Below are 144,179 nucleotides of genomic sequence, written 5' to 3'. Positions count from 1 at the left end.
AACGAGTGAAAATATTGCCATACTATATTCGGCAAATTTACTGCATATGTTAAGCAGCAACTTTTGACATTTACAATTTTTTGATTAATTTACTCATAAGTGATATCAATTTTTTAATTTATCTGTTTGTCGTTAAAAGCATTTGGTGTCTTCGACAAAGTTGTTGGTATTGTTAAATGGAGAAAAGTTGTCGAAGACACTTTAACTCTATCTACTGAAATAAAGGATTTATAGCGATTTTCATATAAAACCACTTCAAAAGTACAAATACTCACTTAACTTTTTTCGTAGCGATTTTCATGGCTTACAATGTTCTAGGACTATGTATATTTTTTCAAAATACAAAACTTTGCTGAACATACCAAGACAATATCTTCATTTTTTCTATGAGTTATAAGCATTTAATTATGAAAAATTCATCTTTTTTACACTAAATTATCTCAAAAAGTTGCAAAAAGTTGCAAACAAAATTACATGCATTGAATATTTTTACTTATAAGTAAAAATAATATTTATACTTATAAGCCGATGAGGCTTTGGGGAAAGAATTACGAGACAATTTACTTTGTAGACACGATTCGCAAATCTGTCTGATTCTGCAATCCTGTAGGGGAAATCAGGGTAAAACCGACACTGTGGGTAAGCTCGACACCCTTTGATTTTTCATGTTTTGAGCAGATTTTCATGCAGTTTCCACCACGCTCTATCTTAACTTGTAAAATGTTGTGTTTTGAATGACATTACAACTGACGCTACCAATAAACTGCCAAAATAAACAACAAAATCATATTGGATAACATAGAATCAACAGCAGTTGCAATATTTCGTTGTTATTCTTTAACTATTTTACATGTGAAATTTTTAAAATGTCATTATTTGTTCTGCGTCTACATCATCATTTACTATTATTACGTTGATACAACATGAAGGAGAAATTAATTTTTGATTTTTAGACAGCTGAAAACGCTATTGAAAAATAAATGTCCACTCGGGGTAAGATCGACACTTTCATTTGGGGTAAAACCGACACCTTTCTTTGCTTCACAATCTAACTTCAGGGAATCTTTCTAATCAGAAGACTATCTCTGTAGTTTACGTGAGTCTTTATTTTCGAATTCCAGTCACGGATGGCGAACTTGTTAACATGTAAAATATGACACTATATGACTTGTCACAGGCTAAATTAAGTTAAAAAAATATATTTCTATGTTATCACGTTTTAACTTATTTGATGAAGAAAATTTTCTCATTTATAATTGAAGAATTAATAGATTTTTATGCATGCAAAAAAAAATATTTTCATATAAATCAATCTTATTGTTTATTTGCAAACCATGAGGTTCGACAGTTTTTATTATCTTAAAATAATTACACTTCATTGTTTTGTTAAAATAAAACAGTATTTATTTGCACAACCAAACATTCGCTACAACTTCATCTTCGTAAGCATTCCATGAACACGAATTAATAATGTCCATGTGTATTCACCCCAACTTTATAATCTTAGCATGGGACATTTGAAATTTTCACATATATTTAGTGGATCTTTGGCCTCTCCTCAATAATTTACGTAATATGTGAATAATCCTTTGGAGGAAGGGGTCAGAAATGTCGAAAGTCATGTTAAAAGCATTCTTTTGAATATGCATTGTGATGGCGATGTTCACAACGTATGAATTCTACTCAAAGTGGATGTGTCGGTTTTACCCCAACAGGGTGTCGATCTTACCCGCACTCTCAATTGTCTCAGCTAAAAATGATGAAATATCAATTTGATTTAAATCAATATATTATCTTTATATATCATCCAGCGATCGCAAGGAGTGATAGATTTATAACCAATACGTGATTCTACAACAATTTTAGGTTCGTTTAACAAGCGAAAGTACACAAATTTTATCAATAAGCTTAGGGTGTCGGTTTTACCCCGAATTCCCCTATGTCGACTCTTTCCGAGAGCTCCTTAGCACGATGCAACACAGCCGGATCCCGATGGCCCATCCGCCTGTGCCAGGTATGCTGCCAGTTCTTCAGGTGCTGCATCACTTTTGCCAGCTTTGCATGCTCTGCCGTTTTTAACAGGTACAGGTTGCCCCTTGTTACACCGGTTGCCGCTGCCGCTCTTGATTTGGCACTCCGTCACACTAAACTTCACTTCGAGCCCTTTCTACGCCAATTTACGCTCCGGGATAAGACCACTGCTCAACACAGAAATGTACAGCACTTCACTTATGGTGATCAGGCCACAACATCATCAGAGCTCGGTGACACACTCTAGAGCAGCGTGCTGCTTTTGCCTCTTTGCGAGGAAGCGAAAAAAATGCTAAACTGAGAGGCAACAAAAAATGAGCAAGGAAGGTGCAGCCCAAAACACAACAGAGTAAAATTCCATCAAAACAGAGTGCCATCACAACTCCCCGAGGACTGTCTTATTCGGGCGGGACCCTCAAGAGTTCTTTTGAAGCGTAGCGTGAGTAAAGGTGAGCATCCCAACAAGAGCAAGAGAAAGAGAGTGCCAGAGAAAATCCTCTCATTTTTTTTTGCATTCTCACTCAAATCACTTGAGGATCTGTATGTAGAAATTTTTGAGTTCAGTTTTTACTCCGCAGAAAAACGGCAAAATCGTCTCCGTTTTGAATCGCAGAGGAGTTTCAATCAAGCCTGTTCTTCACATAGCACAGGATACGCTACAGGTAGTCAAAATGCTCGTTGTTTGGGTAACTTTAATATTGGCTTAAAGTAAACCGCTGTTCACAAATCCGGTCGGAAACATACGCTAAGCAGCAAATCAACTCCCTGTACGGATGAGTCGTCCTCTCCGTCTCCACACCCTTCTTCAATTTCAGTCGGCATTACACAGACATCTCGAACTCAGTTGCAAGACGCTTCTTAACCTTAACGATGTCTATCAGGTTCCAGCCAACAATGAGAATATCGTCGATATATAGCAAAAAAAATAGCTTCGACTCACCTTCTGCTCTCACGTATAGACAACGATCGTTCTCGCTACGCCAAAATCCTAGTTTAGTCATCAACATTCCATGTGTTTCTTTAAGTCCTGAATGTCTGCTTCAGGCCATACAATGCGTGATTCATGCAGCAAACATCGTCCGGTGGTCCTTCATACAGCGTTAGCGCAGGCGTAGCGGCGATACGAGTAACGGCCCAAGTAACCATAAGCACTAATAATAAGCCCTTAATCAGCATCATAAATGCGTACATGCATTATAATAGCACCACAAATGCTTACACACCTTATAACAGCACTTCCGCTGCATAGAAACCCTATTACAGCATTATTAATGCTTCTAAGCCTGATGCATACGGGCATTAAATAAGCACTATATTGGCTCTATATTCGCATACAGGGCCTGTTTAAATGCCATCCAGTGTTTTGACAGATATACCACGTGCTTTGTGTTTACATATAGTGGTGAGAGGGAGTCAAACATAAGTCTTCTCACTACTACAATTGCAGGTTTTATGACGGGGAAAAGTGGTGGTTTAAATTGGTCACTTTTCTTTCCAATATTATTCATCTTATGTGGGCGAAGGAGCAAAGGAGCAGAACTTCAACAACTCAACAATACAGGTGTCGCAGGTTCGAGACGCAAAATGAGGAATTTCATCATCATAAAACAAGGATCAATATGTGGCAATTTCAAGTCCTCAAAAGGATGAAAACCACCAAAATGAATAAGTCTGATACGGAGAAGTACTATCTCAATAATTTTATTACATTTTGCATACTATTCGAGGTTTCCGTTTTCATTCATTTATTTATTTACCTTGTGTACCAGCTGCTTGGCCGCATAGCGAAAGCTCTCTGGCTGCGTACGCGAAAGCACAAAATATTCGCCCGAAAAACCTGGCGAAAACAACTGACGTTTCTCACGTGGTCTTATATCAGCACTAGTGATGCCGAGAAGCACGGTTATATCTTCGCATTATAATGGCACGCTATTTCGCCTTTTCTGGCATTATAATAGCATTATATGCGTATATAAAACTGACAAGCATCAAATGATTACCTTATATGCGCATATAATGCTGTTACCGTGCCGCATTATCGTGCTTACTGGTTACTTGGGGGGTAGGCTTCCTATCCAGGAAGTGGTTGTCAGCTCAAACGCGGGGTTCGTGATCGTCAAAATCAACGGAACCCACTTTTGCAGGTGCTACGCGCCTCCAAGATGGATGCTCGAAGAATTTAGTCGGATGCTGGAGGAGTTGACCGATGTTGGAGTGGGGTAGCAGGGTAGCCAATGCCAGAGGTTACAACCTACTGGGGGCTCTAGCAAAGCTAGACGTACGATTGTGCACGAGAGTCGATCATCGACCTAACTATTTGTAGCCCATCACTGGCGGGCTACATGAAATGGAGGGTAAGCGAAGAGTACACCCACAGAGATCACCAGGCGATACGCTACAGGATTGGCCAGCGGAACACTGCGGCAGTCATGGAGAGGGCCGAGAAGGCATCGAAGCAAAAACGAGAAAATCGTTACTGCGCCGTAGTTACTATTGATGTTAAGAACGCGTTCAATAGCGCCAATTAGGAGGCTATAGTCACAGCGCTGCATGTAATGCGGGTTCCTTACTATATTTTCCGGATTCTACAGAGCTACTTCGAGAATCGGGTGTTGGTGTATGCAACCGACGTCGGCCGAAAGGAGTTAAGGGTGATGGCGGGAGTTCCGCAAGGGCCCATACAGGGTCCGACGCTGTGGAATGGGATGTACGACGGGATCCTATCATTGGAGTTACCCATGAACGTCGAGACCGTCGGCTCTGCTGATGACGTCATCCTAACAGTAATTGGCGAAACGCTGAAGGAAGTGGAAGTGCTAGCGACGGAGACAATGGGCACAGTCGAGAACTGGATGAATGGAGTCAAACTAAAAATATCCCACCACAAAACGGAGGTGCTACTAGTCGGAAATAGCAAAACGGTTCAACACGCTGGCAGGGGACATGTCATATCATAACAGCGGTCGCTCAGACATCTAGGCGTGATGATAGACGATCGGCTAAACTTCAATAGCCACGTCGACTATGCATGTGAGAAGGCGGCAAAGGTGACCAACGTACATACAAGGATCATGCCGAACGCTCATGGCCTTAGAAGCAGTAGGAGGCATCTTATGGCTAGCGTATCATCGTCGGTACTGAGATACGGAGTTCCGGCCTGGAGTAGAGCACTGCAAACCAAGCGCAATCGGGACAAGCTCAATAGCACGTTCTGGTTCATGGCCATCAGAGTAGCAAGCGCATACAGAACACTGTTGCCGGAGGCAGCATGTGTGATCACTATGATCGACATCGAGTGTTATCAGCGGAGAGGCACTAGACAAGTGAAAAAATTGACGATGATCGGCTCGCTGGTCAAGCGGCAGCAAGATTGGGATGCCTCTAAGAAAGGTAGGTGGACCCATAGACTTATCCCGAATATGTCGACCTGGGTAAACAGGGAGCATGGTGAAGTGAACTACCACCTGGTACAGTCGACCACCCAAGGTTCAAAATGGAACGAAGCATGGCGGCAGCTGCTTTTGGACAGGACAGGAATGGTAAGCTTGATCTTTGGAATTTAGTGAACAATATGGTGGTGGAGATAACGTCTATTTCTCAGAGAAGCTGGCGGGAAGAACAGCGAAACGAGAGGTAGAGAGCAGTGCCTGGCATCGGGTCGTCGGAGTGCTAATGAATCGGAAGTCAACCCCAACCGGAATCGTTTGACCAACCTCGGCACTCGAGCCAACCTAACGAAGAAAGAAGACGAAGATCTCCCCTGTGAACCAGGTTTTTGAAACTTTTTGATACCTCATACAGCGTCAAGTATAGATTTCTTCACGAAGTCTCCCATTCAAAAAATCTATTTTAACGTCTATCTGATGGTGTTCGAGACGTTTCTGATCCGCAACAGCAAGTACTGTTCGAACTGTATCCAATCTGGTTACCGGAGCATACGTGTCTGTATAGTGGTATCCGAATCTTTGGGTGAAACCACGTGCCACTAAGTAATCTGGCCTTGTAGCGGTCATAACTGCTATTTTCGCCTCGCTTGATGCAAAAACCCACAAGCATGGTACGGGTCTTTCTTTTCCGGCAGCTTGCATAACGTTCAGGTGCCATTTTTCTGACTTCATCTCCTCGTCATATGCATCCTTCCACTGCGGTCAATCCTCACGCTGCTCCATTTCGTCCAAAGTTGAGAGTTCAAAGTATCTGGCTCTCAACTCTTAGGAGCGCCTTGAGAAACTAATGTGAATCTCTTGAAATAAGACGTCTTAAAACCTCTTGAGCTGCCCTATGATTTCTTCAAAAACCTCTTAGTACTCTGAAAACTCCTGGAGAACATCTAGGAGTTAAAGAACTTCTTGGGAATCCCTTTTAACGTTTTGGAGTCTCTTGAGAAATTATAACCTTGTATAAATTGTATTTCCTTATCAATGGCCTAACTATGTTTCCCTATCGTCTATTTCAGTTCAAATGGACAGTACAAGGACTGGACGAAGCCCTAGCAGCATTGAACACCAGCTCGGATGTCCTAGAAATACCCGCCGGAAATCTATCGCCGGGCAAGAATTACATCATAAATGTAACGGTTGTTGAATCTACCACCGGAAAGAACATTGTTGCGGCTAACATGAAGCTCAACGTCCTAAATCGCGGCTTGAGAGGGAAGATCTTCCCAATTGACGCAACAACTGGATTTGCCCAAACGACCGAAATACGCACCGTGTTCAACGACAGGAAAATATCCAATGTGAACTGGAGCTGCAAAGATTCCTCGGGAGATGGGAGCTGTTCGGAAGATTTACTCGTCTCTAAGAACAGTGCGACAATTTCGTTTATCAAAGAATCGAAATATACGATATCCGTTGCAGTTGAAGGCCTCCAACTTGATTCTCACATAAAAGTTAATTCCAAGTCAACTGTTTCGGTGGTCCTGCAGTCGCTACCACCAATGTACCTGTTTCTCGGTCAACGTTACGAGATACCGGTTGATGTGAGTGGGCTTTTCCCAAAGTGCACCAGTAATTGGACCGTCGTAAAACAAGAAGGTTTCGCGTACTTTGACTCCACTTCAATGGGTGGCATTGGAGGTGTTCGTATCAATGACATTGAGGAAAATTTCCTCTCCGAGCTGGTAGACTACGGGAACGATACAGTAACTCGTGAAGTCACGCTCATCATTCCGGATGCTGCTCAAAAGTGGGACGGACTTGTACCTGATGCGTCATACAAGTTTAGATTAATCACGCAGTGTCCGGAACCGATCGACGACAGCGTAGATTCTAAAGTTCCACGTGGCACAGTTACCAGCCATTGGGACATGATCTTGGAAACGAACGCTCCACCGAAAGGACTTCCTCTCGAAGTCATCCCAAACGAAAACGGGACAGCTCTCAACACATTTTACACCTTCTCTACGGGAATGGCACTGGAACGGGAAACAGATTTCCCGCTGCGATACTCGTATTGGTACTCCGTCGAAGGAAACTCGATCAACTTTGCTAGCTATTACGAAGTGATGTCTGCGGAGACTCAACTACCGTACTCGAAAGGTGGCGTTACTACATTCTACGAAGTGTGTGACTCGCGATCTGCCTGTTCCCGCATCGATGGACCGAAGGTTTCCTTGCTACCCAATACGAACTTGAACCAAGAAGATCTAGAGCACCGTATTGACAGCGTCAAGAACAGTTTTCTTCGGGGTAACATTATCGAGGCAACCAAATTAGCGTTCGATGCTGTTGTCACCCTGAAGAACCAAGACTCCAAAGATTATAGCGACTTCTACACCAAGATCATGTCGGTCATAGAAGTCCAAACGGCCATAGTTGAGGAGAACTTTGCCGATCGGTCGCGATTCATGTCGGCGTCCGATATTCTTCAATTTGCGAAACAGGTGAAGGTCCTTGTCGACTTCGGGCATACCGGTTCTTACCTGCTGAGTCTGCTGCTGGAGTTGATTGATGCCGTCGAGTATGGCCCAACTCGTGAAACCCGTCAAGTTAATCCAGCTCCTGCTACAAACACGGCAGGCGTGAAACTTGATCTCTACGAGAGCCAGATAATGTCCAAAAACGATTCGGAATCAAAGCAACAGCTGCTCGGGTACATCCCGATTGCGACAGAGCAGTTCTGCACCAATAAACAGGGTGGATACTCCGGAAAATTGGTGACGCTGGACGTGATGAGGTGGAGCGCATCGTCCAAAAATCCTCTTCAAGACGGTGTCCGGATTCCGGATAATGTGACTAGTCCGATGGCCGCGACTGTGAAGACATCCGAAGTTCCAACGGTACCCGTCTCAGCGACTGGTGTAGCGTATTACTGTCTAGCCAAGATATGGTTCCGATCGGATGTGCTCACTTCGGAACCCATGGTCGGAATGTACCGTGCTCTGCTGTTGGTGGTTGATAAGACTGGAGCGTGGAAACAAGTCGAATGGAAAGATGGAAGGTATCTGTGGAACGTTTCTTTGGCTGCCGGGAACAGTTCCGGAAGTTATAAGGTTATTACTACTGTATTTTTATGTGTTTATTTGATGTTTCATGATTAATTCTATTGCAGTGTGAAGTGATGACGACAGATTTGAAGTGGGATGCTGTCCTGTGCGAGAGTTCGTCCATAGATAGTTTTCTGAAATGCAACTGTAGTGAGATGAACTACATCAGGTAATATTTGAGAACTACAGTAATAATTAGAAATAACTGAAATTTGGTCAGTGTTCAGACAAACTGGACCAAGTTATATTCACAAAACAAAAATTTCATCTTGTCCAGTTTGTCTGATTTGATTTGGCCATTTGATCCCAACAGTGTATGGATCTGTTTATCAAAATAAAATTAAAATCAGTTCAATATATATTCTGTTGGTTTAGCCTTGAAGAGTGCAGAAGTTTCTTTAAAGCTTATGAAAATCATTTTGTCAACATTGCTATGTTAATCTTGAAGATATTTTTTTGTCGAAAGTTTGAGTAAAACTCACAACCTTTTATCATGTACTCAGTTCGAACGAAACATGTAAATTTATGAGTCATATAATGCACATAATTGGAGCGTGGCATATCATGGATATTTACATGATATGTCATGTAAACTTCAATTATACAGTCAGTGACATAAGTTAGTAATCAAATGCTGTTTTTCCATACAAAATGCCTAAGTTTGGGGTGCTGGATCTCAGCTTCTGGTGGTCCAAATTGGCTGAAATTTGGATGACGATCTACAAATAACTTGAAGTTTTGCCTGTAAGGGAATTATTACATTGCAGTCATTTTACATAGAGTTTCAGAGGGTTGTTCAAAGACAAAAGTAAGTAACCGAGAGACTTTTCAATTTAATTCGAAAACGGTAAGTCGTGGAAAGTTGGTCTGTTCCACAAAGTTGTTCAATTTCAGAAATCACACAAATTTGCAGAACACACCAACTTTCCACGACTTACCGTTTTCGAATTAAATTAAAAAGTCTCTCGGTTACTTACTTTTGTCTTTGAACAACCCTCTGAAACTCTATGTAAAATGACTGAAATATAATAATTCCCTTACAGGCAAAATTTCAAGTTATTTGTAGTTCGACATCCAAATTTCAGCCAATCCGGACTACCAGAAGCTGAGATACAGCACCCCAAACTTGGGAATTTTGTATGGAAAAACAGCATTTGGTTACTAACTTATGTCACTGACTGTATATCATACACTCTTAAAAATAATGAAAATTACTCTGGACGTAATTCTGGTTATGACTGAATGACACATGATGTAAGTGATGGAACGACACAAAAACGTGTCCTTGAAGATGTATTGAACAAAAAATGTAATTTTACATGTTAAAGGACACGAAAATGATGGAACTGTGATCGACGTTTCCCGAATCAGACACTAATGTATTTGAAATTGGACACAAACTCACGTCATTCGGCTCGCTTCTTTTATGTGCATCCCAAAAGACGTAAATCACATTATTTTTTGGTACTGTGTATAATTCAGCACGATCCTAAGTGATTACATGACATATAACACATTTTTACATAATTTCAAACTTAAATTTACATGACGTCAGGTTTACATCGCATAAATGAAGTTTACATGACGTGTAATCTTCATTATTTTCAACAGTGTAGGATTAATCGACCACATTCCAAAGTATTTTTTTTTTCATTCATTGTACCCTTAACCCATAAAAGCCTGAGACAAGCCTTGAAATGGCCACAATTTGGAGACCAGTAGACCAAATAAATTGGAAATAAATTTTGAAATAAAGGGGGTTAGTTGGTTTTGCAATGCTTGAATGAGACATCCTCCTGACCTCTTCTCCCTTTCTAGGCAGGTAACGGAAAAAGCGTGTGACCACGAGGGTCCAAAATTGGCCTCAAACGGATATCTCAACATCCAAATGAGCAATTAGGTTGGTGCCTTCGACAAAGTTATTTAGCAGATCAAGGGATATCTGGTGAGAAAAATCTGATTAAGAATTCATTCGCACTAGGTGGCGTTAGTGACAAATTTTCTGCAATCGTCAGTATCTCAAGATCCTTATCACATAGAAGATTGTTGTCTTCTGCAAAGATATTCAGCAGATTGAGGGCTATCTGGAGGTGAAACATATTGGCGCCAATGTATGGCCTACCAGAAATTGTAACCAATACCTTACTCAAACAGTCATGAAGTGTGCCACACTTGAGCAATGCTGTAAAAATTCGATATTTTTCGCGATGTTTTTTTCGGTTCCATGTTCCACATTCAAATGATTCATCTACACTCATTCGCTACCGTCACCTCTCATACATAGCACGAGCGGTAGAATCTGGGAGGGAGGCGAGGGAGGCACAGATACTACACACGCAATAAAGAACAACACACTTAGATTAAATTACTGGGGTCGGTAAAATTTTACTGGGTTTTGGAACTACCGAAAAAATCAGTAAAATGAAAACTGTCGCCACGCGTAATTGAAAAGCAAATTTCACCATGTTTTATTTTGTATCGATATATGATATAGAAAGGAAGCTCTCTGCAAAATTTCAGTGAAAAATCTCTGTTTTTAGATTTTTGACATTTTTTTAGTTTACTGACTTTTTCGGTAGTTCCAAAACCCAGTTATTTTTACCGAACAGATTGAGTGTGAACGTTTGTTTGAACTGGAAGATAACTCCAGCTTGTCAACAACAATCAAGGCAGGCTTGGGGAAAATCGCTAGATTTCCTTTGTTGTGCACTTTCGAGCTTTCCTGACAAAAATGGAAAAAGGGCCACAGTTTTCTATGCACTAAATATTCATTTTCATTGGAAAAAGTAAAACGATGCGTTTTTCAATGCTTTATATTCAATCAGGTTGAAAGGTGCTCACGTGACATTACTTGCATTGTGTGCATGAATTGATTTTCATTCAATTTTTGTCACTTTTGATGAAATGCAAGAATGTGTTTTAATCAGTTACGCGCTTTTTCATGTTAGTCCAATGTTTGAGATCTGGGCTCACAGTTACACTTCGTGACAGCGAAATCCCGGCTCACTATGACGGACAGAAATTGTGTATTGGTTTCTCCCTCCCAGGGTAGAATGAACATCGAGAAACACAAAAACTGTGGAATGAATGTCGTCTGACATTATAACATTTTGATAAATCATGAATTTTGCATAGATTTCAGGTACCGTAATCTGGGGTATCATTGATCAGCGGGGTAACATTGATCGGAATGACTCATCTCATAAAAAGATCGTATCATCATATATTGATGAAACATTTCCAAATCATGAATGGTGCTTCTCTTTCTCATATTCATAAGCTAATGAAAGTGAAGATTTTTGCGAAAATTGCGTTTACCTTATGCGTAAATTTGTCAAGTTTGTGAAACAATGATTTCAATGGGTAAGGATGACACTACCGAAGATTCATATCTTACATAAGTTCTGCAAACGATATGAGCAAGGAAAATGCGGTTCTTACTAAAAATGGCATTGCTGAAAACGATTCCGTAGTGTATTGGTTAACTTTTATAAGTATGCTCAATTAGGTAACATTAACGGATTACTGTAAGGAACATAGAATTCCCTTAGGAAATTGCCTACTTTTAGGCGTATTCTTTGGTTCAAGGTGTTTTTAATTTTGAAATAACTCAAAAAGTAAATGACTTGTAAGCGTTTGGCCTTCATATTCGGCTTCAGGGGTCATGATTTAAGTAAGTAACGAAATGTTTAACATTACCGAACGTTGTTTACATGGGTGATCAATGTTACCCCATATCAGCATAATAAAAAAATCACTTAAAACATTTTTTTTTAAATTATTCAAAAAAGAAAATGCAGTATATAGTCACGAGCTATGGGTGACAGTACTTGTTTTAAAAATATAAAATTTGCAACATTAGCATTTTCAAACGAAATATTTAAGAAATATAAAAAAAAATGATCAATGTTACCCCGGATTACGGTATGCCCCATCATAAACGACAAAAATAGTTTAATCTTGCTTGTCATTTCGATTGTGACAAACATAAAATGAGAGCTGGTAACGAAAAATGATAGATAAAACAAAACTACCGTTTTCTTGTGACTCTATCGGGGTCAGCTAAAATCAATTGACATTTTTATTTTGTACATTCGCTTGAACATTCGTGTTGTGAATGCTGAAGGCAAACGCTGTTGAATGTCAACGAAAACGTTTTGACTACCATGATTGTCAACAACACTGATTTTGAGATTCAAAAGATTGAAGAAAATTTGTTACTAGCACAGTGGACAGTGATGGAAAGTGTCGAATATGTTTGCTAAATCGGAACAAAAAAATAATAAGCTCGCGAGCATCATAGTGCTGATTTACTCCTATCTGTCGCGCTCGCGAGTAAACGAAGCTCAAGTGATTCGCTAACCTGGTCGTAGCTGTTCAGAGTCAACAACGCTTCTAAAAAAAGGTTTTATCCCTCCGATATTTCTGGCTTTCATGAGTATTTTACTACAAACTAGTAGTTTACTATTGATTTGACGAATATACAATTAATTTGTCTGACAAAACTATAATAAATCACACCTAGATGGGTAGCTCGCAAGTAAAGGTTCGCGAATTGTTTGCTATTTGTGTGTGCGAGTATGGTAGGAGTTTTGGTATGTTCACCAAGCATGCTTGCAAGTCTGTCGTGTATGTTTTGCTTTAGTTTACTCTCGTGATGTGTTTCATGATGTGAACATCTTCACCACTTCTAGTGGATGTGTTTCTAATCAGATTTTCCACCACAAGATAGCCCTTATTCTGTTGAACGGCTTGGCCGAAGACGCCAACCTCCTAGCTGATAAAGATCTTGAGATAAAGAAGATTGAAGATTTCTTTTTACTAGCGCCACCTAGATGATGAATTCACAATCAGACTCTCCATCCCCATAAAGCTGAATATCTTAGCGTTAGCGTAGTTACGGTATACTTCGTATAGATTGGATACCAGCAACCTTTATGTACCCCCATAAAGCTGAATATCTTAGCCGAAACAATAGCAACATAGCAACATATTGAGCAACAATAATGTTGCATATTGTTTCTGATTTGATATGGTCATGTGTCCAATCAAGTTTTGAACAGCAATTCCAAATTCTATCAGTATATTTAGGTAGTCAGCTTTAGGCTGTGATGCAGCCCAGCAGCTGCTTTGGCAGTCAGTCTCGGAAACCAAGACTGACGTGGTGTTATTATCGGACCCATACCGCATACCAGCCAACAACGGGAACTGGGTGGCGGATAGGTCTCAACAGCTAGCAGCTATAGGGACGACAGGACGATACCCAATCCAAGAAGTAGTCTCTAGCTCAAATGACGGTTTTGCGATAGCAAAAATCAACGGCGTGTTCTATTGCAGTTGTTACGCGCCCCCAAGGTGGTCGATTGAGGAATTTTCTCACATGGTTAACAGGATGATGGCCGAACTAGCTAATCGGCAGCCAGTAGTGATAGCTGGCGACTTTAATACATGGGCAGTGGAGTGGGGTAGCCGCTGCACCAATCAAAGAGGCTAGCTATTGTTGGAATCCCTGGCCGCATTAAATGTAGAGCTGGCAAATGTGGGTACAGTGAGTACCTTCCGCAGAAATGGTGCAGAATCGATCATCGAGGTGACGTTTTGTAGTCCTAACCTTTTAGGTACCATGAACTGGCGCGTTGATGACGGTTATACTCATAGCGATCATCAATCGATTCGCTATAGTATAATACCAGGCGGGCAGAAGGCAGCGCGATGTAACTCGACCCAAGCCCGAGGATGGAAAACAGCGCGCTTCGACGGCGAAGTATTCACTGAAGCCCTGAGGCGCGAACGAAACACTCTGGACCTAAACGGTGAAGAGCTAGTTGCTATGATATCACGAGCGAGTGATGCTTCCATGCCGAGAAAAGCCCCTCCTAGAGAGAACAGGCCGCCAGTGTATTGGTGGTGCGAATCAATTGCAAATCTTCGAGCAATCTGCCTTCGGGCTAGACGAAGAATGCAACGCGCACGCACAGAAGCACAAAGAGAGGAACGCGGTGCAGCATTCAGAGAGGCAAAGTTGGCTCTTAAAAAGGAAATCAAGAGTCGAAAACGGGCATGCTTTGAAAGTCTATGCGAGAGTGCCAATTCTAGTCCATGGGGTAATGGCTAAGACCAAAGGAGCCATAGCGCCCCAAGAGAAATCGCCCGAGTTGCTGCGATCGATAATCGATGTACTCTTCCCGCACCATCCCATAAGCCCATGGCCCCCAGCGCCGTATGCGGCAGATGAAGGAGAAGAAGTGGCGAGAGTGACGAACGAAGAGCTGGCAGAAGTCGTGGAATCATTCGCGTCAAACAAGGCACCGGGACCCGATGGTATCCCGAATGTTGCCTTAAAAGCGGCAGTGAACACGGATCCGGACATGTTCAGAACCACGATGCAACGCTGCATTGATCAAGGAATCTTTCCGGATGTATGGAAGCGACAGAAATTGGTGCTACTACCAAAGGCGGGGAAACCACCAGGTGACCCGTCGGCGTATAGACCTATCTGTCTACTAGATACGACGGGCAAGTTATTGGAGAGGTTGATTCTCAACAGACTAGTACCGTATACGGAGAGTGCGGACGGCCTGTCCAACAACCAGTTTGGATTCAGAAAAGGTAAATCTACTCTGGACGCCATCCAGTCGGTCGTTCAAACAGCTGAGGTGGCAATCGAGCATAAAAGGAGCGGCATCCGTTACTGCGCGGTTGTCACTCTGGATGTGAAGAATGCGTTCAACAGCGCAAGCTGGGAAGCAATAGCACACGCGCTTCACCGCCTCAAGGTACCGGTGCAGTTGTGTAAGCTTCTAGAAAGCTATTTTGATGGTAGGATTCTACTGTATGACACAGAGGAGGGGCAGAAAAGCGTTCGAATTACCGCGGGAGTACCTCAAGGTTCAATCCTGGGCCCGCTGTTATGGAATGCGATGTACGATGACGTACTGAGGCTGCCCCTTCCGACGGGTGTTAAGATTGTTGGCTTCGCCGACGATATCACCCTAGTGGTCTATGGTGAATCGATGGAGGAAGTAGAGTTGACAGCAGCGCACTCTATTTCCCTGGTTGAGGAATGGATGAAGTCTAGGAAACTAGGACTGGCCCGTCACAAGACTGAGGTGGTGGTGGTCAACAACCGCAAGTCCGAGCAACGGGCGCTTATCTCGGTAGGTGATTGCACCATAGAGTCCAAGTGATCCCTTAGGCATCTTGGGGTAATGATCGATGACAAGCTGAGCTTCGCTAGCCACGTTGAATATGCCTGTAAAAGGGCATCTACGGCTATAGCGGCGCTTTCGAGGATGATGTCTAACAGCTCTGCTGTAATTGCCAGCAAACGCAAGCTGCTGGCAAGCGTGGCGCTATCCATACTAAGGTATGGAGGACCAATCTGGTCAAAAGCGCTTAGAACGAACAGAAACCTAAAGCGGTTGGAAAGCACGTACAGGATAATGTGCTTAAGAGTAGCAAGTGCATACCGGACGGTATCTAAAGAGGCCGTGTGCATCATAGCCGGGATGACGCCCATCGGGCTCATCATCAAGGAAGATGTTCAATGCTTCAACCAAAGGGGTACCAGAGGAGTCCGCGACACGTGTAAAGAGGAAACGCTCAGAAGCTGGCAGCAGGAATGGGATAACTCCACTAAGGGTAGATGGACCCATCGACTAATACCAAATGTGTCAGATTGGTATGGTAGAAGCCATGGGGAAGTAAACTTCCACCAGTACCTGCATAGGTTCGGGCACTCAGAATCTCCTGCGTGCCCCAATTGTGCTGGTGTAGAGGAAACAGCGGAGCATGTCGTGTTCGATTGCCCCCGTTTCATTGTTGTGAGAGGTCGCATGCTCACTACATGCGGAGGGGACACGTCCCCCGACAATATTATAGAGAGAATGTGTGCGGATGCCGAGTGCTGGAATGCAGTAACTACGGCTGTCACTCACATTATGTTAGAATTGCAGCGTCTATGGCGCGCCGACCAAGAGTTGGCTGCAGAGGATTAGCCCTGCCGAGGCTGGTCCCTTGTAACATTGTTTAAGTCGGCTAGGAGAAGCAGTTTGCCTAGGCTACTTCTGCTACACGTGTTGTGCTATATGCACTGGTCCCTTCCCGAAGAAATACCGTAAGGTGGTTCCGGGGAGATGAGGGTCTGAGTCCAAGGGTCATGTCGATGCACTGTTCACCACTTGAGCAATTCTAAATGAATTGCTCATGCACAGTGCATAGGCTGGTTTTAGCGGGTCGTCGTTGGTGCGTCATCCCCGCATTCCCTGAGTTATCTTCTCAGGGGATCTGTTTGCAGATTTCCCCCTTGTAAAAAACAAAAAAAAAACAAAAAAAAAGCTTTAGGCTATGGCACACTGTTTGAATAACGCATTAGTTATAATTTCTTATCGGCCACACATTGGCGCCAATATTTTTCACCTCCAGATGGCACTCAATTATCTGAATATCTTTACCGAAGACACCTTGAGGTAGAGAAGATAGAAATTCGATTTTACTAACGCCACCTAGCGGATGAATTCCCAATCAGATTCCTCACCGCCGGATAGCTTCTGATCTGCTGAACAGCTTTACCGAAGACACCAATATTCTTGCTGATAAGGATCTTAACACTTCAGTTGTCGCGCTGTTGTATTTTGTACAACACTGTTGAAAAAACCTCGCTTTTCGTTCACAACAGCAGCGTGGTGATTCTAACGGTAGCAAACCGCGCGACGACTGGAAGGTTAAAATACAGACAATTGAAGAAAATTTGTAATTAGCGCCACCTAGCAGATACATTCTCTATTAGATTTTCCACATCCGGATAGCCCTCAATCTGCTGAATATCTTTGCCGAAGACACCAACCTTCTAGCTGATAAGGATCTTGAGGTAGTGAAGATCGAAGATTTCTTTTTACTAGCACCACCTTGTGGATAAATTTACAATCAGACTCCTACACAGAAAAAAATCCGTTCTCGTATCCGTGAACAGCAGACGTGAACTTGTCAACAACAAAAATACACCGTGAACTAGATCATGTTTATGTGACCATTTGTGGTAGTTCATGGTGTATTTTTGACAGTTCACGTTTTCTAGAATTCTTTTTTGAGCGTGTAACTACCAGATAGTCCTTGATCTGCTGAACAGCTTTGCCGAAGACACCAACTTTCTAGCTCATTTGGATTTCGCTTTTTCCATTACCCAGAAACATCCACGCGGGATGTCTCACATAAGGAATGTAATATCAACTAATCACATTCACTTCAATTTTTTTTTTTTTAATAATTGATCTTCTATTCTTTGAATTGTGGCCGTTTGAAAATGCAAGGTTTGTCCCGTGATTTTGAAGGTATACCTTTAACCTTTAGCATTTGACCTCTAGCCTAGAACCTTTAACATTAAACTTTTATCATTTAGCTTTCTAGATTCTAGATTCTAGAAGCTTTTAGCCTTTAGTCCTTAACATTGAACCCTTAGCCTTTAGCATTCAACCAAAGACAAATTAAAGACCCCCATGTTCCTTGCAGTTGCCCAAAATTTTATAGCTCATAAGGTAATCTAGAATGCCGTGAAAAGTGTACTGCGATCTGTCAAACTTGGGTACCTTTTGTACTACCGAGGGACCAAATGCAGTACTAGAAGTGGTACTCAATCTGAGCCCGAGTGTGACGGACCTGATTCAACCTTCAGCCTTTAGCTTTTAGTTTTTAGCCTTTAGCTTTAAGTCTTTAGCCTTTACTCTTTAGCCTTCAGCCGTTAATAGTAACCCCCAAAACTTCAGTCTTTACTATTTACGTTTTTACTCTTGCTTTTAGCTTTCAGATTTATTTATTTTTTGACAAATTGATGGTTATTGGGAGATTGATTCTGCTTTTTACTGGTAAACAAGCAGAAATTTTTTTTTTTCGCGGAGCCACTATTTTCATACTATAAATATCATATTGTTTCTCTCTTGATTTCTGGCATTCAAGAGATTAAATTGAAATCGAGTAACCAATCAACGCTCTGGGTCTATCGTTAGCTTCTCAGGTGAATCCTGACCTGAACTTCTCCCAACCTTTAACTCCGTAGCACTTAGGAGGGTGTCAGTGAGTCGGTGGACTCTCATTAAGTAAGTGCTACATCAACATTTCCTTTCCCTATCCCAAGTTGCAGTAAAGATGAGCGTGGCCGGGAATAGCAGTATTAACGGTTTTGGTACTTTTTTTTGAGATTGGATAAAGGTTAACTCCCAAACCTTGTTCCTGAAAGCAATCTGGATGAGATTATCAAAGAAAAAACATGAATATAGCTAGTATCCAATCTACGAAGTATACCGTAACTACGCTAACGCTAGATTTTAGCTTTCAGCTTTTATTCTTAAACTTATAGACTTTATCATTCGGCCTTCTGCCTTTAGCGTTTAGCATCAGTTTTAAATATTTAGACTTTAATCATTAGCCTTTACCCTTTAGCGACTTGCGTTTCAATTCTTTGCCTTCTGAAAAATGATGTTTATACTATTTTCGTTTTTGTAGCTTAGCAAGTTTCCACCAACTGTTTTACGAACTTGAAACTCCATTGCCTACAATTAAGAAACAGTGACCCAACCAACTCTTTAACCAACTTCAAATAGTGCTTCGCGAGCTTCTCGTGTAACTTTTCTCAAGAACCTAAGTACCAATGAGAGGTGCCCTCCTCTCTCGTTTTATTTCGATTATAACAGTGCAATACTAAAGCTTTTGGAAATTTTTCACTGTAGATCGAAATACAATGTCCTTGGCATTGGCGTAGGAACAGGGGGGGCCAGGGGGGCCTGGCCCCCTCCAGAATCATCCAGGCCCCTCCCAGAAAATTTTGATGATAATAAAAATGAAAATTTTAACAAAAACTATTTAACATGAAGCGAAATCTTCTGATTCAATGTACATGACTCTTTTTATTGACAAAAATCTCCTCTATAGTAATGTTATTTTATGTTGAACATCTTTAGTGATGAAACCTCGCTTGTCATATACAACATCAGCGTGGCGGTTCTTAACCGTCCGGCTGTCGATTGAATGGTTATTTGTTAGAAATAGCTTCTTGTTGTTTGCGATAAGCGCAATTTTTCGACATTTCCGTTGCAAAAAATATCGTGGTACAAAAAAGGCAATTGGGGGGAAATTGGATTCCCAAAATTCGTTTTTTTTTCTGAATAATCCAAATAAATGCTGTTTCAGCATAAAGCAGCATATAATTTCTCATGTTTTATAATTTCTCATGTTTTTGGCAGAGTTTCACAAGATCAGCCATATCAGCTGATGGCTGATGGACTAAACCTATCAATATCAGTTGCGAACTATCAATATCACTTTGATCTGACAACCAACAGCGGTGATGCGACATCGCACTCTAGATCACAATCACTGCAAAATGAGTGATCACGTGGTAATTACCCACGCTATTAATGTTTTTCAGTGACCAACACATAGTTTCAATCCGTCTGCAGTACTATCAAGAACATCGTACTGATGAACTGCAATTTTATTTGCTTAATTCAAGGCTAAACTTGATCATGGAGTAAACAGCATAATGTTGATGTGATATGGAATGATCCGAATTGTATCGCAGTCGGCCTGTACAAATCAGCAAATTTCAAGCGTTGATAGTGACAGCAAGCAACTCTGGTTTTTGGGGGATACCCAGTTCAAGGTGATGTCCGAAAAAAAATTGAAAAAAATATACAAAATTACTAAAGGAATTTCTCAGACAGTATATAGCGGGAATTTTCGTCGATAAATTAGGCTTGACTTTCAAAAAATTTCGGCATGGCCAAGTTTTCTAAAATTTTCCAAAAAACTTTTCGACATTCTTTATGAAATTTTAGTATGATGAAATTCTTGAAGCCATATTGAAAGGTGGCTTCGGAAATTTTGGTTATCTCTTGAAAATTAGTCGAGTAATATTGTGGGACTTGTTCATACTTTCAAAGTAATTTCCTCCTGATGGACATTCGTTCTATGTGTACTATTATTAGAAAACTGATTCCGGAATATAATCCCGAATTTACCAAAAAAAATGTTACCTAATCTTTTAAAAGTTCAGCATTCCTCTAAAAATAATTGATTCTATCAAATTTTATACTGAGATATTTCGCTGAAAGTTGTATAAGAAATTCTTCTGTTGCTTCAAACAGTTTTCCCAAAAAATTGATTACTAATTCTTTCACGAAGTTTATCAAAAGCCCTTGAGAAATATTTCTAAAATACATAAAAAAATGCGTCAAAAATTCTCTTATGTTCTCCTTTTCTAGAAATTTTGCTTTAAGTCCCCGAATTGTTCAAGAATTGAAAAGAAAATTGTTTTTGGAATGTCTCTTGCCTGCGAATCTAGTTGAAAAACTCCAGGAAATTTTTGCTTCCAAAATAAGCATAACGGTAAAGAAATCTGTAGAGAACCATGTAGCGAAATAACAGGGAAGGGAGTGAGGATTTATCACGATATTCATAAAGACATTTGTATTGATCTTCCTTTAAAAAACTTCTTCAGAAATAATTTTACTATTTTTTGGCAGAATCCATATTTTTGGTTTGCATTTTTCAGCAATACGAGGGCGGAATTCTAGGAGGCTTTTTGGCAGAATTCCAGAAAACCAGAAGTCATAGATAGATTCCAAAGACAATTTCCAAAGAAGATTCTGATGGAACTTCTTGAGAAATTTGTTTTATTTGTAAATTTATTAGAGTGGTTGCAACTATCCTGTAATTTTCCAGGTTATAAATAATAAGGACTGTTCATTTTATAAAGAGGACACTTTGTTTATGCTATATCTTTTTAATTTATTGATAAAATCGAAATCGGTTTTCTGTGCATCGTTCAACTATTATTCTATAATGCTATGAAAATATAAAGTCTTAGAAAATGCTTTTGGTTAATGAGCTAAATAGTTTTTCCAAAAACTCATAAGAAAAGTTGTTCGTCAAAGTTTAACATTATTATTCGCAAAACAAAAATCCTAATTTTTATGAACAAATTGTATGTTTGTATTCTTTACTATCCCATTGAAGGTATAGCTTTAAAAAAATCAATTATATTCCACCATTCTCTGACATTATGTTACTTTAGTGATTTACCCATTTATGGCCAAATTTGCTGATACACCATCCTTTCACTCCCAGCAAAAGAGAAAAGTAGAAAGCGTGTTCAAAACTAGTTTGGCTTACTAAAGAAACTTTATTTGTACAAACGAGAGCTAAATCGTGCGTTAAACCATAGTCTTAAGTACAAATTTTACTGTTTATGGTAGTTTTACTAAAAAGTCTCATACTTTTAAAATTGTTTACGCATATTTATCGATCTACAGCAAATTGTAAATGGTTTTCTACAAATATTTCAATTGATAATCTCAGAATAACATACTATGAAAAATATGTGGAAAATTAAATCGATTTTTTTACAGCAGTGTTGCCAATTTTGATGATTGTGATAGTAATTTGAAAGGTCATCTAAGAATAAAGCAATTGTGTTTCTAATGTTCTTTAAATGTGACGTGGGGACTCGATAAGTAACTTTATGAAAGCGTAAGTTGTTTTGCATATTAATACTATATTAGGACTTCCGTCAGGACATACCTTTAACCAAAAATTTCTACTCATATCAGTTCCCTTCAAATTCTAAATTATTTTCTCTGAAAAATATAGGGGAAAAATGATTTTATTCTATCTGTAAAATTGTTGTTCCAAAAATTGCTTGATTTTTCCATCAGGCTTCTGATTCATAATGCTTTCGAGGAACAAGCCTTTTTTTAGATAAAAAATATAAATTGTCGAATTTTCCAAACAATTGATAACCTCCAAAAATCGACCGTTCTAATCGTTGTGCCATATTCGTGTGAAATTTAATTATTTTGGAGAATTTTTATTATCACAACATTGTACAATACTAGTCGAACGATGTGCAGAAAACCGCTTGAAATTTCATTGATAAATTAAAAAGATACAGCATGCACAAGATGTCCACTTCATAATATGAACATACCTTAACTTAATTTTCATTGTACCATTGCCCATCTATTGTTCTACCTCCCGAGCAGAAGAAAATAACTTCTGAATACCAAACTAAGGTATTTCATACTAGATAATTTCCAATACTTACAACCTTAATGAGGTATGAATGAGCTCTGCATAAGAGGTAAAATACCTCAAATAATATCTCAAGCATATTCTACGAACACCAAACTGATAATTAGATCAGGTGTTGTAATACCTCAATAATACTTGATGGATTTTCATATAAAAGTGAAATTTTTCAATAGTAGTTCAATACCTCCAGCAGACCTCAAGAGCTGTTCCATACCTCAATGATGTATTTTTAATTGTTTTAAAGATTTTTTTCAATACCATTATCATACCAAATTGAGGTATTGACAACTGAATAATACCTAATTTTGGTATGATACCAAAATATGGTATGCATAAGTTATTGGGGAGTTATTTGTTTCTCCTCGGGCTGCTTCGACAATTTGTTGATTCTCCTTCCTTTCCATGATGCTTTAAGGAACTTCGTACAAAAATCTTTCCATACTACAAAAACCAACATTTCAATGAATCTATAAAAAGGTAAATTATGATAGTTTAAAAAATGCAGAATTCTTATACGTATGGTTTTGAATTTCTCAAAGCCCATCAGGAATTCCTCAACAAATTTTCAAAGTAACCCAGACAACCAAAATGTACGCATAACGAAATCACCTGGAGGCATTGTATGTGCAAAATTTAACTTATAAGATGTCGCGAAAAGGCCTTCTACGTACAAAAGTGGAGGCGATATATGTGCATATTTTATGTGATGATCAATAACATACAATGCGAGTGTATAAATATTCTACCGAAATAACCTGTGATCTTATGCGACTTAACATATGATAACAAATGTTGATTTGACAGCTGCTACGGATTGATTCGACTTATTTTGTACGAGTGTACGGGATGAAACAAAATGTACAAATGAACTCAGAAAAAAGTGTTTTATGCGAGGAAACTCATCAATTTGACGAGTTTATCCACGGTGTTTTGTGGGTATGATGTAATTAATATGAATAAACGAGTTATAACGTGAACTTTCATGCGATTTCTGGTTGTCTGGGAATGCAAAGTTTACCCAAAGATTTTAATTTATTAAAATCTTACATTACGAATTTTACCACAATATATCTTCCGAAATATTCTTAAAAAAATACCAGCAATATTTTCACGTTAAATTTCTACAGTACTACAAAATAATCGATAATACACCCTTTAAAAAAGTTTGCTTTGAATTTCTAAAGTTAGGAAAATGGGCTCTACATTAATATGTTCAACATAGTATCATGAAACTGTCGAGTTCATACAAAATGTTATGTAAGATTTAAGTAACAAACACTTTCAGTTGAAATTCCATCCATTAACACCATTTTTTTTCTGTTATAGAAGACGAAGGACAAAGAGCAAGAATTTTTGTAGTAAATCCTGCATGGACATTTTTTCTCTGAAATACATTGTCAACAAATTTCAGAAATTCTACAATATATTACTTGAATTTTACGACAGGAATTTAGAAATTTTTCGCGAATTATTTTTAAGCTGCAATTATTAAAAAAAAAAACAAAAAAGTTCTTTCAATTTTTTTGTATGTTTATTTTTTATGGAGTGATTCGTACCCGAGGAGGAAAGAATAACTCACCAATAACTTATACATACCATATTTTGGTATCATACCAGAATTAGGTATTGTTCAGTTATCAATACCTCATTTTGGTATTATAATGGTATTTGGAAAAAATGTTTAAAACAATTAAAAATACTTCATTTTGGTATTCGACAGCTATTGAGGACTGCTGGAGGTATTGAACTACAGTTCAAAAGTATTGAAAAATTTCACTTTTATATGAAAATCCATCAAGTATTATTTAGGTATTACAATACCTGATCTAAGTATCAGCTTGGTATTTGTAGAATATGCAGAAGGTATTATTTGAGGTATTTTACCTCTTATGCAGGGCTCATTCATACCTCATTCAGGTTGTAAGTATTGGAAATTATCTGGTATGGAATACCTCAATTTGGTATTCATTAGTTATTTTCTTCTGCTCGGGTAGGAGGAGTTTGTAAAGCAATCACTGAAAAAAATCAATATGGATAGCGGATACATTTTTAAATGTTATTTATGGAAGAATCCTGAGATTACCATTTGAAAATAATTGGAGTTATTTCTAGAGCCCGAAGAAATACTTGATGGAACTGTAACTTTGATAAAAACTTTCTTTGAAAATTCCCATTTGGTAAAGAAAATGTAAAGAAAAAAATCTCTGGAAAATACTTGGAAGAATCTCTGGTAAATTCTTCGGAAGAATCTTAGGGAAACAATAATATAATTCTTTAAGAAATTCCTGCACTAATTTGAGTATTTTCGTGGAAGAGTGAAGGTACAGTTGAACGTATTCCGCTAGGAACGTCCTAGGAATGTTAGAGTTGACATTTATGAAAAAATAAAAAAAATATATTGAGGGGGATTACTAACTAAGTGATCTTGAAGACATTTTTGGTGAGACTCCTTTTTTTGTACTATTTTTTGGAGAAATTCTAAGTAATTTATAACAATCCTAAACAAATTATAATTGAACTGTTGGAGGATTCTTCGAACTTACAATTGGAATGTATATGTAATAAGTACGTAGAGGACTCTCCAGGAGAACAAGAATTTCTAATGCATTCTCTGGCGGAATTCTTCAAGAGATTTTTTTAATCCAATCTGTTCGAGAAATTTTTTGGTGAGATCAGAAAGCCTGGAAATGATTTTCCGTTGGAATCCCAGGACAAACTCAGTGAAAACTAATAAATAAGTTCTTTAAGAAAGCACTGAAAACTACGAAAACAATTCATGAACAAATCTCCGTAGGAATTCACAGAGAAATCTCTTCAAAGCTTATGTGTAAGTACTTGCGAAATTCTTGGAAGAATCACAAAGGACATTCCTTGTAAGTCTTTTTTCTTGAAATCTTGACTGGATTACAAAAAGAATGAATCTTTTCCGTTGTGAAAATTGAAAATAACTAATATCACTGATGTGCCGTGAAATGAAACAAAATAATAAATACATGAAAATCCGTTGAAATTACGAAATTTGTGAAATTCCTACTTATTGCTGTTGACAGTACTTTTGAAAAACAAGTATTTGCTAGGCCCCCCCTAGGCCCCCTCCAGAAAAAAATCCTAGCTACGCCAATGGTCCTTGGCTAGCGTTCCATACAAAAAACGCAACAGAATTAAACCTTTCTGGCTTTGTTATTGATTTAAGAGGAACTAAACAAAAATAATCTCTCAATGTTAGATATGTCCTTTTGAAAATTTACGTTATAATTCCTATGCCATGATATTCCTAGCGGTTCCAGGGATAGCCAATTAGTTTTCAAAGTTTTTTAGGGCATTGCAAAGGAATTCCTCTAATCTTCTGGGCCTTCATGGTCCTTCCACATATTTTCAAGAATATGACACTGGAAACTTCCTGGAACAACATATTGAACCGCCTTAGGACCCTTATACATCCTTTGCGAATCGCTTAGAACCTTAGAAGTCCCTTGGCAGGCTCTGAGAACTTCCTAGAAACTTGTTTGGGCACATCGGAAGCCGTTTGAACTCCCTATTATTCTAGGAATCTCCAGGGGATGACTTATAAACTCTGTAACACGATATACACATGCAAAAATGGTCATTGGCATAGTAAGTGAACAACTGTGGAAGTGCTCATAAGAAAACTAAGCTGAGAAGGAGGCTCTGTCCCAGTAGGGACGTAACGCCAGAAAGAAGAAGAAGACACTGGAAACTTCTACGGATTCCTTGAAAATTAAAATTGCTCGGAAATCCCTTGGAATCCCATAGCCTATATGGAACCCCTTTCAAATATCTGAATATTCCCAAAAACCGCTGAAATTTGTTAGATATTTTTTTCAAGGATATGGAATACATACTCTGAGAATCTTATTTGAACCACTGATAACCTTTTGGGTTTGCCAGAGAACCGCTTTGTACATTCACGAAACGCGACGCGAGACAAGACATAACACTTATAGTTCTTACTATTGTCAAGAAAACTTAAAAATTACCTTTCTGTCGACCGGTTTCGGGCGCGATGTGGCCCATCTACGGGACAATGTCCGACTGAAATTTGACTGAAAAATCCTTGAGAGCCAGTCGGACATTGTCCCGTAGATGGGCCACATCGCGCCCGAAACCGGTCGACAGAAAGGTAATTTTTAAGTTTTCTTGACAATAGTAAGAACTATAAGTGTTATGTCTTGTCTCGCGTCGCGTTTGGTGAATGTCGTGTTGTTCTTACGTTAGCACAAACCACACAAATTAATAGTGAACCGCTTTGTAATCTTCGAGTGGCTTTAATAACCGCTTGCGAGCACCTATGAACCTCTAATGTCCATTGGAAATCTCTTTGCAATACATGGGGACGCTTCTGGGATACACCGACATTTCTTAGATACCGTAAAATCGGGTGTAATTGATCAGAAGGGTGAAATTGATCATCGTATCACACGATTTTATTTATTCGTAATGGAGCACAAATATTAATGTAAGCTGTAATAAATGAACGTTGTTTGTCGCAACTATTGTCGAATTGTGTGTTGTGAAGATTTTTTGCGTTAAATAATGTTATTATTATGAAAATAATGTAAAATTTCAAAATCATGCACGGTGCACTATTGACAAACACCTATAAACTTCTATTTCTAAGCAAGGATTTGAACATGGTATAAACCTGAAAGTTTGTGAGGATGCTTGAGATATATCCCTAAACCAGATTTCATTACCAAAACTCGTACCAATTAGCTCATATGGTTGAATTAATTTAATTCCCGTTAGATATCATTGAATTCCTTAGGAAATTGCATACATTTAGGCAATTTCCGCGTAATTGTTGAAATTTAACTGTTCGTAATTTATATAAATATTGCATTGTTAAAAATTTGACAAGCATATTCGGATTCAGAGAGCTCAAATTTATCATATAGAGTTGTTTTGAAAACTAACAATAATGGCATTGACAAATGATCAATTTCACCCCGAAATGAGATCCCCTGATTTTTTATTTTAGAGATATTTTTTAACACTAAAATGACATTTGTTAGAAATTTTCGCTACATGAGTCGATGAGGCTCACCTTCGTACTTGTTTTCCTGCATTTAGTTGTTTGGCATTGTTAACATTATAGAAAACAGACTAGAAAAACCGTGAAAACTGATCAATTTCACCCGAAATTACGGTACTCTTTCCAAGGTGTGATATTTGTTGGGAGCTCCTTATGAATCTCTGGAACTTCCTGGAACCTCAAATGGAAATTCAAAAAAGCCACTGAAGAGAATTCCTTGTGAATACCAGGGTGGTTTAAATTTAAAAATCTCTCATATCTTTCTTATCATCCTTACCATGAAAGTAGTGTTCAGCATTCTAGGTGATGATTTAAAAGTGGCCCAAAAACAATGTAGGTTTATATGGAAACTATTACGGAAAAAAAAATGTTCTGTAATTCTCGGGGATGAACCAGCCTCGGGCTGAATTTCCCCTTAATAAAGAGTCAATAAATCAATGTTCTGTAATGTAAGTACAAACTTATCATTCCGTAGTGAAAATTCATTCTTGAAACCATAGTAAAGAAATTAGCTGAAGAGAGCAATTCAATCCAGTGGATAGGGAAAGAGATATACATGAGTTGGTTTACTATTATTAAGCTTTATATGGGATTATAGCCCTGCAAACATATACAAAACTCCCAAATAAAATTAGCTCTAAAGGGATTTATATTATTATTATTTATATTTTATTAGGTTTTTATATTATTATTTGTTTATATTTTATTTTATTTATTTACTTTTATCACTGAATACCTGGGAACACTGTTGAAAACCCACAAATCTTTGCGCACCTCTTTGGTCTGCTTTGGATGCTCTGAATATCACTAATTAATCGGATCTCCTTGGGAACCTCTTGAAATCGTCATGAAAACCCCTTCCAATACGCTCGATTATTCCATGACAACCCCTGAGAACCAACATTAGGGAGCCTATGGGAATGCTTTGGGACCTTCTGAAATCTCTTCAGGCACTTTTAAAATTCATTTTGTATCTCAACAATTTATTCGAAACTTAATGAAACCTCTGGAAACGTCTTGTAAACTCTTAGCAACACTTGAGTATCCTTTGGAATACTCTGAAAACCACCGTTCCTCCCAAAAACCTATTGTGAGCGCTTGAGAATCTCATGAATATTCGTTAGATACATATGAGAGGTACTTGAAACCACTGAAAACTATTAGAAATTCCTTGAGAAATCTTTGAAACATCTGAAAAGTCTTTAAAAAATAAAAATTTATGCTAATCATTTGAAAGTTTATAGGAACGTTAGGGAACCTATGGAGCTTCTTTAGAAGATCCTTGCAGTATCTTTGAAAATCTGTTGGAAAACGTTTTGAAACTTCTTGAAAATCTCTTATGATCTTTTTGAAACCCCTTGGAAGCGTCATTAGGATCCCCTCAAAACTCTGAGCAAGTACTGAGAACTATTGTGAGTCGATTAGGAACCTTAAAAATCGCCTTGACATCTGTTGAAAAACTCAAGGAAACTGGGTAGGAACACATGGGCACCTCTGAAAATTACTAAGGCCATCACTTGGGCGTCCTTGAGAACCCCATGGAATCTCATTGATAACACATGGAAGGCCTTTAAACTCCTTAAAATCATTATGAATCCCTTGGGAACACTTTAGAAACCCTTTGCGATTCTTGAGAACTCCAAATAACAACTGCGTGGTCGATTTCTCTTCATTGTTTTTTTTTTTTTATTTAGCTAATTACTTTGCCGGGAAAACGTTACGACGGTCATTTTCAACTGAGTAGAAATCGGCATCCTGCATCGTAAAATGTTACGAAAATATACAAAAATCCATCACTTCAGATACGTTTGTATGATACTGAACTGATTTTATTTTCTTGGAACGTCTATTTTATCAGGACATTCTAATACTCTTTGGATCAATACTTTAAATCATTAATTTCATAATTCTCTTCCATACAGGGTGATAACGAAAAAACCAAACGAAACCACTACGGCTACAACTTTACCAACAACTGCAATCGTCACACCAGTAGATACAACAACTTCGGTGACAACAACAGTAAATCTTGCGGAAAGTACAACCGACACTGACATACTAACGTTCGCTCCATTGTCCACTAATTCTCCACCCACAAGTATTTCAATAGGTGTTTCAACAACACCACCAACCACCACTCTCCCTAACCTAACCTCAACTGCAGCAACTATTGCATCCGCTGTAACTACCCAATCTCCCACAACAGTTACGCCGTCAATCAATACAACAGCAATCACCACCACCACATCCAACACACCGCCAACCACCTCCAACCCAAACACAACCCTCCAGCAAGCCGACCAACTGCAGGCCAACATAACCCTAGGTCACCTGGGCGGAGGCGGTGGAGGAGCCGGTCCCCTCGAGTACTCCATCATCGGTGCACTGGTGCTCTGTGCAGCATTGACCGTTGCCGCCCTAGTGCTCTACCGCCGGCGACGACATACCACCTCGCTGACCGAAGAACTGCAAGGCATTGTCGCCCGGGTAAGGTCCCATTCGCTCCCGGTGCGCTACGCCCGGTTTCAGGACGAACACAACATGAACGGGGACAACGTGTCCACCATTTCCGACACGGTTACTATTTGAGCGGATGTCATGAAAATCGCACCTCAATTAAATTTCGGGAAAGCTTACCATAGTTGTGAGAAATGTTTTAGTGTAATACAATAGGAATGAACTGTAATTTGTTGTATTTAAATGTTTTATTGTTTCAACGTGATGCTGCGTATATGCGTTTATATGTAATGTAATACAGTTAAGTAAAATTATACCTTAATTTTAATCTGGAAGACTCCCTAACGTTCATTTTGGTCTTGAAGACTGCCTAACGATCAGATGACAATTTTGTCAAATTTTTTTAAATCATGTGTTACTTACATTCTTACTTACTTGCTTACTAACTTATCTGCTTACTTAGGGGTCTATTTTGTAATTCGAGCGAATTCACGTGACTTGTCTGGGCTTCGTAGCCGTGCGGTTAGTGTCATCAAGGTATTTAGCCGCATCGTGCTAAGGAGTGTGGGTTCGATTCCCGCCTCAGGCCGAATAACTTTTCGACAGGAATGTTTTCCGACTGTGCCACTGGGCGTTGCATGCTAGTCCGTTGTTTAGTGTGGTGCTTCCTTCAAAGGGCAAACAGCCCACTGGAAGCATTAACGTGTAGTGTCTTTTTTTTTTTTTTTTGTCTGTAGTCATTGTCGATCAAAGTAAGCATGCATATTTCAGATGTCCACCCGTCGACTCCCATAGTAATCCAGTCACATAGAGTGACAACTGTCGATAAACTCGAGTGACAGAGCCAAGTCGAGCGAAATTTTTGGTCGACAGTGACTCCAGTCGAGTCGTTTTTGATCTACTCGACTTATAAAATAGGGCCCTTAATTACTTAATTTCTTGGTTGCAAAATGGTGAGTCGACAACCAGGAAGGAGCGTACAACATAGTTCTGGTCCTCAAAAGCCCCTACTCTACGCAGCCAGGGGTCGTGAAAAAACAAAATTGAAACAAAATGCTTTATAAACTTCAGCTTTGTAGAAAAAAAAATGCAATTTCCGGCGAAAAAACCTAATTAATCAAAAACAAAAAATGATTCTTTTCATTACAAAATTTGAGTAGTTTTTGTTGAATATCTAATTCAAAACCATTTTTTAGACAAATGTGTTGTATGAACAGTTTGAAAACAACTAAATTTAATTCAAAAACAATTAAAAATAAATGAATCGATTGAATATTTATGAAGTAATGGTCAAACAAATATAATTTTTTTAAGTAAAATAAGGAAAAATTAAAAAAAAATAAATCATTTTTAACTTAGTTTTGATTTTAGACAAATTTGATATTCTACAAAGTTTTCATAAATTTAATTTTAAAGATAATGGTGCAAAAAGTTTTAAAATTCACCTTCACCTTCAAGACGCTTGCGCCACCTCATCATCATTTATTTAGTTAACATCTAAACATCTAAACTGAATCAACAATTTCACGCCACAATACTCGGTTCGTGGCCGAATCTCTGCATCCTCGGTTCTGCCCCACGCTCGCCAAATCGATACGCACTTGATCCGCCCACCTAGCTCGCTGCGCTGTTATTTTTACGGAAAGACGAAACCGCGATGGAATTCGACCTTTAAGTCTTTTTGGCACTGAATGTAATGTGACTGATCAGGTAAAGTATGTCGGAGTCATTTTAGATTCCGAACTATCATGGACACCTCACATGGATTTTAGAGTCAAAAAAGCTTGCATGGCCTTCGGGCAATGGGTAAAACCTGGGCCCTCAAACTCAAGTATATCAAATGGATTTATAAAACAGTTGTTCGACCAATATTAGCAAATAGATGTCTTGTGTGGTGACAAAAGGGCGATGCGAGAACAATCCAATCCAAATAGGGACATCTCCAAAGGACGTGCTTGATGGCGATGTCTGGTGCGTTCTCTACGACGCCCACGGTAGCGCTCGAGGCTCTTTTCGACGTTGTGTCATCTTAAACAAGCTGCACTTTCTTGCTCTTACCGTTTATGGGTACTGGATCTACTGGAGAAAAATCCAGTGAATCGTAGATCTACACACACTTCGTTGTTTCCACTTTTTGTGAACTGGGACAAAATTGTCCTTGCTCCAAGTGATCTCACAATTGCTTGTCATTTTCCTTACAGGACATTTACAACAAAATTCACTTCACGGGAAGAGTGAACGTCTGGCTATTTGGAAAAAAGTATAACAAACTATATAGTATGTTACAATGATAGCTCCCCTCTGATAGCTGATCCTGGTGTATATTCTGTCCAGTTGTTGCGCAAATGCGATTCCAATTACTTGATGAACTTTCGTTAAGTGAAACTGAATTCAGAAACTTGAATCTTCAAGACATTCTGTTATTCGCTGTGGTAATGGCTATAGGCTCTCTTTACGCTTATGCGTTTTACAGTGCCCTTTTTAGGGCGGTGTTTGAACCCATTGTGGTATGGAGCTACATGCTCTTATTTCGCTTATGCGGTCTTCCCTCTTTATTTATTTATTTATTTATTTATTTATTTATTTATTTATTATCGTCAATCAAAGTAGACTACATGTTAACCCTTAAATCTATATACTGCTATATCTTACAGAGTTAAAGTATATTCTTAGGTTACTACGCGACATTGTTAAGTCTATTGTTTCGCAATGTTGATTATATAAACTCATCATTCGGTTTAGAGGAGAAAATTTTGCATAATTAGTACGACGGTGATTAATAAAAAACAAGTTACGATTCCTCAATTGCCGGGAAGGAGTATAAAAATTTAAACTGTTTAATAGGTTAGGAGAATCAATACGATGCGAAACAATATCGTTCACGAATGAAACCATAGCGAATTCGCGGCGCTTTTTCAATGTCTGAATATCAATGAGCATGCATCTTGATTCATAAGATGGAAGAGGGAAGGATGTCCAGCCCAATTTACGAAGAGCATATAACAGAAATTGCTTTTGAACTGATTCAAGACGTTCTTCATGCGTCTTCATAAAAGGAGACCATACAATACTACAATACTCTAATATAGACCTCACGTAAGCGACGTACAAAGTTTTAATAGTGTATGGATCATTAAAGTTAGAACCAAAGCGTTTGATAAAACCAAGCATATTTGTTGCTTTATGTATAATGGTGTTGTAATGATCGATAAAAGTGAGTTTTGAGTTTAAAATTACGCCTAAATCTCTGACCCTATCGCATTTTTCAACGATTTGATTTCCTAAAACTACAGTTGTTTCTTCTGTGTTTCGCTTTCTGCTAAAAGTAATTAAATTACATTTTTTAACATTTAACTGAAGTAGGCTTTTACTACACCATTCATCAAAAATAGATATTTCACTCAGATAGATGTCAATGTCGTTAGCATACTTGATTTCCATGAATAACTTCATATCGTCGGCATAGATAAGAATATTTATATGCTTAAGAATGTAGGAAATATCATTTACATATAATATGAAAAGAAGAGGTCCTAGATGTGAGCCTTGAGGAACTCCTGATGTAACTTGGATAGGATTCGATTTTTTACCATTATATCTCACTATTTGTTGCCGATTTGTTAAATATGATTGTATCCAGTTTAAAGATGGTTTATCAAATCCTATTTTTTCTAACTTGAAGAGTAACATAGAGATATCAATGCGATACCGCTTTTTATAGATTCGTCCCAACTTGTTTCTGTGCCTAATATGATCGAAAAAGATGACGCTAATATGTTTTTATGGATTTGCTTGATTTTTGAAGATCCTCTCATACGATTGAAATTCTGACAATAAACAAGAGCCTCGGAAGCTTTTGGAAGGTCTACATCATGCCTTGCATTATCAGATTCATTTAAGTGTTCATCATTTAAATTTATACAATTCCTATCACAACTCGAATGGTTGCCGCAGTCATTTGAGCCTTCGTCATAGCCTAAATTATTAGCAATACATTCATTGCGTGTTAAGATACTAATATTACCTTCCTCTGTGAAGTGCGTCAATTCTGGCAAAAACACTGGCAGGAGCACCTTCCATTCAAACGTGCTGGTGCGGCATTTGTTCGGTGTGGCGTATTCGGTTGTCTGTCGCTAGGGTACGGGTTCAGCACTTCTCCTCTCTGGAATGCTATGGTTGGACGATACGAAGTGGGAGGTGGTCTCGAAAATCTTTCCTAGTAATTCTCTGTCTAGAAGAGGAGTATTTGTTCTGAAGTCAATATCTCCTGCGGCATTAGTATTGCTACGGTTGTAACAGTTCCTACTGGTATTTCTCTGATGGATGATGGAACATCTGTTGTAGCTCGGCTCATTGTAGTTTCTTCCATTAACGGTGGTTGGACGCGGGTGACTTTTATTCATATATTTACTCCTTGCGGGTTGTTGTGTGTTTTGTGGCAATCTGTTTCGCCTTTTACGTTTTTGCTTGGCCTTTTCAGCCAGTTTTTGCTGCCGCTCGCGATGCATTTTGCGCGCATCATATAAAGTCCAATCGGCCTTCCATATTTTTTTGTCACCTAATAAACGCCATCCTGAAGTATCTTCGGACTTTTCCATTTCAACTTCTAAACTAGGATACGCCTCATGTGTCAACGGTTCAATGCTTTTTGTAGACAATATGTTTGCTGACCATGCTTTCAGCTCGTCGACAATATCCACAAATAAATTTGGGTTCATACTTGCAGACGTTGTGGCGGCCATGTCCAATTGCAGCTGATTTATTTGACATAGATCGTCATTTATGTTCCGCAGCTCAGTGGATACATCGGACTTAAATGATGTTAACGTATTTGTCAAATAATCATTGTTTTTCTGGGCAACTATGTCAAGAACCGTCGTTATGTGATTTTTTATAGTTGCAACGCTTCCAGCCAAGCTACTTGACTTGTTAATAATAGCCAGCTCATTTTTTATTGCAGACATCAGAATCTCAAGTCCTTCAAAAGCTTCGTTGATTATGCTTGGTTTTTCATTATTTAAATTGAAGCGATGCAACACTTCTGTATTAGCATGGAGCTGCTCTGTTAGAAGTTTATGCTCTTCATTCAGCTTTTTTTATGTCCAATTTTGCTTGTACGAGTTCTTGGCAAGACTCACAGCAAGGCAAAACATATGAGGTGAAGTCAATCAATTTTCTATCTTTCCTCCTCAATGAACTCCGCTGCACCGTAACACCGATACACGCGGCGTGGAATTTACGTGGACACCCCGCACATGTCCACAATACCGAGTCGGCAGAAGCGTCCAAAGCACAAATTTCGCAGTTCATGACGTACGCAAAAAATAGAATAAATAAAACAAAATCGAGTCGCGCGCGGGTTTCAGCGAATAAAAAACACGTCTACTTTGATTGACGATTAAGTGACTCCACTCCTATTTCCTCCCATCTTTCCCTTTCCTTCCCCCTCCCATCGGGTAGATGATAAAATAGGCTTAAATATGGCGATGGCACAAATCTCCCAACTGGTGGGGAACGTGCCTTGAAACCGGCCTTCTGATACCACATGCCCAAAAACCAGGAAGATTGAACAATCGAATGCTTAGCTTAACCCATTAACGCCCAGTGATCTATTTTGAGATCAGTAACATTTTTGAATACAGTTAATTTTTTAGACAAAATGGATGGTTGGTATCTTTGGCAAAGTTGTGAAAGACCTTAAGGGCAGTCCAATGACAAGTTTTTTAATTCAGATTTCTTCCACTAGGTTGCGCTGTCAGCATAAAACACATCTGTTTTGTCCCCAGCTCTTATCGGCACCACCACGCTCGTCGTATACTGTAATAAGCGTGGTTTGCAAATCAGAGATTCCTGAACAATTATAGAATGGATCATGTGCCGGAAGTCAGTGTGGATTCCGGGATTCCAGAGTGCAGATTTCAGAATATGTTTTGGGATGCCAATGTGGATCGAGGATTTCCAGTGGTGAATCCTGGGAATCCCGTGAGGATTCTGGGAATCCCGCAAGGATTCTGGGAATCCCGTGTAGATTCTGAGAATATAATGTGGATACTGTGGCAATTTTTCGGATCGCGCACGCTAACTTCGCTTTTGATTATAAAACCGTGTTTATACACTGACGGACGTATCGAGAATGAACGCGGCGCTACTTTTTCCTCACACTTCCTGCTCGACAAAGCTCTGCACGGAAACGGTTTGACGCACAACGATTGCGTTTTGCTTTTCCGACCAAGTTTGCCCCTGTGGGTTTCACATTTTACGTTTGAATGCTATTTGGACCTTTTACACTGCTATAGCTCGTCCATCCTGACCTTTCTGTTGCCCTCGACAGATTGTCTATCGTTTGCGCTCATTCTCGTTCAAAAATAATTACATTTTTCTCTCTTATTTCTAATGTTTACATTTTCGTGTTGTTTACATTTTAGGTCGCTTTTTCTTCATCTAGATACTCCTCATCTACATAACTTCCTATCTCCGACTGATCTAGATACTCAACGTCTTCGTACTCTTCTTCGGAATCTGAAAATTTAGAGATTTCCTCCTCTGGGTTCTTCTGATACAATCGCATGTTACTCGGATCGAAAATACCTTCGAATTTACGATTCGAAACCTGATAACCTTCAATGTCCGAGATTACGTACCGATTACGATCCAATACCTTCTTGACGACGTAGGGCCCTTTAAATTTGGGGTTCAACTTGCTTCTTTCTCCTACTTGCTTAACGGTCCGAACAGAAACGAGATCACCTTCACGATACAGAGTGTCCGTTTTACTCCGCATATCGTACTGGTCTTTGTTGTACTCTTGCAATTTACGGATATTTCACGATGCTGCATCTCTGATTGCAGGCAAATCCCGGTCAAATTTCTCGTTCAACATATCAACGTAAGCCGTAAGATCACCCGGAACATTTCGTTTTTGAACTACACCAAACAACAATCGTGAGGGTACATCACCAATCGATCAGTTAAACGTATTGTTTAGCAAATATTCCGCCTCAACCAATACCGTGTCCCAATCTTGTGAACGTTCTTCGACTAGCTTGCTCAACAACGGGATCAGTGTTCGATTGTATCGCTCAATTTGCCCATTCGCCTGCGGGCACGCGGTTGCTACGAGCTGATGACGTATACCATGATCCTTCACAAACGACGCGAATTGCTTAGAAGTAAACGCTGCCCCCCTGTCGGTTACTAAAACCTCGGGTACCGAATATGCAATGTGAAACGATTTAAGATGCTTCATTACTTCGCGAGAGTTCGTTGCCTTTGTCGCATAAAGCTTCAAAAACTTCGTGAATGCATCTACGATCGCGAGAATATGTACGTTCTTTCCTTTGGTCAATGTTAACGGTCCGAGATGATCTGCGTGAATCGTATGGAATGGAATGCTTATCTTGTCGACGATAAGCAGTGGTCCATCCAACTTCTTCAGCTTCGGATTGAACGCGATACACGTAATACATTTAGAGATATGGTCCTTGAGTTTTGACTGCATTTGCGGAAACCAATACGACCGCTTTATCAGTTCACTTACTTTATCGATACCGAAATGCCCTAAACCATAGTTTCCCAAACTGTGGGTCGCGACCCCCAGGGGGGTCGTGAGCTGGTCTATGGTGGGTCGCGAAAAAATATCTTGATTTGTATTAATTTTCTTATATTTTTTTCTTACATTTTCAAATGTCTCATCAAATCTAGATAAATGGTTTGAAATCGTTCTCATTTATTTATTTCTGCATTTATTTCAGCGTTCCCGACAATCATTAGGTACTGATGATCAAGATACTTGATTTGGCATTTGAAATTTTCTTTCAGATGTCGATTTTTTTTGGTAAAAAACAAACCTTATTTCTCATATCGGAAAAGCTTTACTTGAATCTGGTGAGCTGTTTCACATCAACGTTACTAGACAAGGAGTTTTGGCAGATGTCGAAATTTACATACTACATTTCTGTGTCAAACTTCTGAAACATATACTCAACTTGGTCAAGAATGAAATTTGAATTATTTTTGTTCAAAGAGGTAAATCATAAATACTGGCAGTTCAGTGATTTTTAATTATAAAGAGATCTCTCAATGCTCAAATTTTTGACTCAGAAAAAATTGCTCAATTGTTTTGATTGTTATTGTTGATAAACCAAAAAAACGCACAAATAATTACATTCCAGTTGAGAAATCAAAAAACTTTTTTTCGTGATTCCTGAATTTCTATGTAAAATCCATTGATGGAGAGCCAGATCTTATTCTTGGCACTTTTGATTCCCTTAAATTTGGCCATAATATGCATCGTATTAAAGTGTTTCTAAACGATAATTTTCAGAAAATTGGTCCTAGAAAAACCGCCCATTCCAAAGTGCACAAGTAGCTCTGCACTATACTTCCATCAAAAAAGCGTTGTGGTGAAATATAATATTGCGAATTGAACAATATTGTTTGAACGAGAAGTGACATTGAAATGTTAGCAAAATCGTAAAGTCTGTCATAAACGCGCTTGGTGCATGTCCGTGATCAAATAATGTATCCGGCAAAGAATGTTTTAGTGGAAAACAAATCCCTAAATTTTGTTCATTTGGTGGGTCGCGAGGAATATGCCAGACGGCTAGGTGGGTCGCTTACTCGAAAAGTTTGGGAACCTATGCCCTAAACCATTGTGATATTTGAACATCACCGACTGCTCCATACTAACAGGAACATACAATAGAAGACGGTCTTTGTATTTCCGGAACAACAGATTATCCCTGACTTCATAGAACTTGCTTTCACGATTTTCTAAATCAGCTTTTATTCTGACAATGTTTGAGTCCCGTATCTGGTTAACATAGAGCGCATTATCAAATATGGAATCCGTTTCGCGATCGATAGCGTAGCAATGCATTCGAGATAATGCATCCACATGCTGCATCTTCGTACCGGCGCGATGTTCAATTTCAAAATCGAATTGATCTAAATACAAAGCCCATCGCGCAATTTTCGGGTTGACATCTTTCTTCGCCAATGTCGCTTTTAACGAATTGCAGTCCGTTACGATCTTGAACGGAATGCCGAAAAGATAAACGCGGAACCGTTTAACGTCGTACACGATGGCCAATGTTTCGAGTTCAAACGAGTGTAAAACCGACTCTGCCGCAGTCGTTTTACGCGAATAGAACATTACCGGATGGAATTCATTATCGATCAATTGTCGCTGCATTAGTATTCCACCGAAACCGCTAGCTGACGCGTCAGTATGCAGCTGTGTTTCCAACGCCGGCGAGTAGATGCTCAAAACGGGTTTTGAAATTAGAGCGTCTTTCAACTTCTCAAACGCTTCGTAATGTTGCGACTCGAACTTAAAGTTCTTATCGTGACTGTTCACCAGTTCATACAGCGGATTCGCGATCTGATTATACCGATAGATGAACTTTCGAAAGTAGCTCATTAAACCGAGAAATCTTTGCAATGCTTTTTCGCTTGTCGGTACCGGAAACTTCTCGACGTTTTCGATATGCATATTACACGGCCGGATTTGATTGAAAGTTACCTCATAACCAAGAAATACAACGTTCAACTTCAAAAAAGAGCACTTTTTAATGTTCAACTGAATGTGATTATCGGATAACACACGGAAAAGCCTCTTCAGTAAATCTAAATGCTCTTCAATAGTCTCCGAGCTTGCCATAATATCATCGATAAAAACTACTACTTCATCACTTTTTATGAACGGGTCCAAAACTTTGGAAACGTATCGCGAAAATATGGCAGGCGAGTTCGCGTAACCGAACGGTAGTTTGTTGAACTCATATTGACCGCTTTCCGTTATGAACGACGTGTATTTTCTCGAGTCCTCCTCGATATCGACATGATAGAAGCCGTTTTTCCTATCAAGCGAGGAAAATACTTTCGACCTTGAAGCTTACTAATCTGATCTTCAATTATTGGGAGCGGAAAATGGTTACGTTCGACAAGTTTGTTCAACGGTTTATAGTTGACGCAGAGACGATACTCTCCATTCTTCTTTCGCGTTAACACTACCCGACTGGTGTAAGGCGATTCACTCTCACGAATAATATCCTTTGCTAGTAAATCCTCTATGATTTTGTTTTGTTCCTTTCGCTCGTACTCGCTTAATCGTTGAGGAGTTGAATTTAAATATCGGTTATCCTTGAGCTTTATCTCAACACAGTGTTTCACTAACGGTTCGTTCGGTTTCTCGCGAGACAAGTACTCAGTTTCGAAAAGTTTACACACTGTACCGCTTAACGATCTGGTTTCATCTGAGTCACCCACATCAAGAGTGCAGTTTGCGTTCACGAACAACGATTCGTTTTCGCCGTCAAAAACATCTTGCATCGCTTCAATATCAAAGCTTGCTTTAACACTTCGATCGCGCTCAAATATCAAACCACGAATATCGAATAATCTTCGAAAAACTTTCGACCCAAGATCATGCCCATTTTCATCGTATTGTTAGCGACCACAGTTAGATTAGCTACAAAAACATCTGATCGAATCTTCGCTCTCGTCGAGTATGACCCTACTATTTCAATTTGCGAATCGTTCGCCCCTACTAGAGCCTCATTATTATCTTTGCAATACGTTTGCTTGTCTGGGAAACAACTAGTTTTGATAAGACTCACCGGGCATCCGGAATCCGCAAGCGCTTCGATCGTCTGCAGCTGGTCTCCAATATCAAGCTCCACTGGGACCAACGACTGACAATCAACCTCCAAAAACTTTCCAACGCCACCGTTGTCGCCACTGCTCCCGGTCGCAATTAGGTACACCTGGTTGCTGGTACTCACCGACGGCTTCGGTACAGCTACTTCGCCGCTAGATCTTGCATTCGGTTCACCTCGTCGCTTGTAACACGTCTCCTCACCATGACCCACTTTGTAGCACACCGAGCACCGGGGCCGCCGCTGGGGCTGCGGACAATTTATCGATATATGTCCGGAACCGTGGCAGTTGAAACATTCATCCTTCGAGTTCCGTTTCGGATGTCCATCGCCGTCGTTGCTTGAACGGGAATCTTCGTGTTGCTTCTTGCTACCTCCCGTCACTGTAGCAGCCTTGGCAAAGTTTACCTTCGTTGTATAACTCCGCCGCTTGCACATCTCCTGGTTCGACTCGCAGTAACGAATGTGTTCGAGCAGCTCGTAGATGGTTGCGTACTTCCGTGTAGCGATGCTCCCATACAGCGGATCAAATGACAGACCGCTGATGATGTATTTGATGATGGCTGAGTTACTCAACTTTCCGTTTTGTCCGATGGCATTCATCCTGAACACAAAGTTGTCGTACGACTCCTTTCCATCCTTCACGCACTTCGCCATTCGTCGGTGCACATCGGCCTCGTCTTCGTAATCCGGGAAAGCAACACAAATCTTCGCCTTGAAATCGTCCCACGCCAGAATCGATGGCCGCTCGCCGAGATACCACTGGTACGCCGCACCCGAAAGTCGGCACGATGCGTACAACAATGTCGTTTTAGATGACCACGAATACATACCACGATAGTGGTCGATTGTTTGGAGCCAATCCGAGACTCCGCCGCCCTCCTTGAATAATGGAATTAGCTGCTTCAGCTCCTCCGGATGAAAACATCGCTCGAAACCTACGGCTGCACGAGATGGCAGCAGCACGTTGCCGTCATTTGTTTCTTCTTCCGCAATCTGCTCCTTCGCTGTCTCTTCTTCCTCCCTGCTCTCGTCGTCGTCCTCCTCCGGCCCAAGAGACTTTCGGCCAACCTTTCGCCGCGGCATTTTCGCTTGCTCGCTGGAAGGTCCAAAATCGCTGTCTCCGGACGGGGCTGGTATTACGCCTCCCGTTTTCACTGGTCGGCACTAACTTCACACGCGTTTTTCGATGGATTCGTTTCGACGCTTGAATCCGGGTTTTTCGTACCCAACAACTCGATACTCGCAAACACGATTTGTCGCACTTTTCAGGTCAGCCGGAACGCGAAAACTTTTCGGACTAGGGCTGATCCCACTTCTGAAAAAAGTTGTGGCAATTTTTCGGATCGCGCACGCTAACTTCGCTTTTGATTATAAAACCGTATTTATACACTGACGGACGTATCGAGAATGAACGCGGCGCTACTTTTTCCTCACACTTCCTGCTCGACAAAGCTCTGCACGGAAACGGTTTGACGCACTACGATTGCGTTTTGCTTTTCCGACCAAGTTTGCCCCTGTGGGTTTCACATTTTACGTTTGAATGCTATTTGGACCTTTTACACTGCTATAATACTGGGAATCCAGTGTGGATTCTGGGATTGCAATGTGGATCATAGGGTTTCAGTGTGAATCCTGGGAATTCAGTGTGGATTGTTGTATTGTTATGTATATCCTGGGACTGTTGTTCAGATCATAGTGTGTCAGTGTGGATCTTGGTATTCCATTGTGTATATTGAAATTCCAGTTTGAATCCTGGGATTGCTACATGGTTCGTGTAATTCTAATGTGAAACCTGAAATTTCAATGAGGACCTTAGGGTTTCAGTATCTTGCGTATGGATCTTGCGATTTTAGTGTGAACCGCAGGATTAGAACATGGGTCCTTGTTTTCTAATGTGAATGCTGGGTGCCAATTTTTGGATTTCAGTGTAGATATTTGAGCCCCAGTGAGTATTTTGCATTTCCATTGTAGATCCTTGGAATTCACTAAAGATCCTGTATTCTAGTATGGATTTCAGATGCGGATCCTAGGATTTTAGTGCGATATGGGGATACCTGTGGAGAGTTTGAGTTTCCAGTGTGGATCCTTCAATTCCAGTGTGGATCCTGAATTCCAGCATAGATCATGGATTTTCAATGCCGATTTTGAGATTCTAGTGTAGATGCTTGTAAGGATTCTGGCATTTCAGTGGGAATTGTTAGATGGTAAACAAAATTTTGGTTTACAAACAACAAGTGTTAGTTTCGAAACAACAAAAATTTTAGTTTGAATTTCAACCATTTTTTTTTGTTGTTTCAAACTAGCTTGTTTTTTCTCCATGATGTGTATGAATGTATGTATGTTTGAATGTGCAAACTAGTATGTGTTGTGCATGTACGTGTATGTTCTTGTGTGTGCTATGTACACATGCACATTCAGCATCATTTTGTGATGTAGTTTTCAAATAAACCTCTTTTTGTTATTTATTTGAATGCACCATACTAGGGCTGTGCAAATATCGATATTATCGATATTATCGGCTCGATTTTATCGATACGATATCCGATATTTGCCGACGCGATATTTTCCGATATCGATAAAACTATTGTCCGTCCGATAATTAGGACAACACTCAATGATTTTGTTAAAACTAGTTTAACGAAATTTTCGGGTATTGGTTCGATACCGATAATGTCAAATCCGATATATCGCCGATACCGATATTTAATCAATTGGATATCGCCGATACCGATATATCGTCCTTGTGCACAGCCCTACACCATACCACCTTCAAACATTTGTGAAAATAATCAAAGATTTTTCTTTTTTCAATATTTTGCGTACATATGACCCACTGTGTACTGTAACAAAATGTGACCGTAGATTTTCATTTAAATGACGGCTTTAGCATTCTCTTATCATATTGCGATACTCCAGAAAGAATCAGGTGATTACTACAAATGTGAAATAATTCGGGCGTTAATGGGTTAAGCATGATTGACCGCCCGCAGTTGCTACTCCGTTGTTGCAAGAACAGCTGTACTTACACACAGACACTACTCAGGATCAGTATCACCCTCATTGTGTAAATACTGGTGCTCTGATTATTATAACAAACAATACCGGCGCCAGCTGGGCCAAATGCAGGTCAATTTGGGGATGGGAGGAAAATGTTGACGTGTTACTTGCTTTATAGAAGCCGAGGAGTCCTCTGCACTTCCACAAGAAAACACTGGGAGTTTGGATATGGGAAAGGATTCGTCTCGGTAAACGATAAATATGTAGTTTGAAATGAATACGTTAGCATACACACGGAAGAGCAATACCGATAAAGCGATTGCTAAGAGAACAAGACACGGTCTGGATTCCATCACTCGCCCACAAAGGAGCCTGCAACAGATTCAATGGATCAAACACTACTCCAAGATCTTATAAGAACCAAATAAAAAAGCATTAACAAAAAAAACTAAGAAATAATAATTATTATTTAAATTTCTCACAATCAGATAATCCGACCAGACACTCCCTAGAGATATTTTCAAATGAACCATCGAATGCTTAGCTTTGGTACATAAACTAAAATGCCCCACTATACGGGTTTCACCAGTGGTCATTCCTGAGTTATTTCAATGGTCAATATTAACCAGAGTGGTGATTCACTCATTATTGTATGACATGGGTCACGTGCTCAATAAACCAGGAAGATTGAGAGGTAGAAGGCCTAGTTTAGGTGCAAAAACTATTTTTCTCACCATAAGGGATTCTCCGGTGGCCATTCCTGGGTTATTTCAGAAGCCACAAAAGACTGGTCATTCACTAATCACAAAAACTTAAAAAGATTGAGCCCTCGAGTGGCTTGTTTTGATACAAAAACTAATGTGTCCCATCATGAGGGTTTCTTTGATGATAATTCCTAAGTTATTTTAGTGGCTGCAAAGGACCAGACTGGCCATCTATTCATTATTGTGTGAGATGTGTGTCACTTGCCCAAAAAATAGGAAAATTGAGCCGTCAAATGCCTCGCTTTGGTGCTAAAACTAAAATGACCCACAAAACGGATTTATCCGGTGGTCATTCCTGGGTGATTTCAATGGCCACAAAGAATCAAAGTGGTTGTTCTTCGGATAGTTCAGGGACGAAAAGCAAGTGGACTGTATTTTAAGAATTTTATTTAACGAAAACAAACACGTCTTAACTCGACAGAATTTTCTACTTTTAAGATTTCCTTTTTCCTATCTCCTTCCTACTTCCGTTCGCATCGCGCCAAATCTCCACAAACCTTTGCTTTCTACACCTTCTGTCGTCTGCGCTAGTAGCACACACAGCAAAAAATATACATTTGATTCTGTTTTACACTCTAACAAAAGTTGATTCAAAAATGAGCATTTAATAATAATTCTTTCCACTTTTAGTGTAACATACTCCCCCGGGTGAGGCGAAGGTCTCACTACTCCTTGGGCTCTGCTCGATCCGTGCAGTCATCGATGGGAAGCACAGCGATCTGGGTCGTCGGTCGCTTGTAGATGCTGTTGCTAGTGCGGACCGTAACCACACGTACAACTCCGTCCTTACCTGGATGCGTTTCAATAATGCGACCTAACTTCCAAGTCTTGGGTGGCATGTTGTCCTCCTTCATGATCACCAGCAATCCAGTTCGCAGCAACATAGGGTCCTTGTACCATTTGCTGCGCTTCTGAAGACCCGTCACGTATTCATTTGACCACCGTTGCCAAAAATGCTGCATTCGTTTTTGGACCAGCTGGTATCGTGACAAGCTCGTCTCCTTCAAATCATCGTACAGTGGTTCTGCTACAGCCGTCAGTTCCCGTCCGACTAGAAAGTGTCCTGGGCTCAGCGCTTCGTAATCGAAGGGATCATCTGTTAGCTGCACAAGCGGTCTCGAGTTCAAAACACCTTCTATTTGGATCAATAAAGTGTTCAACTCTTCATAGGTCAGGTAGCTTTCGTTTAGAGTCTTGCACAGATGGGACTTCATGCATTTGACATTGGCTTCCCAAATGCCTCCCTGGTGTGGAGCCTTGGGAGGGTTGAACCTCCATTTGATTCCTCTGGGCTGGCAGAACTCGTTCACTTTATCGGCCAGCACCTGAGACTGTAACAGGTTCAACATTTCGGAAAGTTCTCGGTCTGCTCCCCGAAAATTAGTTCCGTTGTCGGAGAACAGCTCAGATGGATTTCCTCGTCGATTAGCAAATCGATGAAGTGCTGCCAGGAAACCATCAGTCGTCAAAGAGCTCACCAGTTCGAGATGTATGGATTTGGTTGACATACATACGAAAAGACACACGTACACCTTCACCTTAGCTCTCATCCGTCCAACCTTAATGAAGAATGGTCCTGCGAAATCAATTCCAGTCCTGGCGAAAGGTTGGGCAGCAGTCACTCGGCAGCTCGGAAGATCGCCCATATACTGCTGTACGTCTCTGGGGTTTGTCCGGAAGCAAACTACACATTTCCTCAGGACTCGATGAATAGTTCGCTTCGCGTTCACTGGCCAAAATTTCTGTCGGACCACCGCAAGTAGTCCATTCAAACCGACATGAAGATGCTCACGATGCAACGCTTCTATTAGCACCTCCGTGAAGTGGTTATTCTCCGGCAAAATCATCGGGTGCTTCTGGTCTTTCGGCAGGTCGGAGTTCCTTATGCGACCGCCAACTCGCAGCAGCCTTTCGTTGTCGTCGTAGATTGGGTTCAAATTGCGCAGTTTTCCCTTCACTGATTGATTCGCTTGGATACAACTGATTTCTTCCTTATAGACCACCAGCTGGACAATGGTCACCATCGCCTTCTGTGCTTCGGTGTAGTCTTCACTATTCAGTGCACCACTTCTGCGCGTCGTCTTGTTTCCCTTCAAGCGGCAGTTGTGTAGGAAACGAACCACGTACCCGAAAATACGCTGCAGCTTTCGATAACTGCTGAACTTCAGGATCACTTCGTACGGCTGAAGTTGTTTCTTCGGTATTACAGAATCACGTTCCGGTACCAAAGTCGTCACAATTTGGTGGGCATATTCTTCCGGTTCCACCACACCACATTCATCGTCTTCAACAACAGGAATCACACTTGGGCCAAACCACCATTCTTCACACCGTATTAAATCCTCAGGGAATACACCACGTGACACCAAATCCGCTGGGTTGTGCTGAGTCGAAATATAGTGCCACGTGTGCCACGCAAAAAGTTTTCTTATTTTCACTACGCGGTTTTGTACGAACACTGGGGTATTTGGCTTCATTTGTTTCAACCAGTTCAACACTATTTTCGAGTCCGACCAAAGCACCACCTTTGCGGTTGTTAATGCTAAGGTTTCGCGCACTTTATCTACTTGTTCAGCCAGCAGCAACGCAGCGCATAACTCTAGCCTCGGGATCGTCATCTCATCAGGGGTTGCGTCCACCTTGATGTCTCGTTGTAGTTCTTTCATTGGGGCAACTCGTGACTTGCCACAAATCAGTCGAACTTCTGCAGCACCATCACTCTTAACGCTTCTCATATAGATGCAACATCCGTACGCCACCTTGGAAGCGTCAGCAAATCCATGCAGCTCCACAGCAACCGTATCGTCAATAGTAATCCGCCGATCGATCCGGAGGGAATTCAAACAGCAAAGCTCGGATCTGAATCGGTTCCATATACGAAATTGCTCCTTTGGAATCGCATCATCCCATCCTACGTTCTGTTGCCATAGCTGTTGCATTACCAGTTTGGCGATGAGTACCACCGGTGCTAGTAAGCCATGAGGATCGAACAGTTTTGACATATCGGACAGCACTGACCTCTTCGTGGGAAATTCAGAGCCATCTCTAATTGGCTTCACGTGGAACAGGAATTCATCGCTGGAGGGATCCCAAAGAATGCCAAGAGTTTTTATCACTCCGTTGATCTCGCAGTCCTCGAAGTTCATCTGCTTCTCCCTGGCATCTGCTGGAATGTCCTCAAGTAACGCCTCATCATTCGCACACCATTTGTGAAGCTGGAAACCACCTCTATCCAATAGTGCGATCAAATCTCGCTGGAGCTGCCTAGCATCGCTAAGCGTGTCAGCACCAGTCATCACATCATCGACGTAAAAGCATTTCTCAACTGCCTCGCTCGCCGCTGGGAAATCTTCTTGCTCGTCTCTAGCCAACTGGACAACCGATCGTGTCGCCAGGAAAGGCGCTGCAGCTGTACCGTAAGTAACAGTATTTAACTCCAACTCCTTCATTGGCTGATTTTTATCTTCTCTCCACAGAATTCGCTGATACTTTCGATGAGCCTCGTGAACCATCACCTGCCGATACATTTTCGGGATGTCGGCGGTGAAAACGAATTTATGCAAGCGAAATCTCAATATCACATTGAAGAGTGACTCTTGCACTGTGGGCCCAATCTCCATCACATCGTTCAACGACAAATCTGAACTGCTCTTCGCCGAAGCGTCGAACACCACTCTCAGCTTGGTAGTTGAGCTGTCCGGTTTAATCACGCAGTGGTGTGGAAGATAGTAGACAGACTCAGGCCTATCGCATTCGGGATCCGTCACAACTCGGCAATGGCCAAGTGCCAGATACTCGCTGATGAAATCAATATACATTTGCTTCAACTCCGGCTGACCTTCTAAGCGACGCTCCAAGGATAAAAATCGCCGCAGAGCCTGGTTCCGGGATTCTCCGAGCTCTCCAACATTATCGCGGAATGGCAGCATTACCACGTAACGGCCATCCTTGGTTCTACTGTGCGTCTCCTGGAAACTCAATTCACATTTATCGTCTGGCTTAGGCGACGCATCACCTCCAAACTCGTCGATTGTCCAAAACCGCCGCAGCAGTTGGCACAGTTGCTCGTCGGTTTCCCCCGATGTTCCAGCTTGACACACCTTCACGGTTCCGATCACCGCAGAGTCGGACACCGGTCCAGAAACGAGCCATCCAAGCTGACTCTCCTGCAACAATGGTAGATTCGGGGCCAATTTGATCTTACCTTTTTGCAGCACTTCGAAAAACAGCTCCGCACCGAGTAGCATGTCAATGCGACCTGGTTCGTAGAAATGCGGATCTGCTAGTTCCACCGACTTGGGAATCTGCCAGCTGTGTGGGTCGATCTTAGAAGCCGGCAATGCACCGGTCACTCGGGGCACAACTAGATAATCCAACGATGATTGGAAACCAGTTGTTCTTGATGCCACTCTAGCGTTCACTCTGTACTTCACGACAGTCTTCATCCCATTCACTCCATCGATTGGGATGTTGGCACCCTCCTTTCGCAGCCGCAACAATTCCGCCATTCTGGTTGACATGAAGTTTGCCATCGCTCCGGAATCCAGCAGCACACGGCACTTATGCGCAACTTCGTTGGAATCATACACCTTCACGATAGCTGTCGCCAACAAAATCTGCTTCGGCTGCATTGGCTCGATTGGAATCGTACACTTTGCTGCTGTCAGTGGATGGGAGGAACTCGTTGCTTGCTCTGCCGCAGGTGGCTGAGGGAATTCAACTGCAACAGGCTTCTTCTCTTCCGGATGCATCAGTGCATGATGTTTCTTCGAGCAAGTTGGACACGTTTTACCGCTCTTGCAGGCTACCGTTCGATGTCCTCGTAGCAGGCAGCTGAAGCATAATCCCAGCTGCCTCGCCTTCATATACCGCTCGTCAACATTCAACCTTTTGAACGCTCCACATGCATCAATCGAATGAGTACTTCCGCACACGGGACATCCATCGGTCGTCTTCGAAATCATCACAGTGTGCGTCTTACTGGTAATGATAGATGGCTGGGTCTTCATCGGCACGATCTTGCTCTTGATTGGCATGACATTTTGTTCACACCGCTCCAGAACACACTATGGGCGGTTTCCATACAGCCTGGCGGCCAAAAATATTTTTTCCATCTCATGTCGTATTTATGAGTTTTATGATACAAATTTGATGTTTTATTTTCAAAAACAAGTTTTCGAGACTAACTTTTGAATAGGGCCTATAGCGAAATATTAAACTTTGTTACTTATAATGCACATAAGCCATTTATGCGATTAACGTTGTGCAAACCATTATAAATATTAAAACTTCCAAAGAAATGATGATTTGAATGATTTAGCGAAATTCAGTTATTTTCTGAATTAGTTTTTAGCTGTTTTCAATAGAAAATGGTTAAAAATATTGGAAAAATTCAAAATGCCTTAAATTAAAAACGTGCAAATTTGTGCAGCTAAATTCTTCACGATCCTTTAGTTCACATCTCAAAGTACCCTTGGAACTGAATTTAAGCCTGGGACAACTTGGGACAAAAAAGTACTCGATGTGTTAACTACAAGCTTATTCGATTTTTTAACCGCTTTATAAAAAAACATCATAAAAGCCACTATTTTGAAGCTTTTTTTTATTATTTTTTATTGTTTCTAGGAAGCCTTTTTTGTAAGCTTTCAAATGGTTTAAAAACATTTTACGTAAGTATTATAGAAAAAAAGTTATATTCATTTGAGTAAACCATAGTTTTTGTTAATAAAAACAAGTTTTTCTCCATTGGCTCAACTTTGGCACCTCATATCTGAGTGTGCAATGCAAATCAGGCCCTAATATTTTGGGGATTTCTTAGCAGACATGTTTACAATGAGATGGCGAACAAGAATTGAAATTTGGGGCACATCACTTTTTTGATTATTGGCCACCTGATAAGCCATAGTGGAACATGGCAATGCTTTCGCAGGAATGCAATCGTGTCCTTATACACAGGTAACTTACCGTGTTCACAAGATGCTTCCCAGCTTCTTCGGGTACTCGGATCCAACTTCGACGCTAGCAACGTGATAACGATAGCTTCAGACATCTTGTCCATCTTGAGCTTGTGGAACTCCAGGGACTCCACACGCTTCGTACAGTCGTCGATCAACGTTCGAAGTTCGACTGACGACTCCTTGGCCATCTGCTTCAAATTCAGCAACCTTGTCACGTGGCCATGAATCACCATCGAGAGGTTCTCGTAACGTTCGACCAGAATTCTCCATGCACCGTCGTAGTTGTTGTCGTTGAGGGTCTGCTCATCGATTGCCCCCTTCGCTTCTCCGACCAACGCCTTATCCAAATAATGGAGTTTCGTCGCCGGGGAATCCTGGGTGCACCGGTCGACAATATCGCAAAATCGCGCCTTGAACTTGTGCCAGTGCTCGTATTTGCCGTCGAATGTTGGCAATGGTATTTGCTGCAACAACAACGATGGTGGCATTCTATACGGCACGACACTTTCTGGTACGCCACTGGATCCAGCACGATCTTCGATTGCCACAGTATTACGTTGGAACTTCACAGCCAGCAGCTGCTTCTCTCGCTCCAACGCTGCCTCGTTCGCAATGGCCTTCTCGATGTCTTCGTAGTGCTGTATCATCTCACAGAGGGAAATTCGGACAAACTCGTACAGCTCTTCAAATTCGACGAATTTTGGCTCGAATTCTTCTCTCCTCTGTGGATCGGTGAGGTAAATACGATTCTGAAAATTGTTGTATTCCTCATAAGAAGAATCAACCGTCTTCAGATACAGCTTCAAGCCATGATGCGTGAACTTTTCAGGATCCTGTTCTGCATTCAAAATGGCCGACTTTATTCGCTCCACTTTCGACCTTGCAGCGTGGCAACACTGCTCTAACGCAACAACACTTTCCGCCATTTTCTTCTCTTTCTGCCGCTGTTCGGCTTCCTCTTTCTGCTCACGCACACTACGAAGCACACTGAATTCACCGGTCGGGGTTGAAAATGGCGTCGACGGAAACAACACTTTCTTCTCTTTACCAGAACGCAAAAACATTACATGTGAATAGTTCTTTTAGTTCTTTTTCTCACTACCGCACAATTTTCACGCTCTTCTTCTTCGTTGAGGCTTGACCTCCACTTTTCAAAGTTCTATTCTGCCGTCCGATTAGCAGCTCACACTTCCGGAACACGCAAGTATCCGGGAGCTTTCTTCGACCACTCAATCGGGAACAGAATTCAATTTCCGACCACGTTTGTCGGAAAACACTATCCGATGCAACGCATGCAATCGGATTCACTTCGCGATTCGACCGTCGCAACCGCCGAAACTCGCGTCGATTCTTTCTCGTTCCGCGCACGAATCGAGAATCTAATCTGCTTCCATCCACTAATCCGACATCCGGCACGATCGGACCAAAATGTTCTTCGGATAGTTCAGGGACGAAAAGCAAGTGGACTGTATTTTAAGAATTTTATTTAACGAAAACAAACACGTCTTAACTCGACAGAATTTTCTACTTTTAAGATTTCCTTTTTCCTATCTCCTTCCTACTTCCGTTCGCATCGCGCCAAATCTCCACAAACCTTTGCTTTCTACACCTTCTGTCGTCTGCGCTAGTAGCACACACAGCAAAAAATATACATTTGATTCTGTTTTACACTCTAACAAAAGTTGATTCAAAAATGAGCATTTAATAATAATTCTTTCCACTTTTAGTGTAACAGTGGTCATTCATTCATTATTGTGTGATTTGGGTCACATGCTCAAGAAATCATGTAGATTGAGCCGTCGAGTGACTAGTTTTGGAACAAAACCATGCTGGCACTAGGACGATGATCAGTCGCTCCTAAAATGGAGAAGTTATACCTACCTTGATACCTTGATGGCTACAGCGTAGCGTCACGCCATTGCCGGGCGTATTGTAGAGCTCCATCTTCGTCGGTCTTGGACGAAACTTCTCCAGTTGCCCCGAACGTCTAGGGTCGCCAGGTCCTCTTCCACTGCGTACAGCCAGCGTACTCGTGGTTTTCCGCGAAGCCGCAGAACTGTACCTGGTTCTCTGCTGTATATTATTTTCGCAATTCTTTCTTCCGACATTCGCACTAAGTGACCAGCCCACTGAAGTCTGCCGTATTTTACACGCTTGATAATATTCGCATAGAGAAGTTATACCCTCCCAGAAAAGTACAGTAAACGGCCCTGGAACGTGCTTTGGCCACCGTAATATCCCCTCGGACACTGTAATACTAAGGCACTACAGAATATATTTTCTCTCATATAATCCTTACAATGTTGATAACAAAAATAGTTCTGCCAAATTTTCAGTCATTTCTGTGGTTAATAAGGTTACATCACTATATTCTATAATCGTGGGTATGATAGTTCAGTGCACATTGGTCCACGGAACAAAATTAAGTGGAATAAATTAATAACTTGAAAAATATAAGAGATGGTGTCTTCTGAAGATTTGTTTGTCTGGTCAAGGCGCGCTATACGTAAAAGTGTCCTAAGCGCCAAATTTCATAGCTTTCGAAATTCGCTCTCAAACTTTTTTATTTCAAAAGATAGCGCAACACAATGTTCTACAATATTGAAGATCATTGAAAATATGAAAACTTTGTAGAACATCATTTTTTCTATATCTGATAGTTTGAGATATAGGTCACTTTAGAACTTTATAATGAAAAATCGGTTTTTCCTCAATACTAACGAAAATATCAATTTTTCAGGCCTACTATGTTCTGAAGAGTTTTACATAAAATCTCTAAATATAAATAAAATCTCTAAAATTTTCATGTGAAAACATATAAGCGTTTTTGTAGGTTTTTCATCCACTTTTCCAAGTGTAACATTTCAAAATGGCGCAAGGAAAATCAAAAACTTTTCCCACTACTTGAATAAGCATATCTTCAAGTATATTTTAAGAAACTTTGGTGATAGAGATTTTCGATTTCCTCAAATATATGTGTTTTGAATTATTCCTTAATTTTACTTAGAAAACAGTTTTTTTTTCAACTTCTTGAGATTCTAATTCAAATACAGTCGAAGATTTTGTAACACATTCATAAATAATTAAAACTGAGACTGCACAAGCCCTTTCAAGTTTATATGGTCGGGGTTCTGCTAAACCGCACCAAGTGCCAAAATCTTTATTCCGAGATATTTTACTTTAAAGTTTTTTCATGTACTAGTTTATCGCGGATGATAATTTCAATTTTTTTATCGCTCACATGCGATTAACAGTGTTCAATAAGTACACCGAGATTAAATATACTAGTAAATCATCAAAAATTAACGATGTAATTGGATTTCATTAAACAATATGAAGCACTCAGTTCACTCTGGCTGAACAAAAATTGAAAAATATGGTTCTTGGTTCGGTATGGTTGGATGTGTTTCACAGTTTTCAACAACACAAGTAAAATTGTAGACAAATGATGTTTGCCATCACCGTGCATGTTGGAATCCATGTCACAAGTGTTTATGGGAAGGGTTCGTATGTATTGAATCAAGGTTCTCACGTGTTCATACATAGATCCTTATGATCGAAGAAAACCATGAATTCGTTCTGCCAAAGCGCACCAAGCTGCTCCCATTTGGTGCACCTTTGCTGATCAAGTTCACAGTTCAATGCGTGAAGTGTTCACCAGGAATCACCATCTTTTCAGATATACATTGACCTGCTGATGTTTTCCTGCAATATAAAATTTATCACAGAATCTAAAAGTTGTTTGATTTCCATCACCATCGGATAGAACATCAGAAAAAAAGTTTCATCGGGATTCGAACTCTTGCCTTCTGAGTGGTAATCTAGTGTGCTACCACTAGGTCATCTTCACTTCTCGAAGGAATGGTGATACACTTGAATCAAGTAATGTGCAGTTTTTCTGACGGGGTTTGATGGCGATAATGCCATTTTCTGAACAACTAAAGCGCACCAAGTCCACCTGAGTTGTTCACACAGTATCAATTAAATTAATTCGTTTTTTTATTACGGCTTCTGTGTGGTTTGATAAACATATTATATAACAAGCTAATGCAAGTATTTACTGCATGTAAATGCCTTTACTTCATGTCTAAATGTGATTTTCAGATAAACAGTACTTAGTGCGGTGTGGCTGGATAAAATTTAAAAGAAAATAGATCAACGCCACCGGAGCAATATTTAATTTTAATTAATCAATTGCTGCCCAATTTCACTGGCCTCTATTTCTATGAGTTGCTTGGAATGGATACATTGTAAAAATATAGAAGGAAGTTGAAAAAATATAGCTTAATATCTGAAAAATGAATTTCCTCTGATGACGTGCTTTGATTTATGGTTCGCTCTGGCTGAACAAAATTACAATTTTTCATGTCCACCCAAAGAAAATTTCTGATCTTAGATTACAAGGGACTGTTCAAATTACTTGATATTTTTATGGTATAAAGGTAATGATTATTTGAGTCCTCTGGTGTGAAAAAGTCAATTAGGGAAAAAATGGCACTTGGTGCGGTTTAGCAGAACCCCGACCATATGGGAATTACTATGGGAAAAGCAAGCAGTTCATTCAATCGGTCATAGTGTTTGCCCATGTGCTCTTGGGGATTAGAACTACGTTGATACTGTGAGATACAATAGACAGCTACAACTTTGCCGAAGACCGTTTTTAAATCGGACGCCCCAGTAATTAGTTATTGATTTTTGAATGAGTTGTAAAACTTTGTCTATAATTATTGGGCTGTTCTGCGGGCTTATGTGCAGTAAAACATAGTAGCCATGATTTGTGCGTGCTATCTTTCGCGCCAGGTGCAGCAATGTTGCCTGTTCAGAAGTTAAATGAGCACTGCTGAAGAATTTGTGACTGGATATAAATCAATAACTAATTACTGAGGCGCCCGATTTGAAAACGGTCTTCAGCAAAGTTGTAGCTGATGAATGTATCTCACAGTATCAATGTAGCTCTAATCCCCAAGAGCACATGGGTAAACACTATGACCGATTGAATGAATTGCTTGCTTTTCCCATAGTAATTCCCATATAAACTTCAAAGGACTTGTGCAGTCTCAGTTTTCATCCAAATGAGTTCAAATTTTGGGAGGACACTCAGAATTCGATTTAGAATCGAATGAGCGGTGTGGAGGAAAAACCAATTTTTTGAACCACTCTAATGTTCGTTCTTTGCCATAAAATACCATCAATGGAATAAAACTCAATGAATATAAACGAGATTTTTAAATGAAGCCTTGCCAATAGTAAGCCAAGCAAATGCAATTGCTTTTTACTTTTTCATAAGTTTTTATAAGTGTTTTTTGAACTAGAAAATTCTTAACTACGTCAATTATATGCACTCGGCCTCCGTAAGAAGCGAACATTAAAAAATAAACCTTTGATCAAAATCTTAATAATATTATAAACAACTTATTTTCGATATCCTTTCACGTTCATATATAACCTTTACTAAGCCCTCGTTTAAACGGAGTACATTTGTTTATTTTCAGTAGCTTTGAAATCATTGTTAATGTAAAGTTTCGAATATGACCGTTACAAGCAATTAATGATAGATTTTGACTATTTTTGAGCTTATATGATTAAGAAGTGCAATAAAATTTTCAAAACTCACATTTTATTTTCTTCACAAACGAATTATCAATAAAACGCGACATCATAAGTGTGGTAGAAGTGCAGGTTTGCGAATTTAAGGGCGGGGTAATGTCGTTTAGTGTATACACTGTATTTATCCAACATGAAATTAAGCTGTTTTCATTTATTTTAATTATGGTTACACTCATTGGTATTTGAAAAGTGGAAGAGGATGTAAAAAACAATGTATTTTCTAAAATATATAATTTTTACACCATTCAGCCAAAAAAGTTGAAGACTGGTGATGCTAATTGAATTCACAATGATTCAACTAGAATATTTTTTGAATTGAAATTTATAGGCAGCGGCGGGATACTTACGAATCAGTAATTTATTGATAAATGATCGTAATTGTACAAATTATTGCGTTCTTCCCCGTCGTACGATGGACGGTCACACAATTTGCAGGGTGTAGAAAAGTGAGGTAAAACTGCACGCTCGCATTAGATCATTCCGATTCATTCGCTGAACTTGTTCCTTGAATTACAGGGAATAAGTGCACCGAAAACACACGGTATGCTTCCACACTTTAAAGGAGAGTGGACCGCATTTGCAGCGTTACCATGAAACTTAATGTTAACACAATTGTATAATGAAAAGTCAAGGTAATTAAAAGGCCGAACTTTTCTGTAAATTGATTCGGAATTGTGATGTTATCGACCTTAAAAGTCTAATTAGTGTTACTTAGACTGCTAAGGCCGATAACAACACAATTCCGGATCAAACTACGGTCGTATTCTGTGAAGAATGCTGAGAATGATTAATTATTTATGAATGTATTACAAAATGTTCGACTGTATTTGAATTAGAATCTCAAGAAGTTGAAAAAATCTGTTTTCTAAGTAAAATTAAGGGATAATTCAAAACACATATATTTCAGAAAATCGAAAATCTCTATCACCAAAGTTTCTTAAAATATACTTTAAGATATGCTTATTAGAGTGGTTCAAAAAATGTTTTTGCTCCACACCGTTCATTCGATCCTAGATCAAATTCTGAGTGTCCTTTCAAAATTTGAGCTCATTTGGATGAAAACTGAGACTGCACAAGCCTTTTGAAGTTTGTATAGGAATTACTATGGGAAAAGCAAGCAATTCATTCAATCGGCCATAGTGTTTGCCCATGTACTCTTGGAGATTAGAGCTACGTTGATACTGTGAGATACATTCATCAGCTACAACTTTGCCGAAGACCGTTTTTAAATCAGACACCCCGGTAATAAGTTATTGATTTTTGAATGAGTTGGAAAACTTTGGCTATAATTATTGGACAGTTCTGCAGGCATCACTGGATATATGCAGTAAAACATAGTAGCGGGAAAAGTTTTTGATTTTCCTTGCGCCATTTTGAAATGTTACGCATGGAAAAGTGGATGAAAAAACTACAAAAACGCTTATATCTTTTCATATGAAAATTTTAGAGGTTTTATTTATATTTAGAGATTTTATGTAAAACTCTTCAGAACATAGTAGGTCTGAAAAATTGATATTTTCGTTAGTATTGAGGAAAAACCGATTTTTCGTTATTAAGTTCTACAGTGACCTATATCTCTAAAACTATCAGATATAGAAAAAATGATGTTCTACAAAGTTTTCATATTTTCAATGATCTTCAATATTGTAGAACCTTGTGTTGCGCTATCTTTTGAAATAAAAAAGTTTGAGAGCGAATTTCGAAAGCTATGAAATTTGGCGCTTAGGACACTTTTGCGTATAACGCGCCTTGACCAGACAAATAAATCTTCAGAAGACACCAAAACCCTATCTCGTATATTTTTCAAGTTATTAATTAATTCCACTTAATTTAGATCCGTGGACCAATGTGCAGTGTTGGAATTTCTACGTCGTTAACCCACCTTTAAATTATCTCCCAAATATTTTCATTATAATGATTGTAAGGAAGATATGGGAGATGGGATGAATCTCCTGAACTTCATAGGTTGAGTAAATTGAGAGGAAATTTGAAGATAATAATGTGGGATGTAAAGGAGTTGCAACAAATTTTATAATCAACACAATCCCACTTACGCCCCACGCTATGTCTAAACCAGCAGATTATGCAAATCGAATGTACCTCGAAATTTTTTTCGCTAGAGTTCAGTAATTGGGTTATATTTTCATAATCGGAAGGTTTTTAAATATTCCTTCGGTGAAATTTTGATTTTTTCCACTTTTTAGCTATTTTTTTATATACAGACTATGTAAATCAATGAAAATCACGTTTTCCTACCCAAAATGTATGGGAAAAATTTCACCGATAGAATACTGAACTCTAGCGAAAAAAAATCCGAGGTACATTCGATTTGCATAATCTGCTGGTTTAGACATAAAGTGGCCCGTCTTAAAAACTTTACATGGACAAATTTTGGTCCACGTAACACTCATCGGACACTGTTACACTTCTCCTGAACTTCATAAGCTCATTGCACAATTGATCATCAAACCAACCTGTTGCTTGAGCGACCTTAGGCCTAACACCAATCTTACCTTGTTGTATCGAACGACACCGGAAGTGAAAACGCGTATCTTTGTGTTTCAATATCTTAGAATCTTGTTCATCGTAAGTCTTCCTGATGGTTAACTCTGGAATCCGATATATCATTGTTCAATATATGTTATGAGTTGGCAGTTATTGCTGGTACTCGAGGGTTGCTTTCTGGCCTGACGAATGCTCAAGGATTTCTCAACTCTCTATCCAACAATCGAAGGACCTCGGGAACGTCTCTATTCGGTATTACTGTTTCTTTTCATTTTGTTGTTTTCCTTCAATTGAAAATGAAGGTATTTACAATGTATGTAGTTGTAGTAGTAGTAGTAATAGTAAGAGCAACACTTGGAGCAACATTACAACGTGTTCTGTGTATGAAGGAAGGGATAGTTCTATCACACTTCCCGCTTGGTAGGATCTGTTCCAAACCAATTTCCCATGGGTGATGTTCAGCTTCTAATGCAACACATGGCCTTTATTGCCTAATCGACGAGCAACGAATATCAAATGTAGGTATGTAGTACGTACGTACGCATGGACAACTTGGAGGTACCTCACCTTTTCGGGTGCAACCCTAATGCTTATGACGATATATTCCTATTAGTAGCAGCAGTGCAGAGTACTTGAATATCTATAGGCATCTACGAAACTCGGTGATTCACTCAACAACTAAAAATAAATGAGTCAAGGAACACGGTATGCGGTACTCGAAACGCTTCCCGGCATCGTTACCGTCTTCCAATTTTATCGGTCAAACCGGTAGAGTATTGAACCAAAAATACGTGAACGGATCTGACTATAAACTAGGTCTGTTTGAGCTTAATTTCACCAAACAGTTCTTCTAGATGAAACAATAAGTCATACTGATCGTACACCGGGGCCCCTCAGGGGGCTCACAGTGCTTCCAGATGCCTAAACTGGTGATCGAAATTGTATTGCGCCCGCACAGTTGATTTTAGAGGTATGACGTCGTCAGAGAAGTTGTTCGGGACGTAGAAACCCTTCTCAAGAAAGTTTTTTTGGGATGATTTTACCTAGAAGTGGGATAGATTTTCACTTAAATATCTACGAAAGTGAACGGTGTCTACGGCAAAGTTGCAGATTTAGCTCTAGCTATTGAATTTTAAGAGATATGAGGCATTTTTTGTGGACGACTCCTTCAAACTGGTTCCTTAATTTTACATTTGTTTGGATATTTCAAAGTCCTTTTCTGTTTTCTACAGCTTCGATCACGAATTGAGGCATCTGGAAGCAATGTGGAGAGGTTACAAGTTCAAATTTCAATTCAAAGTGTGTGGTCACTTCTCCGATAATATCACCAACGAAGGTTCCCGGCCTCAAATACTAATGGAAAAAAATGGCAGCAATTTCTCGTGTGTGACATTATCAGGATGACCCTTAACTGGCGGAGATTCCACCTAGTGGCAGTCAAAATATGCGTAATTTAGTGTAGTCCTATAGGTCGCCACAAGTTTGTCCCTCAAATCCCTGCGAATCCGTCCTATTCATATGTGTGTGTGTGCTTTGCTAATTAACTGGGTGTTGGCAATGGTTTTTCTGGGAGTTCTATGGCACTTCTTGCTGTATGAAGGCAAATTGCAACCGGCAATATGATCTACTCTATTGGTTATACCTCGGATCGCTAGGAACGGACACAGGACTATGTTTACCACCTCAGACTACGTCTTCACCACGCGGCAGCGTTCAATTGCTAATGATGCTCTGGGCTAGCTCAGCTGACGAAGGTTTACCAGTTGCGGACACACTCGAAGAGCTCCCGACACTTCCGAGGCTGTGGGGTCCCCCAGTGCTCCCCACCGCTCCAAACCCGACACTATCGTAGGCGATCGGATCCGAGTTGGATTGCTGCAGCTGTGTTAGGTTAAGGTTCAAATTCAAACTGAGATTACCGGTCGAACTGAGCAGGTCGTTGTACAGGTCATCGCACGAGTGGGCGTGGCTACTCATCGACGAAGAGATGCCGTCGAAGATCGACGCCGAAGATGCCGGACTGTCGGAGGTGGCCGGATAGAGCATGGTGGAGACACCCGTCCCCACCGACGACATCGGAGTCGTTTGTTGCTGGTGGAGTCCCTTCTGCGAGGGCGTCCCAATCGGAGCCTGCGGACGAATCGGTTGAATATCCTCGCCAATGCTGACTCCGCCGGGATTGTTGTCGTTACTGACGCTGCTACTGCTACTTCGACTTCCACCGCCGCCGCTGCCATTGTTGGATCCATCGGCATTGCAACTGCCGGTGGAACTGGGAACTGGAGACTTCTTGTTCGCCACCACTATGTCTTTCACGTTCAAATTGATCTTGGGCTTCGTTTTCGGCGGGTCGAAATAGTAGTTGAAACGCTTGAACGACTCAATGTCGCGCTCTTCCGATTCCAGCTCGTTGAGGTTGACCATCTGATTGGGCGCGAATATGTTCTCTAGAATGGGCAAGCAAAGGGTTAGATGAAACGGCAGTCTCTGGGCGGATGGTGCACAGCCTACAAGCGCTACATGAACGAATACGATTTGCATTAGTGTAAAGAATTGCGATTTTTGATTCTTAAAATGTCAATACTTTCGTTTTTATTATTTTCATTTTTTTTTTTTTAATTTATTTCGGAATGTTTGGGCATACAGTACTGCGGAAAATGCTCCACAGGAAATTAGAAAACAAAAAAATATGAATATTATCTAATAAAATACGGCAGACTTCAATAGGCTAGACATTTAGTGCGAATTACCCAAGCCACGACGTCCAAATCATCATGGGAGACCTAAACGCTCAGGTTGGCCAGGAGGAGGAGTTCAGACCGACTATTGGAAAGTTCAGCGCACATAAACTGACGAACGAAAACGGCTTACGACTAGTTGATTTCACCGCCTCCAAGAGTATGGCCATTACCACGGCAGACAGAACCACAAATCACGTTCTGATTGATGGACGACACTTCTCCGACTTTATCAACGTCAGGACCTATCGACACTGACCACTATCTGGTGATGGTTAAACTGCGCCCAAAACTCTTAGTCGTTAACAACGTACGGGACCGACGGCGGCCCGGTATGACCTAGAGCGGCTTTAGCAACCGGATGTCGCACTGCGTAAGCGCAACAGCTCGAGACTGCATTACCGGAAGAGGGTGAGCTGGATGAAGCCCCTCTTGAGGACTGTTGGAGAACAGTGAAAGCAGCCATCAACGATGCAGCTGAGAGCAACGTCAGGTACGTGGGACGGAGTCGACGGAACGATTTGTTCGACGAGGAATGTAGACAGATTCTGGAGGAGAAGAATACAGCGCGGGCGGTCATGCTGCAGCAAGGGACCCGGCAGAACATGGAATATTATAGACGGAAACGGCAACAGCAGACCCGCCTCTTTCGGGAGAAAAAACGCCGCCTGGAGGAGACGGAGTACGAGGAGATGGAACAGCTGTGCCGGTCTCAAGAAACACGTAAATTCTATCAGAAGCTCAACGCATCCCGAAACGGCTTCGTGCCGCGAGCCGAGATGTGCAGGGATAAGGATGAGAGCATTTTGACGGACGAGCGTGAGGTGATCGAAAGGTGAAAGCAACACTTCGACGAGCACCTGAATAGCGCTGAGAACACAGGCAATTGAGGAAGGGACAAGGGAGGAAATGCCTTCGTCGGCTACATCCCATTACCCCGAACGCCATCACCCCGAACGCCAGTACCCCGAATGGGTCACTACCCCGAAAGCCATTACCCCGAATGGGTCATTACCCCGAACGCCACTACCCGGAATAAGCCATTACCCCGAATAGTATAAGATACATTGCAGTATCTTGTTTTGTGGGCAAAATGCATCTCTAATGAAAACAGGTAATCAATGGCGCGTAAAATTCGTCGGTAAAATGTTCATCATATATTTTCCCTTCTTTAATGTCAGCTATTTTTTCGAAACATCTTGTAGGCAACTATCTTCTGCATTCTTCCTGAGACAGTGCATGTTTATCAGCTCAGTGGGTACTTTCGCAGTTCAGGGGTTCATTCACAAATTTAATAATGCCAAAAATAGCCAATTTTGACACCTAACCTCCCCTTCGTACCATTTTTTGTATGGAAATTCTACATATTTTGTATGGACTGTAACATTTTGAGGACAACCACCTACAACATTTTTTACCCTCTTCAGCGTTACGAGATTTGTGAATGGGCTTTTAATAAAATAAGCCTTTTGTTGACTGTGAGTTTTCCTTGTTAATTTACCATTCTTATACATGCGCCTCTATGCCCAGGGACGCCACGGAAATGTTCAATGCATAAGATCCGCCACCGGAGGAATTCAAACCCACAAGCCTCAATATGGTCTTGCTGAACAGCTACGTGATCAACGGTATTTGGACTTCTTTGTGGTGTTCACATTTCAATTTAGTTTTTAAGCAAATATTTTCCATTCTTATGAATATATGTTGTGCCAAAGTATCACGTTGTTACAGAGATCATTCACTGCAAACATAGCTGCAAACATTTCACCAAAAATTTGCCTTTTCCTCTTAAATAGGCTGTTCTTTTAAGTTTTCGTTGGATATGCTGGTCACTAATATTTCCATATAGGACAGCTTATTTTAAATGAATATATCCTGAAGGCATACACTAAAGTGAATTCTGCTATAATTCTAATAAAAATTTTCCCTTTCTTTTATCTTCTTTAATTAAAATAGACAGGTCTCTTACGGATTTACTCATCATTTTTCTATCATCATCATTTCTTCATTGTCTTGAATAAAAAAAGTCTTTCGTGGTTATCTCACCGAAATTTAAATTAATGCTACCACAAACCAACGAAAGTTTTTGCTGTAGCGGCAATCAAAGGCCGCCGTTTTTCTAACACGTACATGTGTACAACGGAACGGTTGTCTATCAGGTTGGTCTTTAAGCGGGTTCCATAGAACAACACTTGCCGTGACAATCTCAAGCAGTAGCGTAACCAGGATTTGACTCTAGGGGGGGGGGTGTTTTGGGCGATGTAACAGCAATCAAAGAAAAAATGCAAAATATGTTTCTAGACAAACGTTTATAAGGAACGAAACAACGTTTGCAAATTTCAGTTTCTCTCGTCCGCTCCAGGCATACATTTTTGTATGAAGTTATATCACTAGTTACAAAGATTCTGTTGTAACTGGTGTAATTTTCCAAGACTTTCAAAAACACCTGTGGTGGATGAAAGAAGCTTCGTGTTCCACAGGATATTTTATTATTAAAAAAAAAACAAATAAGCATAGATTTTACTTTTTTTTGTGAATGGTGAAAAAAGTTCATATGAAATTCAAATTTATTGTTGACAATATAAATCCTTAGCTATTATAGTTTGTTCGAAAGTTCATCCAAAACTGTTTATTCACTTATAATTATATTTGAATGCACATACATTAGAGTGATAGCGTTTCATCACTCTTCGCCAATTTTGTTACTTAAACCTTCAGTCGTCGCGCTGTTGTATTTTTACATCACTGCTGAAAAAACCTCGCTTTTCGTTCACATCAGCAGCGCGGTGGTTCTGAAGGTGGCAAACCACGCGACAACTTGAAGGTGATATACGTTTTCAAGTTTTTCAACAGCGAGAATGATTTTTCAACGCCTTAAGTTGCAGTAGGAAACGTTGCGATAATCATTAATAGTTGATCAAAGGAAAATCAGCATTGCGGATTTTGAAACAGCTTGTTGACGAATATTTCGACATTGATTTTTGATAAGGGCTTATCTGCATTCATCGATTTCTCTTCATCGTTACCCTCTTTGTATTATTGCAGAAAACTGATACACTTTCCGTAATATGTTTTCGTGCTGTAGAATATAAAATCACTAAATATCGCTTCAAGAAACAAGAAAGATTTATTTTAATTTGAAAAAATTGTTTGTGAAAGAGAGGATCGATGAAGAGAAATCGCTCATGTCGATTAAGCCCTTATGAAGAAACAGTGTTAATTTGTGATTTTTCAGCTTAGGAATCCATCCCCTTTGAGCTTATCTCGAACTAGGATTTTATTCGTAATTATTGAAATCAAAAGAAATGCTTTTCCAACAATCCACGTGCCCTGAAGATCGAAAAATTCGGATAAATGCTTCGCCACTTTTTGTTGAAGCTTCGGATATTACATCAATCAACTGTTGATAATCTCAATATATCTACTTGTATGTCTGAAAAACATTTTGTCAGAAGCTTGAAGTGTTCCAATTTTTGAAGATTGCAGTATGGTAAGGGGCTGTTCATTAATTATGTAAGGGTTTATGGGGGGAGGGGGGGTTTGAGATTTTTTACGCGCCATACAATTTATTTTTAATTTTCATACAAAATATCTTATTATGGGGGGAGGGGGGGTTGAAAAACCACGAAAATTGTCTTACGTAATTAATGGATCGCCCCTAAGTCATATTTTATTTTGCTCTGGGGGGGGGGGGGGGTTGACCCCCAAAACCCCCCCTTGGTTGCGCCACTGTCTCAAGGTGACCTTTATTACCATCGTTTACGAAACAAAATCTTTAAGAAGATCTTAAAGCTAGTAGCCCGACACCTACAAAAATGAGCAAAGGGATTGGGTACCGACGTTCAATAAGAGACTTTACTACATCCTAGTTTTGTGCATATCATAGTTATCCTTTTCATAATAAATTCACCCTTCTTTTCGAAATAGGCTATTCTTCAGAGCATTTCAATGTGGCTGTGTGAATCTCACCAAAATTAGAGGACACATCCAAACAAAACTTAATATGTAAAACTTGTTTGCTGAAAAACTAGCTGCTTTTTTATCTTCTAATATATGAAAAACACATTATTGAGCCAAACTAGTTAAACACTCATAAGGAATCGTACAATTATCTCCCCACTCTCTAACTAGAATATGTCTCAAAGTTTTATGCATTCGGGGTAATGGTGTTCGGGGTAGTGACCCATTCGGGGTAATGGCGTTCGGGGTAGTGGCATTCGGGGTAGTGGCGTTCGGAATTTGTCTGCTGATGTCCGAGAAAATTACAAAAGAAGCACGGCATCGGCTTAGGCTGACGAGAATACGTAAGTTCCCCTAATTGGGTTATATTTTCATAATCGGAAAGTTTTAAAATATTTCATCGGTGAAATTTTGCTTTTTCCACTTTTTAGCTATTTTTTTTCATATACAGACTATGAAAATCAATTAAATACACATTTCAGCCCATACAAAATGTATGGAAAAAATTTCACCGATAGAATATTTTGTAACCTTCCTATTATGAAATTATAGACCAAATACTGATATCTAGCGGAAAAAAATCGAGGTACATTCGATCTTTATAATCTGCTGGTTTAGATATAGAGTGTGGCTCGTTATCTTCCACGAACGATAAATGTCATACGTGTTGTATGAATGCAGGCGGATAAATGGGATGAAATTTGTTACCAATTATCGAAATTATGCCGACAAAATGTAAATTGTTTTCTTGGAGTGCACACAAGCCATCAATAAACGCAGATTACTACACATCACATCATCTCCATTCTCTCGCATACTACAAGCAAATCGATCAAAACTGCTTCGATCTCCAATACCCGCACAGTCGCAATACACCAGATAATATTGAGCCGACTCGTGGACCTGAAACAATAGCACGCTCCAGAGTGCTCTGAATAGTCGATGCAAATGGTTGCCTGCCTAGTGCGAGTTAAGTGCATGTTAAATCCAAAAGTGCATAAAACAAAGCATGTCCTTACTGGTGGTGCAAATTAGGATCACGAATAACTGAAGGTAAAATGCAGTGCACAACCTCACCTTATCCATCCTAACGAAACTATTGTTTTGTGTAGGCGAATGCACCATGTGCTGACCACGTGCCAGTGGTCAGTGAGCAATACCATCTCGCACAAACAGGTAATGCGAAAGCTTTTAAAACTACATGCTCTAAAAACACTCTTGCGTGCTCATTAGGAACCACATAGACCAGATTACGAGATTATATTGGCTCTACCACGGCAGCTACCATCCATTCCTTGCCGTCCAGGCCGGCCTCATCACAGGAACGACCACCAACTGCATATCGTCGGCCGCTGGAGCAGCGAACGACGAGTGCACGTGCACACAGCCCTTTCAAGAGCCGAGTACAGGCTGTAGCGTTGCATGGGAACCCGGAGGCTGAGAGTGGTGCATTACGCTGGAAACTCTCTCACACGACACAGGACCATGCGACACCGTTCGGTGTAACTCCCAGGAGCCGTGCGACATTTTATGGCTTTGCGTGAGAGCGAGAGAGTGTTGCGGGTAGCAGTGTCGCGAGGCTAGTTGCGTAGCTCGTGCAGGGAGGGATCAACGACCGCCACAACATCGCCGATGCAGCGAATGCAGCAAGGGGCCCCCACCGGTTCGTGATAGGCTTAAGACGAATGCCAGAAAAGTATGTAGAATAGATATAAGTTAATCATGAGCGGTCAGTTTCATGAGGTAACAACTTCATCCCTTGTCATTTATAGTTAGAATTGAGTCGATCATTGCTTTTTCCATTGCCTTGGCCAATCGGCTGCTCGCACGTCTCAAACAATTTGAGTGGCTAGCCGGAATAGCAAAACTTTGAGCATACATGTGTGTTACCACCCGATATACCATTTTTTCCCTCAGTTGTCATTTCGTTTAGAGATTTAGCATTTTTGCGTTGCCCTCCATTAGACAGAATTCTACACCTAATAGGAAAACTGTCACAAATTATGGCTCGTGTGTCAATGATCGTTAAATTTTCTAAAGCCTGCTTATGACACCAGAATTACAAAACAAAAGATGTTTTCGCAATACCCTGGAAACGAAACGCGCCTATTGACGCCTTGTCCAGAAAACATTTTGGTGGAATAAGAGCTGAAGAAATCACTCTCAGCAAATATTGAGGTGAAATCAGGAAAGTTCGATCGAGTGTTTCAATATTTCCTCTCATTTTGTTCTCGTCATGTGATTTGTTTGATTTGGCATCATACAAAATTAGCGAGTTATGAGCGAAGCAACCCCGTGTGGTTGACCAGAACCAAACTCGGTGAAAACATTGAAGAAAAGTATTGACAACAAAAAATATCGTCAATAACGTGGTCGGCTTAAAATTGGTGGCATGTTTCTTTTCGCTCGGGTGCTGCCAGTTCAATCGAAGATGGCTTTGGAACAGCAAGCACTCCGCGAACGTTTTGAACGGTTTTAAGTACATGACGAAAGAAAGGAACCCGACCAACTTGCCCCAGTGCCGACCCATTGAGGTTCCAGTGCCCTAGTGAACAAAAAATTTTGGCGGGCCAAGGATACGAAGCAGTTTACCACGAGGATTCGGAATTGTATTCGGAAGATGGACATCATTGCCGTCCAGCGCTCTTGTGATAGCATCACAACTAAGTTTCATCGTATGGCTTATGAGAGCCCCTTCTTCAATACTCATTGACGTTTTTTTTAAAGAATAAGCATTATGTTTCTAATAAAAAAAATACAGAATTTGTTGAAAAAATATTTTAATGACTGCATGACGAAGAACAATGAGTGAAACAAATTCTTCTTTTTATTTGGCTTTACATCAATTATCTTGATAAAGCCTCGCCAACAATATTTCGCCAATTCACTCGGTTCATGGCCGCTTCTCTCCATCCTCGACTGTGACCCACGCTCTCCAGGTCCTGGTGCACCTGGTCAATCCACCTAGCTCGCTGCGCCCCACGCCTTCTTGTTCCGACCGGATTCGTAGCGAACACCATCTTTACAGGGTTGTTGTCCGGCATTCTTGCCACATACCCTGTCCAGCGTATTCTTCCAGCTTTAGCTACCTTCACGATACTGGGTTCGCCGTAGAGTTGAGCGAGCTCGTGGTTCATCCTTCGCCGCCACACGCCGTTCTCCTGCACGCCGCCGAAGATCGTCCTTAGCACTCGGCGTTCGAAAACCCCAAGAGCTTGCAAGTCCTCCTCGAGCATAGTCCACGCCTCCTGCCCATAGAGGACTACCGGTTTTATGAGCGTTTTGTACATCGTGCATTTGGTGCGGGGGTGAATCTTTCTTGGCCGCAGTTTCTTCTGGAGCCCATAGTAGGCACGACTTCCGCTGATGATGCGCCTTCGTATTTCCCGACTAACATTATTGTCAGCCGTCAACAAGGATCCGAGGTAGACGAACTCGTCCACCACCTCGAAGGTATCTCCGTCTATCGTAACACTGCTTCCTAGGCGGGTCCTGTCGCGCTCAGTTCAGCCAACCAGCATGTACTTTGTTTTTGACGCATTCACCATTAGCCCGACTCTTTTTGCTTCTCGTTTTAGGCGGGTGTACAAATCTGACACAGTTTCAAATTTTCTCCCAATAATATCCATGTCGTCCGCGAAGCAAACAAATTGTCCGGATCTCGTGAAAATCGTGCCTCGACTGTTAAGTCCGGCTCTCCGCATGACACCTTCAAGCGCAATATTGAACAACAGGCACGAGAGTCCGTCCCCCTGTCGTAGTCTCCGCCGAGACTCGAACGAACTTGAGTGTTCGCCCGAGATCTTCACGCAGTTTTGCACACCGTCCATCGTTGCTCTGATCAATCTTGTGAGCTTCACGGGAAAGCTGTACTCGTCCATGATTTTCCATAGCTCTACGCGGTCGATACTATCGTATGCCGCCTTGAAATCAATGAACAAATGGTGCGTAGGGACCTGGTACTCACGGCATTTCTGGAGGATTTGACGCACGGAAAAGATCTGGTCCGTTGTCGAGCGGCCGTCGATGAAACCTGCTTGATAACTTCCCACGAACTCGTTTGCTATAGGTGATAGACGACGGAAGAGAATCTGGGATAGCACTTTGTAGGCGGCGTTTAGGATGGTGATTGCACGATAATTCTCACACTCCAGTTTGTCGCCCTTTTTGTAGATAGGGCATATAACGCTTTGCTTCCAAACCTCCGGTAGCGGTTCCATTTCCCGGATTCTGACTATCAGCCGATGCAGACAAGCGGCCAACCTGTCCGGGCCCATCTTGATGAGTTCGGCTCCGATACCATCCTTTCCAGCGGCCTTGTTGTTCTTGAGCTGTTGAATGGCATCCTTAACTTCCCCCATCGTGGGAGCTGGTTGGTTTCCACTGTCCGTTGTGCTGACGTAGCCATTGCCTTCGCTGTCCTGACCTTCTGTGTCTGTGTTCTCTGCGCCATTCAGGTGCTCATCGCAGTGCTACTTCCACCTTTCGATCACCTCGCGTCCGTCCGTCAAGATGCTCCCATCCTTATCCCGGCACATCTCAGCTGGCGCACGAAGCCTTTGCGGGATGTGTTGAGCTTCTGATAGAACTTCCGCGTTTCTTGAGAACGGTACAGCAACTCCATCTCTTGGCATTCCACCACTTCCAGGCGGCGCTTTTTGTCCCGGAATAGGCGGGTTTGCTGTTTCCGCTTCAGTCTGTATCGTTCCACGTTTTGCCGCGTACCATGCTGCAGCATTGCAGCCCGCGCTGCATTCTTCTCCTCTAAAACCTCCTGGCACTCCTCGTCAAGCCAATCGTTTCTTGAGCTCCGTTCCACATATCCGACAACGCTTTCGGCAGCGTCGTTAATGGCTGCTTTGACTGTCCTCCAGCAGTCCTCAAGAGGGGCCCTATCGAGCTCGCCCTCATCCGACAACGCTGCCTCAAGATGCTGCGCGTACTCATTGACGACATCCGGTTGTTTCAGCCGCTCGAGATTGTACCGGGGCGGGCGTCGGTACCGTACATCATTGATGACGGATAGTTTTGGGCGCAGTTGCACCATCACCAGGTCGGAGTCAATGTTAGTGCCACGATAGGTTCTGACGTCGGTTATGTCAGAGAAGTGCCGTCCATCGATCAAAACGTGGTCGATTTGCGATTCTGTCTGCTGAGGTGATCTCCAGGTGTACCGATACGGGAGGCTGTGCTGGAAATAGGTGCTACGAATGGCCATATTCTTGGAGGCGGCAAAATCTATCAGTCGTAGGCCGTTCTCGTTCGTCAGCCGGTGTTCGCTGAACTTTCCAATCGTTGGTCTAAACTCCTCCTCCTGGCCAACCTGAGCGTTCAAGTCTCCTATGATGATCTTGACGTCGTGGCTTGGGCAGCGGTCGTACTCGTGTTCGAGCTGCGCGTAAAATGCGTCCTTGTGTGGGCTTCCGAAGTGTGGGCTATGCACGTTGATTATGCTGAAGTTAAAGAATCGGCTTTTGATTCTCAACTTGCACATTTTTTCATTGATCGGCCACCACCCGATCACGCGCCTTTGCATATCACCCATCACTATGAAAGCTGTTCCCAGCTCGCATGTGTTGCCGCTGCTCTGGTAGATGGTATGATTACCTCTAAACGTTCGCACCAATGCTCCTGTCCAGCACACCTCCTGCAGCGCTACGATGTCGAAACCGCGGGTCTTCAGTACATCGGAGAGTATGCGAGTACTTCCAATGAAGTTGAGAGATTTGCAGTTCCACGTACCGAGTTTCCAATCGCTAGTCCAATTTCGTCGCTGTGGTCTTTGCCGATTGTTCCGGTCCGTATTCTCTCGTTGACGTTCCTGTGCTCATGTGTTTTATCGGTTGGCTTGCAGGGCCTGACACCAAACCCCTAGATTTCCGGAGGACCATTCCACCTAAATGTTCGGAGGGCCATAGTGCGTAGTTTAGCTTAGAGTCCTTCTCTGGCACTCGGACGATGATCAACCGCCCCTGACATGGGGAACAGACGCTGTTGTGAGCCGCTCCTAACATGGAGTACAGATGCTCCAGGTTTGCAAAAGCAAACCCCCCTTCTCTGTCAGCATACGACCAAAGTTGCCACCGGGGGTTGGTTACCCGATCTTCCCCAAGGTTACTCGTACCCCGGCCAGTACCACGAGGAGGTAGGAATAGGAGTTGCTGGACAAGAGGCTAAGGACCGCACAAAGGGGTCTATTTTATTCCTGCAGGTACGCGAGGTACCAATGGTACGCCATGCCCAGCCATTTTTCGCGCCAGTGAATCAAATATAGCTATCAAAAACAGTCATCCAGCTAAGTGATGAGCCAAAAAGAAAATCGATTAAGGGAACTCGATTATTACAGAAATGCTCTTACACTGCACGCGAGATATGAACATGGTAAGGAGTTACTTGAACACCTTCACGATTCACATTGGTATGGGGGCTTTTCTAGGTCCAATTGTCTGAAACATTACAGTAAGAAGCACTTCAGAAGGACGCATATTGTGTCCAAATATGAGCCCAAAAGCTTTCAGTTCCATTTACAGAAAATTACTGGGATTCATCCTTAAGTATCACACCCAAAAACCACAGTCAGCTAGTAATGTAACTTATACATCTTGTCCCGCCTTATACTACTGTAAAAATGTCCAAACTATTGTAGAAAATATGCTGAATGTTTGTAGTTTTCAATAAATTGAATATAAAATTTCGTTTTTAGACCACAATAAGTAGCATCTTTAGCTTCTTTTTTTTTTTGTTTAATGAGATTCGTTCGTTTGAGTAACAAGCTGGTTGGTATTTGTGACAACCAGCTATGGATTCTAGCAGCCATTTCCTTAAGAGGAAGAAGTGTCGAAGCCACACCTCGAATTCCCAAGAGTACAAATTTGTTGAATCAGTCCAATGTGGTATAAAGGATATAAATAACATTGGAATCAGTCAACCGTTCGCGCTGAAAATGAAATCGATTAGTTACCCGGTTGTGACTAATCGATCAAGTTTTCTGTGCACAGCGTTCTCCAGATATGTGCTCTTTGAAATTTGACCTATAGCTTCGATTCATCTTCACCTTAACACTGCATTAGTCGCGCTGTAGTATTTGGTACACAACTGGTGGAAAAAGCACGCTTCTCATACATACTCGTGGTGATTCTAAAGGAGATAAAACGCTCGACGACCTCGGTTAAAAGCTTTCCTACTGGGACGAACCACAAGGATAATTGATCTCTCTATTCAAAGTGAAGAATCAAAGTCATATATTGAATTTCTAAGAACACAAATCTATACAAATCGATCATGCTTACAGCGCAGAGCACTGTATGGTTCGATAGATGCTGCTAATAATCCAATGTGTGGCTTTGATTCATCTTCCCCATAAAGTCAACAATTCTGTGGTAACTTTCTAATAATCAACATCATTGCTGATAGTAGATAGCTGTTCATAATATTAAATAAACCTTTCGAATAATTGAATCCTGTGTACTGGAACCTACACATGCTGTTCTTTTCGTTACACAGCGTTCCCCGACAGAAGCAGAAAAATCAAGCAATGAGTGAAGCAACGGAAACGAACAGAATTGGAAGCGTACACTACTCTCGAAACGCACTTAGCTTACCCACTGGAAACACCTCTTCAATTACTTCTCGATCCAAGATCTGTGTTTTTCATTGTATGGTAATTTGGAATGCAATAGAAATCGAATAAAATGGAACACACAACTTGTTTTTGTTTTTTTTTTCACACGATTCATCACTGATCAATCCTTTATTTCAAGTTTACGGAACGGTTTGGTTTTTACAGTAAACTTGGGGTAAGAATAATTGTAGACGCTTTTCCAGCGAATGACTGCTTCAGACTAACACACTTAGCTTTTCCTTATGCGGTTTTTGAAATGATAGTGAACAATTTGTGACCTTTGTACAATCAAGTCAAGTCATCTAAATCATAAGATTCAAAAGCAGAAAAAATCGGCATTTTGTGTTCGGTATCTCTACTGACCTCCGTATTCTCCGAGTAGTTGCTGTTGCTGCTGCCTGCTGATAGGCTGCAGCTTCAGTTGCTGCATTTGCTGCTGCAGCTGTTGGTGCAGGTGCATCTGCTGTTGTTGGTACTTTTGCAAGAACAAACTGGTCTCGATGTCGTTCAGGGCAAGCAAATTGCTGGCATCGCCACCGGTGACACTGCTAGAAGCGGTTCCGGCATTGGACGCCACTCCACCGACGGCCGCCTCACTGCTTATGGTGGATCCCGCCGGAGACATCAGCAACGGATGGGTCGCCTGCGTTGGGTGGCCAAAGCCGGGAGCGGACATGGAACTGCCCGGGCCCGGTATCCGCGTGATTTCAATGTCGTTGGAGAGGTTTTGATTCTGTTGGCGCAAAAATTTTGACTCGTTGATGTTGTGTATGGTTACCTGAGGGGGTAAGGGGGATTCAATCAATGTCGACGAATGTAGTGTTGCAGAAAGTGTGAACTTACCTCACTGTTCAAGCGTTGACCGGGCTGCAGGTTCTGTAGGAAGGACAAATCATCGTATTTATGATTCGCTGAAGATGAACCCGCGCCCAATCCATCGTAGAAGGGACCGCCGGGAGAGTCGTCACAACAAGGGCCACCACCGCAGGAGCCTACACTAACGGAGGAACTGGTTCCTCCAAATAACCTCCTGCAGCTGTGTTCCGTTCCTGCTGACATTGCGGCTGCTGCCTGTGCCCTCGCTTGTGACCGTTCAGATCCAATTGCACTGACCGTGGATGGTGAGCTAATCGGGAAGTAACTGGTAGAAGCACTAGGCGAATTGCCACCATACTCTTGGCTACCACTCAGCCCATACTGAAGACTTTCAAACGGAGAATAACATCGCTGCGGTTGACTGGAGCCGCCTACAGCCGATAGGGGACTGTATAAACTACCGCCGATTCCGCTGCCGTCCACCGGTGGTCCCACTCCGTTCAGATGCTGCCAGGACGTTTGATGGTGATGCTGGAGATGATGCTGTTGCTGCTGTTGTTGCTTCTGTTTTTGGGCATTCTTCATCTCGCTGCCAATGGCAGAGTTGCACTTCCGTGGCGGTTCAATTGTAGCCGAGAAGGGCTGGGAAATTGAAGAAAAAAATCAATTAATTAAAAATAAAATATCTTGAAGCACAAAGGTTATTTGGCATAATAGCAAATCATTTATGAAATGAGAACCATTTGGCATAATAGAAAATCCTAACAATTAATTGTCTTACGTAATTAATGGACAACCCCTCAACCTTTCGGTTGTCGCGTGATTTTTTGTTGCTTGATTATGGTTAAACAGTTTGAAATCAACTTTTAAGATTGCACTTAAACTTTAAAGGTACAAATCTCGCGAAGAAAGCATCCAATAACAGTGTAATTTTTATTTTGGCTTTGTGCACTAGCAGAAGGCCTAAAATAAGAAGACCAGAAACGTTTGCCAACTATTTGTCCAGTTTAATGCCTATGAAAACGCGAGTAGGGTCATAAGTCAGCCATTGTGACGGACATCTTTGGATTCAGAGATGGTTCACCTTAAATGTGTTGTTTTTTCATAAGGGCGATCGATTCATCGATTTCTCTTCACCGTTGCTCTCTTTGCGTTATTGCAGAAAACTGATTCTCTTTTCTGGACTGGTGAAATAGTTAGAAAACGTTTCTGATCTTCTTATTTTAAGCTTTCTGACAGTGCACAAAGCCAAAATAAAAAGTGCACAGTTGTTGGATGCTTTTTTCGCTAGATTTGTGCCTTTGAAGTTTTAGTGCAATCTTAGAAGTTGATTCCAAACTGTTTCACCTTAAGGGTGATATAAAGTGGTCATTCAGATACGGTGCATGAATGTTTTGTTTTGAAGATATCTCAGGATCCTGATCACTTAGGAAGATGGCGTCTTCGACAGAGTAGTTCAGTAGCTTTATTTGAACTTCGAAGTTCGAGATCGGCTAAAATTATGATAGCCCTTATGCTGGTGAACAAATTTGCCGAAGACGCCATCTTTCTAAATGATCAGGACGACCTTGGAATAGCATAGCATAGCACAGACTGACTGTAAATGTCAATGATTGCTACTCTGTGATTGATCTGAACTGGTGAGAATTGCAGTACGATCCAAATGGATAAGAGATGGGATTTTCCGCTTACCCTTGAAGTGCACATTTTAGCAGCTCCCATATTATTGATCAATAACGGCGTCAGCAAAGTCCTTACAATCAGTTGGGATGGAGAAGGAACGTTGTAAAAATTGTTGCTGCAAGAGACCAAGAATATCTCTGCATCTCCACAATCATCACGGGAAGGGTGTTGAATAATAAGGAAGGAAAAAGATCTAGGAGTCACCGTTGGTCGGTGATGCGATGCATACATACACACTTAATTCAGAATGCCGATCTCAGCTTTACAAATCTCGGTAAGAGTTTGTTTAAGGACATCTCAGCAAACGTCATTTTTGATGTCAGCGGCACCCAAAGGTGCTGCTATAAAAAAAACTTGTTTTTTTGCTGACATATCAGTTAAAATTCGGCTGTGCCGATCTCGGTAAAAGAATGAAAATTAGTCGAGCTCAACTGAATGTGTATTAAGGAAAAACACGACTCTAACCTAAAACTTGTTTTGTATTTTTGGTTAGGCAAAAGGGAAGATATGTTTTTTGGAAGACATGTCTTCCTTTTTGATCATATGTCCTCCCGTCCTCCTTTGGGCTGAAAATGTCCTCCTATTTCAAACTGAATTAAATCTTAAATTTTATGTTCAATAGTTTTCCAATTATAAATTCGGTATCTAGTAAACAGCGAATCGTGAGTTCGAATATCACCGAGAAGACGTGTAACTTTTTCGCCAATTTCGCATCAATAAGAAAAAAAATTTACACTTGCGATGCAACCAATATTTCAATTGCCTGTAGGAAGAGTAAATTATCCACAAAAATTTCAGAAAAAAAGTTTAAAGCATTGATTTTAAACCGAAAAATTGAGCATGATTTTGTTTGGTTCGAAAATTATAACATTCACACCTCATCAAATAAGGTTTCAGGGTCAAATGACTGCAAGTTGACCATTAATTTAGCTCTTGATTGAATCTTTAATTATTTATGCTATATTCAAAAATATAGTAGATTTTTTTCTGGTACTTTAAGACATTAAAAAACTTATATGAAAATTTCGTATACTGTTGGGGCAGTATGGACACCGGGTGATATAGTAGAGCTGACACTTGAAAGAGAAAGAAATATAACTTCAAACACAAAATTATCCAAAACTATTTAGCATTTGATGCAATGATTATGATGCGGAACCACAAATCGATTGAAAATCGTCAATTCTTGATTAAAACTAACCTGGAGGCAAAATTGAAAGCATTTCTACGAAAAATGTCGTAAATTGGTTTTAATCATGTTTTCAGTAGCACAGTGACCTGTCACTATGGTTCCCTGAATATGTACTTCATTTTCCGAGGTTTTGAGAATAATCGCGGGACAATTTTCCTATAAATGTAAGGGTGTCCATACTGCCCCATGGTGGTGTCCACTTTGCCCCGCTAGCTTGATAACGACTACCAAATATAAGTTTTTTTTTTAATCTTTTTTGGAAAACAAAATATGTGTTTCCAAATTATGCAACAGTGTTTAACAAATTTTTAAGAACTTTAAGAAACATACTGCACATAAAATACAGTATAATACTCATGTATTTACAGTCAAAATAGGCAAATTCCTTAGGGTGTCCATACTGCCCCGTGTCCCCCTATATCAAATTAGCTTCCTGATGAATTGGCAATCTCAATGACAAAAAACAAACATTACGTCAAATTAATTCTAGGCTGGTAGCGACAGTGTTTGAAAAAGGTTTATTAAAGACCTCAGTTCAAATAGAAATCAGAATATATGTTATTTTTATAAGGATTCCTCTGGGAATTCGACAGATATCTCTCAGACAGTATTTTAAAGATTTTTTTTGCGGATTTCTCATTACATTGCGCAAAGTATAATCATATTGTTCTATTTATTTTTCAATATTTTCTCCAAAAATGACATGAAAACGTACCTGAATCACTCGAAATATTCGTTATATATTCCTATAGTTTATTCAGGAGTTCTTCCAGCAATTCCTCGGAAATTTTCATTTAAAATTTTAAACAGCATACTTCTCTAGGGATTTCTTGTGAGATTCGTTCAGGAATTATTTGTTCCAAAAATCTCTGGAGAAAGTGTTCAGCCTGTGTGGACGGACCTGGTGTAGTGGTTAGAAAACACGCCTGACACGCCGAGGACCTGGGATCGAATCCCATACCCGAGCGCATATAGGGTAATCATTTGATGCATGTCAGTTTTATATACGCATATAATGCTATTATAATGCCAGAAAAGGCGAAATAGCGTGCCATTATAGTGCCAAGATATAACCGTGATTCTCTGCACCACTAATGCTGATATAAGAACGTGAGAAACGTCAGTTGTTTTTGCCAGGTTTTTAGGGCAAATATTTTGTGCTTTCGCGTATGCGGCCAAGCAACTGGTACACGAGGTAAATAAATGAATGAATGAATACGGAAACCTCTAATAGTATGCAAAAAATGTAATAAAATGATACAGATAGTACTTCTCCGTATCAGACATATTTGTTTTGATAGTTTTCATCCTTTTAAGGACTTGCAATTGCCACATTTTGATCGTTATGATGATGAAATTCCTCATTTTGCGTCTCGAACCTGCGACACCCGTATTGTTGAGTTGTTGTCCTGCTCCTTTGCTCCTACGGCCACATAAGATGAATAGTATTTGAAAGAAAAGTGACCAATTAAAACCATCACTTTTCCCCGTCCTAAAACCTGCAATTGTAGTAGTGAGAAGATTTATGTTTGACTCCCTCTTACCACTATATGCAAACACAAAGCTCGTTTAAAAGTAGATGGAGTACCGTGTACCTTTTAATTCCGGATTCTGCAGGAATTCCTCTTAAAGACTGTCCATTAATTACTTAAGGCGATTTTCTGGGGTTTTCAACCCCCTTCCTCGCATAGTATTTAGTTTTTATATGGCAATTGAAAATAAAATAATTGTTTGGCATGTAAGAAATCTCTGACCCCCTATACCCATAAACGCCCATGTAACTAAAGGACGACAAATGAGCATCCTTTGTTAAATCCCTGGAGAGATTTCTGTTGAAATTCCTGCAAAAATTGAGCACTTTCTCTTAGGAATGTATAGATGAATCTTTGGAAAAGTCTTCGAACACATTCCTGAACTGATCTCTGGAGAATCTCAGCAGTTTTTCCTCATGTGATCTGTGAAGGATTTCCTTAACAATCCATGGAGAGTTACTTTAGAGAACTTCTATTAAATATAGTGGCTTTTTAGAAAAAATGCTTTAAAAATGACCAAATCTCTAAAAAGATACTTGCTACCAGTCCTGAAAATTATCAGGCATCTGCAAGGTTCGAAGTAATGCTAAATGTTCATTATGATGCCAAATGACCTTTTTCTTTCACACAGTTTCCTTGCTTTTCACATAGTTTCTAAAATATGCCGACTATCCGTTACAACAAATCATTGTTATGCCAAATGACCCCCTCCCGGTTGCAGATAGTACTTACCGTTCCAACGTGCGACGGTCCCTCCCCCAGCAGGCCCATTTCCTTGGCCGTCTGCTGTTGCTGCAGGTAGTTGGCCGTGGTGACGCTGCTGGGTGCACCGGACACTTGCGGCGGGACTATTCCATTCTCCACCAGGTAGTTGGTATTGAACGGTCTGAATCCGCTAGTCGACGGAGGAACTCCGCCGGCCAGGGCCTGATGCAGTGCCGGATTGCGAATGGTGAACATGCCGTTGTCATTTTTGAAAATCGTCGCCCGTTGATCGTACCCTAGCGGATGGCGATTAGCTACCGGATCGGCCGCCGGAGGTGGCCTGGCCTGTCCGCCTTGGAACATCGGATTCCGTAGGGTAACAATGTTGTTGTTGCCACCTTTCTGGTTCTTCTGTTTACCGTCGGACTTCTGCTGGCTGCCATCCTTCGATGTGTCGCTTTTGCTCTTGTTCTTATTTTTGCGATTTTTCTTCTTGCTGGGTTTCTTTTCGCCATCCCCGGATGAGCCCTTCAGCTTATTGGTATCGACCATAATGACGGAGTCCTGACCGGGAGCGGAGTTCATCATCATCGGAGGAGCAGCCGCATTGGCCATCATGGGGTTCATCATGTACATTCCGGACGAGCCCATCATCATCGGTGGCGGTGGCATCATCATTGGCGGAGGTTCCGGCGGCTGAACGGTTTGCATCGGTTCGCAAATCTTCTTTATCGACTCTCGCTTGGCCTTGATGGCTTCCGCTTGGGCAGCGTCCACTCGCGTCAGCGTAATACCCGGTGGCAGTTGAAGTCCCTCCACTCGGATTCCTCGGCTCAGCTGGTCCATAATGCTGGCCCCGAAGGAAGTGTCGCCCGGTGGGAAGGTGTTAGGGATTTTGGGCTGGGTGGCCGGCTTAGAAGACATCGACGGTGCATTCGAATCATTGATCAGTTCCAGCGTCGTGTCGGCGCTGATGTTGACCTTGGATCGACGTTCGTTGGGTGCCTTCGACAGTCGGTCGGCGTTCTTCATGGCTTTGTCGACGTGCCTTTGGTTTGCCTGGGGCGGTGGAGTCTGCTGATGCGATTGTTGCTTCTTCTGCTGCTGGGATTGTTGCGGGGATTTGGACTGCTCCTGTTGCTTCATGAGCAGTTTCTTCTGGCGTTTGGAAAGGTTGGAGTTATCGAGGGAAGGTTTTTCGGGTTGATGAACACTACCGGAGGGCTTCTTGCTGCTGCTGGTGTCGTTCTTGGAGACGTGAGGTTGCACATTGGAAGCATTGTTGGTAATTTTAGAAGGTTTTTGCGGTGGAACCGTCGTTGGCTGAGGAGCTGCATGTTCCTGCTTGCTCCTGGTCTGTTTGACTTCTTTGGCCGGTGTAACCGCGGGAGCAGTGGACTGTTCCTTAGCCTTTTCGTTTTTCTTTTTGTTGAGTTTCTTGTTGGCAGAAGTGTTGACTGGGACCGGAACGGGAGTAGGTGGCGTTGGTGGCCTTGGAGGTTCCTCCACTTTGGGAGGAACAGGCACTGGCACCGGCGAAGGCGTCCGCTCCGGAACGGCAATTTCGCTTTGCTTCGGTTCCTCCAGTTCTTCCTCAACTTCCACCTCTTCCTCATCCGATTCGGTATCCTCCAAGTTCAACAATTTGAATGCATTGTTGTCGAACTCCGGATCGATGTAGGCCTCACTCTTCTTCCGCACCAACTTCTTCTTCCTTTCCTTTTCCTTTTCCTTCTCCTTCTCTGGTAGCTTCTTGGGCTTTTCCTTGTCTTTTTCCTTGTCCTTGTCTTTTTCCTTATCCTTCTCCTCCGTCTTACCTTTCTCCTTGACAACCTTCTCCTTTCCTTCTTTGGCTTTCTGCGAACTGCCGCTGGAACTGATCGAGTCCTTACTCAACTTTCTGTTCAGCACCTTCCCCAGTGCTTTTTCCGGCAGCAGCTTCTTCGATTCACCTTTCTTCCCACTGCTTCCAACGTCCAATCCGTCCAGCTTTGCAACGATTTCATCGATTTCGTCAATCTCGTCCGCCAGCTTGTCCTTTTTCTTGTTCTTCTTTTTCTTCTTTTTGCTCTCTTCGCCGCACATCGCCGCATAGTCCTGCTCAAGTTTTTTCGTCATTTTCTGAAGCATCTGCGAGGCGGCCTTTGCCTGAGCTTCGCTCATGGAGTTCTTCCCTTTATTCCGAACCTGGCCCAACCGCTCGGACATCCTCCCGATCAGCGAGATGATGTCTTCCTTCTTCTTTTTGTCCAACGTCGCACCGCCCGTCGTTTGATGCTGTATTTTCTGCATCAGTTCGTCGATTTCACGCATTGACTGCGCCTGCTGGTTCTGCGACTGCTCCCGAAGGCTAAGCCTGAGCAGCTTTTCGGTGATCCAGACGTCCGTATCGCTCGAGAATTGACTTTTGGAGATAAGATCGTTCAGCTGCTTGATATCGCCGGCGGCCATTTTCATGGTCAGCTGATCCAAGTGGTTCTGAATCTGCTGTTTGGTGGGAGCTTGACCGGAAGGTGAGTCCGGCGAAACGAGTTGACCATTGATGAAGGTGTACAACAGTTGATCCTGGTCGGGTGATGGACCTTTTGCCGTGACGGTCACCTGTGGCTCCGAATGGGGCAAGAAGGTTCGTTTGATGGTGACCATCCTTCGCGCCGGGTCGATACTGACGTTGTCCTGCGGCATCATCATCTTCGGTTGTTGCTGCTGTTGCTGATGCTGCTGGAGAAGCTGTTGCTGTTGCCTCTGCTTCTGTTGCTGTAGTAGATTGATGTTCTGCTGAAGCTTGGGAGGAAGCTGCTGAGTTGTCTCCAGTGGCGTTGGAGCAGACTTCTTCCCCGTTTCCGGCTTATCCTTGGCGTTCTTTTTCTCGCTCGAACTTTCGTCCATTTTGAAGCTAAATTCTGGATTGTTGGTTTTTATACTCGACACCAGGCTGTTGATATCCGTCTGGAGTTGAAGTTTTTTCGCTTCATAGGCCTTGATATCCTCTAGCAGTTGCTTCTTGTCTTTTTTCTTAAGATTCTGTTGGAATTGTAACCGATTCTGGGCCCGTTTGTCCTCTTCTTTTAGCTCGGAGAACTTTTGTTTGAGCTCTCCCAGCTCGGTGATCTTTTTGAGCTCTTGCTTTTTGCTTTTTTGTTTGACCTTCTTCGCTGTCTTCTTGTTGTCCTTTTGCTTGTCATCGTCGTAGTCACCTTCAATGTAGCGCACCAGGGCGTCCAGCGTTTCCTCCACCGGTTTGGGAGGTACCTTCGTGAACGGGGTATTGTTGACGCTAGGCCTTAAAGTTGGCTGCACCACTGGCTGTGGAACCTGGGGTACTTCTCGGGCACTGATGGCCATCTCTGGCGGTTTGGCTGGTGCTGCTGCAATGTTCATCTTGTTGGCGGGAGGCTTCGTCACTACGGGGGCTTTGGTTGCCGTGGCAAGACCAGCTGTTGCCGTCGTTGTCTTATTGTTGCTGATCTTCAAGGCTTCCATTTTCGATGCGAGGCCTCCCGATGACGATTCCTTACTCGCCGACGCCGGATGAGTTGCATTGTTACTGCTAGTAGTAGAACTGCTGGTACTACTGTTGTTGTTGCTGCTGTTGTTATTATTGTTGCTGCTGTTCGTCACTGCATTCGTTGAGTTGCTCTTATTGGTGTTGATTTTCTTCAGCAGCCCACCGTGTGGAATCTTGATGTTCTTCAGATTCAACGACTTAAGCTGCTGGTTGTCCTTGTTGCTCTGTAGTTGTTTGATTTTTTTTCGCAATCGATCGCGCGTTTCGTTCGTTCGCTGGTTGTGGTTGCATTCCTAGGGGAAGAGAACAACATTAGATTGGTTAGGGCAGCGTTTAAAGCGCATTTAAGGTGCTTCATTTACCGTTACAGTTGGTAGAAACTAAGTAATCATTGAATTAAAGATCTTATTGGTAGTACGTCTGGAGCTGCTTGGAGTTATTCATCAATATTAAACTCTTTTTCCCGAGCAGCCTAGATAGCCGCGTAGTGTCGGTAGCGGCTAAGAATCAACACTACGGACTGTTTGATCCGGTGGAAAAAGTTCACCTCACAGGTGACCCCTAATTTATGGTGTGATGCGTACCGTGCCTAGGAATTAATGGTTCCCCCTAACAAGTTGTTTGTAATTATCCGTTGGGAATGGTTCATTATGTGGTTAATATACCAAACAGTAGACGTATTTCCTATTGAGGTTACCAACAGAAACATCGATCGTGACATCACATACATCTCTGGATGGTAGCTCAGAAATGAGTGTAGCAACGATTGCGTTATTAACGAGCACGCATGCGCGAGTTTGACTTTTCAAGTTTGCCGAAAGTAGCAGAAACTGGGTCCACATGGTTACCTAGATAGAAGTTTCCCTAACGAAAGTAAGGTTCTTGAACTAGCGGCTGAACTAGGCTAGAGACTGAGAAAAGGCAGCCGATTATCTCGGAGAAACACAAGGTCACCTGCGCCATTGCTCCGGGTAGCACAGGAAGGGCGCCCTGGTACTCCACAGGCCCGTTAGCGGTTAGGTTTTATTTAGACCCCCCTGTCTAAATAAAACCTAACCGCTAACAGTTATTTCAAGCTACAATGATTACCAAATGGATTCATCAAATGCTCAGACACCGACATCTCTTCTCTACATTGCGTCAAGCAGCGATTCAAAAATTGAGTGTTTGCGGATGCCTCCAAGGGGGAGTCTTGTCACCACTTTTGTGGAATTTCGCAGCAGATACGCTATTGAGGCAACTCAATAATTGCAGTTTTCCAACATATGGATTTGCCAACGATGGGCTAGATTTGATAATTGGTATGTGCATAAGCACCCTATTCAAATTGCTCTTCAGGTAGTCGAGAGTTGGTGTCGCCAATATGACCCTTCGGTTAACCCGAATGAAACATATATTGTTCTTTTTACGGAAAGACGAAGCAGCGATGTAATTCGACCTTTACGTCTTTTTGGCACTGAGATTAATGTGACTGATCAGGTAAAGTATGTCGAAGTCGTTTTAGATTCCAAGCTTTCCTGGACACCTCACATTGATTTCAGAGTCAAAAAAAGTATGCATGGCCTTCGGTCAATGCCAGCAAACCATTGGTAAAACCTGGGGCCTTAAACCAAAGTATTTCAAATTGATTTACACAACAGTTGTTCGACCAATATTGGCATATGGATGTCTTGTGTGGTGGCAAGATGTTGGAGTGAGAACAATCCAATCCAAATTGGGTCATCTCCAAAGGATGTGCTTGATGGCGATGTCTAGTGCGTTCTCTACTATTCCCACGGCAGTGCCACTACACATACATCTTAATCAAGAAGCACTTTCTTGCTCTTACCGTTTATGGGTACTGGATCTACAGGAGAAAAATCCGGTGATTCGTAGTTCTACACACACTTCGTTGTTTCCACTTTTGTTGAATTGGGACTAAATTGTCCTTGCTCCAAGTTGTCTCACAATTGCTTGCCACTTTCCTCACAGGACATTTACCACACAATTCCCTTCACGGGAAGAGTGGACGTCTGGCTATTTGGAAAGAAGTAAGGTACCGTTTTGATTCATATTACGGACACTTAAGGCTTCAGTGAAGTATAACCCAGCAGAGAGCATACAAAATAAATCATTCTGTATGATTCTTTAGCGTTATCAAGCGTTGGAAGCCCTTAACTTTCGAATGGTGGGTAAAGAATTCGCTTCCGCAACTTGAATAATTTTTAATAAATCAAAATGTGTGGCCTTTTAATGATTCTTATTCCGGACGCATCCTCACGTTTGCCTCATATTCCGGACACTTTGATTCGAATTCCGGACAGCTCATGATAATCATTAATGGAGCAGTCAAATCATTAATTGAAATCGTCAAACCACTAAAGAGACATCTTACGTAGTTGGACATTATAAATTTTCAAAGATATTTATAGAAAATGCTTACTAAATCGAGCCTTGAAATCGAGAACTTTTAAACGGCAAAAATTGAAACATTTCGTGTGAAATGTTTCCCATACAAAGTAGAGTGTCCGGAATTTGAAGCTGTCCGTAATATGAATCAAAACGGTACCGTGGGGTAAGTGGATACAGAAAAATCAAAAGTCAACTTCATTGTTATGTACAGCTAACGTGAATAATGTAATTCAAACTTTTTTCTGTGGATAACAAATGAAGGACTAACATACTTCAAATCATCGATTATTTCGATTTTTCTGATTGTTATGTATTGAGTATGAGGGACTTAAAAATTTGCGCCAAATAATCCATTTGCTCCACCGTGGTGGGGTAAGTGGATCACCAATAGAAAAAAAAATCTGTGCTCAAAAGAATTGTGATGTAATTATGTATAGTAAGAATGATATTACTCTTGTTCTTATTATTAGTGCTAGTAATGGTACATTTTAATACTTTAAAATTAAAAAGTATCTATCTGAAATAAATAATAAATAAATCTTCATTTAATCAAAATATATTTAAAAATATGTTCACATTAGTTTACATTAATTCGCACAACAAAAAAACATTGTAACTAGAATAATTTGGAGAAAATTCATCCATTTATGCACAAAAGTTAAATAGAAGCATTGTAGGATTATTCCTAACGATGTTTTCGATAAACACTCGTAGTTTGAAAATATTAGTTACATTTATTTTTGAATAACAAACTAAAATCTTGTTATTCTATTTATGAATATGTTTGTGTCATCTGTCTAGAATAATAAATATGGTCAAATAAGGTACGACAATATGTTTTCAAGAATTAGTATATTTTGCTCTTTTGCAACTCAGCTTAGATAAATCACGAAAAGTTTCGTATTATTATTATTTTATATATTGTTTTATACCAGAAAGGTTAAAAAAGCTTTTAGGTGGATTAATTCAAATTCTCTATGGTCAATTTGACAAATCTAAGCCGGGAATGAAAAAAATAAAGGAAAACAACATTTGCGAATATTAAAACTTATTAAAATTCTCGTAAGCAGTCTGCCAATAAATGATAATAATACTTGATCCACTTACCCCACCCTATTAAAAAGTAGGGGTAAGTGTACCATGTACAATATATCTGTATTTATTTATAAAAATCACATATTTTTCATTGTGATTCATTCAATTAGAACTGAAATGCTCACCATGTGTCGAAAAAACTAATAGAATTCGATTTTACACAGAGACACAATGGATTTTTGATTGATGGAAAGCAATTTTGAAATTAATTAATTTTTGCAGCTAATGAGTTTGCTTGTGTTAGTGTATGTGTAATACCATTTTTGCAATAGTATCAGTATGGACGTAAGAATATAACCTAAAACGAAGCAATAGCGCGAAAACATTGAACATTTTCAAGTATTTATGCTTAATATTGACGAATGATCCACTTACCCCACTGATACACTTCCCCCACTGTACCTTATATCAAACAATATGCCAAACCAAAGGCACCATAATATGATATGCTTATCATTCAATAATATACTTTTCTTTTCCTAGAAGACTTAAGATTATTTGGTTTAATGATTTTTTATCCAGTTCATTTTAATCAACTTGAGTTTTTGATTCACAAAGCAAAATATATTTTAACAACATCCTGCTTCAAGTTTGTAACCCTATGTTCGGTAAAATCTTTATAACATATTAACATAAGTTGATATAATGTTGTTATGTACCCATGGTCGGGTAGTATGTTACACTGATGGCTCCCTTGTCGAAGGTAAAGCTGGTGCTGGCGTATATTCTCGTGAGTTATGCGTGGTATGCACCTGAAACGTAAAGCGCTCAAGTAAAATATTTCTTTTTTTACCGAAGTAATTTTGACAGCTGATCCAGTATGAGCGAAGTGTCACTTTTACTTGAGGAATAATTGAGCGACTCATTTACTGTACGGAAAAGCAATCAGCACTTCAACAGCGCGTAATGGGCAAAGTACTTCTGTTCAGATAGTCAGGCTGCTATAAAAGCTCTTACTTCGAACAACTCTAGGACGAGGCATGTTATCACATGTCGAAATCAAAATGAGAAACTGAATTCAGTCAAATCTGTATGGATACCTGGTGTGCCGTGAAGGAGCGTGATAAAGAAGATCCAGAGGAATTGTTAGAACAAACTCTGGAAACCATCTGCCTAAATATCGACTGGAGCATTTACGTGCTGGTGCAGAATGCGAAAACTACAAAAACGTAGGACAACTTACGGAACACGTTCGAGGACAGCGGTTCTACCCGTCGGATTGGTCTACTTCGTAAGTTGACGGGCTAAGATGATGCAGGAGGTGAAATTCACGGGCGGTTCCAAAGCATCCGAAAACGTTTAATGCGTTTTTCGGTAAACAAGGCGCATCGAGGAAGCGAGTCGACAAGTCTGTCGTGAAGTGCTTCCGTACGTTGTAGGTGACACTCAAAAAGGATATGCGGCATTGATTCTGGTGCAACCACCCACTTGTGCCGGGACAAAAATATGCTGGAAAATTCGTTGGGTGTGTCGATTTAAGGTGGTGTTCACGAAAAAGGAGTGCAAAGTTGTCAACCCCGACAACAAGGTAGTTGCGATTGGCCGTGAAGTGAATGGTCGCTATGTATACGAAGTGAAGAAGCCCACTGCGTATTGGGTCCAGGAGGACAAGTACGAGCTATGGCATCGGCGTATGAGGCATCTGTGGCGACTGAAGGAGATGGTAATGGAACAGGAATATGATGTGAAAAGGCAAAAGGCAAAGGGCAAAGGCAAGCATTGTCGTCAATCGTCCCGGCGAAGGAGCATCAAGGGGACCCAGTGTTGGAACTGATCCACTCGGTCTTGTGCGGCCCTATGGAAATCGAGTCGGTTGGAGGCAGCCGTTACTTTCTGATCTTTATCTACCACGCTTGTCGGAAAACCGTTGATTTATTTCTGAAGTCGAAAACTAAAGTGCTCGAGGCATGGCAATAACAGTCGGGGAATCGAACTTGTTATAAAAAAATAGTTTATTTAAACATCAATTGAAGTTACATCAGAAATCACTGATTAATACACTGAACCTGAACCTAAGCAAAGAGTATGTTAACCGAAATTTCTTGCAAAAGGAAGTAATCTAGTAGGAGACGTCTGCTCCCTACAACAGAGAGGATGAATCGGACGTTGGTCGAGATAGCGAGGAGTATGTTGTCCGATGCGCACATGGATAACAGTTTTTGGACAGAAGCAGGCGCAGTTGCATGGCATGTGGTCAACCGTTCGCCGACAAAGGGACTGTCGGTAATACCGGAGGAGTAGTTTTTGGCGAGCGGCCGGAGGTGTGCCATCTTCGCATAGTTGGAACTATTGTGATCATGCATGTACCGAAGGAGAAGCAGATGAAATGCTACAAGAAGTCTGAAGCGTGTATTTTCGTTGACTACAGCGAAGACTCCATGGCGTATATGGTGTACAACAAGGTGTGCAAGAAAGTGTTTGTCAGCCAGGGATGTGATTTTACTTGATGAATGTCAAGCGGAACGCAGCAAACCGCCAGAAGTCAACGTGGAAGGAAGTGAACTGGTTATATCCGGAGGGAATCAATCGAAGCTGACGATGCATCCGATGGCGCTGCAAGTGGCGAGAATCCGTTGGACGAATCGATCGACAACGATGAAGATTCGATTATTGATGACGAGCAACATTCTGAAATCTGGTCAAACTGCCGAGCGGGAGGAAACCTTTGCAATGCAAGTGGGTCTACAAAGTGAAGACGAACCTGGATGGAACTGTGGATCGATACAAAGCCCGGTTGGTGATCAAGGGCTTCTCTCAGGTGAAAGGCGTTAACTACAACGAAACGTTTCCGCATGTAGTTTGTTACGCTACCTCCATTCCGGCTTCATTTAGGTCGACGACTTCTAGCAGAAGAGCAGATTTGCAACGCAAACGCTTGGCAGAACAACAGGAGCTAGAGAAAAAGGAATTGGAGCTGGAAAGGAAGCAGTTAAAGTTGCAGAAAAAAACATTCACAGGAAATGTATCAGCTGGAAGAGTCGCTTGTGGGGGATGACACCGACAACTGTAGTGTCCGAAGCCGCATGATCGAGATTGAAGCTCGTGATAAGCAGGTCGAAGAATGGGTTGAAAAGTATGCAAACCCTGAATTAACAATCGCTGATCCACCCATCGGATCGTTAAATCTGTACCGTCGGTTAGCCCAGCATGCTGACGTCGATAACTCGACCAATAAATTCGGAAATGTTTCGGATTCGTTAACCCTTTCTTTCCCACGAGGTTTTTCGTAGTTTAAAAATAGAAAATGTGAAATCTGGATAAATCGCCAGAACAAAAGATGCAAAGTTTTACTCGAAAATATTAATGGAACTGAAAAAAATATGTATTTTGATGGATCACCTGTGATCCATTGGGAAGATGACTACAACTAGGGTAACATTCTATTTGAACTGTGTGTTCTGCACACCTCTCGTCAATTCTGGGGGAAAATAAAAAGCTGTGAAGAAGTTTTTGTCTTTTTTTGAGACACAAGCAAACATCGCACTTAGTGCATTTAAATGAACTGAATGATTATTGATATATGCACAGAACGGTACTCAACGGGCCAATGTTCTACTCCGTCATACCATGCTTATAGCTATTGCTGAGTATGTTGGTTTGTTGATCGTCCTCAGCGTCTTACAATTTTCTTTCCAACTTAAAATCATTTTCCAAGACATGATGATAGTTACGTTTTCGAAAAGAAAGGTTAGAACAGAATTGACGAAAATGTCGTTTTATTACCAATAGATCACCAGTGATCCACCTAACTTTCCGCAAAATCAATAGTTTTGTGTAAAGAATATTCTAAAAACTCTACTGAATCTTGGAAATATAATTCAATTGAGTTTGTTTTTATTTTTGTTTGGTGAAAATCATGTTTATATTTCTAAATATAGAAGTTTGAAATACAACTTTATTTAAATTTGAAAAAAAAAATGCGGTTATTGTGCTATAACTAAAAATCCAAGTGATTATTATTGATGAAACTTTGTGCATTATTTCATGAAACATATGTGAACATGTGGTGAAAAAATGGATATGATCTAACTTGTACAGTTTATATACGACATACGCAAAGTGGTGGATAACCTGTGCTACCATGGGAAGGAAAGGGTTAAGTCGGTACGATTTTATTTGCTATCGCCAGAGGCGGTGCCGAGTGTGATACAGACTCTTCGAACGTTATATGGTCGTCCGAAGGTTATCATCAAAAAGTTGATCGAAAATGTGCGCGAAACACCCGCGTCAAAGCCAGAGAGATTGGATTCGCTGATCGATTTTGGAATGTCGATTAGAAATCTGGCTCAGCATCTCATAGCAGCGGGGCAACAAGCACACCTGTCGAACCCAGCGCTTCCACAAGAAATGGTGGAAAAATTGCCGGCCAACGTGAAGCTGCAATGGGCCCAGCATCTGATATTCGAACCTGAAGCGAGTTTGAGAACCTTCAGTGACTTCATGGGGACAGTTGTCGAGTCGGTCAGCAAGGTGGTGATCTACACGGGGGTTCAACAAGCTAGGAACGTAGAGCCCCGAAATAAAGATAAAAGCTTCGTCAACGCCCATGCCGAGGGCAACAATAGCAGCACTCCTCAGTGCAAGAAAAGTGGGAAGGCGAAAAGCCATTCCTATTTTGCGAAAGCGTCGGGCACCGTCTGAAAAGCTGCACAAAATTCCAGCAACTTTCGGTCGACGACCGGTGGAAAAATGTTCAACGATTGAAACTGTGTCGCAGCTGCCTTAATCCTCACGGTCGCCGCCCTTGTAGAGTGTCCAGCCGATGTGGAATCAATGGATGTGATTTCCGTCACCATCAACTGTTACATGGAAAACCTGACACATTGATCGAGTCAGCTGGGTCGTCAGCAGAGAACCATGTTCATCACCATTGTGGCCAATCCGTTCTCTTCCGAATCGTTCCCGTGACACTGCACGGGAAATCCAAGTCAGTAAATGCGTTCGCTTTCTTAGACGAGGGATCCTCGTCGACGTTGGTGGAACAAAGCGTGATTCAAGAGCTGGGAGTAGAAGGACCAACACTGCCCTTCTACGCCTACTTGTCCCATGTTCTATGAAAACCTTATGGACCGTGGGACAAATATGCGTAGAACGGCAGAACAGTACCGCTGTGCCTCAGGTGGACCGCTAACATGACGAGAAGCGAGGACGAGTCCCAGATTGTGTCGCTGGAAGTTTCCGAAGTAGGAGGAAAGAAGAAGTTCCAGTTGATGCACGCACGCACCGTCGGGAATCTTAACTTGCCGACGCAAACAATACGATTCGCTGAGCTGCAAGCGGACCACCCCCACCTGAATTGACCTGGATTGCCTATTCGTAGCTACGAGGCCGCTACACTGAAGATATTAGTCGGCTTACGAAACCTACAGCTGGCCGTCCCGCAAAATATAAAGGAAGGAAACAGTGGCGTCATAGCGACAAAGACTCGCTTAGGATGGTGCGTCTACGGAAGTTTTGATAAGGTAGAGAAAACGGAACAATACAGCTACCACGTGTGCGAGTGTGAATCCGAGGAGAAATTAGATCGCCATATTAAAAATTTCTTCAACACCGAAGGTTGTCCGACAAATTACCCGGAAAAACTAGACTCCAAGGAAGAATCGAAAGCACGGCGAATCATGGAGGAAACGACTATTAGAGTGGGTGACCGATTTGCGACGGGACTTCTCTGGAGATCCGACCTTATAGAGTTGTCGGACAGTTACTCCATGGCCCTTCGCCGCTTGGAATGCCTTGAGAGACGAATGTCTCGCGATCCCCTTTTAAAGGAAAACATTCATCGGCAAATTAGCGAGTACCAGGAGAAGAAGTATGCTCACCGAGCGACTGCAGATGAGCTTGTGAATGCTGACCCCAGACGGACCTGGTATCTTCCGCTAGGCGCTGTGTGCAACCCTAAGAAACCAGGGAAAGTACGCTTAATTTGGCATGCAGCAGCAAAAGTCGACGGGATATCCCTAAATTCCGTGCTACTCCCTGGTCCAGACCTCCTGACATCGCTCCCTTCCGTGCAGTTCCGCTTCCGACAGTATCCAGTGGCAGTAAGTGGTGACATCAAGGAAATGTTTCACAAGGTACAAGTCATTGAGCGTGATCGACCGGCACAAAGCTTCTTGTTCCGTGAAAATCCCGGCGATGAACCCAACGTGTTCATGATGGACGTCCTCACATTCGGAGCCACTAGCTCCCCCTCATCCGATCAGTTCATCAAGAACCGCAACGCGCAGGAGTTCTCCGAGCGATACCCACGTGCGTCGGAGACGATTGAAGCGATTGTGAATTCACGACCGCTAACGTATCTACCTACCACTGAACTCAGCGGAGCAAGAGGCTCTAACGCCGAATCACTTCCTCCTTGGAAGTTCAACAGGGGTGAAGCAACCTGCGGTGATGCTCGAAGATTCTGAGGCAGCGCTTCGACTTTCTCTGAACCTGATTCGACGGCATATTGACCACTTCTGGAAGCGTTGGACCCTAGAGTACCTCCCAACCTTAACGAAACGGGTCAAATGGCTGCATGATACAAAGCCGATGCGGCCTGGAGATTTGGTCATCGTGATCGACGAGACTAGAAGGAACGGCTGGGTACGAGGGCGTGTCCTAGACGTGACTGCTGGCAAAGACGGAAGGGTTCGCCAAGCGTTAGTACAAACTTCAGGTGGACTGTTTTGACGACCAGTATCCAAACTGGCGGTACTAGATCTGGTAGAAAAGGTGAAGGATCCTACCGGCCCTCACGAGGAGGGGGATGTTAATGCAACCGTCGTACCGGCAACCCGGCACGCAACGCTTTCGCCTTAGATAAGAGATTCGATAGTGTGATAGTGGTAATGGTCTCAACACAACCCAACCTTTGAACTAGGTAGTACGTTAAATATGTAGATGTGATCAAAACAATTACGAAGCAATTTGTTAGTCGATCGGAATTGAAGTTTATAATATTTGCCAAAAGGACTTTCTAAACCAACACATCTTTGCAATTCAGTAAGTAAATTCAGGTATTTATCCGCTATTAGATTATAATCAATTGAATTTTCGTAACAAACTCTTGATCTAAGTGTCTTATGCATCATCGCCCGACTCTAGTGAATGGTCCATGCAAGAAGCATAAAAGGTAGGTTGGGAGTTGATGATTGCTCAAGGTAAACTATATCACTATAATTAACCCAGCAGAATTATATGGAAAAGGCTAGTTCATGATCTAAAGGTCATCAGTGGATTCGAATATAAGAAGGCGCACTGTTAATGTAAGCAAATAATGGAAAGCATATTTCGTAGATTTAACATCTTCCTTTTATTATAGCTTGAAGCGACTCCTAAATAAATTAATTCGACTATCAAGACAGTGCGTAGTTTGTTACGTGGACACAATGATAACGGTAAGTTCTGCCGAAATACTGGAAAGCCACATTGGACAGCAGCGAAACGAATACTGCGGTACTTGAAAGGTACGAAGTCGATGAAACTAACGTACTCAAAAGAGTCTGCAGAAGCATTCGTCGGCTACAGTGATGCGGACCGGAGAAACGATCCCGATACTCGTCGTTTGATCACCGGCTACGTTTTCAAGCAAGCAGGTGGTGCGATGTCGTGGAGTTGTCGGAAGCAAGCCACAGTTGCTTTGTCCACAATGACTGTGTCGGCGGCAACTCAAGAGGCCAGGTGGCGCGGACTACGTGAAGAGCTCCAAGGGATATCCGAAGCTGTTCAAATCCGTTGCGAAAACCTCAGAGCTGTGCATTTGGCGAAGCAGGAGGTCAGGAAGGAAATTCAGGTTAAGGTCGGAAAATGCGTATCAAAGGACATAAACACTAGTGAAATTAAATGGAATAGTACTAAATTCGGTTATAGGTATTTCATTAAACAGTTCGAAGATTTATTAGTTTAGTTATTTGACTCCAAATTTTCTTCAGAGATGATTCCGAAGATATACTCAGAATTTAATTAAGTTATGTTTACGGAGTGCCAGAGTAATTACTACAGGAATTCCCTTTTGAAAGGCCTGCAATTTATCTAAGGATAATTACTCCAAAGTTTGTTTCAAAAAATTATCCTGTGGTTCTTACGACTTCGCTTTAAGATTCACGTTCAGAACATCTTCAAGAATTCAATTCAATATGCTATCAGGAATTCTGTAATTGTCGTTTACAACAATGTTTCAACAAGGAATTTCTGAGGATACCTTCAAATACAAATTAACTGAAATTAATTGGATTTACACTGACATATCTGAAAAAGTATCAGCATATTGGCTTTGACGATTGAGTTTCATTACTTTGAAATTGCGAGCAATACGAATGACGGATCTCAGCCTTAAAACTGGCTCACAACAGTATGCCGGATATATCCCTGCATCTACGCCAGTTCATGCGGGAAGCTATGTAAGGTAATTTTTATGACAGAGAGGCTTGCTTTTGGTTAGCGCTATAATGGAAGCGTAGCGAAACGTTTTTCTTGTCTAGTCGTCTCCGGTTCTAGCGTTTGCTAGGAACGAATCGAACGGGTCTGGGATTGAAGCCATGACCTTCTGCTTATGAAGCAGAAACGGTAGCCATTAGACCACCAACCCCGTCAACTTTGTGAAATATTTATACAAATGTCATCAAAATTAAGAGACGAGCTCATGGCTGATCAGCCCAGAAGTGTAAAATAGCTACATAAACTAACTAGCGTTCAAGTTTTGATGGCTTATTCAATTTGATAGTAACGGTAAATAAAGCACCATGACATGAGAAACTCACCAAACAAACACTCTGTCCGAACAGTGTGCAATAGTAGCACACACAGGAACCGTCTCCCTTCTCGCCACCGTTGGCCCCCCGATGGCACGTCTTCTTGTGCTCCTCCTTCGACTGGATGAGATGCTGACCGGCGGCAGCATTGCTGGTACTGGTCGACGGTGTCGCGTTCCCCGCTGCCGCAGCCGTTGCCGTCGGAGATGAGCCTGCCCCAGTTCCGGCTGGCACCGTGCTAGGATGCGTACTGGTAGACTTAGAACTAACCTTACCCGGAGTGGTGGCCGACGGTCCAGAAGCTGTCCCCGTCCCTGTTCCGGGTTTCGGCGTCACGCTGGTAGCTTTAGTTACCATCTTACCCGTCGGTTGCTGCGAGGTTATCCCCGTGGAAGGGTTCCCTTTCGGGACCATCTTGGAGGGCGTATTGGTTGCTTGGTTCAGCATGGCCTTGGCAGGACTAGCGGCCGCACCGATTTTGCTTGCCTGAACGCCCGAACCCGATGATGCCGTCGCCGAAGTTCCGGAAGATGCTGCACTCTTGGATGGAGCGCTGTTCCCGTTTTCGGAGCTTGTATTGCTGCTGCTGCTGCTTCCATTACCGCTACTCTTGGCAGCGCCATTCGTCGATTTACTGCTGTTGCTATTAGTGTTGCTGCTGCTGTTACCGTTGCTGTTGCTAGTGTTGCTATTACTGTTGCTACTGGTACTACTGTTTCCATTGCCGCACTGCTGAGTTGCGTTGCTGTGCTTCTGCTCGTGTATTTGCTCCAAATCTCGCACCATATCCTTTAGCATGCTGTGCTCCTTCTGAAGCGTCTTGAGTTCCGTTTCGAGTATTCTGTTGCAGAGAAAAAAAATAATAGAGCAAACATCAATAGGGTATCCGTACCAAAGGTTTGGAATGTACAGCTTTTAGATCATCCTTTCCTCAATAATCCCAAAAACACTACCCCCAATTCCACATGCTGATAAAATAAGCCAAAATACCATCGACAGACAGGAGTCAATACCAATCACGGGTAGCTATCAAACAAATAGGATAAACAATTCAAGTGACAACCAACAAGAATCAATGGTGATCATGATAAGCAATTTAAGTCCAGAAGGCTTCGGAATGGGGTCCGTAAACCCCCGGCAAGTCCCTGCGCAGGCCCTCACCACAGATGTTCCCAGTTCATGGGTTGAGCCTGTGGCGGCAGCTGGTGCGGGAAGCTTGTATGTATCTCAGGCAAGTAATCCCATATCTTCTTCTCCAAGTTCAATTCCACAGCAATCTCTCGACAATCGACATTTCGCTCTTCATCGAACGATACTAACTTCGCTCCCATCAACCAACCTATCCATTCCGTAGCAGAATCGGAATTATTAAACTTTTCTGGAGGCAACAATCATACTTTTGTGCTACAGTGGAATTTAAGAAGTATATGGCCAGGGCTGGTAGCAAAAAGTGGTACCTAAAAAAGTTATTTTATTGACCAAATTTGAGAAATGAGTGACTAAAAAGTGACTTTCGATTCTCGAAAAAGTGACTCAAAGTGACACAGAAATCAAAGCGTAATAAGTTTAATTTATATTCTATTATACTGTTTTACAGCCTGATTCGACCTGACCGATAAAACGGCGGTGGCTACCAGGTGGAAGGAGCACTTTCAGTAATTGTTGAACGGTGAAAATGGAAATGTAGCGAGAAACAGGATGAACATAGATGATGACGATCAAGCTGTTGACCCACCGACCATAGGAGAGGTTAAAAGGCTATCAGTGAGCTGAAGAACTGTAAGGCTGCTGGGAAGGGCGAGATCCCGGTCGAGCTTCTCAAGCACGGAAGTGAGCAGCTTTACCAGTCGATCCACCGAGTACTTCTGAAGGTATGGGAGGACGAAGAATTGCCCACCGGCTGGTTGGATGGCCTCATACGCTCAATCTACAAGAAAAGGCACATTACAGAGGAATTACCCTGCTGAATTTCACGCAGAGAAAACAGACCTTTTTGTTTCAAAAATAAAAATTATTGAAATATTTTTTAAAAATTACAATTTTTTTTGTTGAATACAAATATTAGATTTTGTTGTCTCAATAAATTTAATTGTTGTTTTTACACCGAACTGATGGGAACACAAGTTGCTTAGATTCAAAAAAAAAATTATTGATTGTTGACATAATCTGTTTTGTTTTCAAAAAAATTTTTTTTTGATTTCAAAAAACCCTAATATTGACACACATACATATTCATTATATGATACTGTGTGTGTGTTTTTACGCTAGTTGTGTACGCACAGCTTGTCAGACGCCATTTCAATGATTATAAACAAAACTCAAAATGGACTCGACAGAAGAAGTACTCGTTTTGGAAGTTGAAGAAGTTAGTGACGCGCTGGTGGATTTATTGCTGAGTTTCGGGCTCTCTGAGGAAATCATAAATCGTTTTCTGGGTAAGAAATTGTTTTGTTTATGTGATGTACGAAGTTTTACCCTTCGTTCGATTTTTTTTCTCTAGAAAATCAGTACACTCTCGAAACCCTGCAAATCCTGGAGCGGAAGGAAATAGAAGAGTTGATACCGCCGCCATTTCTTGCTGAACGGACGAAATGCGTGCATGGTTTGAATGTTTGGAGAGTTGCACAGGTATAAATTAACGGATGTAGTGTTTTAACAACAATTTCAACTGTATCTTTTATGTACCATAGGGATTTCCACCGTTATCAACCGATTGCCTTTCGACTGCATCGCCGGTGGTAAAAAAAACTAGTTCAGAAGCCATCACTCGCGAACGGTGCACTGCAAATTATTTGCTGACCGCATCCACAAAAGGCCGGGCTATCTTGCAGAAATGCCAAAAGCAAAATTTTCTGACAAGAGCTGATAAGAAGGCTATAACTCATCTGGTAGTTGATGATTTCAAGGATCGATTCGGCAAACTAACTCCTGCGGAGCTACAGGACAGAGCATCTGAGCTTGGTAGACTTTTCCCAGGAGAGCCAGAGGTATGATTATCGAATGTTGAGAAACGATTTTCAAATATGTCCGGAAGCAATGAGCGATGAATTGACTTCATAGTTTAAAAATGTCAAACTAATGCTATTTATTTTTTTGTGGTTTTCTAGGACGGATGGTACCAGCCAACATTTACCAAAAATAGCGCTGGTCGGAAAATCAAACTTCGAAAACAAGCTAAAGGGCGACTGTATGACCGAAACATCAACTACAGAGAACCGGTTGAAGCTCAACAAAGTGATTTGCAACAACCGTCCACATCCGGCGTGAAATCGTTTATTGTGGAGGAAATAATCTCGAAAGAACAAGGTGAGCTGATACTTGAAATGATAATATGGAAAAGTTATTTATAAATATTTTTTACAGAAGCAGAATACCAACAAACAAAAGCTTGGTTCTTGAACAATCAAGACGAGTGGGAAGAAGTCAAACAGAAGTGGAAGACAACTAGTAAATTGAGAACGTTGGAAGTCTCGAGAAAACCCAACTGGACATGCGCTTCGATTTTGGCAGAGTATCCAACTTTGAGGAATCACCAAGGGTATCAGTTGGTCCAGATTGATTTTTTGCACAAGTTCCCTGCAAAAGAGACTTTACTGTTCAATCGTTGGCCCGAACTGGTTGAAGGTATTCGTCCGATATTCAATGTCGAAGTTACCGACGTGGATGGGAAACATCTCCTTGCTATGCTCGATGATGAGGATGTAAGCCATGGTATGAACACAGAATACTCCTATTGAATTGCTTTTAATAACATTTTTATTTGCAGATACTAAGAATTTTATCGTCGTTTCATTATTGGCACATATTCTGCCAAGTCCACATCTCACTTGTTCTGGTAAACGCCGATGGAAACCATCAATTCTCGAAACACGACAAAGTGTGGTGCTGCACATCAACGATTTATCGGAATTGAATGAAACACTTCGCGTGTTGTTCGATAGAAGTCGTGAGAAAGGAATCCAAACTACTCCATTCATTTTGGTGCACGGAGATCTGAAGAAACCCACCGGCTTTCTAGTGTGGAATAATATCGTTTCATACAAGCTGCCAAACTTTTTGAAGGCTCTTGATATCTGTTTGAAAATTTACAAAGCCTACAATATTGACTTTCCACGTCATTCGTTGGCAGTGTGGGATTTGCTTTCTACGTTCCTATTCGATTTTGATCCCGTCAGCGATAAAGCAACTATTTCTGCCCTCTGTGCAGCTATACGACAGACAGAATCGTCACAATGATAACGTGTATAGTTAAACGATGCTTGTGGACAACTAACTCCATCGATCGATTGTATGACCATTTAAGAAGACACCACCAGCATGTCACTTCGTACTCGTGTAATTATGAAAGTTGTACCCGCTGCTACAATGTCCGAGCATCGTTTTTCAGACATTTTAAAAAGCACTTCAACAATGAACTCGATCATAGAAACACGAACTTTGATGCGGTTCCTCAGAATAACGAATACTTTACAATGAAATCCGAAGCACAAACACCGCAACCAAACGACCTTCAACCTGAAAAAGACGAGCATAAGGATTCCTACAATAATATCGAAACACCTGCCACCGACGCTGAAAATTCCAATATCATTGATATTACAGCACTAGAAAATCAAATGCGTAATCTGAGTATCGGTTTCAATTTGAAATGGTTGGATGTCAATGTGTTACCGAGAAAAGTTGTTTTTGAAATACAACATGACGTGCAACAAAAAATTCTCAAGCCTTTAGAAGATGTTGTCAATACTATGCAAACCGTTGGCCTACTTTCTATGGAGGCTCAAACTATTTTCAAAAAAATGTTTGCGATGTTTGACGGAACAGAAACTGAGTATAAGTTTATTGAATGTTTAAAATCCGCCGACTTATATGTAGTCCCAAGAGAATTTGTGATAAGCAATGAACTACGCCCTGGTGTCATTCACAACGAACAAGGAATGGATAACGATCCGATTACAGGTAAATATAAAAATACGAAAAATATATAAATATTTACTTACATTATAATACGGTAATTGATGTATATATTTCAGGAATCCTAATGCCAATAAAATTTCAATTAAGGAAGTATTTGGAATCACCGTTAGTTTTTGATACAATTCTGGACAATCTTACACCATCACAAGATGGTTATATTCGCAGCCTCGTGGACGGAACAATATGGCAACAAAGAAGAGCCAAAATAGACTGCAACATTGTTATTCCGTTAAACTTCTTTTTCGATGATTTCACCACTAAGGACACGGTTTCACCTCATGCATCCCGCACATCCATATTAGGAATATATTACTATATTCCATGTCTTCCAGGATATATTCTTGCAAAATTAGCCAACATATTAGTTGCCGGATATATGTTATCGGAAGATAGGAAGGAATACGAGAATGAAGATTTGTTCAGCAATTTAGTGCACACCTTGATAGATTTAGAAGTGAATGGTCTAACAATATCATACAATGGTACAGATGTAACAGTTCATTTTATGTTAGGATTTATAACTGGCGATAATCTGGGTGTTGCAGGAATTTTGGATTTAGTTGAATCGGCACGAGCCAATTTTTATTGCAGAATGTGCAAACGTAACCGCGAACAAAGAGAAAAAGATGCTACGGAATATGAACAAACATTCAGGACCATTGACGGTTACGAAAATGATTTACTACTTAATGATGTTTCTAACACTGGTGTTCATAAGAACAGTGTATTCAATCAAATCCCATCATATCATGTTGTTTTAAATGTCTATTTTGATCTCATGCACGATCTATGGGAAGGAGTGTGCATGTATGGCCTTTCGCATTGTTTGAATTACTTCATCAAAGTTAAAAAAATGTTTAGTCTTAACGAACTCAATTGTAGGAAAAACGTATTTGTTTTTGGGAGCACAAATTCATCTAACATACCAAACGATATTAAAGATACTAACATAATTAAGAGTAAAATCAAAATGACTGCCAGCGAAATCAAAACTTTAATAACATTTTTTCCACTGATAATTGGAATGTTGATTCCAGAGGATGATCCAGTTTGGTCATATTTCTGTAATCTTTTAAAACTATGTCATATTCTAATGTTACGCGAAATACATCCAAAATTGTTAGATACATTGAAATCATTAGTCGAAACCCATCACACGCAATATCAACAACTATTCAACGACACGTTAAAACCCAAACATCATAATATAATCCATTATGCATCTTTTATTCTCCGTTCGGGTACACCACGACATCAGTGGGCAATGCGAGGGGAAGGCAAACACCGAGATGCCAAACAGTACAGCAGGGTCAATAACAACAATACAAATCTATGTAAATCTTTAAGTATAAAAGCCGGGTATAAGTTTGCTCAGAACGTTTACAACAGCAGTTTTGTTACTCCTCAAATAGATCTCAGCAATTCCAAAATTCTCGATTATCCATCAGATATTACTTTTAATTCATTTGTAGCTGAAAAAATACGTCTTTTAAATAATTCAGTACATTTCATAGATAGTTTTATAAAACAAGGATCCACATTCAGTCATGGTACAATTTTTTATGTAACCTACTGTAATATCATTAATATTTTTGAACTGGATTGCATACTGAAAGACAAAAGCAACAATTTAATTCTAGTCTGTAGTAGCATCATGTGTCGTAGATTTGACGAGCATTTGCAATCTTATGAGGTTTATAAAACACAAGTACCCAAATTGATCTCAAATATTGGTTGTTACGAAACACACACCATCAACATACATAGCGTAAATGATAAATTATATTTCAGATTTTGTAATTTTAATGTAACGGATAAGGTTATTGAATCATTATTTGTAAATTAAATGTAAATAAAATCAAAATGGAGAGAAAATTGTCTTTTTATTTAGAATTATTTGAAATAAAATAGAAAATAATGAAAATATAAAAGCAATCTAAATAAAAAATAAAAAAATTGGATTAAAAATTATATATTTAAAAACAAAAATTAGTTTTTTTGTTTTAAAAAATACTTTTTTTGATTCAAAAAATATAAATTTTAAAAACAACACAGATATTTTTCGGTTCAACATAAGGTTTTGTATTATCAAATACATTTATTATTAATCCAAAAAAATTTTGTTTTGGTTTGTGTTCACGACTGATTCTAGAAACAAAAAAATATTTTTTTAAAACAACAAAGTTTTGTTGTTGAATTCAAAAAAAAATATTATTAGCCGAGAAATGATGATTTTTTTTGTTGATTTCAATACAGAATATTATTGATTTTAAAATTCCTTTCTCTGCGTGTTGGCTTACAAAATTCTGTCGCGCATCCTGTTTAACAGACTGAGACCGCTCGAGGAGTCCTTCGTCGGCGAATACCAAGTTGGTTTTCGCCGACGAAGGACTCCTCGAGCGGTCTCAGTCTGTTAAACAGGATGCGCGACAGAATTTTGTACGCCAAATTCAGCAGGGTAATTCCTCTGTAATGTGCCCTTTCTTGTAGATTGGGCCTATGAGGCCATCCAAGATGTTTAGCTTGGGAATGATCCTAGACAAATTTCGGGAGTATAACTTGCAGACTCACCATCTGTTTATTGATTTCAAGGCGGCGTACGACTCAGTGAAAAGAAATGAGCTTTGGCAGATAATGTCTAAACATTTTCCGGCGAAACTAATTAGGCTGATACGTGCTACGCTGCATGGTTCGAAAACAAGTGTTCGGATCGCAGACGAGGTGTCAACCTCATTCGTGACGTTAGACGGATTGAAGCAGGGAGACGCACTTTCGTATTTACTGTTCAACATTGCACTCGAGGGTGCTATTAGGAGATCTGGCGTGCAGAGAAATGGCACTACTATCACAAGGTCGCACATGCTCCTTGGCTTTGCGGACGATATAGACCTAATTGGAATCGATCCCAGGTCAGTGGAAGAGGCCTTCGTGCCTCTGAAGAGGGAGACAGCGAGGATAGACCTGACCATTAATTCTACCAAAACGAAGTACATGGTTACAGGTAAAGATAGAGTCAGGCCTGGTGGTGTAGAGGCTGAGGTAGTGTTTGATGGGGATGTGTTTGAATTTGTTTACCTTGGAACACTTGTGACATGTGACACAACGTTTCCCGCGAAGTGAAAAGACGTGTTGCGGCTGCGAATAGGGCCTTTTACGGATTACGTAAACAGCTAAGGTCCCGCAGCTTGCAAACGGAAACAAAATTCGCCCTGTATAAAACACTGATTCTTCCGGTGGCTATCTACGGACACAAAGCGTGGACGTTGAAAATCAGACCGGAAAGCTCTCGGTGTTTTCGAGCGTAAAGTGCTGCGGACAATACTCGGTGGGAAACTCGAAAATGGTGTGTGGCGCAGATGCATGAATCACGAGTTGTATCAAGTGTACAAAGATGTAAATATTATCAAGCGTGTAAGATACGGCAGACTTCAGTGGGCTGATCACTTAGTGCGAATGTCGAAAGAAAGAATTGCGAAAATAATATTCAGCAGGGAACCAGGTAGAACTCGGCGGCTTCGGAGAAGACCACGAAGACGCTGGCTGTCCACTGCGGAAGAGGACCTGGCGACCCTAAACGTTCGGGGCAACTGGAGAAGTTTCGCCCAAGACCGACGAAGATGGAGCTCTACAATACGCACGGCAATGGCGTAACGCTACGCTTTTAGCCATCAAGGTATCAAGGTAGGTAGCTAAAAATTGTGATGTGGTGGAACATTTCTAAGAACGGCATCAGATCCAGCGACCCAAAATCTACTAGAGATACATAATTTGATCCTTGAGACACGCAAAACTGTCTTTTTTGTTACGCTGTGTTATCCTTTGGTAACGGACATCGTCTTCATGTACCTCGCCCTGCCGATACATTTTTAAAATGTTGCCAGAGAAAGCAAACTTGTATGACCGAACGAAAGTTTAGCCATTTCGATATCAGATCGTTCTGCATCAACGGCCAATCATTTGGGATTCGTTGATACTAATACCAGTGTCACTCGGAGCCAAACCATCGAACACAACACGACGTCGAGTAGTTGTGTTACTTGGTTTCAGAACATAACGATGCGGCAGATAATACGCCGGTTGCAAATCATCGCCTTCATTCTCATCGTCCTGTGTCATATATCAAAGCGATCAGGAAATTAACGTATTGCATTTTGACTTCTGGAGCCTTATCAAGCCGCCTCTCCAGACCGAAAAACCGCTTCTCCGCCATAGTCTTCGAATCGCCGAGCTGATCAGCACCGAGGAGCATGTCTACACGGACGGAAATGCTGAAGTTCGAATCTGCGAGCTGAATATCGTTCGGAATCGTAAAGCTCACTCGACCGGGGTAACTCGACCGGGGTAAATGTCCTGTTATTCGGGGTACGACAAAAAAGTCGAGGCACGCCGTGAAATCGCTGATACGAGATTTCTCGCAAAACATTACTAAAGAACCTATGTACAAATGAGAGATTCTCTCCTCTCTCGTTCTCTTTCGATTATAACAGTGGAATACTAAAGATTTTGGGAACTTTTTCACTATAGATCGAAAGTCAATTTCCTTGCCTAGCATTTCATACAAAAAACGCAACAGAAGAGGTTAATATGACTCAGTTATTAATGAAAGAGAAAGTAAACAAAGAGAGCCTCTCAATTTTAGATAGGTCCTTTAGTAATGTTCCGCGAGATTTGATCTTCGTATGAATCTTCAATCGAATCGTTGTGTTGATATCGTTCAGCCCACAGATTGGCCGATTCTTTTTTCACAGACAGCAAAGTTGCGAAATGTACCGAAATGAAATTCGAATGGGAATTCGAATCTAAAAGGACTTTGCATGGATAAACATTCACCTTGCCGTAAACAAGAACTACTGCTGTTGGAAGTAGAACCTGTTTCCCTTCTCCTTCCAGATGAGTACAAAGGGAAGTTTGCACCTCGATATCGTTGGGTTCTGCTGTTTGCTGTGTCGATGGTGCCGGAACATTGTGGACAAATATCCGTCGTAGTGAGTAAGGAGCTCGTACGGGCCTGATTGAAAGGTTTCATTTAACGTATTTGCAGTACTTATAAGGTCATGTATATTTTCTTAAAAATATTCTCCTAGGCTGGCTAAAACCAGTGCTTCTATCGCGAATTCAGTTAGGCAAGATTATATCATGGATCGCTTCACTATTTTCACAACTTTATCCTACTAACCCAATGTACTTTCCATGAAGACTGTGGAGATGCAGAGGAATATTCGGCCTTTAGTAACATCGGTTGTCTAACTAACATTCCTTCCCTTCCCCGATAACCGCATTGGGCGTGGCCGGCGCCGTTATTGACTTTTAAACTATGAGAAAGGTTAGCTAATCCCAAGATCCATTCAATCAATTTGTGTGCAACGTTGATTGTTCTGGTCAATCACGGAGTGCAACTACGAAGCGGTCATCCATGTTCATGCTCATGCTAAAATGCACATTTTTGTCACTATGATTTTTAATCGTATTTTGTTCTGAAAAATAACCCTTAGTTGATCCATTACTGTGACGTGACTGAAATTAACAAACAAGTTTCATTTAGTTCCACTCCACTTTACGATTAATTCAGCAATTGTGCAACTTGGATGGCTAGAAAATTTGTAAAGCACCGTCATTTTGTAAGCAAATTTTGCTTGGACAAAAGATGTTGAAAATTACGTCTACTACTGGACCATTAGCGCAACTACTGAACATGTGTGCTAATAGTGACTCAAAAGATTACATGTACAGAAAAAATATCACTCTTTTTATATTTTTCCTTTGCAGATAAGGCTAAAATCTTTGGAATGGCGCGAAGAGATTACCTATAGGGCATTTCGTTAGGTTGTTACAGATTGTTTTCTACGGTGACCTACAATTGGTACCGCCACCCTAACCCAAATCCCAAAAAAAAAACAATCAAAAAAGATTCTTACTTGTTACTCGCCGCCAGTTTCAGCGCCTCGACCAACGGCTTCTTGATTTCCTTTTCGAAAATCTCCGACTTGGTGACGGTATCGGTGAAGCACTCCTTGCAGTCCTTGCAGATGCCGCCATCGTCACTGCAAAGCTTGACGATCGGTTCAATGACCGCTGCGGCCATTGCTGCCGAACTGGCACTGGTAGCGGTGCCGGTAGCCGTGGCCACCAGAACTCCACCGGCCGTGGTGACCCCTTCCAGCTTGGTCTTTGCCGAAAGATCGTCGCCGTTGATCACCGCCAGCGCTTCCTCTGGCAGTATGGAACTCCAATTGACGCCCAGCAGTTTGGTTTGCATGTCGTTGGCTATGAGTTGCCTGAGCGGAGATGCCGGTGTGCTCCAGTTGAATAACCTAGAGCCGGAAACGCTTTCGAAGCACTTCATGTCGAACTCAATGTCGGTACCCTTCGCCAAGAAGAACTTGGTGAAATACTGATAGATGACATTGCGTTGCGGAAACTGGAAATCTATTAGAAACCACTCGGCGAAAGCGGACGCCATATCACTGAGCAGAGCCGATTCGGAATCGTCCGACTCCCAGAGTAGATCGAGGAAATGCAACGGATGGATCCGATCGGCCACTTCCGTTCGCCAGCGTTTGTTGATGTCATCGCAAAACCTCTGCATAAAGTTCTTGACATCGATGTTCCAATTCTCGGCCATGTTCTTGCGTTCCTCCTCCTTTAGGGGGCGGTACGACTTGATGAGAAACTTCGAAAGGTTCAAGGGATAGAGCATGGCGATGATATTGATCGCAACCCGGCATGCATTGATCTTGCATGGTTCGCTTTGGAAGATGCAAAACCGTTTGGGTTCGAGCGTTGTCCAAGTGTACGCCACTCGATCCGGCAGGTGCTTGAAGATGGCCCACGAGATATGGTAGAGACTAGTATTATCCGCCAATGCATTGCTTGTGGCCACCACCGTTGAGCTTGAGTTGTCCTCGTCCTTCACCGGCGATGAGGAAGCACCCCGTTCGGCTGACTGCTGCTGATCCGCTTCGGACGAGTCTGGTAACGCGATTTCCGTTATGGAACTGGACGACGAGCCGCCGGACTGGGACGAGTTGGTCATTCCGTTCATGTGTTCCCTCTCGAGGGCCTGCAGTTCTTTTAGCGGATTGTTGAAAAACTCCCCAATGTAGTCCAGATAGTCTCGGTCTAGCTTTTTGAAGAACGAACACTTGGCGCAGTACAGTTGCTCCTTGGATTTGCCCAAACAGGTTCCGCCGGCGATTAGACACGTGCAGCAGTTGCATTCACTGAAAAGAGACGAGAGGGAAAATGCTGAATTAGAGATTTTGTAGGGGGAACTACTACAAAAGGCCGAAACCACAAAAAGTCGAGATATACTAAAAGCCAATCAGGTAGTACAGTACATCCAGCGTATGTGGTCGTTCAACATCGACAACATTACCGGCACATAAGTACACCTGTTCTTCACTCAGATATGCATTGTCGCTGGTGAATATGGCTGCGTAATGAAAATTGTTGGTGATTCTAGCAACGAGTCCTCAAGTAACTTCACCGAGGACAACCGGGTATGGAACGTATGAAGGGTGTTACACGTATTCACGCGTGCTTCACAATGATGGACGAAGATGTTCTTTACAGAGGAGACTCGTGTATTGAAATTTCAAAATATTTCCTTCGTAGAACTGGTAGGTTTGAGGTCTTGTTCCGACTTACCCTATTGTAACATGTTCAGAATATTGTGCAAAAATGTTGCTGAACGTTTGTGGTTTCCGATGATAATGTTATATTTATTGACTTGATGTGATTTCGGCCTTTCGCGATTCGACGTTTTGTATGTTTCGGTGGGTGCAGGTCCATTAGGCCAAAGGGTCGTTAGGCCAAAATAGCATTTTATCATTTACTATTTCAAATGGCTAACACATTCATCAGTGTTTTTTCCTTCTTTTAATCAAAGGCTGTTCTTTCTAGATATATTTCACAGCGGATATTGTGGACTTCTAAGTAATGAAAACTATAGTGATCTAACAACTAACAATCCTTTCGACCTGAAAATCTATTCGGCGGCTTCAAGGTAATGCAAATTATCCTATCCTATCCCTGTTAGTTACCTGTCCGACCTTACGGTTCATTAGAACTATCGGCCATGTTCGGCCTAATGACCCTTTCGGCCTAATGGTCTTCGGCCTAATGATATAGAACCAGTTTCGGTCTTATGTGGTAGACCCATCTGAGCTGCTATTTCCAAAATAGTACTGCAAGTTTCCATAGCACTACGCGATCGCATGCCGACTAGAAATCGAACAAAAGGTGGTGTGAAGGGTGTGTTTCCTGGAGTGTTTGAAGAATTTGTCGTACAGTAAAAATCTGGTCCGTTGCCCGCTTAGGTGGCTGACAACGTAAGATGATCAGCTACGAAGTTTCTCCAATCCATCTTATGGATGCGAGGTAATCATAGGTTACTTCATTTCACACTAGACCTCAATACACCTCCTTAATCTACGATGCCTATCATTCTCCGGAACTCGAGATGCTTTAGTTTTGCCAAGAGCTTTTTGGATTTATCCGCTGGTTGTTCTTTCGTGGAAATGTAGCCACTCTCAATTGAAGGGCACCACAAAATGGTAACGGGTAGATACATGTATGGTTCGGGGTTTGAATCCACACACGGATTGCACACACCATACTGGTACCACCTGCTTGCCTCTTGAATTGTTTCTGCTAGCGCCATGAACTGTTATTCACCAACCCAAGAAAAAGATCTTCCGATCTCCATGAAGTTGTTGATTTCCGAATAACGTCGTTGGGAGAGGGGGTGACATTGTTATTGAGAGGATGGTTGCGAAACCATTCACAGCTGAAAGATATTGAAGGAATAGATGCAAACAAGACGAAAAGACTTATTAGATTTTTCACAAGTACCACTCAAAAGAACGATTATACCAAAAAAAATGAAGAACTGTAAGAAATAAAAATGTAAACTCAGCATTAATCGTCAAGTTTACATAAATTTCGTGTATTTTTTTTTCTTTAAATTGTCTTCAAAGTCTCATCTCCTTTGCCATAAAGCCTATTCAGTTTCCCCATAGGTGTAATGAAACAGTGATTGTTTTGAACCTTCGCAAATAGTTAAAATTCGACATCCCACGATCAATACATTTCAAGCAGTTGTTGTCGTTATAGTCCCGGTATTTCAGCGATCCAACTCATTTGTTCTTCCAACTCATTTGTTATGATATAAAAACACTAATAAATATTAAAAATATTAAAAATTAAAAAAAAAACAATTCATTTGATAATTTTTTACGATATTACTGCGCACGAAAAACAGTTGATGGTTTGAATGGTTTGAGAAGTTGTCAAAATCCGTTGCATTGTTATTCAATGCACGGAATCCTCAAGTAGACTTGTTTGATGTTTCATCGATTTAGAAAGAACACATCTTAACGAGGAAAGGTACACACGGCACCGTAAAACGACAAAAATGTAGACTTGTGCTTTCATTCACTATCGTTCTTGCAGACATTTCTCAGAGAATATTTCTAAAACTTGTTTTAGAAATTTCTCGTGACATTGTGACAAATGATTTCTTCTGGTTAGATGAATGGAAAGATAACTTTATTTGAGAGATTTTCCTTTCTCTTTAAAAGTTCATTTAGTGATTATTTCCCATGAAATCTCTCCAAGAATTTTCTTTACAGATTTCTTAAAAAAATATTTTGGGAATTTCAAAATCCAACCAAGATTTTTTTTTAAATACCACTAACAATACCTTAGGGCTCATTCATAAATTTCATAACGCTAAAGGGGGTGGGTGGGTATCCTTCGGTTGTTACAGCTCATACAAAATTTGGAGAACGTTCATAGAAAAAGCGTTACGATGGGGTGGGTGGGTGTCAAAAATGGCCATTTTTGGCATTATGAAATTTGTGAATAAACCATTATGGATTTGAACAGGAATTCCTTTATATATTATTTCTGATATTTTTTCAAGAAAGCCTTTGTCCTCCAATATGTTTTCCAATGATTCTTTCATCGATTTTTCTAGAAGATCCTCAATGTTGGAATATTCAACCTTAAACTACTCCAGATGTCCACAGAATTCCTCAAGATTTGCTGAAAAATTGTCCTTCAGAATTTCTTTAAGATTTTAACTAGAAATTTCTCTTCAGGAATTACTCTAGAGATAACTCCAGTTTTTTTTATAAATCATCCAATAATTCTGAAAGATTTCTCAAGAAAATTAAAAAAAAATTAAGCATTCTTTCAGGAGTCTTCAATGTATTTCTCCAACGAAATGTGGATGAAATTTTCCATAAAGTTGAGAAATTGTTGGAAAAAAATTCACATATTCCTAAAGCAAATCTTAGGGTAACTTATATTAAAACTTGTGTAAGTCCTTAAGTCACCCTTGACGAATAAGGATTTCTAGAATTACTCACTCTTGAGGAAATTTTACAAGATTTTCTTGATTATTGCTAAGATACTTGAAAAAAAGAAAAGAAAATAAATATCCCGCAGGATTTTGTGAAGGAACTCCTGGAAAAACATAGGACGAAATCTCTAAAAAGATGTGTAGGAGTGATCGGTGGATTTCTTGAAAAAAATGCTGTAGTGTTAACTGGTGTGGAATATTATTTGTACTAATGAATATTCCATGGGGATTTTTTGAATATTTCATTGAAAAATGTTCGGGAGAACTCCAGAAATTCTTGGATAAAATGCTGAAGAAATTTCTAGACAAAAATCTAGGGAACTCAATAATGAAACACAAGTAGAATTAAAGGAATTATTTGAAATGTTTCTAATAGATTCACTTGAATAACCCCACGAGGATTTTTTTTAAGTAATTCATTGTAATAATCGGCGTATAAATTCTTTTCGAGCATCTTGAAAAAAAAAACCTTGAACAAATTCTACAACAATTGACCTTTGCGGGTTTTCTTGAAAAAGATCGGTGTAAAACTTTGGACTATCTCTTATTGTAACAACTGGAGAATTTGGTTAAAAAATTAGTGCAAAAATATCTAAAGGAAGTCCTAGGATAGACTTTGGACAATCCTTTGAACAATAGATGAAAAAAATACTGGAGGTAGTCATGTTGAAGTGCTCAAGGATTTCCTGAAGTAAATTCGAGAGAAATTACTTTAAGAATCCTTCGAAGCACTACTATAAGAATTGGTAGAGGAATATCTCTGAGAGAGCCCAGCATTAATTCCTGATATTAGCATTTTACATGAAATCCTTGGAGAAATCACTAGGGTAACGCCTGAAAGCCGTGGCGGTAAACGCGCAGCTATTCAGCATGACAATGCTGAGGGTCGTGGGTTCGAATCCCGCTGGTCGAGGATCTTTTCGCAAAGGAAATTTTCTCGATTCCCAGAGCATAGAGTATTATCGTACCTGCCACACGATATACACATGCAAACATGGTCAATCGTCAAAGAAAGCTCTCAGTTAATAACTGTGGAAGTGCTCATAAGATCACTAATCTGAGAAGCAGGCTTTGTCCCAGTTGGGACATAATGCCAGAAAGAAGAAGAAGAAGAACGCCTGAAAATGTTCTTGAGAAACATGAGAAGAAATTTTGTAGCATTATTATCTGCAAGCAAGATAAGGAAAAAAGAGACTTAGATACCATTTTAGTGAAAACTTCAGAGACCTACTTTTAAACAAGAATAGAGACTTGCATAAAAATAGAGATCAATTCTCTAAAAGAAAACTGCTGCAGGCCCTAGATATGTTAATCCTTTACTGATTAAACATAGAGATATTAAAAATGTCAATCATGTTTTGGTAAATTAATTAAATTTCATACTCGAAAGAGGTTCCTGAACAGCTCTATCGATTTTTTTGCGATTGAAGAGAATTTTCTTGCAAATAATGTTGGCTCTGGGTTTTCACACAAAAGTCCTTTGTCGTGAAAGTAATTACCCCAGTGTCGTTGTCATGGATTGCTGCCAAATTGACTTACCATATTGACCGCATACGCGATATCCGGTCTAGTTGCTTGAGCTGGGTACAAAAGGGAAACAAATGCCTCCTTGAACGGAACGTCATTCATCGTTTTTGTTTCTTCTGGATTACTAAGGCTCATGGTTTTATAAAGCTTCAAACTTGAATCCGCAGGGGTCGTCACGGGATTACAATTTACCTGTTCTTCTTCTTCTTTTTGGCATTACGTCCTCACTGGGACAGAGCCTGCTACTCAGCTCAGTTATTAACTGAAAGCTTTCTTTGCAGAAGGTTGGTAAATGGCTGGGCATGGCGTACCATTGGTACCTCGCGTACCTGAAGGAATAAAATAGACCCCTTTGTGCGGTCCTTAGCCTCTTGCCCAGCAACTCCTATCCCTACCTCCTCGCGGTACTGGCCGGGGTACGAGTAACCTTAGGGAAGATCGGGTAACCAACCCCCGGTGGGAACTTTGGTCGTATGCTGACAGGGAAGGGGGGGTTTGCTTTTGCTTTTGCTTCTGCAAACCTTGAACGTCTGTACTCCATGTTAGGAGCGGCTCACAACAGCGTCTGTTCCCCATGTCAGGGGCGGCTGATCATCGTCCGAGTGCCAGAGAAGGACTCTAAGCTAAACTGCGCACTATGGTCCTCCGAACATTTAGGGGGAATGGTCCTCCGGAAATCTAGGGGTTGGTGTCAGGCCCTGCAAGCCAGCCGTAAAAAAATGAAGCAACGAATAATCAACGAGAGAATACGAACCGGGACAATCGGCGAAGACCACAGCGACGTAAAGGGACTAGCGATTGGAAGCTCGGTACGTGGAACTGTAAATCTCTCAACTTCATCGGGAGCACACGCATACTCGCCGACGTGCTGAAGGACCGTGGATTCGGCATCGTAGCGTTGCAGGAAGTGTGTTGGAAGGGATCAATGGTGCGAACGTTTAGAGGTAACCATACCATCTACCAGAGCTGCAGCAATACACATGAGCTGGGAACAGCTTTTATAGTGATGGGTGATATGCAGAGGCGCGTGATCGGGTGGTGGCCGATCAATGAGAGAATGTGCAAGTTGAGGATCAAAGGCCGGTTCTTCAACTTCAGCATAATAAACGTGCACAGCCCTCACTCCGGAAGCACTGATGATGATAAAGACGCTTTTTACGCGCAGCTTGAACGCGAGTACGACAGTTGCCCAAGCCACGACGTCAAAATCATCATAGGAGATCTAAACGCTCAGGTTGGCCAGGAGGAGGAATTCAGACCGACGATTGGAAAGTTCAGCGCCCACCGGCTGACGAACGAAAACGGCCTACGACTGATTGATTTTGCCGCCTCCAAGAATATGGCCATTCGTAGCACCTACTTCCAGCACAGCCTTCCGTACCGATACACCTGGAGATCACCACAGCAGACAGAATCGCAAATCGACCACGTTCTGATTGATGGTCGGCACTTCTCCGACATTATCGACGTCAGGACCTATCGTGGCGCTAACATCGACTCTGACCACTATCTGGTGATGGTCAAACTGCGCCCAAAACTCTCCGTCGTTAACAACGTACGGTACCGACGGCCGCCCCGGTATGACCTAGAGCGGCTCAAGCAACCGAACGTCGCAGCGGCATACGCGCAGCAACTCGAGGCTGCATTACCGGAAGAGGGTGAGCTGGACGAAGCCCCTCTTGAGGACTGCTGGAGAACAGTAAAAGCAGCCATCAACGATGCAGCTGAGAGCAACGTCGGGTACGTGGGACGGAGTCGACGGAACGAATGGTTCGACGAGGAGTGCCAGGAGGTTTTGAAGGAGAAGAATGCAGCGCGGGCGGTCATGCTGCAGCAAGGGACCCGGCAGAACGTGGAACGCTATAAACGGAAACGGCAACAGCAGACCCGCCTCTTTCGGGAGAAAAAACGCCGCCTGGAGGAGACGGAGTGCGAGGAGATGGAACAGCTGTGCCGGTCTCAGGAAACGCGTAGGTTCTATCAGAAGCTCAACGCATCCCGCAACGGCTTCGTGCCGCGAGCCGAGATGTGCAGGGATAAGGATGGGAGCATTCTGACGGACGAGCGTGAGGTGATCGAAAGGTGGAAGCAGCACTTCGACGAGCACCTGAATGGTGCTGAGAGCACAGGCAATGAAGGACGGGACAACGGAGGAAATGCCTTCGTCAGTACTGCGGAAGATGGAAACCAACCAGCCCCCACTTTGAGGGAGGTTAAGGATGCCATTCACCAGCTCAAGAACAATAAAGCTGCTGGTAAGGATGGTATCGGAGCTGAACTCATAAAGATGGGTCCGGAAAGGCTGGCCATTTGTCTGCACCGGCTGATAGGCACAATCTGGGAAACAGAACAGCTACCGGAGGAGTGGAAGGAAGGGGTAATCTGCCCCATCTACAAGAAAGGCGACAAGTTAGACTGTGAGAACTTTCGAGCGATCACCATTCTAAATGCGGCCTACAAAGTATTATCCCAGATCATCTTCCGTCGTTTGTCACCCGTAGTAAACGAGTTCGTGGGAAGTTATCAAGCCGGCTTCGTTGACGGCCGATCGACAACGGACCAGATCTTTACTGTACGGCAAATCCTCCAAAAATGTCGTGAATACCAGGTCCCAACGCATCACCTTTTCATCGATTTCAAGGCGGCATACGACAGTATCGACCGCGTAGAGCTATGGAAAATCATGGACGAGAACAGCTTTCCCGGGAAGCTCACGAGACTGATAAGAGCGACGATGGAAGGTGTGCAAAATTGTGTGAAGGTTTCAGGCGAACACTCCAGTTCGTTTGGATCCCACCGGGGACTACGACAAGGTGATGGACTTTCGTGCCTGTTGTTCAATATTGCGCTAGAAGGTGTTATGCGGAGAGCCGGGCTTAACAACCGGGGTACGATTTTTACGAGATCCAGTCAATTTGTTTGCTTCGCGGATGATATGGACATCGTCGGCCGAACATTTGAAAAGGTGGCAGACCTGTACACCCGCCTGAAACGCGAGGCAGCAAAAGTTGGACTGGTGGTGAATGCGGCCAAGACAAAGTACATGCTAGCTGGTGGGGCCGAGCGCGACAGGGCTCGCCTAGGTAGCAGTGTTACGATAGACGGGGATACGTTCGAGGTGGTCGACGAGTTCGTCTACCTTGGATCCTTGCTGACGGCTGACAATAACGTTAGCCGTGAAATACGGAGGCGCATCATCAGTGGAAGTCGGGCCTACTATGGCCTCCAGAAGAAGCTGCGGTCAAAAAAGATTCACGCCCGCACCAAATGTACCATGTACAAAATGCTCATAAGGCCGGTAGTCCTCTACGGGCATGAAACGTGGACGATGCTCGAGGAGGACCTGCAAGCACTTGGAGTCTTCGAACGTCGGGTGCTTAGGACGATCTTCGGCGGTGTGCAGGAGAACGGTGTGTGGCGGCGAAGGATGAACCACGAGCTCGCCCAACTCTACGGCGAACCCATTATCCAGAAGGTGGCCAAAGCTGGAAGGATACGATGGGCAGGGCATGTTGCAAGAATGCCGGACAGCAACCCTGCAAAGATGGTGTTCGCTTCGGATCCGGTTGGTACAAGAAGGCGTGGAGCGCAGCGAGCTAGGTGGGCGGATCAAGTGCGTATCGATTTGGCGAGCGTGGGGCAGAACCGAGGATGGAGAGATGCGGCCACGAACCGAGTATTGTGGCGTGAAATTGTTGATTCAGTGTTATCTGTGTAGATGTTAACTAAATAAATAATAATTTCTTTGCTGAAGTTGTAATTTCCTCATTCGTATATTGTGTGGCAGGTACGATGCTACTCTATGCTCAGAGAAGTCAAGAAAATTTCCATTACGAAAAGATCCAAGAACTACAGGGAATCAAATCCAGACACCTTCAGCATGGTTTTGCTTTGTAGCCGCGGACTCTAAACACTTGGCTATGGAAGGTCACATTGATGTTGAATAATTTGAATACAAATAATTTTCTTTTGCTTTCTCCTCCAACTGACTCTCCACGCGGCACTTCCATTCGTCCGTCCAGAAGCTTCCCCTTGACGTACTCCAATATTAGGTCGTCTTCCGGTCGGCTCTCCAAAGCGGCAATCAAACTGTTGTACACGCAGCGAACTGGACTATCGAATTTCATACATTTTGCCTTATGAAAGGTGGAACGATTATTGCAATACGAACGCTTTATGTATCGTTTTAGCATCACTCCTCATCAAGGCGTCGATAGGCGTGTGGTGTACGCTCGGATCTATCGATCGCAAGGTTCTTGGTTCGATTCCAGGTTGCCGCGAAAACGTTTTTTGTTTTCAAACTCTGGTTTCATAAGGCAAATTTATGAATTTCAATCCGATTTCTTGTGGCGAATTTTCATAAGGGATTCCTATGTTTATCGATAGTCCATTTGCCTGAGTGACGACTCTGGAAGGCTTGAAAGTGGCATCGCAACCACCCAGTGTTCCTTTGATTCTTCACCCATCGCAGTAAGCCGATTTTTCACATCGTAGAGATGGTCGGACATACTACATCCTTCGTGCAGCCGTAGCAAACACAGTTTCCGTAAAGCGCGACCTTGCTCGCCAACGAAGATTTTTTGTAGTAAGCCTTGAGTCCATCCCATATGTCGTTGCTCGAATAGCCTCTCATGATGTGGCACAATTGACCGTCTTGCACCGACAGGCCAATCAACGACTGTGCCTTTGCGTCCTTTGCCTTCAAGCAGGGTTTGGATTTTCCGGTTTTTCTTCACTCGCCTAATTGCTGTTGCCAAGCTTCTTCAGTGAAGCCTTCAGGGCGTTCATCCTAAACCACCGGTCTAATAAGCGTTTTTTACATGGTACATTTGATGATGCGTCTCCGTATTTCACGACTAACGTTGTTATCAGCCGTTAACAAGGATATTCTTCACATTTCTTGTATCCCTTCGCTGGCAGCATGCTATGTCCTCAGCCAGAGTGATGCAGATGGGGATCGTTCCGGCGAATCGCACACTGCCTCTGACCTACATTACCTGCCAGCTTTTCTTTATTGCGTTTGGTTCTCAGCACTGCAGCCTAATGAATGTTAGGCATAATCCTAGCTACAGTGTTAGCTGCTTTCGCTGCCTTTGGCAGACATAATCTACATGGCTGCTGAAGTTGAACATGTTGACTAACATAATGCCGAGGTGTTTCGGAGAACGCTTCGATGAAATTGCATGTCCTCCGACGTTGACTTCGAAGTGCTGAACCACGCTGCAGTTACTGAAAAGCACCACCTCCGTTTTATGAAGAAGATATGGTTAAACCAGCTTCTCTAGACTCACTAGCATTCGGTCAAAGACATTCGAGTACAGCGAGATCATAATGGTTCTAATCTTTTGAATCTTGCAGGACTTCGCGCCAAGGGCTGCAATATTGGTTCCAAACCCGGGCCGGTATTTTACCTTGCAGTTTTGTTCCTAGCTGAACCGATGAAGAGTTTTTTTTGTTGAGGGGGTTGGGAATCAAACTCACGACCATCTGCTTATAAAGCACTCCTTCACCGCTGTTGTCTGCTGATTTTCCAATCCGTATTATATGTATATAGAGAGAGGACAATTCAATTCTACAAAGATGAGATACATTGAATAGTTAAGCATAGGGTTTCATTCAACATTGAGCTTCAACAAAGCGTAATTTCACACAAGATTCACTTTTCGGTGGCAATTGCAATGCTTCATAACGCCTACTCCCTATCTAATATGTAAATTTTGCGAAAATGAAGCTGGACTTAGATTGTTCTGAATACCATTGTTAAAAAATAGGTATTTATTATTATGCTTTCAACCTGGAATGTGAAGAACATAATTAAAATAACTTTGACGCCACATTCTTCTACTCAGTGAACTTGTTAGTAAATGACCATATATTTCCTTTCGTTGTACATGAGGTCTTTGTGCCTATCTAGCTAATAGTAAGAGTGGCTACGGATCATCCTGGTTAGCAAAACGAAAACTGTACGTCGCCAATCGTATTGACGCCCACTTCGAATGGAACTGATTATTCGAGGTGGGCACCAATTCAATCAGCGGCGCAGAATGTCCGTTGGATCACATCCGAGAGATTGGTGCGTCTATGCCAGATGAATTGTGACGCGGCTACAAGCAAAAGTGCCAAAATGTGATACCACCACTACAGGCTATGCCTTTGGTTTCCATCTTATGGGCTAATGGATTGGGCCCTCCCATCGCGGCCAGGTCGCATAACCAAGGGGAGGGGACAAGGAACCGGAGATTTTTCCCAAAGATCAACTTTTCCCATACAAACTTTGAGTCATTTGCCGTACGATACTTTGTAATACTCACACATAGTGCGTTGCCAGGGCAAAGTTACACTTCCGACACTGGATGTTCTCGATGGTGGCCGTCATCCGGGGATTGGTGCAGGTGATCCACTTCGTTTTTAGACAGTGCACCACGTACTGCCACACCAGATTGCGGTCCTCCAGGGCCAACCATTCGACGATGGGCCGTTCCTTCTGGCGCAGCACCTCCGGATCGAAGTTGAAGTCGGACTCCCGGACGGCCACCAGCAGCGAGTGGGCCGAACTGATGCGCTTCCTCCGGGCCGAATCCTCCTTCGCCTTGTGGTAGTCATGCAACAGGGACCACACGTCGCGCCATATCTGCGACGTCGAGTTCATCTCGTCGTCAAACTGGATAAACCGGTAGACCATCGTTTTGTATTCCTCGTCGAAGAGCAGCTCCTTGAGCTTCAGTATGCACTCCGGAATAATCCGTTGCACCTCGAGATACACAAACCGCTGGTACATGCGCTTGTTGATCAAACACCAGGTTAACGAGAATTGCTGCAGATGGCCACGCTGCAGCTCGAACAGCAGTGGAGACAATGCCTTGGCCGAGTGACACAGCTTGTCATAACCGTCGAGGATATCTGGAACAGATAAAACAGTGAAACACAGGATCACGAGAACCAGGCAAACAACTACCACTTACAATTGAGCAGCTCCGTCGGGTTGTACTGCAGTTCGCCGTCGCAGGTTTCCTGGATGAGATCCTGCAGTCCCTGGCTGTAGGCCTTCACGATCGATCGCAGCTGTAGGCAGAGTAGTTCGAACAGCTGGTGCGGATCGCGAGTGTAGAGCATGCTGAACACCAAGATGAACGTCATCTCGTTCGACAGCGGCAAGTTCGAACCGAGCGAGATTTGAATGTTCTTCTTGGTGTTGATCCGACCGTCCGTTAGCCACTTGAGGGACGATTTCTCCATCAGCTCCATGTAGCGGCTGTAGAGGAGCGAATCATTTTGCCTGTCGGAAGGAGAGGAAGCTTGATTAGAAGGGTTCTATTCACTGACACAGGAAGACCACGAATAAGTAAGTGAAAAAGCAGATTACTGTTGATAACTTCCTAGTACACCGGGTTGAAACCCCGAATGTATGGACCGATGCACGAGTTCACTATTTGACGTTTTAGCGGTGCCGTGCTATTAACGTAACCATGGCAACGAGTGAATTCGACACCGCTCAAACGTCAAATTAGTGAACTCGTGCATTTGTCCATGGACCTATGCACGAGTTCATTATTTGACGTTTTAGCGGTGCCGTGTTATTTATGTGGCCATGGAAACCAATGAATTCGGCACCGCTCAAACGTCAAATTAGTGAACTCGTGCATTGGTCCATTGAAGATATTGATATGCTATAATGGACCAATGCATGAGTTCACGAATTTGACGTTTGAGCGGTGCCGAATTCACTCGTTGCCATGGTCACATAAATAACACGGCACCGCTCAAACGTCAAAAAGTGAACTCGTGCACTAGTTCATAGCTTCAAGATGTCAAATCAGTCAATGGGCCAAAAATGGACTTATGCACGGGTTCACTATTTGACGTTTTAGCGGTACCGTGTTATTTATGTCACCATAGAAACCAGTGAATTCGGCACCGCTCAGACGTCAAATTAGTGAACCCGTGCATTGGTCCATTGAAGATATTGATATGCTATAATGGACCAATGCATGAGTTCACGAATTTGACGTTTGAGCGGTGCCGAATTCACTTGTTGCCATGGTCACGTAAATAACACGGCACCGCTAAAACGTCAGATACTGAACTCGTGCATCGGTCCATAGCATAGCATAGACTGACTACAGATGTCAATGCCTGCTACTCCGTGATTGATCTGAACTGATAAGAATTGCAGATCCAATTGAACACTTACTCTCAAGGTGCACATTTTAGCAGTTTTCCTATTATTGACCAATAACGGCGCCGGCCAAGACCTTACAGTTTGTTATGATGGGAAATGAATGTTAGTGTGTGATTGTTGCTTCTAGAGACCGAGAATACCTCTGCATATCCACAATCACAACGAGAAGAGTGTTTGTTAGTGAGGAAGGAAAAAGATCTGGGAGTCACCTTTGGTCGGTGATGCGATTCATGGATAAGGAGAAGTTTTGAATGGTTGTCGCAGTGAAAATATATTGGTAGAAGAAGGCCCGAGTGGGACGGACCTGGTCCCACTACAGATTTCCTCACCGAGTAACACAAAAATGAACCGTGCTTTGATCATCTTCATATTTTTCTCGAAAAGGTATCGTAGTGAAAAGCAAATTGTGAAGGTTTCATTAAGATTTGAACAAGTTCCAAAACACTGGAATTTTTTCAATATTTGGATGGAAAACGAGTTTGGAAACTTCACAGCCCATTTTCTCAATGCCTACTTTTTACAGACGGGACTGACTTGCGATTCACGGCAGTAGTACCGACAAAAAAGAACAGTATGTGTATATTGAAACTACATAAAACAGAAAAAAGGCTTCATGCCGACACTTGTAGTGACGCACCATCCATGGTTTGTTTGAAAATTACATAAACGCAATGTTGCCTGTGTTATCATAAGCATGAAACGAGCTCACCAGTTTGTAATTCATTCTAGAAGTAATGAAAAATTATTAAAGTATCTACATGATACAGGGTTGTACAGTAAGATGTGAAATGATATGTGAATGTTATATGTAAATTTGTAAATAAATAAATTAGATTTCTTCTTCCTTGACACGAATGCACCCTTCAGGTGTAAAGTGTCACTAATAAAAAAAAAATCTCGACTGAATAACACGAATATCTTTTCGCAATCGCGTACCGCAAACCGGACACGATTGATTTCGATTCCGTGGCATGCAACAGAATCAAAATACGCAGGAAGCAGTTTGGTGGCGTGGATTCCTCGGCGAGATGTTCTAAACAGATCTCATCTTCTGTAACAACCAAAGCGCGATTTGTTTGGCACAAAAGGAGGTATGATATTCGCCTCGAAGTAAGCATACCGACTTGAGGCATCACTTTATACGAGAGCAACTCGAGAAGAATGCGATTTCGTAACATCACATCAAATCAGAGATTCAGAAGGCAGACTTTCTCACCGAACCCGTTCCTGGTGGTCGTTTTGCGGAAGCTGTAAATAGTTTATGAGTTAATTATATTCGCGGTTTAGAAGTGGATTTTATCTTAGTAAGCCATGAATTGTAATTAAAAAAAAATCATTTTGTGTTTATCATTTATTAATTACAATAAAACGTGTTTCAATTATATCTAAGAAGCTTTATTAATCATCACTTAGATCCAATTGATGAAACTGATGCCAGTAACAAGCACTTCGTACCGCGAATCCTTGAATTACCAGAACATATTACCCTAGCCCGACAAACAAGATGAGACTAGTGAGATTGGTGATATTCGCCCGATAAAAATATAAAAAGTGGATACTACTAAAATGTTTGCATTCAATCAAAATCAAATGAAAGAGAAATCATAAATTTCATTATGTCAATATGTTAATTACCATATTGTTTAGCACATAAACCGTACTAACCAAATGAAACAGATCCGTTCTGAAATTATGTGTTTACCTTTTGTTGTTATGCACGGTAAACAAGCCCCGAACATCTGATTGCAATATTTTCCTTCGTGTTTGTAGCTCGCTCAGATGATGTGTGGCGGATCATGATTGTCACAGAGAGCGATAAGCGAGAGATACTCTCAATTTTCTCAAAATTTGATCACTGGTGCGTGAAAAAATTACCTCAATACTCTCTGCAAACAGCTCTAGAAAAATCTTTGGTAGAGTCCCAGCATAAAATTTATAAAATTTAAGGCAAACGCCTGGAGATATATTTTAAGCAAGTATTTTTGAAAAACATCTTGGGTTGGAAATCTCTGAAGTGATTCTTGATAACTTCGAATCTTTGGATAACTTCCAGACATAAATGCAGACCAGATTCCTTACAAAAACTTTAATTTGGATCATCAATTTGGGATAGATACTTGAAGAAATTAAAAAAAATAAATATAAAAGTTCTTTTGGGCAGTTTTGGAAGAACTGATCTGGAGGGATTCCTGCCCTACAGAGATTCAAAGTAAAATTATTGAGAAATTCCTGGTGAAATTTCCAGAAGAATCCACACAAGTATTCTTCAAGCAGTTCAAGGAGAATTCACTAAAGAAATCAAGGCACAATCCTTCAAGTTTCCTTCATAAAATGCTGGCCGAATACATGACGGAATTCCTGGAAAAATCTCTGGGTGAATTCTTGGACAATAATTCAAAGGAATCCCTACAGAACTTCTATTCAACATCTCTGGAAAATTCCTGCAAGAGTCTATTGAAAAAGTATCTGTAAAAATCCTAGAGAATATGGAGAACTGCCTTCCAGTAAAGCAAATTATAATAAAATCAGGAAAATGCTAGATTATGAACATACAGAGAAATCCCTGTAGAAGTTCAGGGCTGGTAGCGGCCAAGCAGCAAAATAATAGTGACTAAAATGATTAAAATAGTGACAAAATCTGGATTACTTTTTCAAATTGACGTAAGTAACTTTCACACGATTTGGGGAAAAAATCAGAAGAATTGAAACCCTATTCCTAGATTCATTTTAGAAATCCACATTTTAGCATTTTTTCTACACGTGTATCCTCAAAACTAACTAAAAGGCCTATTTCATCTTACAGACTGAAGAAGTCTTCTCACTGACTTGTATTTTCAGCTTTCATTGCAATTTGATTGAGCTTTAACATTAACATAAACATTAATATTAATCGATGTAGGAGCTTTGAAGGGCTTAAGATTTTTTTGGAGCAAATTGTGAAGAAATTTTTCCAAGTATCCCTTGAACCACCGCTGGAAGAATTGATGGAGGAATCACTAGAGTAAATTATACCAGAAGAAATCTCTAAAATAATCAAGGGCAAAAGTCTTGATGGTTTTCCTCCAGGAATCTGAAAAGAAATTCGTGGAGAATTGTGAAATATTCGCGTTTATTCGAGATTTGTTCCAATGTTTCAACATTGGATATTCTATGTAACCCATTAGTACTATACCAGGGAGGAAGCTTCAGAATCATTCTCAAAATTTTATTTTGAATCCTTTGCATAGGTTTCTTATTGGTATTACAACAGCTAGTCCATATTGGTGTAACGTACAAAATGGCTGGCCTAAAGATTTGTGTGAAGATTGAAAGCAGAGACAAAGTTTAGATAATTTGTTAAAAAGTTGGTACAGACGTTTTATATTTTTGTTACAAATACCCGCAATGTGATTTTTGAAATTAAAATGTTGTCTAGCATGAGCCCTAGATACTTAAATTCATCTGACCAATTTATTGGAAGGTTTCAAATAAAGTGCTTTTGGTTTATGTGGGAATATTATTAGTAGAGTAATGCTTCCATTAGGAGAAATCTTCCATTTTTGCAAGTATGAAGAAACAATATCCAGACTTTTTTGCAATCTACTAAAGATTACACGCAGACTTCGTCCTCTCGGACATTTTTTAATGTTGTTGTGAACTGGCGCTACTTCACCAAAAAGGTAAACGATGCAGTCCAGTGTTTTAGATGCCAACAATTTGGTCATGGAATGCATTACTGCAACATGAAGGCAACATGTGTGAAGTGCGGGGAGCTTCATCTCTCCAAGGTATGCACCCTGCCACCGCCGGGTAAAGGCAACATTCCACTCTCACACTCGAAAATGGCCCTGAACGCCCCTAGGAGAATGCGAAATTCTGAAGTCCACCGTCTGGCCGAGATACAAACTCTTGAAGATCGCTTTAGTGAGTCTATCGAAAGGTACAGGGCTCGTTGCCGCACGTCAGACCAGCAGGTTCGTCCGCGCTATAGTCGCACCCCTTGTCTTGTAAATAGTAGTCAGTAGTTAGGTTATCAAATTTTTAAAATTACCAGAGCTCTGAAGAGCCAAATTGTTATATTAGAAACCAAGATCAAACCAACAATCCAAAAATCAAAATACCAAGATTGAAAGGCCCTTGGCCGACCATATAACCTGTATAAACAATTGTACTCCCCAAATGAAATATTGAAATAAACAAGAGTTAAATCGAAATCGAGAATTTGTTGCGCCAATTGTAATTGTAATTGTAATTGCTCAATCCACACCCTGGCAGACAATTATCCGCCCATCTAGACACGGGCTGGGTGAGGACCTACCAAGCCTCCCCCGTTAACATGTCCTATACCGTTTAGCACACCGGGATCTTCCACAAGCAGGCGCCGGAATTAAAGCGGTCCCACAAGCTTCAGATACATTAAATAGATTTAGTCCCTCTGGCACTAAACCGAATGGCGCCCTCCGCTTCACCACTAGTACTGCTTCCCCACACGCCAAGCACAATATCGAAAGTAGTGCGTTGTATAGCAAATACAGTACACCACCTCCGACACTATGCCAAATGTACAGGAAAAACAGCACCAGTAAGAAAGCGGAAGGCGCACCACTCGGTTCAGTGCCAGAAGGACTATAAGTATAACGAAGAAGAAACGAAAAGATAGTAGAGTTGGTTCGGTTATTTGATTGCTGAAACGAAAAAAAAACAGAAAAAACAGAAACAAAGTGTTAACATTAAAACGGGGTTTTATAATTGATAAATGTATCGATAGTTTCTCATCTGTTACGTTTCCTTATCGTAGCGCTGTCGATTTTTCCATCTCCAGGGTGTTCGTCTCCGCTCGAGCAATGAGGACCATGATGAAATGAGAATATAAAAATGTGAGCATTAGTGTTGATCTAGTAATAGATTAATTTAAACTGCTTTTCATGTGCTAAGTAACTTGTAAACTCCTACTCAATTATGTTTTGTTGGCCTACACGTTTTATTTAGATACAATTTTTATTTAGAAAACTATTTGGATCCGAGATTTTAGGTGCAGATTGAGCATGTTTGATAAAACAAGCATCCTGTTTTCAGTTGAAGAATGTTCAAGAAGTTGATGATTCTGTTATTTATACTGGCTACATACAAGAATTCACTATTGATGTAATATATGGATATTGAAAGTTCCAACGCGCGATTATAATACTTCAGTTTTCGTGCTGTTGTATTGGTGTAAGTAGTGGGAAACCAATCAGTTTGGTGATTCTAACGGTAACAAATAGCAAGACGAAAGGAAAGTTGATAATCTATCATCATTATGATTTCAGTCCTAATTTCATGATCCGTTTAATAAATTCCGCGTATGATTCGGCAATTTTAACAATTTATACATGTGTATTCGAATAAAACAGACTACGGGCATTTATTACCTGTTGCAAGGTTCCTAAGTGATCAGATATTTATCATTTTCTACAGCCTAATTTAATAATACCTACATTGGGTTGTAACAAAAATTTGATCTTGGGATGTTGATTTGCCTCCTAATCATAGTTTCGACAATAGTCACATGCTTACTATCCCTTATGGCAGTGTTGTTGATTCTATTGTCTATCGCTCATCAGTTTCGCGCCACCCGGCAGGGACTTGGTCCTATGTACCCAATACTCTGCTGTGTCTTAACTTCACGCAATACATTCTGTAGATGTGTGATACAGTTTGCGGAATATTATGATTTATCACTTCGTTCAGATGGAAAATTCTGTTATGGTACCATATTCACATATCAGATAACTCCCACCTGGAACGATGTAATACATCGGAGACATGTAGATTCAGATGTATGTAGACGATCTATGCCTAGTTCGGCTCTGATCGACAGGCAATCAGTGTATTCAGTTTTTCAACTAGCTTGAAGCGATGAACGTATCAAGACAAGCTCTCCACTATATCTGCTAGCAATCACCGGTCGTCGATAGACATTTCGGTTCTTTTCTGCTAAAGAAAGACCCGATTGTATGCCAAAGACTATGGCTCATGCTTTTCAATACAGCTGGAAAAACAAGAACTACACCCAGCACCAAATAGTACGTAACTATGAGGCGGACCGGAAGGTTTGATAAGCAATCCCCACCAGAATTTGTTGCGCCAATTGCAGCAAAAATCATACAGCGAACATCAAGGGCTGGCCTACCAGGCAGAACTGAAGGTGAATTCTTCGAGTTCATTGAAAAACACGAAATCGATGTGCGGTAGTAATAGAAACATAGCTCCAACCGAATATATCAATCTACCATCTAAATTATTCATGTGTCCGTTTGGATCGTCCAAGTCATGTAGCAAACCGCTTCAATTGCTTTCAAGCAAGCTGATGGATTAAACACTTCTTCCATTGAGGCTGTTGAAATAATGCTAAACTGATGCTCAAACATTTACCTCGAAAAGGCCTGGTTTATTTGACCAAAATTTTCAACGGCTGTATAATACTGATGTATTTTCCCACCATGTGGAAGCATGCAACTGTAGTAGCTATCCCCAAGGCCAAAAAAGACGTAACGCTGCCTACAAACTACCGTCCCATCAGCCTGCTAAGTAGCCTGAGCAAAGTGTTTGAACGAATCATCTTAAATCTGTTTCAAAGCCGGTCACTCCACCAACCACCAGTTAGCACGGATAACCAAAATCGTAAAGGACGGTTTCTCTGCAAGAAAATCGACTGGTATGATTATGCTTGACGTCGAAAAGGCATATAATTCCGTCTGGCAGGACGCGATCATCTACAAACTACGTAAATGTAACTGTCCTTTCTACATTGTGAAGCTGGTGCAATCATTCCTAATCGAAAGATCATTCCAAGTATCTGTTAACGACTCTGTATCTGGGAAATTCGACATCCCTTGTGGCGTCCCACAGCGATCAGTGTTGAGCCCAACACTCTACAATGTTTTCACTAGCGATGTCCTCATGGTTGATGGAATCACCTACGCCTTCTTCGCCGATGATACAGCATTCCTCGTTTCGGATGAAGATCCAAAAATAATCAATCGCCTGCAAACTCCAGCAAGCGCAGAACAAGCTCGAAGAATACCAGCAGAAATGGCGGATCAAGACAAACCCTGCAAAAACTCAGGCCATTTTCTTTACACGAAGAAGAGCCCCAAGACACCTAGCATCTTCAAAAGCCAACGTCAATGGAGTTGACATTCCGTGGAAAAATGAAGCATGCTACTTAGGATTGACAATGGATGAAAACTGCTATTTGACAAACATATATAGTATCAACAAAGTTAAAGGTCTAACTCGTTCATTGTATTCAATGATTAACCGAAGATCTTCTCTACAATTGGCTAATAAATTGCTGCTCTACAAAAGTGTTTTCAGACCGGTCCTCACCTATGATTGTCCAATTTGGCAATGTTGTGCTATGTCTCATCTGAGACGTCTTCCGAACAGAACAAGCTTCCGAAGATGATTTTTAATTTGGATCCCTGGTTCCCAACAGATAAGCCTCATGATATCGCAAAAACGAAAACGTTACTCGAGTTTTTCAATAAACTAACGAACAAATTCAAATGATCGTTCGAAATCTCAACAAATCCACTCGTTGTGAGTCTTTTCCCTACCTCTGCATAAATGTACCACATAACTATTAGTTCTCCAAAGGAATTTTAATAATTTCGCAGCTGTAAGTAGTACAAATCTCTGCCTTAACAAATGTATTAAAACCAATGAGTTAAATAAAAATTTAAAAAAAAAGTTCTCTTGATTGAGAATGCTTTCGAAGTCCTGAGTAACATAATTTTCAATTGGATTAAAGAGTCCTAAATTAAAATTGTGCGCACTTTCAAACTGCATAGCAAGTTTTTGAGCTTTTTCGCAATTATTTAGTAATAATTTTTTGTCCTTTTTCAATGCCGGTATTGGCTATTGATTTTTTTTTTCAAAATTTTTGATAATTTCCAAAAGGGCTTAAAGCTGTTTCCAAATTGAGAAAATCGTTTTCAATTTCTTTTTGCAGATTCTGCCAAATCATTTTTATAGCAGGATCGCGAGTGCGTTGAAATTGTTTTCTCCTCAGGTTTTTAAGACGGGTCAAGAGTTTAAGGTCATCGTCTATAATCATGGATTCGAATTTTACGTCACATTTTGGTATTTCAGTCTCTTGCTTCAACAATGGAATTAGTTAAAGTTACCCTTCATCCTTGATTTCAGTTACTACTACCTGGTTTTGTTATGGAAACATGATCACCAGGTAGCCTTTAAAGACCACATGAAACAATTGGTGAGTGATTTGTTTTAAGTATTCCTGGAGGTATTGCAGTAAGAGATTATGGGGAAAACGTAGAGGAACTTTGTACATAACTCCAGATGACAATTTCCGCAGAATGTGAAGAACCGCTTTTGGCTTTGTAATGGAAAGATGTTTATAGAGGAATTCTAACGATTCATGGAATCGCCAATAACATATTACAGCCAGTGGATAAAATTTCCTCCGAAAAATCCATGCTCAAATTTCTATGGACATTGCAGTTTTTTTTTCCACTGATTCCGCAAAAACTCTGCTGAATTTTTCTCAGTAGTTCGCCTTCCTTCTTAAAGATTTTACGCAAAACCCCACAGAAATGCAGTCGGATATTTTACCCATACTAGTGGCCGCTGGTAACTTTGTCAAAGGCAACAAATGGTGGAATGATTGAGAAACATCATCAAAAATTCAATTACGAATTCGATAAGCACTCAAAATTCATAGTAAAATCTTTCAGACATGTAAGTCTTATCTATTTTGCATACTTATTATTCAAGAATTTGTAAAAAAAATCTAATGGTATTGTTGTAAAAAGAGGATCTTAATGAATAACTTTAAAATTTCAACAGCAACTCTTGCCATTAATATTTCATTCGATATGCCATTACTACTTTTGATGCTTAAACAATTTCACTGGAAAATTCTTTAAAATATCTCAAATAAGTTGTACACAATCTCCTACATAAACTGCATAAAGCATTTCACAAGGCAATAGGACAAATATTTAACACACATTTTTAAAAAGAAAAAAATTACAAACCTTCAACGAAAATGTGTTAAAGTTGATTAGAAAAATAGTCATGTCGCTAAAAATTAATTCTATCTTCTACTTTTTATTTATAGACTTATAAATCATACAGTAATTTATCTACTTGTTTGTAAGGAAGCATTGATTGCTATTCCATTAGTAAATTTGCAAATGCAAATATACGCATGAAATCTGTTGGGTAATCATTCTTGAATTTCCATTAACTTTTCTAAAAAATCTTTCAGGGAATACATCTAGAGACCTCCCATTAAAAATAGAAACTTGCATTGAAATGAAGACCAAGTCTCTGAAAAGAGAATCCTTAATGCATTTACCTATTTTGTGGCTACCTAACTTTGTTTGGAAGCAACATTATTATTGATTGGATCCATCATATATTTTGCAATTAATTATGCTGTAAATTCCTATAAGATTTATTCATATAAATCCTTATTGTGCAAACGAGCGGGAAAAACATAATAAACAACGAACTGTCAATCTCAAGTAACTTTTACTTCCGCATTCCATACATAAATATGAATGATATTCATAAACAATCATTTAGATATGCATTTCTGTAAGTTCTACAAACTTTGAAGCAAGTCCTGTGGGTCGGTTTGAGACCCAATGTAAACAAAACCACCAGCCCAATAAAACCCAATAGGAAAGTGCCTATAACCCCTTTTCAATAGGAACGCGCATAAAATGCTGAACGCAAAGCAGTGTTGTACAATTTCCTCCCATTAGACACTTACTCCGGAATAAAGTCGTAGAACTTTTTGATCAGCAGCTGCAGTCGCTCCCACAGGGTATTATACTCAAAATCCTCCACGAACAGCTGGATGATGGTTTCCCGGTAGTTGAAGCAGGCCCCACAGCAGCAACTCAGCCGGAAGAGATTGCTGTCGTGATTCTGAATCTGCTGCTGCTGCTGTTGTTGTTGTTCTTCCGAAGTGTCATTTGCATCGCCATCTTCCTCGTCGCAGCAGTGGGCATTGCCATCGCAGTAGGCATCGACGATACAGCAAGCTTCGGCAATGGCCTCAACCGGAATGGAAGCCTGCTGCGACTCGTCCCCGGCCGAGATTTCCTGCTGCTTCTGACTGTCGCCACCGAGAATTACCTGATCCACCTGCAGCACTTCTGCTTCCTGGTTCTTCTTTTCCCTCTTCACAACACAAACCGTATCGCCAACAATCACTTTCTGGGAGAGCACTTCCAGGGAGCGCTGCCAGTACGAAATGTCCTTCTCATGGCAACCCTGATGGGGACTTCCTGATGCCGGGAAATCCAACACGGTCGCTGCGATTGGGGCTGCTGCTGAGGAGGCATCATGTATCAGGACAGAAGACATCTTTTTTAACCGCGCCGTCGCACCTTCCCCCTTTCCAACACCTTTTTGTCGTCGTCGTCGCGAGTCGCGAATTTTTCCGCCGCCGCCGATTTTCTTTTCTGTTTGTCGTATTACACAATTCAATAATGTAACCGGAATTCAACCAACGGACCGGCGGGAATCCCGTTCCGAATGCACACACATTAAACTTCCGAGGCGTAACAATAGCGAGAAAAGTTTTCTTTACTGTTCGTCGTCGACCTCTTGGCTGGCACACATAAAAAAAAACTCGACTTCGCCGTCTCTCGAATCTTTTTTTTTTATTTTTCGTCCCCGTGTGCGCAACGGTTGGCTGCGCTGGCTGTCAAACACGGAGGGGGAACTGTCAAAATTGAGCAACTGCTGAGCGCAATTTGTTTTTCCGTGCGGCGAGGGGTCCATTTGAATATGAGCACTGACACTAAAGCTACACTGAAATGAATTTTATTGTAGAAACAACTGAATCCATGGTAAAATTAAGAACTGCACCAACGATTTTCAACCGACTACATTAATCTGTTAACTCTACCATAACATAGTCAACAAGAAAATATATTCTGTTTATTTAACCAGAGTTGTAGTATTTATGGCTAGAAACATTCTAGATTTGACAAGTTTGGCATTGTACTTTTCACCATACTGTGTTGTACGGTGGGTGTCACGGATTGAAATACAATGCTTTGTAGTCGCGGCTACTATGGACATAGTCACATTTACTACACGGCTCAGTGATTTTTACCAGATTATAGTAAACTTAACAGATTTTTGTAGTCGGTTGAAAATCGTTGGTGCAGTTCTTAATTCTACCATGGATTCGGTAGATTATACAACAAAATTTGTTTGCGTGTAGAACTGGAATATTATGCAATATTTTAAGAGAGGGACGGTATTGACCGTTCTGTTCCTAACTGTTCACGACCGTTTGCAACAGTCGTCGTCTTAAACGGTCGGTGAAACAGTCGCTGTCACATTTGGTAGCAACAATGAGCGAGAAAGTTTTCGCGCGCAAACGAGCAACGCTACTCTTTCAAGTAGAGCAACAAGGACAGCAGAGTGGGCGTCGGATAAGTTTTCCAAAACAGCTGTTGTTGACACTCAGCTGCCGGCTGCACGGCTCGAAAAATGAGGGGTGGTTCGATGGAATGTTTGTAAAAGTATCTCTTACTAAACAAAATTCAGCTTGTTATAAATGTTTCTAATGCTCAAAATTCAGGTTCAATGAAACAATTCAATAAGTGGCTATGAGAAGATTCCGAAGATTCTGTTGTCGGTCGTTTCGCTCACTCTCTCGGCTGCTCGTGGATACTCTCATTGTGCTGAAGAAACGCTCAGGTGCCATAAATTAATATAGTTTTCACTTTCTTGAATTAATTTATCTTGTTTTATTAAACCACATTTGGATCAATAATTCACCTTCAGTTGTTGAACTTATGTGAGGCCAATGATCATCTATTATGTAAGGTGAAGATGAATCGAAGCCAAAGTTCAGATTTTCAATAACACGGATCTGGAGAACAAAACACCCGTTTGAGCTGAAAACTTAATCGATTGGTCACCACCAGCGAGTGACCAATCGATTAAGTTTTCAGATTAAACGGATGTTTGGTTCTCCAGATCCGTGCTCTTGAAAATTTGAGGTTTGGCTTCGATTTATCTTCACCTGTAACGTGGGAATAGCCTTTTGTAACAATTGTAACAATTGGGTCCTAAAATGTTTAATGAATTGGGTCCTAAAATGTTTAATGAATTCTTGTTTTTATTTAATAATACGAAAGAGCATGTTATTACAAGTACTTTAGCAAGTTTTCCAGCTCAAATAACGGCTATAACATTTTTAAACTTCAATTTTAAAAATGGATTCGAATATGAACCTTGACACTTGTGATCTTGTTTGACATTCACTTTTTCGACAAAAATGCCACAGGGCATATAGTTTGAACACTGGGGTTGTTCCTATCTGACATTTCGGAAGGGACACGGAAAACAAAATATACCCAACATTTGAGTTTAAACCAAAAGGTGTGACAAAATCATAAAAAAATGTTTTTTGTACTTAAACCAATGAAAATCAATTAAAAATTGAGTAAACATGTGTTTCTGCCCTAAACTTAAGCGTTTGGTACTAAAATTGAGACAGGGCTTTAGGACCCTATTCTTGTTTTTATTTAATAATACGAAAGAGCATGTTATTACAAGTACTTTAGCAAGTTTTCCAGCTCAAATAACGGCTATAACATTTTTAAACTTCAATTTTAAAAATGGATTCGAATATGAACCTTGACACTTGTGATCTTGTTTGACATTCACTTTTTCGACAAAAATGCCACAGGGCATATAGTTTGAACACTGGGGTTGTTCCTATCTGACATTTCGGAAGGGACACGGAAAACAAAATATACCCAACATTTGAGTTTAAACCAAAAGGTGTGACAAAATCATAAAAAAATGTTTTTTGTACTTAAACCAATGAAAATCAATTAAAAATTGAGTAAACATGTGTTTCTGCCCTAAACTTAAGCGTTTGGTACTAAAATTGAGACAGGGCTTTAGGACCCTATTGCCTCTTCAAAATGGCTTTTCACTTCACGTTTTCCTAGCAGAAGCCTTCTTTCTGTTCACCACATAAATGGTAATTTGTGTGGAATTATGCTTTTTTTTACAGCGTTCAATTCACCACATAAATATTTCACTAATTTGTTAGTTGTTTTAGCTATATCACACGCGACGTTCTAAAAAATCCTTCACCGCGTCGACAGTTGAAAAGTATTGCGTTTCGGATATCAAATTTAGAACACCGTGTTTGTAGCTTAAGGCTCGAGTAAGAACTAAACACCTTTATTCATGTATCCTATTCGATAGCCCAAAAGACACTCATAATGAAATAGACACAGATCACATATATAATTAGGAATCGGCATTTAGGTCGAATTCAAAGATATAACAAGTCCTAGATGATATTTTTATTGATTATTATCTGAATAGTTACATGAATTCTGCTTTGCATTGGCTTATGCAATTGAATAGTATTACGGTTCTATTGAAAATTTTCCGTTCTGCGGTAGCCGCCAAGTTCTACCGCAGCTGTCAAAGTTCTACCGCAGACTTGAAAATCATCATATCATTGACCGAAATCTTCTTACCAAAGCATGCCAGTAGAATCCGAAGCTTTGAGAAACTGCAGAAAACAACAGTCATTAGCGTGGTTTCCAAGGTATCATCGCAGCCGATCGATGATGCTTTGTAAAAATCAGTAATGTGACAGCTGCAGTAGCATTCTGTTCAACCGCAGAACGGAAAGATATCTCTAAATTTGCAATATTTCCATTTCAAAAAGTTGAACCAACTAAAGGAATTAAAGTATTTTAGGTGAAAATGAGGCAAAATGAATTTGGAATGATCTGCATGATTTTTCACGTAGCAATGACGTTTAGATCATTTTGAGCGTGGAAAATGGAAATGAAGTGAAAGACTTCACTAATCGGGCTAAGTTTTAAGCTGTCAAATAATCGATAACAATATGAATTCAGCGCTACCAACATTGACAAATTACGTTTTATGTCAGAAAGTGACGTTTACCTTTGTTTTAGGTGGGCTATGGCCCATTTAACGGGAGCCCAATTGGGTCCTAAAATGTTTAATGAATTCTTGTTTTTATTTAATAATACGAAAGAGCATGTTATTACAAGTACTTTAGCAAGTTTTCCAGCTCAAATAACGGCTATAACATTTTTAAACTTCAATTTTAAAAATGGATTCGAATATGAACCTTGACACTTGTGATCTTGTTTGACATTCACTTTTTCGACAAAAATGCCACAGGGCATATAGTTTGAACACTGGGGTTGTTCCTATCTGACATTTCGGAAGGGACACGGAAAACAAAATATACCCAACATTTGAGTTTAAACCAAAAGGTGTGACAAAATCATAAAAAAATGTTTTTTGTACTTAAACCAATGAAAATCAATTAAAAATTGAGTAAACATGTGTTTCTGCCCTAAACTTAAGCGTTTGGTACTAAAATTGAGACAGGGCTTTAGGACCCTATTAAAACGAAGTGCAATGGATCATTGAAGAAAGTTTTTGTCAGTGCTCACCACATCAAAACAAAGGCGCCACTGTATATGGGATTTAACATTGTGACAGCATACAGCATTGCTTCATTTTTTTTTTTCAATTTCTTTATTAGTATCATTCCAAACATTACATTCATTATTTCTTATATCTAGGTGTTCTGTATTATTAGACAACACTATCATCCTAGTTTGGTAAAACAAATCTAAGATTTAATTAACATTTTGTTAACAACATATTACATTTCATTTGCCGTAGCAGTTCAGATTTTTTACAGTTGAGTTGATTTCACCTGCTTATAACAGAAAAAAAACGCTTTGAATATACTTAACCTAACTTAACCTAAACATATAACGCATTAATCGTGGCAATAGAAGATTGTAACGATTTTTGCCTGAAATTATTAATTATTTTATTTGACATTTGCTCCAATGTTTCAACATTGGATATTCTATGTAATTCATTGGTACTATACCAGGGAGGAAGCTTCAGAATCATTTTCAAAATTTTATTTTTAATTCTCTGCAGAGCTTTTTTCCTGGTATTACAACAGCTAGTCCATATTGGTACAGCATACAACATGGCTGGCCTGAAAATTTGTTTGAATATCAAAAGCTTGTTCTTAAGACAAAGTTTTGATTTTCTATCAATAAGGGGATAGAGACATTTTACATATTTGTTACATTTGGCTTGAATGCCCTCAATGTGATTTTTGAAAGTTAAATTCTTATCTAGCATGAGCCCTAGATACTCAACTTCATATGACCAATTTATTGGAACCTCTCTCATTGTGACAACATGTCTACGTGAAGGTTTCAAATAAAGAGGTTTTGGTTTATGTGGGAATATTATTAGTTGAGTTTTGGAAGCATTAGGAGAAATCTTCCATTTTTGCAAGTATGAAGAAAAAATATCCAAACTTTTTTGCAATCGACTACAGATGACACGCAGGCTTCGTCCTTTGGCGGAGAGGCCTGTGTCATCCGCAAACAAAGATTTTTGACATCCCTGAGGTAACTCAGGTAAGTCAGATGTGAAAATATTGTATAATATTGGTCCCAAAATGCTGCCTTGGGGAACACAAGCTCTTACAGGAAGTCTATCAGATCTGGAGTTCTGATAATTAACCTGAAGTGTACGATTTGACAGATAACTTTGAATTATTCTAACAGTGTATGTTGGAAAATTAAAGTTTTTTAATTTTACAATCAAACCTTCATGCCAAACACTGTCGAATGCTTTTTCTATGTCTAGAAGAGCAAGACCAGTAGAGTAGCCTTCAAATTTGTTGGAGCGGATCAAATTTGTTACACGTAAAAGTTGATGAGTGGTCGAATGTCCATGGCGGAATCCGAACTGTTCATTGGCAAAAATTGAATTTTCGTTGATGTGGGCCATCAATTTGTTCAAAATAACCTTTTCAAAAAGTTTACTGATGGAGGAAAGCAAACTGATTGGACGATAGCTAGAAGCTTCTGCAGGATTTTTGTCTGGTTTTAAAATTGGAACAACCTTAGCATTCACGGAGAATAAAATATAGTGTTCGTAATCATTTTTCCGGTCAATTTAACTATATTTTAAGGTTAATTTGAAGATAACTAAAAATATAGTTGAATTGACACTATATTGTTAAACATAACTATACTATATAGTTGTTGACAACTATATTTTTGATTGAATTTACAAACGTCAAACGTCAAAATTTAACTATATTTTATTTGACTCAAAGTGAATTTTATTGAGTTTACAATATTTTGCAATGTTTACTCAGCATTTTGTTCTGCTTTATCAACATATCTGAAAAGATTCGGTGCTGCTTTATCGATCTAAAAAACATTGCAAAAATGGAAACAAAGGGCGAGTCGACAAACTTGATATGTGGTCTCCTGCGTGAGAGGTGGTCATCTTAGCACCTACACTATTCCTTGCAAGTTAGAAGTAAGTAGATTTGTGAGCATGACTTGAAGTCTAGGGGGGTGAATGTTTCCGAATAGTGATAATTATCAAAATTATAATTGTTACACTGAGAACAGCGTTGCGGTTGAAAATACTATATCAGAGGGTTAAATTAAATACACAACGCCACTTGATTTGTGCAGACTAAATTCGCATTTATTTAGAATATTTTGTGCATTCAATTTTACCATGGCACCATTTGTATAGTAAAAATGACTATATCATGGTTAAAAACTTGCAGCAGATCAGAATCGAACCGAGGATCTGGCGATTACCAAGCGCGAACGCTAGCCGCTCGGCTATCGACGCGGTTGGATTGAGAGGGAACAAAACGCAAATAAAAAGCGTTCATGATAGCTCAATCGTGGTTGGAATAGTAAATTTAAAAACACGTTCATGGTTCTCATTACTGCAACGCTTGTTTCAGTGTATAAGTACCAGTGGATAGCTCAATCAAAGAAGTGTGTGTATTTGATTTGACGTTAATTTAGTGTTGGCGTAAGTTAATTTTATTTCGAAACAACTATTTGTGCGTAAGTAAAATAAATTGACAGGATTGTAATCTTAACATACAGAAATTCTTCTGCGTGTTTTTCCATTTGTCAGGAAAATATGCTAATAGGGTCCTAAAGCCCTGTCTCAATTTTAGTACCAAACGCTTAAGTTTAGGGCAGAAACACATGTTTACTCAATTTTTAATTGATTTTCATTGGTTTAAGTACAAAAAACATTTTTTTATGATTTTGTCACACCTTTTGGTTTAAACTCAAATGTTGGGTATATTTTGTTTTCCGTGTCCCTTCCGAAATGTCAGATAGGAACAACCCCAGTGTTCAAACTATATGCCCTGTGGCATTTTTGTCGAAAAAGTGAATGTCAAACAAGATCACAAGTGTCAAGGTTCATATTCGAATCCATTTTTAAAATTGAAGTTTAAAAATGTTATAGCCGTTATTTGAGCTGGAAAACTTGCTAAAGTACTTGTAATAACATGCTCTTTCGTATTATTAAATAAAAACAAGAATTCATTAAACATTTTAGGACCCAATTGAAAACATTTGTTAAATATATCAACTTAAAATGATAAGCTACTTTCTGGAAGTTTCTTGATGAGGATGTAGAAAATTCCATCATCGCCAGGAGCTTTCATATTTTTGAATTTTTTAATAATAGTTCTCACTTCTTCCAAATCAGTCTCCCAGGCATTTTCGAAAACGTTCTCTTGATTGAGAATATTTTCGAACTCCTGAGTAACTTGATTTTCAATTGGACTAGTAAGTCCTAAATTAAAATTGTGCGCACTTTCAAACATGCATAGCAAGTTTTTGAGCTTTTTCGCAATTACTTAGTAATAATTTGTTTTCCTCTTTCAATGCCGGTATTGGCTTCTGAGGTTTTTTCAAGATTTTAGATAATTTCCAAAAGGGCTTAGAGCCGGGGTCCAATTGAGAAATTTTATTTTCAAAATTTTTGTTTCTTAACTCTGTAAAACGTTTCTTGATTTCTTTCTGCAAATCCTGCCATATAATTTTCATAGCAGGATCACGAGTGCGTTGAAATTGCCTTCTCCTCACGTTTTTAAGACGGATCAAGAGTTTAAGATCATCGTCTATAATTACGGATTCAAATTTTACTTCACATTTTGGAATTGCAATGTTCCTGGCTTCAACAATGGAATTTGTTAAAGTTTCAAGAGCATTGTCAATATCAATTTTAGTTTCTAAAGAAATGTTAACATCAAGATTGGAGTCAACATACGTTTCATATATATTCCAGTCGGCTCGTAAATAGTTGAAAGTGGAGCTGATACGATAGAGAATCGCTTCTTGGGATATTTGAAATGTAACAGGGACATGATCAGAATCAAAATCAGCATGAGTAATCAGTTGGCTACAAAGATGACTAGAGTCGGTTAAGACCAAGTCAATCGAAGATGGATTTCTAGAAGAGGAAAAACATGTAGGGCTATCAGGGTATTGAATTGAGAAATATCCTGAAGAGCACTCATCAAATAAAATTCTGCCGTTGGAATTACTTTGAGAATCATTCCATGACCGATGTTTGGCATTAAAGTCACCAATGACAAAAAAAAATTGACTTATTGCGAGTCAATTTTCGCAAGTCAGTTTTGAGCAAATTAACTTGCTGTCCAGAGCATTGAAAAGGCAAATAGGCAGCTATGAAAGTATATTTACCAAACTGTGTTTCAACAGAAACACCTAAAGTTTCAAAAACTTTAGTTTCAAATGACGAAAACAGTTGATGTTTTATACTCCTATGAATGATGATTGCAACTCCCCCACATGCCCCATCAAGTCGATCATTACGATAAACATAAAAGTTAGGATCCCTTTTGAGTTTAGATCCAGGTTTTAAATACGTTTCGGTAATAACTGCTATATGCACGTTATTAACCGTAAGAAAATTAAACATCTCGTCCTCTTTACCATTCAGGAAACGAGCATTCCAATTTAAAATATTTAAATTATTATTTGGATCCATTAGAAAAACGTAATCCAATAACAATTTGATTTGTAAATTTTACACCTACTTGGACTGCTTCAGTCATAGTGCACTAGTCATAGTGGTGGCTTTGAACATTGCATCAATCATTAGATTCAATTGTTCAGTTAGAAAATTAAAATCAGAGGCAGACATATCATCTGATGATTTCCCATTGGAATTTTCGGTAGACGAAGAAGCGGGGTAGGAGTTACCTGTGGCAGTAGGGTTTTATTCCATTTGATTTGAAACAAGTAGAATGGGTACTCATGGAACGAATAGGGGAAGAGTTAAAATTACCTGCTACGATATCGGCAAAGGATTTACCGTGGGTAGATACATTCTTAAATGAAAGATTCGAACGGCTACCCGACGGATTAAAATTTGTTTGTGAATGAGCATGATTATGATCTTCCTGGTGGGTATGATTCCTAATCAAGCGATCGTTAACTGAAAAATGAGCATTGTTCGATACTCTACCAGGCAAATTCCGGAAACGACCGTTATCGTAACAAAATCGAACATAACGGATATTATCCTTCATCTGCCTGTCACGAGCCTCAACGACTCTTTTGCGTGAAATGCATTCCCAAAAGTTAGCTTTGTGAGGGCCCTTGCAATTGGCGCATTCAAACTTTCTGGTATCTTCTTTCACAGGACAGTCGTCCTTAGCGTGAGAAGAACCTCCGCAAATCATGCATTTAGCATCCATGCGACAATTTTTTGTACCATGACCCCACTTTTGGCACCGACGGCACTGAGTGGGGTTCTGGTAATTTCCTCCAGGTTTCTGGAAATGTTCCCACGTCACACGGACATCGAACATAAGTTTAGCTTTTTCTAAAGCTTTAATATTATTTAGTTCTTTTTTGTTAAAGTGAACTAAATAATATTCTTGAGAAAGCCCTTTCCGAACAATGCCAGATTGGGTTCTCTTTTTCATAATGATTACTTGGACTGGGGAAAATCCAAGTATATCATTTATTCCATTTTTGATCTCTTCAGGTGATTTATAGTCACTTGAGAGACCTTTCAAGACAACTTTAAACAAACGTTCAGTTTTGTCGTCATAAGTAAAAAAATGTGCTTCTTCTCTTCAAGATGTTTGAGAAGAAGTTCACGATCTTTAAGAGTTTCCGGCAAAACGCGACAGTCTCCTTTCTTTGCGATTTGGAAGGAAACCTTGATTCCCCTAATGGAGTTCAAGATCTCCTGCCTAAATCCCGCAAATTCGGAACAACTGACCACGATAGGCGGCACTCTTTGCTTCCTCAAAGAGCCTGGGCTAGAGGCTGCTTCGATTTGGTGTTCGGAAAATTTGTCTAGAGCATCGAACTGATTGCTCATTTCGATACAATTATTCATTTCACCCTTGGAAGAAACTTCGCATTCCGGGGAAGCGTCCTTTCTTCCATTCTTGCCACGTGTAGTGACAGTTTTAAAACTCACTTTTTTGGAAGGAAGTAGTGAATTCAGAGATTCACCCTTCCTTTTGTTAGTTGTTGATACCATGTTTAGTTAATAAACGAGAAAGACGTGACCTTCGAGAGGTTTTTTTCCCTAGACGGTGTCCAAGAAGGATTACCACTGCTAGCTTTCGCCAACGGGTCCAACGAAAAATCGAAGGCACGGGTCCAAACAAGGATCGTAAAGGGATCAATAGTAGAAAAAATAGTACTGAAAAGTACTGTTTAAGTAGCACTGAAAAGTACCGTTTATAATTTTAGCACTGAAAAGTACTGTTTGTGTAGCACTGAAAAGTACTGTTTTATTGCTTTAGGTAGTTTTTAAGAAAACTTCCAAGAGCAGAGAGAATTCGTGTACGCACAGCACGAAGGTACGATGCGCACTGACAGCATTGCTGTTCTGTCAAACACACAAGGCTACGGTGGCGCTATCTATGCTTTCCATAGCGGCCGTTTTGGTTATTTTAATGATCCATTAAACGTAGTGCAACGAATGAAATTCGCCTGTATTTAATACACTCCCGTGCATAAGTTTGGGTTCAACCCCGAAAAAAATATACAAAAGTATTCATTCCATATCTCTGTGATTACACGTCCAATTGAGATTCTCTAAGCCGCATTCGAAAGGCGAAGAGTTATTCTTACTTCGTATGTATTTTTCCAAAAACCTTTTTTGAAGTTTGTATACTAAATTTTTGACGTTAACTACGTCTTACGACAATATACTGGGTGTCAATTGAAAATCTAAAATGTTGAGACCGTCACGAAATTATGTAAGATTTTGAATACTAATAACTCAGCCATTTATCGATAGATTTTCAATATTTTCCCACCAATCGGTCGGAAATAGGGTCCTAAAGCCCTGTCTCAATTTTAGTACCAAACGCTTAAGTTTAGGGCAGAAACACATGTTTACTCAATTTTTAATTGATTTTCATTGGTTTAAGTACAAAAAACATTTTTTTATGATTTTGTCACACCTTTTGGTTTAAACTCAAATGTTGGGTATATTTTGTTTTCCGTGTCCCTTCCGAAATGTCAGATAGGAACAACCCCAGTGTTCAAACTATATGCCCTGTGGCATTTTTGTCGAAAAAGTGAATGTCAAACAAGATCACAAGTGTCAAGGTTCATATTCGAATCCATTTTTAAAATTGAAGTTTAAAAATGTTATAGCCGTTATTTGAGCTGGAAAACTTGCTAAAGTACTTGTAATAACATGCTCTTTCGTATTATTAAATAAAAACAAGAATTCATTAAACATTTTAGGACCCAATTTATACAACATTTTACTCAAATGGAGAAAACTTTTGATTTTTGACGATATACTGTCGTAAATTGGGAAAATGTTGACCCCTTTCTTACGCAACCAAACTCGTTCATATTGTCTTCCACGATTCCTTTGGGTTGGGTAGTGCACTATAAAAGCAGACCAATTTCTGCTTCTTCGCGCACTCTTCTTTTAACGTTAACTACGTCTTACGGCAATATACTGGGTGTCAATTGAAAATCTAAAATGTTAAGACCGTCACGAAATTATGCAAGATTTTGAATACTAATAACTCAGCCGATCGATAGATTTTCAATATTTTCCCACCAATCGGTCGGAAATTTATACACAAGGCTACGGTGGCGCTATCTATGCTTTCCATAGCGGCCGTTTTGGTTATTTTAATGATCCATTAAACGTAGTGCAACGAACGAAATTCGCCTGTATTTAATACACTCCCGTGCATAAGTTTGGGTTCAACCTACGGGGAGGACAGCTTTGCTCTGAGCAGGCTATGCGCATCGAGCAGATTTGAGGTACTCACATTTGCTCAGCTAGCAAATCTAAGTAATCAATGTATGAAAAACATTCCTATTATCAAATATGCTACGACTTTGAATCTGATTTCAACAAATGTCGTGTAGAGATGTTTTTTGTCATTTGATAAACGCTGCTCATATCGATGATTGTTTTGAATAAAGCGCTATTTCGTTTTATCGTATTGTTAAAAGCTTCGAAAGATACTAGTTCATTAGTTCTGAAGTGACTTGTATATTTGCCCCAATTTTTTTTTCAACTGTATAAACTAATCTACTGCAAGGCATTTATTTTTCTACTGATACTTCAAGATGAACGTTACAATTCTAGGAAAGTGCTTCAGTTGATGGTTCAATGGTGAAATCATCCCGACAATTGAACAGAATCGTAGCATCATTCCCCAACTTCTGTCTGGAAAAATCTTTATTAAAATAATTAGAGTTGAAGCTTCGTGAGCTCCACTAACACTAGCCCAAATACATTTTCTAGTACAAGTTCAATTGTTTTTGAACTATGCTGGAAGAAATTCAAATATTCCACTCAGCCTAAAGACCTTTGACATGGATTGCCGACTGCATACAACTGCAAAGCGAAAATTTTTCAGTACCAAACAAACAACCCCACGCTTATGGTTGCTATGCTTACAAGCAGCCGAGCAAATCGAGTTACTCAGAGTTGCTCAAAAGCAACTCGTGATCTAACTCAAGATCAGTAGGCTGTCCCACCCCTAGGGTTCAACCCCGAAAAAAATATACAAAAGTACTCATTCCATAGTGGTTTCTGCGCTCGTGTACATACACGGTACATGTCACCAATACTACTTAAAAATTGCTGGTGGAAAATATAAACAAAGATCAGCTGTTCCCAGCAAAATCAAATGGCAGTATATGAGCCTATGTACGAGCCATAAATTCTTTTGTTCTCATGACTTTTACTGTGCGCCGTGTGTTGGTGCTGTCTCACTCTCTCTCACGGGCAACTTGAAAACAGGGCGCACAGTAAAAGTCAAACGTTTTATAGCATGCATAGGCTCATTCAACCAGCAAATTTGCGCATGTGTTCGTGACACCGCTCGGCGAGAGCTCAATATCTCTGTGATTACACGTCCAATGAGCCTATGCATGCTATAAAACGTTTGACTTTTACTGTGCGCCCTGTTTTCAAGTTGCCCGTGAGAGAGAGCGAGACAGCACCTACACACGGCGCACAGTAAAAGTCATAAGAACAAAAGAATTTATGGCACGTACAGAGGCTCATTGAGATTCTCTAAGCCGCATTCAAAAGGCGAAGAGTTATTCTTACTTCGTATGTATTTTTCCAAAAACCTTTTTTGAAGTTTGTATACCAAAATTTTTGACGTTAACTACGTCTTACGACAATATACTGGGTGTCAATTGAAAATCTACACTGAAACAAGCGTTGCAGTAATGAGAACCATGAACGTGTTTTTAAATTTACTATTCCAACCCAGATTGAGCAATCATGAACGCTTTTTATTTGCGTTTTGTTCCCTCTCAATCCAACCGCGTCGATAGCCGAGCGGCTAGCGTTCGCGCTTGACAATCGCCAGATCCTCGGTTCGATTCTGGTCTGCTGCAAGTTTTTAACCATGATAAAGTAATTTTTACTATACAAATGGTGCCATGGTAAAATTGAATGCACAAAATATTCTAAATAAATGCGTATTTAGTCTGCACAAATCAAGAGGCGTTGTGTATTTAATTTAACCCTCTGATATAGTATTTTCAACTGCAACGCTGTTCTCAGTGTAACATGTTGAGACCGTCACGAAATTATGTAAGATTTTGAATACTAATAACTCAGCCATTTATCGATAGATTTTCAATATTTTCCCACCAATCGGTCGGAAATTTATACAACATTTTACTCAAATAGAGAAAACTTTCGATTTTTGACGATAGACTGTCGAAAATTGGGAAAATGTCGACCCCTTTGGGGTCATGCACAAATTACGTCACGCTCCAAGGGGGGGGGGGGGGGGAAGAGGTGGTCAAGCCAAGCGTGACAAGCCTTACAAAATTTTCGGAGGACTCCTACAAAAAACGTGACAAAGGGGGGGGGTCAAAAAGTTGGAATTTACCGTGACATAATTTGTGTACCATCCCTTTCTTACGCAACCAAACTCATTCATATTGTCTTCCACGATTCCTTTGGGTTGGGTAGTGCACTATAAAAGCAGACCAATTTCTGCTTCTTCGCGCATTCTTCTTTTGACGTTAACTACGTCTTACGGCAATATACTGGGTGTCAATTGAAAATCTAAAATGTTGAGACCGTCACGAAATAATGTAAGATTTTGAATACTAATAACTCAGCCATTTATCGATAGATTTTCAATATTTTCCAA

General features: G+C 40.8%; 3 protein-coding genes across 6 annotated transcripts in view; 2 read left to right on the top strand and 1 right to left on the bottom strand.

The window, feature by feature from the left end:
- LOC5580082 overlaps positions 1–30,445 on the top strand; it is a 46,202-nt gene extending 15,757 nt beyond the window's left edge. Inside the window, exons 4-6 of the mRNA XM_021837381.1 lie at positions 6,488–8,524; positions 8,584–8,687; positions 29,576–30,445. Coding sequence (XP_021693073.1) covers positions 6,488–8,524; positions 8,584–8,687; positions 29,576–30,242 — 2,808 coding nt within the window. The 3' untranslated portion in view covers positions 30,243–30,445. The remainder of the gene's footprint in view (positions 1–6,487; positions 8,525–8,583; positions 8,688–29,575) is intronic.
- A 29,362-nt stretch (positions 30,446–59,807) lies between these two features.
- LOC5580078 lies at positions 59,808–130,303 on the bottom strand. Its single transcript, XM_021837375.1, has 9 exons — positions 129,390–130,303; positions 118,407–118,720; positions 117,756–118,344; positions 105,467–106,771; positions 94,584–95,415; positions 78,876–82,649; positions 73,764–74,378; positions 73,284–73,698; positions 59,808–61,048 (listed from the first exon to the last, which is right to left on the bottom strand). The coding sequence occupies exons 1-9, from the start codon at positions 129,986–129,988 to the stop codon at positions 60,315–60,317; spliced, it is 9,177 nt and encodes a 3,058-aa protein (XP_021693067.1). The 5' UTR covers positions 129,989–130,303; the 3' UTR covers positions 59,808–60,314.
- LOC5572205 lies at positions 96,575–101,426 on the top strand. 4 transcript variants are annotated; one of them, XM_021837380.1, is made up of 3 exons: positions 96,575–97,202; positions 97,265–99,533; positions 99,608–101,426. In XM_021837380.1, exons 2-3 carry the CDS (start codon positions 98,807–98,809, stop codon positions 101,395–101,397), a joined length of 2,517 nt encoding a protein of 838 aa, XP_021693072.1. In that variant the 5' UTR covers positions 96,575–97,202; positions 97,265–98,806; the 3' UTR covers positions 101,398–101,426. The 4 variants fall into 4 exon arrangements, with proteins under 4 accessions (XP_021693072.1, XP_021693070.1, XP_021693071.1 ...); XM_021837378.1 differs by having other exon boundaries at positions 96,575–97,880; positions 97,938–99,533; XM_021837379.1 differs by having other exon boundaries at positions 96,575–98,285; positions 98,341–99,533.
- Positions 130,304–144,179: the final 13,876 nt, after the last annotated feature.

Source organism: Aedes aegypti, chromosome 1, assembly GCF_002204515.2.
Source record: "Aedes aegypti strain LVP_AGWG chromosome 1, AaegL5.0 Primary Assembly, whole genome shotgun sequence".
Classification (NCBI taxonomy): Eukaryota; Metazoa; Arthropoda; class Insecta; order Diptera; family Culicidae; genus Aedes; species Aedes aegypti.
This window is presented reverse-complemented; position numbering and strand designations above follow the sequence as displayed.

Bases quoted from the DNA above. Each gene is read 5' to 3' on its own strand.
- LOC5572205 (XM_021837380.1), top strand. From the start codon at position 98,807: ATGATAACGTGTATAGTTAAACGATGCTTGTGGACAACTAACTCCATC. The intron at 99,534-99,607 runs GTAAATATAAAA...TATATATTTCAG, and splicing joins GGATAACGATCCGATTACAG to GAATCCTAATGCCAATAAAA.
- LOC5580078 (XM_021837375.1), bottom strand. From the start codon at position 129,988: ATGTCTTCTGTCCTGATACATGATGCCTCCTCAGCAGCAGCCCCAATC. The intron at 118,721-129,389 runs GTAAGTGTCTAA...TCCTTCCGACAG, and splicing joins TTCTACGACTTTATTCCGGA to GCAAAATGATTCGCTCCTCT. The intron at 106,772-117,755 runs GTGAGTATTACA...GTCTCTTTTCAG, and splicing joins GCCCTGGCAACGCACTATGT to TGAATGCAACTGCTGCACGT.